This window comes from Fistularia commersonii, chromosome 4 (assembly GCF_037954325.1).
Source record: "Fistularia commersonii isolate RoL2024-O1a breed Wild chromosome 4, RoL_Fcom_v1.0, whole genome shotgun sequence".
Taxonomy (NCBI): domain Eukaryota; kingdom Metazoa; phylum Chordata; class Actinopteri; order Syngnathiformes; family Fistulariidae; genus Fistularia; species Fistularia commersonii.
In genome coordinates, this window is record NC_141287.1 from 18,385,274 (window position 1) to 18,513,718 (window position 128,445).

General features: G+C 41.2%; 9 protein-coding genes across 21 annotated transcripts; 3 read left to right on the forward strand and 6 right to left on the reverse strand.

The window, feature by feature from the left end:
• Nucleotides 1-4,710: 4,710 nt before the first annotated feature.
• On the reverse strand, nucleotides 4,711-16,198 carry hat1 (histone acetyltransferase 1). Of its 2 annotated transcripts, none has more exons than XM_086145749.1 (11): nucleotides 16,128-16,198; nucleotides 15,247-15,321; nucleotides 15,072-15,147; nucleotides 13,539-13,659; nucleotides 10,242-10,418; nucleotides 9,939-10,060; nucleotides 9,264-9,368; nucleotides 8,806-8,912; nucleotides 8,158-8,309; nucleotides 7,435-7,551; nucleotides 4,711-5,324 (listed from the first exon to the last, which is right to left on the reverse strand). In XM_086145749.1, exons 1-11 carry the CDS (start codon nucleotides 16,132-16,134, stop codon nucleotides 5,154-5,156), a joined length of 1,230 nt encoding a protein of 409 aa, XP_086001875.1. In that variant the 5' UTR covers nucleotides 16,135-16,198; the 3' UTR covers nucleotides 4,711-5,153. The 2 variants fall into 2 exon arrangements, with proteins under 2 accessions (XP_086001875.1, XP_086001876.1); XM_086145750.1 differs by having other exon boundaries at nucleotides 15,247-15,318; nucleotides 16,128-16,187.
• A 5,442-nt stretch (nucleotides 16,199-21,640) lies between these two features.
• LOC147234998 (electrogenic aspartate/glutamate antiporter SLC25A12, mitochondrial-like) lies at nucleotides 21,641-42,333 on the forward strand. 4 transcript variants are annotated; one of them, XM_086145752.1, is made up of 18 exons: nucleotides 21,641-21,779; nucleotides 22,348-22,401; nucleotides 24,188-24,330; nucleotides 25,965-26,080; nucleotides 27,806-27,945; nucleotides 30,778-30,924; nucleotides 31,112-31,250; nucleotides 32,549-32,642; nucleotides 33,623-33,707; nucleotides 34,862-34,943; nucleotides 36,345-36,503; nucleotides 37,418-37,470; nucleotides 37,713-37,793; nucleotides 39,545-39,685; nucleotides 40,864-41,002; nucleotides 41,232-41,390; nucleotides 41,570-41,660; nucleotides 41,741-42,333. In XM_086145752.1, the coding sequence occupies exons 1-18, from the start codon at nucleotides 21,768-21,770 to the stop codon at nucleotides 41,946-41,948; spliced, it is 2,043 nt and encodes a 680-aa protein (XP_086001878.1). In that variant the 5' UTR covers nucleotides 21,641-21,767; the 3' UTR covers nucleotides 41,949-42,333. The 4 variants fall into 4 exon arrangements, with proteins under 4 accessions (XP_086001878.1, XP_086001880.1, XP_086001879.1 ...); XM_086145754.1 differs by having other exon boundaries at nucleotides 21,745-21,787; XM_086145753.1 differs by lacking the exon at nucleotides 21,641-21,779 and adding an exon at nucleotides 22,134-22,270.
• LOC147234999 (dynein, cytoplasmic 1, intermediate chain 2a) lies at nucleotides 42,225-62,263 on the reverse strand. 3 transcript variants are annotated; one of them, XM_086145756.1, is made up of 17 exons: nucleotides 62,157-62,263; nucleotides 61,180-61,297; nucleotides 60,142-60,256; nucleotides 58,992-59,079; nucleotides 57,549-57,608; nucleotides 57,059-57,174; nucleotides 52,064-52,150; nucleotides 51,701-51,863; nucleotides 51,518-51,617; nucleotides 50,554-50,679; nucleotides 48,791-48,937; nucleotides 48,601-48,714; nucleotides 47,950-48,083; nucleotides 46,782-46,926; nucleotides 45,873-46,013; nucleotides 44,814-44,939; nucleotides 42,225-43,163 (listed from the first exon to the last, which is right to left on the reverse strand). In XM_086145756.1, the coding sequence occupies exons 2-17, from the start codon at nucleotides 61,285-61,287 to the stop codon at nucleotides 43,050-43,052; spliced, it is 1,884 nt and encodes a 627-aa protein (XP_086001882.1). In that variant the 5' UTR covers nucleotides 61,288-61,297; nucleotides 62,157-62,263; the 3' UTR covers nucleotides 42,225-43,049. The 3 variants fall into 3 exon arrangements, with proteins under 3 accessions (XP_086001882.1, XP_086001881.1, XP_086001883.1); XM_086145755.1 differs by having other exon boundaries at nucleotides 57,519-57,608; XM_086145757.1 differs by lacking the exon at nucleotides 57,549-57,608.
• A 368-nt stretch (nucleotides 62,264-62,631) lies between these two features.
• On the reverse strand, nucleotides 62,632-64,567 carry cybrd1 (cytochrome b reductase 1). The gene is made up of 4 exons (XM_086145758.1): nucleotides 64,301-64,567; nucleotides 63,700-63,908; nucleotides 63,310-63,464; nucleotides 62,632-63,196 (listed from the first exon to the last, which is right to left on the reverse strand). The coding sequence occupies exons 1-4, from the start codon at nucleotides 64,491-64,493 to the stop codon at nucleotides 62,902-62,904; spliced, it is 852 nt and encodes a 283-aa protein (XP_086001884.1). The 5' UTR covers nucleotides 64,494-64,567; the 3' UTR covers nucleotides 62,632-62,901.
• A 1,419-nt stretch (nucleotides 64,568-65,986) lies between these two features.
• On the reverse strand, nucleotides 65,987-71,581 carry dcaf17 (ddb1 and cul4 associated factor 17). The gene is made up of 14 exons (XM_086145759.1): nucleotides 71,017-71,581; nucleotides 70,806-70,909; nucleotides 70,152-70,242; nucleotides 69,919-70,055; nucleotides 69,741-69,819; nucleotides 69,490-69,579; nucleotides 69,295-69,402; nucleotides 69,017-69,119; nucleotides 68,788-68,930; nucleotides 68,103-68,212; nucleotides 67,525-67,609; nucleotides 67,329-67,412; nucleotides 66,388-66,543; nucleotides 65,987-66,291 (listed from the first exon to the last, which is right to left on the reverse strand). The coding sequence occupies exons 1-14, from the start codon at nucleotides 71,143-71,145 to the stop codon at nucleotides 66,184-66,186; spliced, it is 1,527 nt and encodes a 508-aa protein (XP_086001885.1). The 5' UTR covers nucleotides 71,146-71,581; the 3' UTR covers nucleotides 65,987-66,183.
• Nucleotides 71,145-78,875, forward strand: mettl8 (methyltransferase 8, methylcytidine). 2 transcript variants are annotated; one of them, XM_086145762.1, is made up of 11 exons: nucleotides 71,209-71,247; nucleotides 72,987-73,028; nucleotides 73,468-73,624; nucleotides 73,836-73,927; nucleotides 74,025-74,323; nucleotides 74,519-74,568; nucleotides 75,475-75,535; nucleotides 77,131-77,270; nucleotides 78,042-78,148; nucleotides 78,253-78,318; nucleotides 78,493-78,875. In XM_086145762.1, exons 3-11 carry the CDS (start codon nucleotides 73,473-73,475, stop codon nucleotides 78,627-78,629), a joined length of 1,104 nt encoding a protein of 367 aa, XP_086001888.1. In that variant the 5' UTR covers nucleotides 71,209-71,247; nucleotides 72,987-73,028; nucleotides 73,468-73,472; the 3' UTR covers nucleotides 78,630-78,875. The 2 variants fall into 2 exon arrangements, with proteins under 2 accessions (XP_086001887.1, XP_086001888.1); XM_086145761.1 differs by lacking the exon at nucleotides 72,987-73,028 and having other exon boundaries at nucleotides 71,145-71,247.
• A 1,375-nt stretch (nucleotides 78,876-80,250) lies between these two features.
• On the forward strand, nucleotides 80,251-94,966 carry tlk1a (tousled-like kinase 1a). Of its 2 annotated transcripts, none has more exons than XM_086145763.1 (22): nucleotides 80,251-80,305; nucleotides 86,380-86,501; nucleotides 86,592-86,663; nucleotides 87,527-87,565; nucleotides 88,090-88,165; nucleotides 88,273-88,316; nucleotides 88,503-88,598; nucleotides 88,692-88,778; nucleotides 88,901-88,993; nucleotides 89,169-89,279; nucleotides 89,385-89,521; nucleotides 90,391-90,579; nucleotides 90,894-90,960; nucleotides 91,341-91,438; nucleotides 92,501-92,582; nucleotides 92,667-92,758; nucleotides 92,886-92,975; nucleotides 93,069-93,238; nucleotides 93,365-93,500; nucleotides 93,605-93,716; nucleotides 93,793-93,900; nucleotides 93,984-94,966. In XM_086145763.1, exons 2-22 carry the CDS (start codon nucleotides 86,385-86,387, stop codon nucleotides 94,152-94,154), a joined length of 2,187 nt encoding a protein of 728 aa, XP_086001889.1. In that variant the 5' UTR covers nucleotides 80,251-80,305; nucleotides 86,380-86,384; the 3' UTR covers nucleotides 94,155-94,966. The 2 variants fall into 2 exon arrangements, with proteins under 2 accessions (XP_086001889.1, XP_086001890.1); XM_086145764.1 differs by having other exon boundaries at nucleotides 80,287-80,590.
• On the reverse strand, nucleotides 94,947-100,433 carry LOC147235004 (Golgi reassembly-stacking protein 2-like). Of its 2 annotated transcripts, none has more exons than XM_086145766.1 (8): nucleotides 100,289-100,433; nucleotides 97,654-97,734; nucleotides 97,373-97,576; nucleotides 97,138-97,224; nucleotides 96,930-97,060; nucleotides 96,152-96,278; nucleotides 95,890-96,025; nucleotides 94,947-95,583 (listed from the first exon to the last, which is right to left on the reverse strand). In XM_086145766.1, exons 1-8 carry the CDS (start codon nucleotides 100,349-100,351, stop codon nucleotides 95,378-95,380), a joined length of 1,035 nt encoding a protein of 344 aa, XP_086001892.1. In that variant the 5' UTR covers nucleotides 100,352-100,433; the 3' UTR covers nucleotides 94,947-95,377. The 2 variants fall into 2 exon arrangements, with proteins under 2 accessions (XP_086001892.1, XP_086001891.1); XM_086145765.1 differs by having other exon boundaries at nucleotides 96,152-96,296.
• Nucleotides 100,434-104,350: 3,917 nt separating this feature from the next.
• Nucleotides 104,351-118,548, reverse strand: LOC147235005 (glutamate decarboxylase 1). Of its 4 annotated transcripts, none has more exons than XM_086145769.1 (17): nucleotides 118,142-118,548; nucleotides 117,265-117,498; nucleotides 115,464-115,526; nucleotides 114,332-114,487; nucleotides 113,736-113,978; nucleotides 113,507-113,597; nucleotides 110,658-110,770; nucleotides 110,345-110,460; nucleotides 110,136-110,215; nucleotides 109,995-110,049; nucleotides 109,478-109,594; nucleotides 109,308-109,372; nucleotides 108,164-108,242; nucleotides 107,883-108,032; nucleotides 107,679-107,786; nucleotides 106,604-106,693; nucleotides 104,351-105,997 (listed from the first exon to the last, which is right to left on the reverse strand). In XM_086145769.1, exons 2-17 carry the CDS (start codon nucleotides 117,383-117,385, stop codon nucleotides 105,824-105,826), a joined length of 1,821 nt encoding a protein of 606 aa, XP_086001895.1. In that variant the 5' UTR covers nucleotides 117,386-117,498; nucleotides 118,142-118,548; the 3' UTR covers nucleotides 104,351-105,823. The 4 variants fall into 4 exon arrangements, with proteins under 4 accessions (XP_086001895.1, XP_086001896.1, XP_086001893.1 ...); XM_086145770.1 differs by lacking the exon at nucleotides 117,265-117,498 and adding an exon at nucleotides 115,733-115,772 and having other exon boundaries at nucleotides 118,369-118,379; XM_086145767.1 differs by having other exon boundaries at nucleotides 118,022-118,158.
• Between the last annotated feature and the right edge of the window lie 9,897 nt (nucleotides 118,549-128,445).

The following is a 128,445-nucleotide window of genomic DNA, read 5'->3' on the forward strand; positions in this document are numbered from 1 at the left end:
GGAATACTTGGCCCTAATTAGCAAAGAGCATCTGGCAAATGTCATTGAGTGTCTGTGTGCAACATTCCTATTTACTTAGCAAGCTTGGTTTCAGCTAGGATAAACATAAAGAGCTTCGCAGCGCTTTGGACTGCCAGTGTTTTGTTATCATATTGTGACTGGCATATGTGTAATGTAATAGCACACATTTCACTATCCCGTTAATGTTGACTGAGCATTTCTCATTCCACTGCAGGTCACATACATGCACACACACACACACACACACACAAACCCCACTTGCCTATACTTCGCTACTCTGGTGTGGTAAAAACGCCGCTCATATGGATTAGTTTAACTCTCCTGAATTGCCTTAGCTACCGATTTAGACGTTGTCGTCGGTGGATTCGAGAACAAAATCTCTCATCCTAAGGTCTCGATAGCGCCGCTGTCATTATCTATTACTTCAAGGGTTCGCTTTGAAAAGTATAATGTTCCCTGTCTGTTTGCCTTCCAGTCACATGACATTTTTATCACTTATTTTCTGTAGTTCACATAAAACTGCACAAGACAGAAATTGGGGTTTGGAATTAAAACCAACCTGACTGGACTAAGTCCTTTCCTATAAACATGATTCAAAAAGAGACTTGTCCTCACATGTTTAGCCTCCGCTCGTAATTTTCTACAAGGCCCTTCCCTTTCCCCTGAGTTTTTACAGAAACTAACCGCTGATCCTTTGAGATACTCACTGTACGCATGGATCAAAACCATATCTTTGCAGACAGCAGCAAATACAGCTCAGGCCAGTCAGCCTGATCGCGGCCGCAATCTCAAACCTGAGAAGATTACACAGAGGCTTCCTGTCTCCTCAGCCTGATACCATCAGACTGGCTTCTCGCTCCCCTCCCATACCACTCGGCCCCAACCTCAGAGAGCGCCAATTACAGCCCTAATGGGACATTTTTAATTAGAAAACTACATCTTGCAAAGACATCTTCATCCAACTCCACGGCACGGCTCATTTAAGAGATTTATACTTAGCCAAGCCTGCAGCACAAAGAAAGTCAGTTTCCACAGCCGGTCGAGGAGGCCTTAATGTGCCGATCAAACCATGACGCCCACTTTTGCTGCTTTTGGCTTTATCTTTTCACAGAAATAAATTCACAACGTCTTCCATTTTCCCGGCCAACACAAGGATGCGGAGCTGCATGAAATATTGATATGTATGGATTTCGTGTTATGCTTTTCGCGTTTTCACGTCGGGACACTGGTGCTCGGTCCGATTTAACAATAGGGAATACCTGTTTCCAAGACTCCACCGGCAATCACCTGGAAAAAAAAAAAAGGAAAAATAAATTACACAAAAAGACATGAATTAGCCTAAAATCATTGATAAATTAACCAGAAATAACAAAGTAATTACCATTAAATCAGCCATAAATTTGTGAACACTTTGTAGCAAATGTGACTTTCCAAAGCTGAGTGGACATTGTGAGAGATATTGGTATCAGAACTGGACTTCCCAATATCCTTTTAATTGGTTTTGCAAATGAGCTTAATTGAATTGAATTTAAATAATACAAATCAGCCCTCGGTAAATCTTAATTAAATGGGACCTGATGGATACTGAAATAATTTATCATTATTTTAGTACAATACCACAGCAGGCATTGATGACTAAATGGCCCACGAAGAGTCAAAAAAAAGCGCGCGGTCATTTGTATTTGTTAATTTCGTTAAAATAAACAGGAAGGGAGATAGAGCAAATTTAATTTATTTTGGATTTCGGTATCGAATGATGTCATCCCTCATCGGGGCCTGGCGACAGAAAAGTTAATTTCTACAAATGTGCATCACTTGCAGCGGAAAAATAAAAAAGACTCAAAGCGAAGCCCTTCTTTCATTTTCATATAAACGACGCAATGATTATGTTCATACTTTCATAACATCTCAATAGAAATCGGGGTCGACGTGCGCTGGACTCATCTGAGCTGAATTGTAACTTCGGCCTCTGGTTCTGGTCACACGTTGACGAAAATCAATTTCCACGGATATTGTTTGAAGGAGAGGACTCAGAACTTGGCATTTGTTCTGCATCATAACGAACGCAAGTTTACAGATTTACCGATAATGAGGATGATTTACACTCCAGAACGGGTTTAAATATGCCCTGCGAGAGGAATCGCAGTTACGAGGGGAACCGGCACTCTGGACTCTGGGGATTTCTCCTCGTAAACCATCAGCACCGCCACTTTCATCACATCCTTCACTTGAGCAAATTACCATATCATCGGCGTGATCTGAAAGCAGTCCAACAACTGCAATCTCTGCTTTCTGACACACAATTAAAAGATGTCAAACTTGGTTTCTTTTACACTGTTTTGGTTCTGCTTGTCAGCGCATCAAACATTATCTTAAGGAGGAGTCATTTAGGAGAGAAAAGAGATCAGCCAGGTTCAGTGACAGTGAAGAGGGGGCTCGGTAGCCTTGGGGTATGTGGGTATCTACGAGGCACAAAAGAAATGGGAACATGATAAGAAAAGTGTTGTTGGAGGGGGGGCGCGGACTCCAACTTTCCTGCCCGGCTCTCTCCTGGGAACCTGGCAGCTAAGACGCTGCAGCTCCTCCACACAGGTATCATATTCAGCAGGTCCTTCAGTGCAGCTGGGCTCCGGTCCAACATCCCTGACTGAGAGATGCGGAGGCGCCATAATGTAACAGTAGCATAAATGCCAACAGATGAAACACAATATTCAAGTCAAGCTTGATACTGGTGGTGTCATTTCACACAATAATGGAATTAAGCCTTTCTTTCTATTCGATGTAAGTTACATCCAATTATTTGCATGATGAAACATGCTCACACATGAAAGAGAAACATAGGCAACGTGAGCAATAATGCAGGTTCCTATTCTTTCTTTCTTGTGAAATGAAAAACGAGAAAGGGGAGCCTGGAACCCTGGAGAGCTGCAGACATAAATCAGCCTCCCACGTCTCCACTCAGACTCAACATAATGGTGTGTTCCTCATACAAAAGTGCAGTAACTGAGGGTCCACCGCTGGATTCAATGTAATAGCCGTGTCTCCAGAGGGAAAAATAACACGGCCTTCAGTAGATTTCAATGACCTGCACCTGAATGGCTGATCAACTCCAGAAGGAGAAGAAACTGAAATATACATGTCGAATATTGAAACATTTTTAGCCACGTATACCCGATATCTTGAAAGGCTTTTGAAGCCAATGTAGATGCTGTGACATCACAAAAGCATTAACAAAAAAAAAAAAAAAAAAAAAGACACTCCATGATTGAGGCGGCTGTAGTAAAAATGTGGCAATCTTTGCCTTTTTTTAATACTAGATAGAATGGAGATCAAAATCAAGCACGAATCATTATGACAGCGGATTAAGACGATAATTACTTGAGAACAAAAGTTGCAATTTGGCTTTAAAAGCTCTCGCGTTAAGCGGTGTCCAAATACAATTTTATTCTCCATACCACAAGCACATTACTTTTTTGCAGGGAAAACATAATCTCTGTATATTCAAATAAATTTTTTCAAAAATGTATTCCATTAGTCCAAAATTACTGACTTCAAAATTGATTAAGAATGTACAAACAGGTACAGTTGGACATGGGAGCCCATAATTGGCTGCTCATGTGAATAATTAAGCTTCACTAAACCCATCTGTGTGGCCTGAAGGAGGAGACGGGCTTTTACAAACTGGTGACAACCACACGGACGCCTGCACATTGTCTGAGCTGCCTCACGATTTGGCTCTCCAGGTCCAAGGACTGTAGAGACTACAAATACAGATCAACGTGCAAAAAAAAAAAAAAAAAAAAAGCTCAGACACTAAAAAAAAAAAAAGCTCAGACAATTTTTCATTTAAAAAGTCATGTGGTGCCAGAGAAATTAATGAGTGTATAAACTCCTGTGCCCACTAGACAGTAGTGCCACTTTCCACCAGCAGGTCAGTTGGCTGAGCTTGTGCAGTTCAATGCAAAATGTGCACCGACAGCAGAAAAAGCAGAGAAAACTACAGTGAGATGAGGCCCCTTGTGGCCACGAGTGGATTCAAATCAATCTGAATTAGGGATATGAAGAGTTCCAAGGTTTTGTCTTGTTTCAAGTGGAGAAAAATTGAAAATTGACCCAGCAGCCTTCATTTAGTCAAAATGTGCTAAAGTATCATAAAGTATGATGGGTTTTCATCATAGTGGTCTTGCACTACCGGGGACATTATAGTGGCACAAAGGTTTTTCAATTGAAAACCATAATACACATTAGTGTAACACTCTACATCAGCAGCAATTATAAGTTGCATTAGCCGGGAGAGAGTGCCTGAACCAAAATTATATTCCCGGTGGCTAAAATATATAGCACGTGTAATGGAAACGCACAGCTAACGTGAGCAACATCTAGGGGTGTTTTTGTGCACTGAGTAATTCTGAAATCTTTAGGTTTATCTATATATTTTTGTTTATCAGACGTCTGGATTTTAGTGGCATTAGAGATGTAGTGATTTGGTTGTAGAACCTCGGTTGATCAATGATCAGGTATTTGTGATTCAGCATCAAAATATCACAAGAGGAAAAACAAGACTGTCAATTCATGTGAAAATATAGCTGACAATTTTAAAGAGAAGTAAGTAATAGCAATACTTACGAATAAATCAGAAATAGGCTGATCTGCTCTATTTACCTGACAATAAGAGATGAACAAAATGAGCAATGTACAAAACAATTTTTTTTTTTATTTTCGGTATGAAGTGCTTCAAAACAGACATACGTAAATGTTTGACAAAAAAATGTTCAAAATCAGTCTACAATGGAGAAGAAATGGGGTAGCTTGTTGGGTGGTGGACCTGTAAAACATTATTGAATTTCTTACATGATGACAGAACAATGGGACAAACCGGAAGCGTTGTCCTCTGGCTGCACTACCCTCTACTGTTCCACCACGGGCTGGTAAACAAAAGCCATCTCTGCTTCAAACTCTACCTCTGGTCCACCTGATGCAGCTTCTGAAACACTCTTCAGTTAAAACAGATTTTGTTACATCGAGAGTCTCTTCATGGATGCAGCGAAAGTCTTTCATTTGTGTGGCCTTTGTACAGATGGGCCAGACCACCAGTGTGTCGAGGGGGTGGGCTCCGAGTCGCAGCTTCTGAATCAGGCCTGCGCCGCGAGCCTCTCAATGATTCTCCTGTAGTCTTCCACAACTAGCTGATAGCTCTTTTCCAGCTCCTCGTGCTGCACTTGAGTGTCCATCTGACCCATGTGGGACACCAGCTCCCCTGGGCGCAGGCACTTCCTCATCTTTGCCAGCTCCCTCTGGTTCTTCTGCTCAATAAGAAAATGTACAGCTGTGAACCCACTATTGACACGTTTATTTTTGTTTGTATTTTCATTTAGGATTTTCTATGAATAAAACCGATCATTAAGATGACCACATGTATTTGAATTGACACTTCACTTCAAGAGACTTTTGGTGATTACTGGACCACATGATATCTTCTGTTATCTAAACCCAAGGGGACGAGTTCAATTTTTGAAACTCATTTCGTCCATGATCTGGACGACGGACAACCTTCAGACATATTGAGTCTTTTTCTCTTTGTGCACAAAGTGTCTTCATACAGACACCTTATTCCGAAGAAAAGCAACTTGGAGTTCATACCAAAAGCAATGAATCTTTTTTTTGAGAAAGTATTATTCTAATGAATGCCAAGGGAGTCAAGTAGCTCCTGCATTGAAGAACCTCATCAGACGCCAGGTAGTCTGAGGCTGAGGTTACCAGGTGAGGGCACAGACTATACTGACTACTGAGGGATGGGCCAATATCTGCGAGGCCGAGGTCAGGGAAACCAATTGCTTGGGGTGACAAAATTGTTGATCCCCTCAAAACAGACACACGCCTGCAGCCGGCTTAAAGTCATGCGATCGCAAGCTTCATTTGTAATTATTCGAGATTTTCTTACAGATCTTTGAGCATTGCGTATTGTATGAATTAGTTACATTTTCAAAAGAATACCATCATTAAATCCATTCTTTCTTTGAGAGCCTATATGATAATGGACTAGAATGCTTTCCATGTTTATACCTCTGCTATGTTTGGGAAGCAGTAAATACTTTTTTTGCAGATCCATTTTTTTGTCTAACCTGTCAATAGGTTACAAGCTATTTAGCCAGTACAGAAAAATCCACTTGTTTTAACCAGACTGCGGAGAATAGCAATCATCTCCAACTGTGAAACCTAGCATTAAATTCATATAAAACACAAGTTCATTATGATGTATGTCAAATATTAGTGGGTGTGGACACACTTGGGCAAATGCAATAAAGTGAACCATAAACAAATTAGCCAAAATAATTTCAGCTACTCCTCAAAAGTCTATAAACATTTATGAAGTGAACCAGCATCTGTGGCAGAGTGAGAGGTGGACTTGAGCGGACAAAGTGCACATTTACCACATCCAGAGCTGCATGAAATAACCTGCATGCACTTGCATGCAGCCACTGTCTCTTGGGAATTGTAAGAGAACCCGGGTCTAAGCAGAAATGTATAATCTACCCGCAGTCACAAAGCGGCGGCCTCTACTATACGTCTAACTACATGCTAAATCTCCTCAGGGAAGGGGAAGACTGCCTGCATCTGGCCGCCAGATCTCCCCTCGCCGCTCTCCCAACGAATTCTCATTTCACCACATAGGTCTTTTCCATGTCAGATTCGGCCTCTTTCGAGACATGCGGTTACTCTGCTGACAGCAAAGTCTCTAATGGCTGCTACGCAAAGTATTAGTGAGCAGCTCAAATATGAAATGTCACAAGCAAACAGGATGCACCGCTGTGCACAGAAATCTATCCAGTGACGGGTGAAACTGAATCATGCGAATAGATGATATTCTGGTCACCAGGCGCTGCGAAAGAAAACGTCACGGATTCAAAGAAATGCCGCTGGAAAAACACTGAAAACTTGTCCGTTGATGAAGTTGGAAAAATAACACAATAGTAAAAAGAAAAATCCAGCTCTTTGAAATGGTGCTTTTGCCACACTTTCATGAAAATTATTCTTCCTAAAGAAATGCAAATCCTGACTAATGTCACATGTCTGAATAAAGAAAAGGCTTATTCAGTCCTCATGCTAGAGATGCCTGTTGTGTGTTATTGTGGCTGCAACAATAAAAGCTGTAGTAATCTCTCCATTTTCACGAGACCGAAGATATATCTTTGCCGTTCTTAAAAGGTAACAATATATTGACAAAGCTGCTGTATGACACTCAAGTGTATACCATAATGTCCTGGCTTCTAGCACAGAAAAGTTGTTTTGTTATAAAAACAAAAGATGCACATTCCTGTACGCGGCCCTCATTTACTTTAAATGCATGAGAGAAACCGCGGATCGCCATTGAAAAACAATGGCGATGATTTCAGACTTAGAAAGCTACCTCACCCTATACGGTCCGAAAAGCCTCTTCTTCACCTCCAAGCGGTACTCTCTTGCTTTTTCTTCATTGCTCATGTCTGTTGCTCTCAGTCGCAGGATTTCATATACTCGCCTTGCATGTTTCTGTAAAAGCCAGCGAAATTTGGTCAGGGTTCAAATACAGTTGTTTAATATGGAACCAAACAGCATTATATCACGCCCAGAACACACAGTAATTACGAAGGCGATGGGTTAAATTTTAGAAATGGGATAAGAAAGCTGAACTTTCTCAGCTAAAGGCAACAGATATAGGTTTTCCATTAGAAACACAACAGAATAAAACCTGAGGATAATCATGTGGTGCTCAAATCAGAGCCCTGTTATTTTTTACTGAGGCAACAGCTCCTCTTAAAACTGCAATGGATTATCTGCGCTGTGATTTTGGTGGGGATGTTCCATCTTTCTCGCTGCGGAGTTGCAAAAGAATCCTCATTATGTGGAATTAAATGTTGTTTTAAGTCTCTAAGTCTGGCAAAAAAAAAAACAATTCTGACAATGGTTCATTCTGCAAGACTGTCAGATCTTTGGCTTCAACATTCTCTGTGCAAGAACCAGAATTAGAAAACAAAACATTGCACAGAAATTAGTTTGACTTCTCCAGGCTCTTGACACTTCGCAGAGCAAGGGATTGATGTAAACTATAACAGAGACATACGAAAAAGAATCATCATTTGCCGTCTCGTACAGCACCTTGTTAATTTTCAACTTGTCTTGAGCCTCTTTGACCATGTCAGCTGACATGCCGACGTGCAGTTTTTCCTCAGCAAAGGATGGCAGATCTTGGCAGAGCTTGACCAGAACAAAGTCTCGCAGTTTCACGTAATTCTCCGAAGGATCTTCAGCTGGGGGAAAGAAAAATTAAAAAAAAAAAATAACTCAATCGATATTGTTGCCTGTCTAGATTCAAAAGATGGACAGCATTCGGTAAACTTTCACTTGCGAAACAGTCGCGCAGATCTGGTTGGGTAGCAATGAGACATTGTGAAAGGCCAGACAACCCTGTCAGCAGGACCCTCTAGCTTTTTAAACTGCTCAATTTTCTGTTGAATCTGAGACCAAATTCCTTTCTGAAAGGGGAAATGTGGGATGCCTCTTTAGTATTCATCCCGTGTAACTGCGGTGCTTAACGATTTTGATACAACAACTTTCAATAAAGCCTCGGCGCAGTCTGGTAGCTAAGTCAGCTCGCCAAATTAACTCAGCTCCAGGATGCACCAACTGCTGTGACAGATAATTTTAACGGTTTTTGAGTGAGCGAATCTTAAGATTCTTCAACAAAGTAAAAAAAAAAAAAAAAAAAGAAAGAAAGAAAAACAACACACATAACAAGAGACTCACCAGTTATATCTTGCACTTTGGGCAGGCTGCAATAAAATCTGTGCACTGCCTCCAGAAGTTGAGCTCCGTGACCCTCTCCTTGGAATGGAGGCAGGATTAGCATTTGGCTGTTTAGTTAAAGGAAACACGTTGAAAATACAAAGTCAAAAATGGAAATTGGCTTGTTTAAATTAATGGTGAAAACACATCTTTTAAACCACAAAAATGGTAGGAACTGAGAGATTGTTGCTCTGATCAATGGCTAAAAGAAATTAAATCCATTTACATCAAATGCTTATCTATATAGTTGTTTTCAGATACAAATCACCATGGTTTCATAATCAAACAAAATCCAGTTCAATGGTTGGCCATCTAAGCTAGTAATTTGAGTTCTTTGGGGAGAGGATAAAGAAATGTATAATTTTCCACTCCTTTTTCATACAAAAGAGTGGGAAGGCACGTGCTGCCCCGGCAATTACCTTACACGTGGTCGGGTTTTGTCTGGGTACACATAGTAATTATAAACTGTCATGTAGCCAACAGTTGCGTAGAGAGTCTCCCCGTCTTTATTGTACTTTTCAAATCTGTAGATAAAACACAAAAGGCAAACAGGTCAATTACGAACACACTCCCATGCAGTGTCCATTTTAGCTTCCCTGTTCTCACCCACCCCTCACCCCTCAACTTCAGCATGTTAGAGCAGCCAGGCCCGATCAGTACACCTGCTACAACCTGAATACATTATGCACTTAATTGGAGTACTGCAACTTAGAAGAAGACAAGGGGTTGGAGGAGGGACTAAGCTCCTCAAAAATCACTTCAGTCCATTTTCCCCATTGTCAGTATTAATAGGTGCCAAGGTAAAGAAAACACTGGCAGAGGCTCTTTTTACTGTTAAGACATTGTTCAGTGTCTGAAAAGGACAACAGTATTCAATTCAGCTCTTGCCCCTAAAAAAAATTGAAAAGGGCTTTTGGCACAAAGGAACCTCTTGCCTGATCAACAATTCTCCTACAGGGGAAATATAATCAAACTGGCCTGGTAATTGGTCACAAGCGCCTCAAAGGGGGGCTTTGTTTTTCAATGACACAATATAGGCTTTATGGTGACGCTGAGTCGAGGTGGGGGCGATGTCAATTAAAGAGGGCACGCACACAAGAAAGAAGTCCCAACGATCGTCGTCTGTATCGATGAAACTGGCCGTCTCTATGAACCACATGAGGAAGGTCTGCAGGCGCTCGTGGTACCCCTGGAATCCTGGGCAACTTATGTCTGCCTGTGTAAGTTACAACAAAAACCATGGTTTTTTAAAGGGAAATCTCACCACTGGAGAGATTTGCACCATTTACACATGCCATTGATGGCGACATCAGAGGATACACACACACACACAGAAAATAAATAAATAAATAAATCGACAACACTTTATTGAAAGTTCCCTGAATGAGTATGGGCACCTTATGGATCTGGTATGTGAGTTCTCCAGCTTCTTCGCTCTGGACTGTGTATGTATGAAGCAGGGGGCCAAAGGGCTTGAAATTGGCCTCTTTCTCCAGTAGTGAAATGAAGTCATCTGTGTTGCAGGTAAACCCAGCAGGAATTATATCCCGAATCTTTCCTTCAATATCATCAGGCTGGAAAAGAGATGGGGAATTCAGTGCATGTGCTGGTGAGAATGTATGTACATGCATACATACATACATACATGCATGCATGCATGCATGCATGCACGCATATGGGTTGGGCAGCACATTGTTTATAATAATGAAAATCCCAGGATATATTTGTACTCTTTATATTCAGAAAAATGTTACTTTTGTTTGGCACAATGTGTTGCTAATTACATTTATTTGTGCAATTATTGTTCAGCGAATTGAGTTTTTTAATTTGGGGAAGTCAAGTAAATGAGCAATTAATTGATCCAAATATCAGCAAGAAATTCTATTTGAAATTTAGTAACTTCTTAAAAAAAAAAATGTGAAGAGACATAAAAATAAGGTGTAAATTATTTATAAATTATAAATTATAGATAATTAATTATCATTAATTTATATGAAAATGAAAAAAATAAAAATTATCAAGAAGTCATAAGTATATAAAAAATATATTTTTTTTGAAATTATATTAGAGCAGATAAGATTGGGAATACCAATTAAAACTTTTAAATGTTATCATTTGAAACTGATCAGGCAAAATCGCGATTAAAGTATTGCCCACTATGCTGGGGAAACATCTTACATTCTTTTGTGTAAATCTAACAGGGCATTTTCCATAATCAAAGAGGTATTTTTTTCCTGTATCAGCCAGCCTTAACATCAGCATGATAAAGTGAAGTCAAAATATCCTCTGACAAATTCTATTAATTTCATCAGTGAGTTAATATAAAAACATTTGATTTATATTGCAGTTTTGGCCAAAGTCAATGTGAAACTACAAAAAAAAGCTCTATATAATCTGTATAACAACCACGAGCATGTATGTCAATTTGCAGGAGAAAAGAAAACCATTAGGCAATTAAAACTGTCAGCTGAGCAGAGACCCTTGAAGCGACCCCCCCCTGAAATGACCACTTAAATCTATACATTTACTACTTATGCTAAACCATGAATATGTGATGAAGTTGCAACAATAATGAATTTCTGCTTCTCACTGAGAAATTAAATCTTATGAATTGATCTCAACTTAACAAACCTTTGGGGTTCCATAAAAGAGGCCTCTCCTCTAATCCTGCCAAGTGAACCCAGTCAAATGAATTTGCCCCTGCATTTTCAAAGAGCCCCCAAGACAAAGGGGCCCTACCCTTGGACTTTTTACTCAGTGAAACATGTGGTTAGTTCAGCTGTAATGTTTGCATTGTATCCATTTCCACAAGGATTGACATGAGAACACTTTACTAAGCAGCCCTTTCACACCATTTACATGTGTGATGGGCATTATTTCGGCACAGAGACCCTTGCTGCTCAGCATTGAAAACTGGGAAATGAAGAAGGCCTGAGCAAAATGCACTACAAAAGGCTAATACAAAATACTGCTAATTCTCCCCCTTTCAGACATCAGCTAATATCTAACTGAAGGTAATGCACCTGCAGCTGAATGCCTCTTGAGCATTGTAATTGTTCAGACACATTTCTAAGGAATAAGGACCATACTTAAAAGGCCATGGACAAACAACTCCCTTTGTGCCAGGCACTCTCCTGCACACTACACACTGAATTGCACAGCCTTCCAGAATAGATACCTCTGTCTGGCATGAATATAACTTAACAATATACCTTCAGAACATTTTGTTCAAGTCTTTGAATTCAAACAATATGCACAAAGGCAGTACAAACTATCTAATTTGTTGTGTTGGTATTATTCCGTCTCCTTAAATCTACTTCACAGGCCACACTGTACGGCAGATTTGCAGTCACTTTCAGTTTAGGATAACTTTCTAGATTAAGCCAAACATTTTTTATATTCCAAAAGGAATATGAATGTGACATAAATGAAAGTAGAAGTTTATCACTTTCCTACAGGTATGACTTCCCCCAGTATTTAGCAACTTCTGTCAAGCCAATGTACACAAAATGTCCGGTAAGAAGCAAAAATTGGCTGTTAAAAGTCCCGTTACTCACTTTTTTGACTGATTTTGAAAAAGACAGGGTGATCTTGATGAGTTTTGCACCAGCGTGGCAGCTGTGTAAATTCCACCTCCCCTCGTCTCACGCTGTTTTCTCACCAGCTGCACCGCAAACAGACTGTCTGCGTGCACTCGGAGACAAACACTCTTCAGATGCAGCCTGAACTCTGCTATTCCCCTCGTTCTCTACCTCGATGCCAGCTGCACTCAAACCCTCAACAAGGTGAACACTCAGGGGTCAGCGCTGAACACTAAGTACTGGCACAGACACAGACAGTCAGCCAGTCATCACATTTCAGTTTAAACGACAGCTGTGGCTTCACCCTACATCCCCAAAATATGCAATGGCTTGGTTAGATTCAAAAATCACTGAATTGGCTGCTATGATAGTTCTATTTAGAGGCAGGGATCATAGAGTAACTCGCCATTTGATACGTATGATTACAAAATTATCATTTTGCATGAATCCAGGTGAAAAGAACTTAACCTTTTGATAAGATTATAATGGTTTTACTAGAAATTAGCAATGTTTTTGTCCTTTTCCCACCACCACCTGCTTTCCCAAGTGGACCCTGAAGCAGAGCACTTTATCAAGCCGTTCTTGTTGATTTGGTCACTTTTCTTGCCAGCGCTTAGAATGGAATGCAGTGTAACGTTGTTGTCTTTTTTTAATCTTTATTGGTATTATTTCCTACTTTGGGGCACACAAGCCCAATACAAAGTTAACACATTTAAGTCCAGAGTCTAATTAACTGATGTTTTTACACATATGTAATACTAACAAAATAAACAGACTGTTTGATTTATGGCTTGGGGATACTCAGGATGAGAATGTTTATGTAATTTTTGACTGGGAGTCAAACAGTGTATTATTTTGAAAGACAACCAGATGCAAAAATGAATTGGGTCTGACTTCCTGCCTCATTCTCTCTGGTGTCCATTCTGTCAAAACAGATTCTAAAAACCTGTTTGTTTATGCAAGTTGAAATAAATTTCTTCTGATGATAACATATGTAGCATAGTTTCCCATTATAATGAACATGTCCATTTCATGACATTGGCGGAGCGAGCATGAACACCCAAAGACAGGGACAAGACTGTTGGAGGTTACAGAGATAAATATTAATCTTACCTCCACACAGTCGTACGTCTCAGTGACTTTTGAGGAATATTTCACTTTGAATAGGGTGCTCAGGTTTCCAGCAGTGTAAAACAGCTGTATCTGAAGACCTTTGTATCCAAAAGCAACCTCACTGTGAAAAGGAATGCAAAATTAATATATGCCCTCTTGAAGTCATATATTTCACAGTAAAAAGCATGATGGGGAGGAACGTTTCATTCGTTTCATTTAGTGTGTTTTTTTTTTGAGGGGGGGGGGGGCGCTGCTCCATGTAGGCGGTCATGTTGATCCAGCGGTCAAATCTGAGGGTTGATCTAGTTTTTCAGTCAATATTCGACACAGTATCAAGGTTTTCATTGAAATAATTTAAATGTTCTTGTCGCCTAGGTCATAGCCCCACGTTGAGTATTGAAATCTTAGTGATACCACCTAAAAGCCTCTATTTTTTCAAAAAAACGACAGTCTGCCTTCTAAATGGATCAATATTGGTTAATTATGGCTACCGTAGTCAGGGGGCGTCGCTGAAGTGGCAGCGGGAAAAACAGTAAAGGGGAATTCCAGTCCCACACCACTTGGGTGTGTATAAAGACCCCAAAATGGCACCTTTCAAGAGACACGCTTACGAGGCAGAGTTCAAATTCAAGGCAATCAGTCACGTAGTAGAACACGGGAATAGAGCAGCAGCGATAGAATTCAACATTAAATAATCAAGGTTATGGAAGTGGAGGAAGCAACAAGATGACCTGCACCAAATAAAGAAGACAAAACAGAGTTTTCAAGGAAACAAAGCGAGATGGCCACAGTTGGAGGACAAACTCGAATAGTGGGTTGAACAGGGAGCAGCAAGTAGAAGCGTCTCTACAGTCACCATTTGAATGAAGACAACGGCGCTAGCTAGCGACTTGATGAATGAATTTGTAGGTGGTCCTTCTCGACGCTTCCGCTTTATGAAAAGCTTTGAACTGTGACAAAGGAGTTGGAAAAACATTGTTTTCAACGAAGGCCACGCAAATACTGGTAAGAGCTAGGGGAAGGTACGTACGGTGCCGTATTGTGAATGCACTAACTTGTTTTGGGAGTGAATGGAGCTGTTAGAGTGTTGGTTTGTATTCTATTAATGAAGTTTGACTGACTGACTTATCTCACTGTTTTGACATTCCTTTTAGCGCAGCTTCATCTAGTGGATACATAACGCAACCCCAGCCACTACAGTAGTTTCTATTCTATGCGCCTTGTATTGCGGAAAATACGGTACTACTTACTCTTAATATTCTGTGTACTGCACTCCCAGCAAAGAGTTTCAAAGAGTCTGTTCAGTGTTCACAGCAACAGTGTAGGTATTTTAGAAAAGATGTATTGATAGTTACGATTTTTTGTTGACCGTTCTGTTACCACGAGTATAACACTTTCAATTGCTCCTGTGAACTCTTGACTTAAACAAAAGCCAGTGACCAACTCTAACAAAACAAATTCTAATTTCCACAGAGAGAAATATCTCTATACATCTTTATATCATACCCCAAAAAGCTATGATGGAAAACTCACTCATCTCCAAATATTTGATGGCTGTACTCTGGGTGGAATGTGGTGCCATCATCGTCAACATCCTCTGGGAAGCGAACTGAGAATACAGAGAGACAGGGTTAATCAGTCAATTGCTTGACTAGCATAGGCAGCTATTTTAAATTTTTACAAGGAATATATGAATGAAAAAACATACTTAGCTTCAAGCATATAGCTTCATTGGTGTCACACTTGTATTCAGCCAATTTCTTCTCCATTGCATTTACTCCTGCTGATGAAAGTCACACAACAAATATAGTATGTTGATTGGTATTTTCGTGAGCAAGACGTTATATCTATTTATATTTCCACTTCATCTTGATAGTGCGAGTAATTTCAATATGACAAAGCAGAGCCATAGCTAAGATAGGAGCAGTCGCAATTTGTACACAGTGTCCAGCCAACAAAGTAAAATGCCTTTGCTACTGCCAAGTTTCACATCATACACAACCGCGAAGATTCAACTTGTTATAATGACAAAGTTTGAACAGCTTTTCACAGTCAAGGCTAACATAGTTCCAAGTACATGCCTGAGACCGTCTGCATGCACCATGGTGAGGGATTGACCAGTCTCCACTTGCGTGTCACACTCACAAGATGAGCTAGCTATAAATTGCTTTAATATCGGGGATATGCTCGCAAACACCGTTCGAGTTCTTTATTTCCCCAATAGCTAACCGTGCTAGGTTAAGCCTCTCAGACAGTTCGCCAAACGGTTATTTGGATAAAATTACAAACGCAGAGATTCCTGCATTCCCGTGAATCTGTCGCCACACTTTCAGACGTAGTATAGGAGCACAAGACTTTATCTACAGCAAATTGAGACGGAATAACTGATAGCAAGCTGCTACAATTAGCTGACAGGCCCCAGCTGCTGCAGCTGCAATGTATCGTTAGCTTAGCTCACCGTGTTTTGGGTAAAGCACGAGTCTGTTCACACTCAGGCGGGATTATAGTAGACCGTTCTTCCGCGAGTCATTATATTTGCACCAAAACAAGCGCAACGCAAGCAAGGAATGTAGCCACACGGCAACTTACCCGCCATTTCTACACACTGTTGTGCGGAGATATGCTGTCCCAAAAGACCCGCGGACTCATGAGGACTTCCGGGTTTGCGTATTTCCGGTGAAACAGGAAGTAGATGTTTCGCTCCACGCTCTCAGGGTGTTTTAATAAAATAACAATCTCGAATATAACATTGTAAAATTAAAACTCCGAAGGATTTTGTTATTTTAAAATTAATTTATACACCCAATGGCAAAAAAATATTCTGGAGCAAACTGAACTTGAATTCAGAAATTAATAGCAGTATTGCGGTATCTCCATGGATGTTGATTGTCTATGTACCGGTAAAACCTCAAAGAGCTATATTTGAAAATACAAATTACATTTGCAGAGAATCAATGTAAACCTGCAAAAATTTTACTGTTAAATCAGTTGACTCATTTATATCGCAGATCCTTCACTGATAAGGACATAATGTAAATAAAGATATTCTGATGACTTATCATTTGGTATCTTAACGTCAGTATAACAATATAGGTTGTAATGCACATTCAATACCTTGTTGTTAGTTTTTGAGCAGAAACAAAATCAGGAAAACGTGTTAAACATAAGTTGTTTTTTTTTTGTTTTTTTTTTAGCTTTACAAGGGACCATGGAAAATTTTAAAAATGGTTTAAGCTTGTGGCTTAGCACATCTAAATTGCTGTGGGACAATATACCAGAGAATTAAAAATATGCATTTATTTATGACATAGTTTTTATAAAATATTAACAAAAACAAATATGTTTCACATGGCTGACAAGATTGGATGGTACATAATACATCATAAGATTTACTTTCTTTGGTTTAAACGAAACACAGTCACTATTCCATGCTTCACCATATTCCATCTCATCTGGATAAGTTAGTGAAATCAAATAATAGCATTCAAAAAATGGTCAACAATGATATCTCAGTAAATTTAAATCAAAATCACCCTGTGAGTAGTCTGAAGACCCCCTGAGAGACATAGTGATGCTGCATTCCTCCTTCCCAACTTCAGCTATTCTTTTCTCTAGTTGCACCAATGAATGACCTGTTTAAGCTTCTCTAATTTTGCCTGTACTGCATTGTGATCACTAGATTACGCTTCCTGAACAATACAATTCTTTTCATGCTCTTTTGGCCACAATTTGTCACCATGTGGGAATACCTGCTGCTTTATCTATGAATTTCAAACCATAGCCATTTGGAGATATTTGTGTGGAATGTGTTAAATACAAATCCTCACATGGTTGACACAGTGGCATATCAGTGGGCGGAAATACAATGTGATATTTTTTTCATTCAGGAGAAAAGTGCTAATTTATACAGAAAGCGTGTCTTCTCTTACAATATTCAAAAATATCTGAACAGTACCATGCTGATAGCCTCACATAGTCTCCAAGTTTGGCTAGTAACTTCAATGTGAATAGAAAAAGCTCTCACTTTCAGTAAATTCATAAATGGCATGTGAAACATTTTGTGGGTCACAAAATAATTTTAGAATATCTTCGGAGATGATAACTGCGTCTGAGCATCCTGACTGACAGACTATTATTTCCCCTTAAATTCATGTATTAGAGGCGATTTAATCCCATTTTTCTTTTTTTTTCACATTTTATGTGAAAATTACCTGATTTTATCTGTAACAATAAAACCTGTAACCTCTTTTCAGCAGTGTGCTCACCCCTCTTCAAAAGCCCACGCCTATGTATGCATTACAGAAAATGTATATATATATATATATATATGTATATTCACTTGTTTAACTTGTCGTTGTTTCTTTCAGCATTTTATTATTAAATCATTTATATTTTTCACTTGAATTATGGCCTGTGTATAGGGAAATCCACTATTAAATATGATAAATGAAAAAAAAATGCATTGCCTCTTTTACATAATCATATCATTTTGATATGTGTGTCAGAAAAGGAGTTTTTTTTTCACATTATTAAGCTGCCCTGCCTGACTAATACGTTCCCCAGTCCACTGGGAGACATTCCTTCCTTTGTGACATCACGGCTTCCACCCTCACAGGTGTCTTGTGAAAGTTATTCCGAACACGCCTACTGATTTTTCATTTTAACATAAGATGCAAATTACATCCAGTATTTTTAATCCAATCAATCAATGTCATGATTGGCATTCAGTTAAAATTGTTTACTTTACGCCTCACCTGCAGTTTGAGGTTGCCATGGTGATGCTCAGAGCTCAGCTGACACAATTCTCAAACTCCGCCTTATTGCAAGGAGCCAATAAAGCTACAACAGAATATTTGAATGAACAGTAACTTTGTATTTCAGCTATTTTGACAGTGGTCACACAAAAAGAGAGAGTAATAGAAACAATTAAGCAGCAGATATCTCTATTTATAATTTACGTCTCATTGTGAGTCCTTACAAATTTTCATTTTCTTTGCATAATGTCAATAAAAGAATTATTAAGAATCAAAATCTTTAAACTACCTCCAGTCACCAGGAGTCAGTTATGTTATTAAACCATGTTGACGTTTTGCAACAATTGCAAATCTATTCCTGCAGAGCTGAATCTCTTGAGTGTTACTAATGTCTAGGAAAAAATTTAAACATCATAACTTAGGGTTAAACAGTAGTATTGAAACTACAGTATGATTTTCTGAAATACTGTTAGAGTAATACTTGTAACTCCAGACCATGAGGGGACTGCATTCTGAAAAATTAAAAAAAATGCAGAATTCCACTCTAGGAGTTCCATGAATACACCTATCACGAACAAATTAGTTGCAAGCAAGAAACACAGCAGGAGACTGGAAAAGAGCTGGCTGAAGAGCAAACAGGTGTGTCTTTAGGTTTCAGGTGAGCTCCTGGTTATAAACAGTTCAGGGAGGGATCAGCAGTCAAGTTACACTTAGAATATAGGATAAATCTAACCGATAAAAAAAAATGTATGACTGTTGAAAAGAAAGAATGCAAAGAAGTTAGGTCAGTAACATCCTCTTCAATTTATTCTTCAAATTGTAATTAAAAAGTGACAGAACTGAAGGTTTAATAGTTATGTTGTTATTGACCTTTTTATTTTGAATGTTATTTCATATTACTTGAATAATGAAAAATGTGTAAAATTCTATAGACATGACATCCACAGATAACATGACATCTGATTACTTAAAGTCACGTGTCAGTAACACAAACCATTTTCTTTAAATATCAAATGATTCTTAAAGCCATCCGCATGCACTGTAGGAATCAATGTGCAAAATAATAATAATAATAATAATAATAATAATAATAATAATAAATACAGCATTATTGATCCAAAACTTAGATAAACACATCCATAAATTAGCTGTTCCTTATGTTATAATAGTGTTATGGTAATTTTCAGGTATCTTGTTACAAAGTTCATGCTAATGTAAGATATATATATATACACACACACACACACACACACACACACACACACATATACACATATATATATATATATATACATACATGTATATATCATATGCCTTCTTCCTCTCTTTTCGGCTTTTCCCGTCAGGGGTCGCCACAGCGAATCAACCTTCTCCATCTAACCCTATTCTCTGTATCCTCCTCTTTCACTCCAACTACCTTCATATCCCTCTCTCACTATGTCCATAAATCTTCTCTTTGGTCTTCCTCTAGACCTCCTGTCCGGCAGCTCCAATTCCAGCATCCATCTACCAATATATTCACTATCCCTCTTCTGCACATGACCCATCCATCTTAGTCTGGCTTCTCAGACCTTCTCTCCAAAACATCTAACATGTGTTGTTCCTCCTGTTGGACTCATTCCTGATCCTACCCATCCTGGTCACTCTCAAAGAGAACCTCAGCATCTTCATCTCTGCGACTTCCAGCTCTGCCTCCTGTCCTCCCATCATTGTTACTGTTTCTAGGCCATACAGCATCGCTGGTCTCCCCACTGTCTTATACATCTTTCCTTCCATTCTGGCTGATAGTCTTCCATCGCATAATTTCCCTGACATTTTTCTCCATCTCTTCACCTCTTTTACACACTCCCCGCTGCTCTGGGCTGTTGAGCCCAAGTACCTGAAATCCCCCAGCTTCTCGATCTCCTGTAGCCTCATCGTTCCACCTGAGTTCCTCTCATTCACACACATATATTCTGTCTTGCGGTGACTAACTTTCATTCCTCTCCTTTCCAGAGCATACCTCCACCGCTCTTGATTTTCCTCTACCTGTTCTCTGCTCTCACTACAGATAACAAGGTCATCTGCAAACATCAAGGTCTTTGGATATTCCTGTCTAACCTCATCTGTCAGCCTGTCCATCACCACTGTGAACAAGAAGGGGCTCAGAGCTGATCCCTGATGGAGTCCAACCTCAGCCTTGAACTTCTCTGTTACCCCTACAGCACACCTCACCACTGTCTCACAGCTAGCATACATGTCCTGCACCAGTCTAACATACTTCTCGGCCACTCCAGATTTCCTCATACAATACCAGAGTTCCTCACTTGGCACCCTGTCATTATATGATATGCCGTATGCTTTATGAAAGTTATGTTAAACATTTCATGGGTAATTGAACCTGTTTAGATAAATCCCTTGTCATAAAATGTATCTATTTGTGTGAAATAAATGCAAGAATTTAAAAATGACAATTTATGGATGACTGATAATTCAATTTATTGTTATGTTATTGTTACTGATATACAGGGAGTTGAGAGGGGATGGGAGTTAATGAGCTCTATTTCTCAGGGATGGAATGCAGCTTGTGTTAGTTAAGGGATTTCACTGTCAGATTACATTTTTTAATTTCTTTTTTTGATTCATGTGAGTTGTGTGATGTTTTGGTCTTTTCAGGTGCAATCTCAATTAATCGATCTGATGCTCACCCAATGAGCTACACTATGTGATTTTTGTCTTTTGTGAGCGTTAAGATGTAGATCAGACAGCTTCAGTTTAAGTTAAAGCTATTTACACCCAACCTCGCTCAGCATTAATGGGACCTGTCAGCTGGGGATGACGTCATGGGATGCTGAATTTTAGGGGCGTTCTTATTTCAATGTTTATTCATTTTTTTTATTATCATTAATTTGACTTTCGCCATGATAATGTAGCATATTGGCTTGCATTGTGCTTTATTTATTTTTAAATAAGAAATAGTTTCCAGCCAATAGCTTATAACGAGAACTGTTCCTCTAAAGATGGCGTCCGAACCCCAAAATACATTTCCTCCCAAGCCACCAAATTAGCGAATATTGGGTTGTTTTTTGTAATCTATATTTATTCATTTGTTATAATCATGTAACATAAAAAATATAATTAATAACTTTAAACCGATCGATGAATAAAAGTGCTTATACACATCATGGAAAGTTTCTTGGCGTGGTGTCCTCATATGACCCGGACACTAACACACACACACACACACACACATACATACATACACACACACACACACACACACACACACACACACACACACACACACACAGCAGCTGCAGGAACGTCCTCTCCATCCGCACACACACACATACACACACACTTCTCCACCGTCACGCCACCCTGTAGACAGAAAAGGACAATGTTTGTCCGGCCCTAGCTTAGCGTCCCGGCAGCCGGCCCGTCCTGTCATGCCCAGCGCGTGCGCCTCTTCACTGCGGCTGACGTCACACCCAGCATGGCGGTCAAGGTGACTCCGTCAGTACTTCTTATGAGATAATTCACTTTAACGGCGTTTTTTTTTTGTTGTTACGGGAGGACAGCACGGCTTCGGCAATCCGCAACCCCTCTCCCCTCCCATTCTTCTTCTTCTCCTTCTTCTTCTCCTTCTCCGCATCTCTCCACAGGCGCATCTCTGCCGGCCTGGCACAGGCAAACCGGTGCAACGCCGCTGTCATTGCTGTCCTCGGTTGCAGTGTGTGTGTGTGTGTGTGTGAGAGAGAGTGTGTGTGTGTGTGTTAAATCCTTTCAGCTGGAGTGTGTTGTGTTAGTCCGTATGGATCGCAGCACTCTTTCTTCCCCCACTGAGGATGCCGCCGTTTCAGCCGCCCCGGATCGATCCCGCTGAGCGACTGCGTAAAAAAAAAAAAAAAACAACAAAAAAACAAAAACCAAATCAAAGCAGAGAGGCGTCAGCCTGAACTTCACTTTTATTGATCAGCGGATAAAACACTTGCAAAGGTTGCTCGTTGATGATATGCAGACTCTCTATCCATGTAGTGTGTGTTATAGCTAGATCCAACTTGTGTGTGTTGCAGGTGCAAGCAACAAAAAGAGCCGACCCTAATGACTTGAAGGCAATTTTTTTGAAGGTAAGATTTTTTTTTAACCCCCTTCCCAAAAAAAAAAGCTGATTTGCATGAACACCTGTAAACACACAGAAATGGTTTTAACAAATATACTCAAATGATGCAGCCACCGGGGCGTCCTGTCTGTTAACTATTGGTCGACATAGTTCGGTAAAGGTCACAGAAATGCTTCGACTAATTTTGGACCCGCTTCAACATAGAACGTCCCGTGGCCTTGACTTTATGTCCCAGACGCCCAGCATGTCATTGGATTTCTCATTTCCCACTCTGTCCCTTACACTTCGAGGAAAACAAATCACGGCTTTTACTATACGTCTGTTTATCCCCCCTAAACATCATGTTTGGAGTAAAAACTTGCTGAAAGTGCTTGTCTGTTCCCTGCATGCCTCCCCTCCTCTGGAGGAGCGCTGTGTGACTTGCACAAGTTCAGGCGGAAGACTTGATGACTGGATACTGATTCTGACCGGTGAACTATTTCAGGCTGAATGAATACATAATCTCACGATTCTGTAAAGGCAGCGCCAACCGCTTGAAAATAATATTTTCGCTTGTAACATCAGTTCAGCGGGTTGCATGCGAGTGTAACGGCGAAAACACCGGGTGTCAAAGTCTCCTCTCAGGTTTTTTTTTTTTCTGTTTACCTCGAGCCCATTCTGTCACAGCTACGCACAGCCCCACCAGCCTGGCCTTCCTGCTGCCAGTTCATGCAGCGCTTGTTTTTCAAGAGCTATCTTTGTTCCATCTTGAAACCCAACCCAGGCTCTAAAAATGACCTTAACTTGTTGAAGTGTGACTGAGCGCTAAGGGTTAGCACAGCGCTGCCTTTGCTGCCTGCTGCGGTTTACTTCGATCGACTTTGCAACTCACTGCTTTATTATTATTATCAATTTTTTTTTTACTGAAAAATTGCATATTTACCTTTCACCTGCAAATGGCAAATCATTTATTTTCGGTTTAATATCCTTTAAATTATGCATCGAATATCTAGGTCATTCCAATCCATAAGCGGCACCCCTTCACTGTCACTGGATTAACAGGTGGAAAAGATGTGGCCCGAACGCAAACAATGCACTTGAATGCACCGAAACAGCCGGCGGTTTCAATCAGCTGCCCGCTGACCTGCGTGTCATTGGGCAGCAGACAAAGTGTGTAAATATAAGGGTCTGAGCGATGCTCTCAGCAACGCTTTAATGGATGCATAATGGTTAATAGCGATTGAAAGACTCATTTGTTTAAATTTCAGGGCAGGATGCAGGATTCTTCTGGCAGATAGCATTGTTGTGTTGAGAGAGGTCATTTAAACAACTGTGGCCAACTTTGAAATGTTCGTAATTTGAAATAAACAAACCGCTTCTCCGGAATACGTCAATACTGTGCCAATATATCACTGATTGATATCTATTAGTGAAGTTTATAGCAATATTTTCGTCCGGCTTTCACGTATATCTTATATTTTTTGCACTTCGGTGTGATTCTTGTAAATTGTTCTTTTAGCTAATTTCATGTGTTTTCCCTACATGACGCAAAAGACGCTGATGATTTTCAGTGGACACGGTAAATCATTTGTTCTGAGTGAGAACAACAAAAATGTAATTATCTCAATTATCACAAATGTCAATGCAAGGTAAACACACTTGTTATTTATGGCCCAATGCTTATTTTAATTGATTTCAGTCATTGTCTTTCTGTGCATACGGCGTAATTGCTGCTTAACACATTCTTAATCTCGTATGTAGCGAAACCTTTTACGACCTCATTGATTTCAACCGCACCTTTGTCTCCCCCGCAGTATGCCAGCGTGGTGGAGGATGGAGAGCGTTACATGACGCCCAGGGACTTTGTGCAGAGTTACCTGGGTCTGCACACACAACCTCAACACAATCCCAAAACTCTGGAGCTGATCGCCGGTGTGGCCGACACCACTAAAGACGGGTTAGTACCGGCATGTATGTCGGGGCAGCTCTTGTTTTATGAAACTGTCTTAATACGTGAAGGTTTGAGGTTTTCTGGGATTTAAAAAAAGTCATTTTATAAGTATGTCATATTTTGGTATACAGCCTTTCTGATAGCCCTGTTAGAACGCGCACATAAATACGAATTACTTGAAGATGACAGACTTCTACGGCTTTGCACTTTGAACGTTAGGCTGAATAATTTCACAACAACCACTGAAGCGTGGAGTATCGCGTAAAATGAAAGCAGGAATTAATTTATTAATCTTAATCTTATCTCACCTGCAAAAAGCTTTGAGGCCACTTTTCCGACGCCGGACTTCCATCGATGTCACCAGTTTGACTTGTCTCTGTGATATTTATTGGGATAATGACAACGCTCAAATAAAGAGAGTGAGATAAGTGCATAATGCGCTCATGTAATCGTAACCGATTTACATTATATCGTCATTGTTTACCGAGGAAGTGGCTTTATCGCTCGGTTTTACAATTATGGCTGATTTGAAATAGTTCTATAAGGGCAGCCAAATGTCTGTTACAAGCACCTGATCCCAGTCAGATTGCCAAATCGTTCCAGCTCGAGATTCGTTTCAAACATAAAACATCCTGAAATCTTCCAGTAAACCTTTTTTTTTTCCGAACACATGTTCTCATCCGCGTTGGCTCGAAGGTCCGAGCCTCAAATTTTTAATATAATCTGTTTACCAATAATACATACACTTAATTTGTAAAATAAAGAACTCAATATCGTGGAACATAACAGAATTAACATTTAATCCCCGCATTAAAGTGGATGAGAGAACATTTTCGAGATTTGCAATTTCCATGTCAGCGCGAGACAGTTTCAGCTGATCTAATGATAATGATTTGTTTTGACTGGGAGCTCCAGTCCAGCTAGTAAACAGACGTTTCGACGGAACGGTTTTGTCAGTGTCTCTCTCTCTGAGGTCAAAAGCGAACTTTGAAGCTCGGCTGAAAAATCGGATGTGGTGTTATATTACAGCTCCGGTCGGTCTTCTGATCGGTCCCGCCGGCTTCGCTCCGGACAATCCAGCTGGCAGAACACAATGTCGTCAAAGATGCTTGCAACCGGCGAGATTATTCATTATAAGCTCTGCCAGGGAATAGTGTACACTTCCTGCGTGTCCTCAAAAATGACCACGCCTTATTTGAAAATGTTGTGCGCACCAAGCGGATAAGGGAAAGTAAGCTTTCCCTCCAGCTGGAACAATTATCTCACGTTTTTTCGTGCAGAAACCCTTCGCGTTTCGGTGAACCTCGGATCGAAACAGGGGAGAAGTGCATCCGGGTCGGACTCGACAAAATGTCACGTCTGTGTGAGAAAATGCGGCTCGTGAAAACAGGCCCCGATATTTACCGAATACGGGACGAAAGAATCTGTCATTATCTGTGTTATCATGTTTACTTCTTTCATTTAAGCGAATAGACTTGGAACCTGCTGTTGATCTGCAAAGGAGGCGGGGCAGTGACGAAAACCCACAAATGACTCTTCGGCTTCGCTAATCACCACGTTTTCTGTCATGTTAAATGCCTCAGCGTTCTTGTCAATAATCCTTTTCCTCAGTTAGAATTCTTTTCTTCTTGTCCAAACAGATTGATCTCTTTCCAGGAGTTTCTGGCCTTTGAATCAGTTCTATGTGCCCCAGACGCCCTTTTCATAGTTGCCTTTCAGTTGTTTGACAAGACTGGCACCGGGAACATTTCATTTGGTATGTACATGGTGGCTGATATCAGCATGGTGGCGAGTTTGTTGGTGAACGTTTCGCTTAACTACAGGAGAGCAGATGTGATGTTTAACGGGTAGATTTAACAACGCGGTGCAAGAAACGCGAGTGAACTCAGGGAACTCGGACAGAGGAGAGACAGGAATTATACACACCCATTATAAACATCGAAACGGTCCAAAAACATCATAAAATTCAAACTGTCATTAATCAAAAGCTCTCCAAGATATTTAAAAAAGAAACAATTCAGAGGATTAATAGGCAGACCTGTTTGCAGATTAAACCATGATGTCCGTTTTGAAGTATGCAGAGAGTCCAGGGTGCGTTTCTCCACTTCAAAATATGAACATTTTAATATTTGATAAAAAAAAAAGAATCGAATGTCGGAAAATGGAAGGTAATGGGATAATAATCCATTAAAAAAGTGTCCAAATGTGCCGAATTTGATTTTTTCAGAATCCTATTAATGCCCGCAACAGAAAAAAAAGAAAAAGATCATGGGAATGTTGATGTGTGAGACAAAATTAGGATTTTTCACATTTGAATCACTAAGAGTATGCAGGAGAGGAAAAGGCTCAATTTAGGATCCCCAACAATGTGAATGCCTGCAGAATCAACATTAATTAGAGGTTGCCATGGTAATGCCAACTGCTTTGTTTCCAGTGAGCGAAACAACACGTGTGTCCCGACGCCCCTCCCTTTGCACCCCGCCAGCAAGCACAAGATTAAAAGATATAAAAATGAAAGTGTAGAGACGGTAGTCTTGTGATATTCAAGCGTTCTAAAATCCTTTTGTTTCAACAAAAGCAGAAAGTCGTATACGTCCCTGTCGACGTTTAGTAGAAAAAAAAAACCCTCCCAGATTATTTGGTAGGCTGCGCGTGGATAAAGCGTGCCCGCGTTTCGTTCACTACGCAGCCTCGTGTCCTGAAAAATCTGGAAAAACTCAAAAACGCCTGAGTAATTCTTTGTTTGTCACATCGGTTATATCGTCACTGGAAATAATCCGGCGAAAGCCCCGCGGAAAGGTCCTTAGAAAATAAAGAGGGGAAACCCAAACGGATCCGAACTGAGCTGTTTGATTAATGATGTTGACTTGATTCGTGGAAAAGTAACGGTAAAACGTCGGTGATAAATCACCTTGAAAAACAACGACTTTGCATGTAAATTCAGGGCCCGAGGTGCTATCTAGACTTACATGTAACCATGCTTCTCATTTCTGGGCTTCTGGCGTCCACGGAGTATTACAGTATTTCAGATGCCAGCAGCTTTGACTGTTAAGGTTTCATTTGAGGGCAGCGAGCGAGCTGTGTGGAACCTCACATCATAACTAGCTCCATCTGACAGGAGGCGAAATGAATCCAGCATGTCAGAATCCATGAGTTTCAAAAAAAAAAAAAAAAAAAAAAAAAAAGGAGCTGCTGCTCTGCTCTTTCTTTGCAAAGGATCTCCATAAAGGCGCCTGAAATTGAGAGCTGTGCTTATACAGAAAATTTCCTGGATGGACTCAAAACCAGCAAAATGTAAAAGTAGTAGGACTGTCATACAGCCTATTCAGCCGCACTGTCCAAATGGACTCTCGCTTCTACTTTAACAAGGTCTTCTGCAAGCAGACATGAAGATGAGATGTGGACGTTATAATTATGTCTTGCATATTTCCCTCCCCCCACCTGTCTCTTGTTGATGATGATTCACTTCTCGCTCTCGCAGAGAATGTGCGCGACATCTTCAGCCAGACCACAGTTCATCACCACATCCCCTTTAACTGGGACTGTGAGTTCATCAGGTTGCACTTTGGCCACGAGAGGAACAAGCACCTCACCTACACCGAGTTCACCCAGTTCCTGCAGGTAAATGTTTAGGTTTCATTTCAGAACTGATGAGCCGCACAGCAATCTTGAGCTAAAAAAAAAACATTCAAGCAGTCCATCTGCAAGGTCCCTAAAGTCTAAACCAGGGGTGTCAAACTCATTTTGGCCTAATTTGATGTCAAGGGGGGCCGGACCGGTAAAATCATTACTTCGAAATAACACCGAGTTAAAATTTTTCCTTTGTTTTAATGTAAAGGAGGAAATCAGGTAAATTATAAAACTCTTTATATGTAATGAACTGTTCCTCTAAAAAAATACATGACAAATTGATATTAAAAATGAATATGAAAAAATGAAAAATGAAATTACACCCTAAAAATATTGTTGAGTTAAAAGAGAAAATCTTGTCAATCTGGAAAAATTTGCCACTAGAATTTATTAGAAAATTGATTGGTAGCATGTATAAGAGGGTTATAATATTTACAAGGATAATGGTGGCTATTCTGGTTATTAAATCCATTTTTTTAATTTTTGCCGTTTTTTTTGCTATCGTTTTTGTGTTTTTTATAGAAATAAGAAAAGAAAAGATGGTTTTACAAGATGTTTTTTCATCAAAAAATCATTTTGTTTTCAAATTTTGAAGCCAAAAAAAAAATACATTGCAAAGTTACTTTTTCATTTTTTCCTCGCCCTTTTTTTTAACCCACTGTATAAAACTCCCAAGTGCATGTGAGAAAAAACGCGCGGGTCGCACTAACTTGATTTCAGGCACGGCCCCACAAAATGTCATCGCGAGGGCCGCAATTGTCCCAAACCAATGTAAACAGAGGTCACAAATCCATTTATTGGTCTCTATGAAAATTTGCTTCAATACCCAGGACTTTTCTGTCAAACCATCCATTTCCAGAGTAGTTCAGTGGGCCGCATTGAAATGGGAATAAATTTCCAGGCAGATTTAATGTTTCTAACTGAATTTAGTTGATGTGGAAGTAAAAAAATCGCTATAGAAGCGCACGCGCATTGCAATGCATCTGTTTGCTTTCCTTTCTGTATCTGCAAACTATAAGGTGGGCGCATTGTATCGGCCATTAATCCATAATGATATATATATTTTCTATGAATAAGTTTGGTCCACTTAAATTAAACTTTCTGACAGGAGTGAGAATGACCTTTTTGGAAGGCGACATCTCATTTTGACTGAATGTACAAAATACATAGGTTCGATAATCTTTCAAGCGGGGGGATGGAATAGACGAAATAAAAAACATTATACCGTAAATGTTACTTTATCCTTATTGCAACCGTCATAAGTGTATATATAACATATAACAGGTTTTTCTGACAAGAATGCAGTGGGTTGCTCGACACGTCACAGTTGCTTAAATGATGATGTTAAGCGTCTTCTGTCAAAAACATACAGGCAGCTGAAAAATAGCGATGATTTGGAAACTGGAAAATGAAAACCGAATGTTCCGAACCCGGGTGCGTTTCAGTAAGGATTATTTTTCTTCTGGTCCTGATTGCTCATAAGAGGAGCCATTCCCGCTAACTCAATTAACACGGTTTTATAAATGGAGGCTTCGCTAATCCCGACGGCTCGCGCAATTTCCTTTTTTTTTTTTTTCAGTCGTTACACCTCGGGGTTGATGCGCGTGCCCCGGCAAGGGCCGAACCCTCCGTAATGATCACCTGCGATGAGGTAGTCGGTCTGTGACGATGATAAAAGCTGAAGCTCGCTGAGCCTTTTCAGCTGTTGCGCGGCAGCCGTACAATCACGGAGGAACCTGGTTTTGGAATTGAAACCCGTGGTGTGAGACGGCGGCTGGGTGGTCCGGGAGTTAGACAAGCTGGGCTCCGGCTCCACTGCAGTGTGGGATCCCTCAGAGCACTTTGCGGTTTATCATACTTGACTGGGGCTTCCCGCCGCTGCACCAAAGACCCTCGTGCGCGCAGCTTTTCATCTACTCCCAATCGTCGTTATTGTCCGCGCCTCCGTCATGTCCTAGCGCAGCGTTACCGACAACAAGCCAAATGTTTTGTCGTTCGCAGTCCCGGCTTTGCCACCTTGCGGCGGTTATAGTGCAACTGGCAGAGCAGACGTTTTAAAACACCCGCGGCGAGGATCGATGATGTTTGGGGCGCCGTATCGTCACCCCAAAGTTTGCCACTTGAAAGACCCGATAGCCGTCCATGACACCGAGTGTGTGTCATCTCTCAACACCAATCCGCTGTAAATCAATCGCGTTGCTTCTTTCAAGAAATAAACAATCGCAATATTTTAAGAACCAGATCAGACTTGCGATAAAATATAAAAATTAAAAAAAAAAAAGGAGACTTGTCTTGCCGCCCCTGCGACTGGTCAGCGAACTCTTTACGGATGAAACTCCGCCGGTGGTTGTTGATGATGTTATCACAACTGGAGGATAAAGATAAAGTAACAGCCGAACGCCGCAACATCTTTGTTCTGATATCCTCCGATTCCGCAAGATGAGCCTTGACAGCTGACATTGACCCGGGGTCAGACTTCCCCCGCGCCCCCTTCTGATTGCACGCTTGTCATATTGAATCATTTTCCTGCCGACACACCTGCCGGCCGTCTTTTACTAACCGCCCCGCGCTGCTTCGGGATCAGGCTTTCCGGGACATGGTTTCCATTAGTCTCTGGAGAGACAGTTGTGATTACAAAAACCGGCGTCTAATACTGTCACATCTGATGAATTTCCCATCTGCCCAGCACTGATATCATTATTCTTTGTTTTTCCCCAAAGTTCCATTTCACAGTTTGCTTATAATGTGACATTCCTCATTACTGGATCCCACTCTTGGCTTCTTTTATCAGCTCTCATTCTTTTTTTTTCTCTCTTGCTGCAGGAGCTGCAGCTGGAGCACGCCCGACAGGCTTTCGCGCAGAAAGACAAAAACAAAAGTGGCACCATCACCGCCTTGGACTTCAGCGACATCATGGCCACCATCAGACACCACATGCTGACTCCATTTGTAGAGGAGAATCTGGTTTCAGTGAGTTTTTTTTTTTTAAAAGAAAAACAAAAAAGTCGAACGACATCTGTTCGGTGGTTTGAACGACAAAGGGAAGAAACGTCCGAGATAGAAATGAATCCTTTGAGTTAGTTCAAGTGTTATAAAGCAGGTAAAGTCATATGAAGGTGCATACAAGTGCAATAATAGACTTTGGGTCTGTATTCAGGCTGCAGGAGGAAGTACATCCCACATGGTGAGCTTCTCCTACTTCAATGCCTTCAACGCGCTCCTCAACAACATGGAGCTGGTCCGCAAGATTTACAGCACCCTCGCCGGATTGCACAAAGATACACTTGTTACCAAAGGTACCTCTCGGCCGGTCGCGGCGACGTCACCGAAAAATGACTGCGCTTCATCAGATCTGAAATGTAGCTGTGTGATCATGTTTCAACTTTTTTGACAGAATGGTGTGAGTGACCACACAGGGAACATTTTCTGTAGCACTAAATTCCTAAGGTAAATGACAATGTTTAACCCGGTACTCGGATCACTCTTTCCCTACATGTAGATCCATGAAATTGAAACTCACATCTGCTCCCACTTGTCTTCTCTTTTACAACGCAAACAGTCGACGATTCCTCTACTATCGCTACGTTTTCGTGTTTTTTTCCTTCTCGTTGGAGATATTTTAGGTTAAAGGTGTTTGCAAATGCTTCCACGTCGGATTTCTAAACTTGCAACCCGGGGGGGGGGAATTGGAATTCTACAGGTACGCGGCGAACGCCGTCAGTCACAGAGACGGTTGTCTGAGGTCTTTGTCGGGGAAGAAAAAAGTCTTTTCCCCTCTTTCAATTTCAACCATTTTGTTTTCTTTGCCAAAAACCACCCGATGGAGATTGAGTTTCCCAGCGTGCACCGGTGAAGAGCTGAATGCAAACTATACTTCCATAGATGAGCGACGCTGAGTGACCGCGCGAATGCAAATCAAAACATATTTTAATAACTTTTTTCTTTAGCCTCCTAAAAACATCCTGCAGGGCGCACAAAAATGAATTTTCGACACGCGGGTGAGCGATAAGGCTGTTTTCAAACGACTCGAAAAGATTTTCGTTATTGACTTGTTTTCCAAATCCCAACAAAATGCCGGAAAGAGCAAAGAAATTTTCTTTAAAGAAATGAAACACTAAGAAGTTAGTAAAAAAGTAGCGAAAAACGACCCTAAGGATTACAAATAAAAAATAAAGATTTAGTCAAAATGAAGAAGAAATTCACTTAGCGAACATTAACGAGGACTTTGAAAAAATAAATCGTGAAATAATCATTCCATAAAATCGATAAAATGAGTAAAATCTGCACTGATCTTTTTATATTTGGATGCGACGGCCGTGCATCCGGGCGTCACAAAGACCCGAAAATAGGTAGAACTCTCCATCTATTGTGACACCGAATCCAACGTGGGATGGCGTTTGCAAATACTCTCTAATACCATTCCTGTGTAGGTCTTTTTTTTTCCCTTGACGTGCCTAACTCCTCTATATATTTGGTGCAGTGCTTCCTGTCCAACTCCAGTGCTCTGAGGTTTTGCACTGAAAAAAAGTTGACTGATTGTGCCTCCCCTGACTCCGACCCACCCCCCCAACCCCCCTTCTGTCTCTCATTGTAGAGGAATTTGTCCATGTTGCAAATAAGTTTGGTCAAATCACCCCGATGGAGATTGATATCTTGTACCAACTTGCTGGTCTCCACTCTCACTCCGGGTGAGTCCTGTTTTAGATCACAATGTCTTACTTTGTCCTCCTTTCCAGACGCGGTTTCCCCAAATCACCTTTTATAGACACATGAATGTTGAATATTATCCAACTGTTATTTCCTTGTTTATGACAAAAGCGGATACGTGACTTTACAACCAACTACGGATCAAAAATATGGAGGCAGGGAATTGGGAGACCATGAAAAGCATTAAAATCTGGGAAAAGAAAAAAACAAAACACGACCGGAAGCCTTTTACACGAAAATTGCCTGAGAAAATATGAGTGAAAAATCCCCTTCTAAAATTGAGTGAAAAAAAAAAATCAAAAATAACAGATAGGAGATCAGCAAAAAATGCTCCAAGCTAGCATTAAGAAAACGTTACTTTTCTTTATTTTCTTATAATATCTCAATAAATATTTAGTCAGGTTATGGGTTGTATTTAAAAGGTTCGCCTGTCGATTCTGTGTGCGTTATCATTTAAGTGATATTAAACTTGTCCACGCTAGCTGATATGTGAGTTTCCCCAGCCCGGATGATATCCCGACAATGCAACGATAACCTCGAAATAATGTGACTTTAATTTATTTCCTAAATTGCCCGGCCTTATGCTCCCGTGAGTGAAATAAATGTGATTGCTCGGTTTATTGGTTGTACAGACGCCGTTACTGCCTGTTCGCTTTAACAGCGTGTGGCTCCACGCTCTGATTTACTAGACAAACATAAAACCTGGAAATGCACTTTATGATGAGTTAGACCACTGGGGAGTGTTTTCGTAACAAAGCACCCATTTACTCGTTCGCACCGCGGGCGCTCGTCCAGCTTTGTTTGTCTGTTGTTTCTATAAGCCCAAGTTGAAGTTCGCAGGAACTCGCCGTTATATGCCAGTAAAAAAAGGTCGGGTGGAAAATGTTACATCACTGGAACCCCCCCCCCCCGCGCTTTTTCCTGGCCTAACTCCTTCCCTCCCCTGCTGTTGTGTACGAAGGCGGCTCAACCACGCTGACATTGAGAGGATAGCCCCGCTGGAAGAAGGAGCCATGCCATACCACCTCGCTGAGGCCCAGAGAGAGGTAGCCTGATTGACTCCTCTAATACACCTCACATCCTTCTGGCTTTTATCAAAGCCTTTCCTCTTTTCCCCTCTGCTTCCTTCTCAGAAAGGAGCAAAAGAGGGAGCCTGTTCAGGGAGTGAATTAGCAGAGTGCCCATGTTTTTCTCCCCCTGTGAAGTGCATTACTTAAACTCCCAGATAAAAGTACGCCAATTATAGTTACAGAAGAGGAATGGATTGTTGCGTTGCTCCTCTCCATGAAAGGCTCTCCCCCTGTTTTATTCGCCATCCCCACACACACACGCACACACACATCCATTGCAATCACGCATCTGCAAAGCTAATAAGACGCTTTTATCAACGCGGGGCTCGGGAGCCTTTTGCGAAGCGTGCTAATGGCGGGAGGGGAGTGGGAGTCAAGGTGGATGTGAGGGAACAAAATACTTCCTACTTCCGCTGGATAACGTGTTTCTATCAGGCTGTGGTCGAAAGCCCGGGCGCTCCGGGGACGGCTCAAGGGGTCCGGAATCCGATAGCTTCGGGGGGGGGGGGACGGGGGGACGGACGCCGCAATTCCCAGGCATGACCACGGTGGAAGTGGGCTAATTGTTTTCAAGCTTTGATCACGACCTGGATCGTGATAGCATGCAACGCCGCGGACGCATCTGGGAAGAGGAAGAAAGAAATCTGCCCCTTCTCGTCTGGTCTGGAAGAAGTTACTCACCGCCTCGACGTGCGCGCGCTCACTCCTTACCCCGGGTCTCTCGCACAAACCGAGATATTCCATGTAGATGCTTATCTGGACATGGAAAAGGCTTATGGGGGTTAATCTGTTTGCCCCACCAACAGCGACCGCAACCCCCGCTTTCAACTTTAAACAACAAGATTGTAGAAATAAAGCCAACACTCCAGCTTTTAGTTTCCCACACGTAGCATCTTACGATGCCGTGGGATCTTTTAGTCTCTGTACCAGCCTGTGACATTTAGTATCGGCCGCTGATGAAGCCGACATTCTGTCCTGACAGATCCACATACCACCAACCCCCCCCCCCTCCCCACAATGTATCTGATTCTCTATAGTTTAATACCCGGGGGCCGATTCATGGCTACCGCCGCGATCCCCCGTCTTTCTGCAGATTAATTTGACCGCCGGTATCTTTTTCTCTCGCGCAGCACGCTCACGAAGCACACCGGCCCGTCTGGCTCCAGGTCGCGGAGTCTGCCTACAGGTTTACCCTGGGCTCAATTGCTGGAGGTGAGTGACATGTCTGCCGCGGAGCCCCCGGGCCGGCCGAGGGGTAACTTTAGCCGACCAGACCGGCAGGCCTGGAGCCCGGGGGCTGACCATTGTGCGGCGGTTGACGGGAGGGGGGTTGGTTGTGTGTGTGTGGGGGGGGGTGCGGAGGGGCCGTCATGTGAGGCTCCCGCATTGTGCCTCGGTGCCACCGGTGGCTCCAGGCTGTCGTTGGAGCCGCGGCTCGGGAATGACACAAATCTTCCGGAACCGCTCTCCGGAATCCCCGTCTAATTACACCGGGAGGAACTGATACGAGGAACCTCTGACATAACCGCCCCCAAGATAGGGAACAGGCGCTCACTCTGTGTGTGTGTTAGCGTGGACAAATGTGTGTGTGTGTGTGTGTGCGTGTCCATCAATCCATCCATCAATCACCACTCTTCGCCGGACAATTCACACAGGCTAGCAGAGGTGTGTGTGTGTGTGTGTGTCTCTGTAGGCATAAGGAAGCCGCCATGTGTTCCTGGTGTTAATGAGCTGTTTATCACCCTCTGCGCCGATCGAGCCGCTTCGCACGTTGCAGGAAAGAATCATCTCAGCGGCCTTTGATGGCTGAGAAGATGCGGCGAGCGGCGCGCAAATTGCTCCCCGCCACGTTTCTCCTCTATTACTGAAACTTCTTCCTCAGATCTGCAGAACTTATGCACGGAAAAAGAAAAACAGCTCTATCGGCTTTGGTCGTTGCGGCCCTCACAACACACAGCGATGTAGTAACAATCTGATTTTACTTGTTTTTTGGAATCACGTTAAAAGGAATAGGAACGGTAATAACGGTGTGATGTTATTTTGATTATTTCAGGATTTTTTTTCTGTGAATCCATGAATTGATTATTGTATAAAAAGTACAAAATGGAATCAACGGTTAGATCAGCACACCTCAAATGTATAGAACCTTAAGGTAAATATAGGTAAAGATAATGTCAACAGATGATGCTGAGTTTGGAGTGTAAACACTGGTTTCTCAGACTGAAACACAAACTGATTCCTGTTTTCAATTCATCAATCATGAAACACTGCAGCCGTACAAAAAATAAAAAAATTAAAAAAAAAAAAGGCTGAATTTGACATTTTTCAGCTCACTGAATTTCAGCCCATTATTTTTCCACGTGAATTCATCACTTGCAGTCTGCCGCCCGATGATACGCAGAGCTATAACACAGTTTCGTGCGTCTGCAAATTCAATTTTTTTTAACTGAAGCGTCAATAGAAATACCCATTGTTTTTGTACTAAAAGAATTGGCTGTGAAATCTGCACATGTAAATATTTTGGTATTTATACAACGTGTATTGTGCCAGGGTGATTAGAAGCACAGAGAGCAGGGGTTCATTGTGTGTGTGTGTGTGTGTGTGTTTTTATAGCCACCGGTGCCACAGCTGTTTACCCCATTGACCTGGTGAAGACACGCATGCAGAACCAGCGCTCCACAGGCTCCTTCGTGGGGGAACTCATGTACAAGAACAGCTTCGACTGCGCAAAGAAAGTGCTCCGTTACGAGGGTTTCTTTGGCTTCTACAGAGGTAATCCACCGCCGCACTTATTAGCGATGGCCGACATGTGCGAACACAAATTGCCCGACGTGAAAGCATCAGGACGTGTTAGGGTGCTAATGTCAGCAGCATGTAGAGCTAAGTGATACCAGGAACCGTAGCCCTTCTGCTGAGGCGAACACGGCGGCGGCGGCGGCGGCGGCGGTCTGCCGTTGAATTTGGGTTATCTCGGTACCCGGGCAGAGCTCCCGCCAAAATGAAAACACCCAAGAGAGTTCGCGTTCCGGCTTTGTCCGAGCCACGCCGCCTCCGACCGAACGGTGATATCGGTGCCGAGGGCTCTTAGTACACAACGCTTCTCCCCTCAGGCGGTTTACGTGAAAGAAGTCAAGACTGCCATCTACTGCTACCTCCACTGCTGCAGCTCTTTGTTGTTGTCATCCGCTTCCCTTCCTCCCCTCTTGCCCAGAATAAGAAAGGCGATTGCCTCAGAGACAGACACGCTCTACCGTATTCTGGCCGCATACCTGCAACAGTCACTCAGCAGCTCCTTCAGAAGTCTATCTGGTTTGATGAAGGACAGACGGAGAAACAGTACAACGGTTATTGCCACTCTAGTGGCCGGCCTCCCTTCCCCGATCTCGCCTGTGACCACACAGCCCCGTCTGTTCTCACCAACAGCGCGATCGGGCTTCAATCGAGCTGATCCCTTATGCAGCGTCGTCCCTTAGACTCCTGTTCGTTTTGAATGAGGCCATTGTGTTCGGCCGTATCAGACGTATCGCCCACATCTGTAAATATTTATGGGTTTGTTTTACGCGTAGCGGAACCCCGCTCGAGCTGTCAGCGTGCAGTCTTTCGACAGTGACGCGCGTTAATGTCAAGTTGGACTTTGTCTCTGTGAGTCAGGTATTCTAATGGCATCTATGAATAATATTTTGCAGGTCTCATCCCGCAGCTCATCGGTGTTGCTCCGGAGAAAGCTATCAAACTCACGGCAAGTCATTCCGCTGTGTCGCGCAGAGTGTTGGAAAAGTTGCTGTGAATGAAAAAACATGCATAGTGCATAGAAGGAGTGCAATCTTCGCAATCAAGACGCAACTCCAACCACAAGTTAACATTAATGCCCTGCTATCACGATCGGGATTGTGTCTCTACTCGTTTTTTTTTTTTTTTTTTCCTTGATGTCTTCACCCCCAAACCCCTTTTTTTTTTTTTTTTTTTTTTTTTTTTTTTTAGGTGAATGATTTTGTCAGAGACAAGTTCACCGGGGAAGACGATACCATCCCTCTGCCTGCAGAAATTCTGGCTGGTGGATGTGTAAGTGTTGCTTCAGGCTGGGCTGCACATTCAAAATCATGCAAAGGAGCAAATGAGTTATGTACATTAAAAAAAAGAAAACAATAATTTTGACATGATAATTTCTACTTAATATTTTTATAGATCAATTCTGGTTTGTCATTAAGTAAAAATCCCTACATTCATTCGGAGCTTTCAAATGAACCCCACACTATTCCATGTGTATTTGTAATACATGGAGGAATAAATTATATTATATAATATATATTGCTTTTGTAACTTACTTGCTTCTTAACACATTTATTTAAAGTCCAACTATTAAATCCCACGTGCACATACGCAGCTCTTTTAATTGGTTTTCTAGAGAAATAGAAAGGTATGTTAAAAAAAATAGTCATCTTTACCAAACCCAAAGAAGTCGTTCTATATCATCATACGATTCGGGTAAGATATATCTTAATGTTATCTTAGTACATTTTCACATTGTTATGAGTTTATATTTCTATTCTGTGTGACTGATGACCTTTTCTAAAATAATTTCCCTGAAAATGAATTCTTATACGAGGGGCTTTATTTCTCAAATCCCTCTTTCGGCTCTATTTTCCACGTTTATGTTTCGCTTCCTTTTTTTTTTTTGTTTGTTGTTTTTTTTTTTTAGATCTTCATTGATATAAACAGTTTGTGATTCACCGGCTGCAATTCCGTCTCCGCGCGTAGCTGCGGCGAAGTCAAACAAGCGGGCCACAGAGCAGAGCCTGCAGGTTGCTCACAGAGGAGCGGGGGTCTGCGGGGTCGTGACCTCTGTCAGAGTGTAATTGGAGGAGAGGCCCTGGAGGGGTCCTGGATGAAGCTGGGTCTCGCTCAGTGTGATTGAGTTTGACAGCGCGGTGCATACCTGAGGCCCTGGTTCGGTGCCGGCCCGCAGAGACTTACGTACGGGTCTCTAAAACAGAGCTGATTTCTAAGGACGCGTCCCATAATGTTAATTTGGCTTCTTTAATGCGGAAGGGGCCGCGCCTCGCGTTGCTCCGGGAGAGCCTGCCAAATTATCACTCCCTTCAAAAGGAGTGAACTGAAGAAGATAAAGGAAGGGGCCGGAGGGGGGGGGGGGGTGAGAGAATCGATCTCCGGGCAGCGGATATTCCCCCTCCGCTTTAAAAATGACAAAAAAAAAAAAAACGCCAGAGCTTTTTTTAGCCCCTTTCCTCGGATGTTTACAGATAATGCCCCCTCCCCGACTGTCACCGGCAGCCTTTCTGGGGCCTGATTAGATTCGAGGAGGGTGATAAATGCGCCCGAGTCAGAGGGTGCTCCGCCTCGGGGCATCGCTCGCCCCGGACCCCGAGCCGTCCGGGTGATTCAGCGCTCTCCCCCTGGGAACGAGGGTTGGGTTTGGGAAGTGTGCGGGGCGAGGCCAGGCTGGGCCGCTCACCCTGCCACGGGGGTCGCCTCGGGGGAAGCGAGAGGGCAGAGGGCCAGTGCCAGGGTCACAGCCTCCCAACCATGAAGCCGGGGCTTCTCCTCACCCTACGCCTGTCCTGACCCGACCCCGGTCATTTTCCATCAATGCCTGCCTTTTTCCTCCTCCCGCCAAGGCCGTTCCCTGACGATAAGAAATCCCGTCGGGGACAAAAAGTGTCTTTGTGTTAAAGTTTACTGAGATAATTTGAAAAGTCCTACTAGAGAGAAATGCTTACACATCATTAGCGGAAGGGAAGGGGCGAACGACAGAACTCGGACGCTCATGGTTTTTGTCTCGCTGTGTCCTGCAGGCCGGGGCGTCCCAGGTGATTTTCACCAATCCTCTGGAGATTGTTAAGATCCGTTTACAGGTGGCCGGAGAGATCACCACAGGTCCCCGGGTCAGTGCCCTGAGTGTTGTGAGAGACCTGGGTTTCTTTGGCCTCTACAAGGTAGGTCATCACCTCTGCAGCGCCGTGACCCCTGCAGCGTCAAAACCAATGTTAATTGTCTATTAATAGCGTTGCAATGCAAGAATTCTACGAACACATTTGTATTTGTTGTTCACGGCCCATGGAGTAACACTATGTTTGATGCATCAATTACAGAAAACTTATTTTCTGGTTTTGCCCGGAAAAGCAGTATATACACGGTCTGCATTTGCCAGCGCCACGACGATGAAAAGTTATTACAAAATAGAATTGACTTCAACCATTTTGACGTTTGTCATTATGGGTTTCAATGAAATCATTATATTGCGGTTTACAAAAAAAAAAAAAAAAAAAAAAAAAAGGAGATGTATCCGTATGAGTTATCAGCCTGATGAGTCGTAATATATCAGGATATTGGATTATGTGCGACATATCCACTGTCGTGCATTCCAAGATGAATTGCTTTACGTAAAACAATTTTGGTTTCGGCTAATGAAAAGCTATAATTTTACAAAAATGGTTTATTTCTTTTTTTCTCGGGTGCTCGAGCGAACGCTCATTGCGTTAACGTTTACTTTGCGCTAATGTTGCACATTCGAAGTTAACTTCATGTGTGCACAAAGGCATAATGGAGATCAGGATGTGAAATTTGGAGATCAAATCTAAGATCATTTAAGATGACTGTTAGCAATTTTCCAAAACAGTGTTGAACATGCATAAAGAGCGGTGGGCATGAACCCACAGAAAATTAGCGAGGGATTATACTTTGCTACCGGTCCTTTCCAGATCCCTGTGGGTTTACTTATAGCTCAAATCATGTGTTCATCGTCCATATTTTAATGAGTAGCAGGCACCATGTGGCTCATAAAATAAATAAATAAATAAATAAATAAACCTTCACAGACTTCTTCTTGGCAGAAGCAGAAGAAACAGCGGGTCTATGTCAGCGCGGTGTGCGTGCGTGCGTGTGCGAGCGTGTTTGCTTGATGGATTTCTCTCTGGAGGCCCACTTCTGCAGCCCCGCTTGGAGATCTTTGCCTCTTGTCATCAACACTAAAGCCCCCTGAAGGTTAAATAAGACAGCTCCCAGACCGCTTAATCCTTGAGACAAATGCCGCCCGCGCAGGAGCTCCGCCGCGACGTCCGCGTATTTAAAACGATCTTTTTTTTTTTTTGTTTTTTGTGTTTCTCTCTGGTAGGGGGCAAAAGCCTGCTTCCTGCGTGACATCCCCTTCTCCGCCATATACTTCCCTGTTTATGCCCACACGAAGACTAAACTCGCAGATGAGGACGGAAGGCTGGGGGCGCTGCAGCTGCTCACTGCTGGAGCCATCGCAGGTAACAAAACATCTGGAGGTTTTGCCGCTCTCCGAAATGCATCCCCCCCCCCCCCCTTTCCCGCCGCAGCCCACAATACCCCGCCTTTATATACGTTGCTGTCACACTGTACTATATAGCTATACCTATTCCAGGCCCTGCGTGATGCTGAGGCTGGGATGTCGGAGCATGACGCCATCTGCACATAGTGAAAGCGCTTCATTATGTATGTCGCCAATTGTCTCCCAAGGCGTACCGGCAGCATCGCTGGTGACCCCTGCCGATGTCATCAAGACCAGGCTCCAGGTGGCAGCCAGAGCGGGCCAGACGACCTACAGCGGAGTCATCGACTGTTTCAGGAAGATCTTGAAGGAGGAAGGGTTCAGGGCGTTTTGGAAGGGCGCGGGAGGTAGATGCAAACACACACACACACACACACACACACACACACACACACACGTGCATTCTTGTTTCCCAGAAGTGGTTTCATGACTTGGAACAAGGCTCTCTGTGGTGGCTGTAATTGTGTAGAAGCCACTGAAGTAATATTAAATCCCACATTGTAATTTTCAAACTACCCTCCATTAGCTCGGGTCTTCAGATCGTCACCGCAGTTCGGCGTAACCCTGGTGACCTATGAACTGTTGCAAAGGTGGTTTTACATTGACTTCGGAGGCCAGTAAGTACCACTTGCAGGAGCGTGTGCCACTTACTCGTCTCATGCAATTCACCGTGCCCCCGATCTAACTCTCTCCTCAGTCGCCCCGCGGGTTCCGAGCCCGCTGCCAAACCCACAATCGCGGACCTTCCTTCTGTGACCGCAGACCACGTGGGCGGCTACCGTTTGGCTGCCGCAACCTTTGCAGGCGTGGAGAGAAAGTTTGGTCTGCATCTCCCCAAGTTTAAACCTTCCGGAGGAGAAGGAGAGAAGCCGGACGAGTCCAAAACGGAGCCGCGGGCCCCGTGAAGTCACTCGCCGCGACCGTGAAGCTGCACGCTCGAGTCGTGATGTTGCCTCCAAAATGCTTATTGAACCGCGTTTCAAAGACGCGCATAAAAGAGCGATTGTCTTACTTTGAATGCTGCATGAGAACTGCTTTCCGTGTTCTGCTTGCAAAGCTCACACAACTACATTGTACATATTGTACTCCTCTAAAGTGGTACATTATGGAATAATGTTTTGAGCGTTGAGCAATAGCCGTGGCCTGCATGTGTCAAGTTATATTTCAGAGACACAAGGATGTACAGATGTTTTCAAAGTGTTTATTTTGAAATCACAGCCAGGGGTCTAAGGAAATAATAATTTAAATGTATTTATTGTATTTTACTGAAATAAATCATTTCAAAGTGTGTGTTCCCATAGTGTGAAAAATACATTCTCGAATTTGACATCGGGCTTTATTATTGATCACAGAGCAGTTACAGCAAACATGATAATCCGATACACCGAGGATAATCCGCAAATCTCCGATCTAACCGTTTGCGTAGATTGAGAGGAAAATGGTACGCTATATAGAATATACAAGTGGAAAGGATTTGGGAAATGTCATCATATAACAAATGATGGGCGATTTAGGACACAGTCTTAAGGAGGAGATGACAACATGGCTTCAGTTATGAGATGTTTACATTCCAGGATGTGTGAAGTCATGATAGTTTTGTGACAAGAGTACGCTGAGGACACAGGGAGACATTCTATTTGGCTTTCAGAACTCAAAAAAATTTAAGGCCCATGTTAAAATGCCCCAAAAAAGAAGACTGGATATTGCAACCGAGTTAACAAAAATGAAACATTTTAAGGCATCTGGTAGAAAAAAGTACATCTGTTTGGTGAATATAGCTCTGTAATGGTGTCCGAAGTTGATAGCCGTGACGTCCGTGTTATTCCAAGGAATACTGGAAGATCACTTGTTTGCAAAGGATGATGTCCATACTTCTTTTCTTTCCGATCGAAACGTCTCCCCTCCGGTGTCATGTTGCCATCACATCTCTTGCCTCCCGACAGAACAGGGCCGATATCCAGAAGCACGCCGATGGTCCCTTGAGCGCCGCGTCCGCGGTGTTGAGATCAAGCGGCCAGGCGTTGGGCTGCCAGCTCCTCAGCGTCATCTCTGTTCTCATTGATCTCCGCCAGCGTGCGGACAAAACGGGTCCACTCGTCATTTCGCGGCACAGCGATTTGCTGAAACGGGGTTGGATGGAGGGTGGGGGGGTAGGGTGGACGACACAACAGGGGCATGACTCACATTTCAAGGAGCCTTTGCCTTGAGAAGCTCTATATGAAAGCAGCTGTACTTAAAAAAAAAAGTTAGGCCTCATTGCAAAAGGCTTCTGTTGTTCTGACAGCCTGCCAAGGAATCACTGAAATGAAAGCATTAACACCTTCATTGCCGTTGATCCACGTGCGCCTGGTGTGAACGGTTCAGGTCGCAAAGTGTGTGAGAGCTAAACCGGGCCCTCGGGTCCGCTGGGAGCAACAACCCGACCTTCCCATCCCTCACTGTGACATGCTGGTGTCTGGGGCGGTGGGGATCGTGTGCTGCGGGATTATTTTCAAAATGAAAATGAAATAATCACATACTGATTGGGCCTATTAGTGGATGTGTGCTGATGGCATTTGTAATCATTTATCCCCATCTCACTTTTCTATTTTAATTGAAAATTTTATTTTAATCATTGTCTAACGTCACATGCTACTTTAAATTACAATTTCTATTATGTTCTTAACCTCTAACTGGTTTTATTTTGCTGAACAAATACTTTTTTTTTCCCCACTGTTGAGCAGTGTGTGACTGCTTGGATGGTCAGATAGGATTTAACACATTTAAATCTCAACTTTTTCTTTTAAGAGCTGCACAGTGTCTTGCTTTTTTTTTTTTCCTCTTTTTTTCCCGTAACAGGGTACAAAGACCAGTCGCGAATATGTTGGTTATGTGTCAGCCGACCACAAAGTTGCCTAGAACTTAAGCGAAATCATCTATTACTAATCCTTTCCGGATACAAAATGGCAACTAAGTGTGTGATTTGGTCATGGAAGAATTTCAACCACAGGAACAATAACTCAAACAGCAACCCTGTGTATGTTTGTTTGTGTGTGTGTGTGTGTGTGTGTGTGTGTGTCTGTGTGTTGAAAAATTAATGACAACAGAGTTACAGAACATTTTGTGGCTAGACTGACTGTTTTGTGCTGCTTGAATAAGACAAACACTGGAACACTGCAGAAGAAACACTCGCTGTTGTTAATGTTGACTAACGTTAGCAGATGTGTTTACTTTAAAACTTCAACTGGGGCCGGTCGTATGAGAAATGGGATTGGGTCTCACGATGCGGCGCGCTCGTATTTTTTGGAGCACGGGGCCGCGGCGGCTCGATTTGACCGATCTCGGGACTACGTTGTAAGGAGACACCGAAGATGAAGTCAACCTTTCGGATTAAAAAAAAAAAAAAATGCTTCGAGCGACTCGAACACTCAAAATACCTTTGTATGAGTCACACATACATGGAGCTGGATGTCTGGAAATCTGCAAAAGAAACTTCAGGCAAAACCTCATCTCACTGACTTATCTCTATTAAGCTCTTTAATGGAACTGGACTATAATGGACGGATACAACTATTTCTGATTTACTGAATTCCCCTATAATGGGAATGAAACCAGTTCTGGTTCTAGATTAGACCTGGTTTTACTGTATTGCACATTTGAGGTTTCTAGTCCAAATGACCTTTTGAGCTTAATCAAATCTTTAAGCTAGATCATCATCTCTGGGTGCACATTTAAACTTAAACCCTGAATAACAAGAAATAGCAAGTGTCTTTTTTTTTTTTTCCCCTCACCTCTCCGACATCGTAGACCAGAACGCGTCCATCTGAGTCTCCGACGGCGATTTCTTTGCCAGAATGAGCCCATCGGATCCTGTTGAGAGCAGTGTTGCCCTCCACGGTGATGCTGGCCGTGGGGACCTGAAACAATAACAGCACACTTAAAGTCAGCAGCGAGATCACACCGCGCCACCCGTCTCCTGCTTACACTTGTATAACTTATACCTGAATGCTGTATTGTAAAAGTTACATAATAAAAGTAACAAGAGAGTCCTTGAGAAAGACACTGGTGACCCTGTTGCCTCTGAGCTCTTTGGCACCATCAACAGCAGCCTCCTGCCTTCATCTGTGCACAGATTACCAATTCTGAATGACCTTGCCACCGAAATATCAAATAACACCTATCAAATCTTTCCTTAATTTTTTGGTATACAGAAATTAGTATAAGATAGGAAAATTTATACCAGGAGAGTATAAAATGTGAATTCATTAAATATAATATAGTATGACAGATTTTAAATTTCAAATGGCTACAGGAAAGTGATGTTTTTCCGTTTTTTTGACAGACTAATCGTAATTCAAGTAGTTGTTGGATTTTTTTTAAAGTAAATCGTTTTATCTCACCATTTGCTGATTACTCAATAGGTCATCCCATTTCCCATAACTTAAAACTGAGGTACGTTAACTCGGAAAAAATGTGACAGGCAAATTTGCGAAATATTAAATGACAAAATAGATGTATTCTAAAATAAAAAAAGGACAACAAAAAGATCTGGTTGTCATCTTGGAAAATAAAATAAATACTATTTTTGGTATTATAAAAATCCACAATACCACAGTGCACTTAGGTGATAGTCAAGCTAAACACACATTGCCGAACAAAAGACGAACAAAAAGGTTGACGGTTGATTAAGTGACTCGAAAGTCAATTTGCGATAAGTTGATTGATCAGATCAGGTTATTTTTAAAGAGGCGCTGCTCAAATTCTCAAAATTACTGAAAGATAATCTGAGTTGTGGCTCGATTATCTCCACAGAAATGACTCTCGGAACAGTACGGACAGGAACCATGTACCTCGGTGTCATTATTGAGGTTCCACAGGTCGAGATGGCCCACGCCGTCCACACAGGCGAACAAAGAAGGATGGGTCGGTGACCACATGACGTCGTACACGTAATCGGAGTTATCCTCGAATGAGTAGAGCGGCTTGTTGTTCTGCAAAAGTACAAAGCGGGTTTTGTCACACGATCACATTTCGACAAAACAGATATTGATCTCTGTCTATGAATAGACATTTAAAAAGGAAAAGAATACAAAGGCACACCAGAAAATCAAACGTGTCTATTGAGTTCAAACGTGTTTCGGGTTTTTTTTAAAGTTTCATCTGACTCCTTAATCTATTGACACCAATCGCTCACATTTCAGCTCTCAGATTAAGATTTGGATTCCTTTGTGTGGAAAAAGTTCATGTTTGGATCGCTTCTGATATAAAGCCGGTACCTGACCCTTCGCTTCTCATCACTCCTCTGTCCAGTCCTGACAATAATCGAGCGGACTCGGGGTCTTTTGGTGTGAAATAGAGCACACGCGTTATTTCCAAAAATGAATTTTCAATGAGATCCCAAGTTGAGAAATATAAGGTTGCTCAATAAAATAGGAGACTGGGGTTGTGTCATAAATCTGTCATGTGGATTGAGAATTCTTCCAATTCAAATACTGAGCATCGATTATATCTGTTATTATGTCTGTGGATAGTAAAATCTCCCCATGTGTGGCAGACAGTAGAAAGGAGCATTACAAGGTCACAGAGCCACAAGTACCTCTGGAGTACATCTTCTGCTGTCGAGCTCCGAAAGACAAGCTCCTGCGCTCTGTCATTTTGCGCTCCGGATTAATTGGAAAATATTTTTTTCTGACTGGGGAAGGCCAAATTAAATACAGGGGGCTTCTGGTGTTCTTCTGAGAAACGGGAATGTGTCGTACCTTGGTGCTCCACAGCTTGACGGTCCAGTCAAAAGAGGAAGTGACAAATAGGTGGGAAAAGTCCAGCGGTCCGGCAGCTGTGTGACAGTGAATCCCCGTGATGGGCCCGTGGTGGCCCTCGAACATCTCGCTGATGCCCGCTTTGCTGTGGAGCGACACACGTCGAAGTAGCGGTTAAGTACGGCCGCTCTAACATGTTAAAGTCAGAGCAGAGAAGGAGAAATGTCATTTTCACAAGCCGGACGCTGAGTAATGACCTTCAGCTGCAATGGTCCTTTTTATAAATTTCAGACTGACGGCAAAGAAGCTTATGGGTGTTATGGAATTCCTGCTCATATGTAATCTAGACCTTGTGCGGGAGAGAAGGCTGCAGATGGACCGCGGCAGGATACGTTCACATTAATCATTTACTTATATCATTTCATTAACAGCAGGGTGGCAAAGCCGCCTGTAACTCCTTATCCAAGTGTTGGGGAGCTGTTACCCAACTGAGGCTCAGATAATTAATGTAGAGAGGTAAATACTCAGCGTGAGTGATGCTTATGCATTATTAACTGCAATGTGAGTATCATACCATTGTAAATGAGGTGGAAAATTATTCCCCCAATTACAGAGGTGATTCTGCCGTGCCTAACCTAGCAACTATCCCCTCTCTGCGGTCTGCGGGCATACTGCAGGACATGTGGTCTCGGGATGAGCCGCCGCTCGGCGACGGCTCTGATTTGAGCCACATTTTGTCGCTGCCTTCGCAGTGGATCGTCAGCCGGGACTAGAACTTGAGCCTATTAAATGGGTACATTGTAGGCCGGACTGCAGTTTTAATTCTCGGTGGGACAACTGGCTGTAAACAAACCGTCTCGCCCAGAGAAACAGCTTCATGAGGAAAAAAAAATAGGGCAGGAGGGGGGAAAAAAAAGATTTGTTTCCCCTGCATGTGTGCCCTGTTTATGTTGAATGACCTTTACAAACACAACTGACAAGCGGAAAAGAAAAACAGGATGACTGGGGAGGAGTGAAACCTCAAAACAGCAGGAGATCAAGTGTTGGATTTGTGTTGCGCCGGGAAGTGAGCGGGCTATATTTATTTGACACCGGGCTCGAGGTGGGCCTCGGATACCAGGGTGCCGCGGTGGGACGCCGGGGACCGCGGTAGGTTTCCGAAACGCACCTTCCATGACGGCACGACATGTAGACAGAGCCGTCTTCGCTGCCCACCACAAAATTGTTGACATCGCCAAGAGGGAAAGACATAGAGGTGACAGCTACAGCTTTGGACTGTTTGAACACCAGCTCCATGCTGTCCTGCGGAGGGTGGGGAACATGGAAAAACATCCGTTACAAGCCCCTTGCGCTGGCTTTATGCTAACGCATACTGCCAAAGAAATGCTGTAAAAATCACTTGACAGTTTATTAATGGCGAATTTAAATTCTACTAGCACTTTATAAAAAAAAAAATAAAATTTGAGTTTGACATTGAGCTCCTGCCAGCACAAATGAAATGAAGGGGGGCTAGGTTCATTTCCTTGGAAGTGAAAAATCAGCCAGAGAGGAAAAAAAAAATATATATATATATGAGAAATATTACATTGGAACACTGAAATGAGGGACTCCCGCCAAACATGTTTCAGATGAATGGAAGGGACAGGAAGTGTGCAGAATATAAAATTGAATTGACGGAGTGTGAAAACGTATGAGCTCATTTTTTTTTTTATTCACAGATGAGGTCCACTAATTCCTTGTGTTAGACAGTTAAATCTGAAATCATAATCCTGACCCCCCCCAGTGAAGGAAATCCTAAACACACACATGTCTTTATTACCTGCGGCTGGGAGAGCATGTCCAGGCTCCAGGAGCACATTTTGCCATCAGTGGAGATGCTAATCAGGTTGTTGGCGTTCTGGGTGCCAACTACGTTCACACAGTAGACAGGGTGCTGCAGACAGCGAGAGATTTTTTTAACCCTCAACTCTCTTGAGAGTCCAATCTTACCGTGGGAATGATTTCTATACCGTGTGCGCCGCTGCTGACAGAGGAGTCCTCTGAACTGGGGTCCTCTTGTTGCTCCTGTTGTCCCAAAGTACAATCTGGCCCGAGTACGTGCCCCCAACTACAACATTGGGGTGAAACTTGGCAAACGCAGCGGACATGACGGCAGACTGTCAAAAAAGAGGCAAAAAGGTAGAGAGTGGGAGAGTTAATGCTGAGCATTGGAGGTGATGAAAGAGGGCAGACTTGTGCCAAAACAGCTTGATAGGCGGTCTGGAGTCATTGTGCAGCCTGCCATATTCACAACAGCAAGCGGAAAAAAAAAAACAAAAAACAACACATCAAGGCCTAAATGTGACGACTCAGTAGCTCCTTCTCACTCGGCATTTCAAAATAATCTAGTCAGATAGTCTTCAAATTATAATTCAGGGGCCAGTGAGATGGGGATTAAAAAATATATATATTTAAGAGGTCTAATTTTGTTACGTTATGCTAATAAATGATGGAAAATCATGTATCTGACACAGCTTCTTATAAAATGACCTCCAACACGTAGGTCAACAGTACTTCAATGCATGTTGATCTATTGCCCAGCCTTAGAGTAATACTTCACATCGTCAAAATAAAAACATCAAAATATTTGTGTGTTTTGACTTTGCTTTTCCTCTCAGAACATTCTAGACAACTACCAGACTCAGAAAAATATGGACCTTCTGACATTTTTTTAACTTTTTTTTTTTTTTCTTTTAAATTATCAAACTGCTCAAAAATCTGAAGTTTGCAGCTACTGATTTAACCGAGCACAGCGGAAAAACCTGTATCACATTAGGGTCTGGCTAAATAGCTGCTAAGTGTTGGATCAGCAACACTTGAAATCCACGTTTCCAGCATTTCACACATGGAAAACCTCAAAACTTCAAAACTCCTTCATCTCGGGCCTCAATGAAAGAGTTCTGTGCTTGTTTTCTCATCCCAAACCACAAACACAACACTTATGTTCATTCATCACTGACAATACAGGAGAACTAGATTTGCCCCACTGAATAATTATTTATATTCGATAACGATTTGCTCTCAGGGTTGTTTTGTCAGCAAAAGGGTTTAGTTAAAGAAAGTCTAAATAAACCCAATGATTAATCCATCACAATATTTATCATATGCATGAATCATTCGTGTACCATTAAATGGAACTGTGTTGCCGCACAGAGAATCTGGGGGGGGGAATGGAACTGACTTTGAAGCGAGGAAAAAACAGCATTCACACTTCTGTTCTGTTCAGTTTTATTCAGCTGAGCAATGCGCTTGCATCTACATCCGCTCTTGAGGCAACAACATGTGGTTCTACTTAACTTGTCTTGCTGTGGGAGCCTTGGGGCAGGCAGTATAATAAGGCTGGACAGAGTGCTGGAGCTCTGCTGCTCTCCCTGCTAGCTCTGCCGAACATAGGGCCCTTGTTTAGATGCATATGATAACCACCGCCGCCCCACACACTTAATCCTGCTGCAATTCTCAGATTCCATTCAACTCCTGCACCACAGGTCTTTTCCGGCGCCTCGAGAACATGTGTTTGTGGATGGATGTGGTGGCGGCGGATGCCAGTGCACTGAACTCACAATGCGGATAAAGGCGGGGAGTCGAGGAGGGGAAGGGGGAGGGTGGGCAAACAGGGGTTGGTTGGCAGACTTCCACGTTTGTCGTGTACTAAGCAATCCGTGAGGATGAGGAAAAGGCTGACAGAGTGCGGGAGAAGGAGCGTTACAGAGAACAGAGGCTTTGGTTTTGGTACCTGGCAATGGAAGACGTATTCCGGTGTACTTTTCTTGTATTTCATGTTCCACACTAAGGCCACCCCGTCTGGCTCGTGGGGAGCATCCTCATTGTTGTTGTATGAGGCAACCAGGAGTTCAGGATACTGGAGAGAAAAAAAAAAAAAAAAGGAAAAAAATCAAACGAAATTAATGTTGAGGGAGGCAGACGTGCCCCCCAGGCACGGCTCCATGTGGAAAAGCCTTGCATGCCCTGTGTCGTGCTGCTGAATGCCTTAAAGAATGAGTAACCATTTCCTTAAGATTCATGGCTTGTTTAAGTCTACCTTCCCCCTAACAAGGTTGGTAAAGAGGCTTTTATTTCCTTTCACGATTTAAACTCTTAAGCTGCGGCTCTGAAATTGATGAGAGGAGCACAAACCGGAGGAGAGCAAAACTGAAGACCCCATTGAGCGTCGAGAATGAGACTCAGTGTTTCACCGGAGCTTCGAGAAGGAAACATTATCCAGACGTAAACAAACCGTTAACCTCCCCCGTTTCTTCGAAAGCGCGTTGTCAAATTTACAGTTTGCGAGGACGAAATTTCCCGTTGGAAGAACGAGGCTTTCACTTATGGCGAGTGAGCAAAGTTCTAGTGTTCAATCACTGTCAAAAGTCATTGCACAATCAGGCATGAAATGACCTCTGACACAGAAGGAAACAAATCATTATGGTCTCCAACTAAGTGACAATTTGTGCGGGACATAACTTACTTTCCCGAGAGGCTTGTGGCTTAAAGTAAATGCTGTCAAAGTCAAACTATGTAATCATAAAGCATTACCGCCGCACAACTTTAGAGTTGTTTCAACAGCCAATTAGTTATAGTCTTGTACATATTACTGTTTGTTAAGCAAAAAATTAAATTCGATTCCAGTGCAGAAACCGATGTTTTGTTAATTGCCAGCGAAATGTTTGTTTGACAATGCAAAGGAAAAAAAAAAGAACCTGGGGTGACCAGTCGAGGCAGGTGACAACACGGTGCTTGGACCAGCGCTCATCTATGAACTGCCTGTTGAGAGAAAGCTTTGCTCCCGCCTGGATTTCTCTGGGGGGGGGGACAAACACCACAAATCAATAAAATGCTAATTAATTTGAGAGTTTACAAATCCTTAATTGTCCAACTCTAACCCCTCTTTATCCTCCAGGTCACGGCCGCTGTAGTCGAAAAAGACGTCCACGTGCTCTGACAGGGCCCGCTCAATAATGCGGGTGCTGTGGTCAAAGAATGTTGCAAACTCCTCCGAGTGCAGAATCTGTAGTTTTTCCTCCTCTGTGAGCTCGTGGAGGGTTACTGTGCAGATGAACACAGAGAACATGCAATGTGGTGGGCATCCCCGCTGAGCACCGCCATTACAATACTGAAACAATTCACCGGTTTGGACAAAAAGACAACATCTTTGCAAAATGGACCTTCTATTATACATGCAAATTTTAACCATAGAGGAACTGAAGCAACTACTGAAAAATGCATCATTGCCGTATGAAAAGCACCTTCCTCTTCCTCCTGCTGGTCCTGTCTCTCAATCTGGGTCTCGACGACCGGCTGAGGGGGAGCGATTTCCTCCTCTTCCTCTTCATCTGTTGATCAAAAAGTGAACACTCTTAAAACACTGCAAGATGGCACATATAACTGTATTTAAAGCTCATTTGTTTTGAATAGATTACATAAGTAAAATGTCATTTAATGTGCAAATGATCCTGCATCTTTATGTGAATTTTACACCTATTGGCCACAGTCCACACCTGTTATTTCCCCCTGTCAATTAAAGGTCCAGGCAGTGATTATGGCTACTACAAAACTGTCTCGCATTTGTTTGGTTTATGAGCACAATGTTGCCTTTTAAATAGGACCTGCGCCTTAAAGGAGCGAGGTTTGTCCTTTGTGTTAAAGAGACACAGCGCAGCGGGTGTCTTGTTGTCATAGGGACCCCTGTTTTTCCCAGTTGTTAATGAGACTTTAGCCATTCAATAGCATCTATCTGTCAGTGTAGCGGTTTCCCCTGTGTCCCTTCAGCAGGTTGGCCCTTTCTAGGCCACGGGGGCCACAGGGCAGAGGGAGCGGAGCAGCTGCCTGAGTCCATCTCATTGGTCCAGCCAGATGACGGCATGGTGCAAAAGCAGATGGGGATGCTGGGATTGTCTTGTGCTCTTCAGCGGTGGCATGGGGATGGCACAGAGGTTTTCCGCCTGGCTGCTCCGAGACAAGCTTCTCCCTGAACGGCAAGCCTGTGTAATTACCATCCTAGCAGGAGGTCCTGAAACTTCTTTTCAACCTCAGAGAATGTACAAGAAACTACAGGCCAGACCAGCTGGCAAACTGCACATTGGTCTTACCTCAAAGAGGGATGAACACTCTTTTTCAAAACACATTTGTAAGAGACGGCACAAAGTCTCTGCTTTCAATGTAAAAAAAAAAAAAAATGATAATAGCAAAAGGGGGACAGAATCAATTCATGAGGAGACGAGAAATGCTTGCCTGGTTCATACGGGTGTTTATCTTGGTATGAGCCTCTAGTTGTAAGCCGGAATTTCCTTCCTACTGAGATAATCTAAATGATAATGTCATCTGTCACTTTGTCCATAAAGTGATTTATCCCCTTTCCCAAATGGAGGTTTGAGGAAGAACGTTATTGGGTGCACTGATGAGTTTACTGGTTTGATGCCACAAGCCATTTCAATGTACGGCCATACTCTGCAACCAACAGAAGGTTAAAATCTTTCCTTTCAAGGGCCTCAATCAGGCTTAAAGGAAAACAGTAATCACTGTCTTTCAGCTAGTCCCGGCCGTCCTCGTCAGCCCTTTCCCTGGTGAGGCAGCCAGAGCAATCAACCTGCCAGGCATTAGGAGCGGATAGACAATCTGAAAATAAAGGGTATAATGCACCTGCCAACCAAAATGGCCATTTGGAGAAAAGCTAGTGATCCTGGTGACCCCGCTGGGGATGTGTAGGGGGGATGTAGCGTGGAGGGTGGCTGGGTGGCAAAGGAAAAGGGGGAGTTGCATTTAACAGAATTCACCCGGATCATCGATGTCCTATACGCTGACATCTCCTCTCAAAGAAGGCCCAATTATGGCTTTTGTACCACTTAAGAAATAAAAGCTTTTTTGGGGAGAGCCAGACCGTAGGTGGGGTAAGGGGTGGGGGAGGTGGGGGGGGCGTCGGCAGTAATCACACGTCTTACACATTGTACAATATATTAAGGCAGGCGCGGCATGCGGCGAGGGATGTACAAGAATAAAACTGGATGACCTTTGCACTCTACTGGGGGTGTGTCTTCCCCCTTTTCTCTGCGTCCGTGTATCGCAGGAGTGTGACGACAGCACAAGAAACAACCAGAGTTCTCGGTACACAACAATGACTACGAGCCCAGAGTCTAGGCTCATAGGCATTTTATTCTATTTTTACAAACATCTATGCCCTAGACGCTTGTAAAAATAGAGTAAAATGCCTTTTTAGAAACAGTTATAAAATGCTGCTCAAAATTAATTGTGTATGTTTTCCTAAGCAGTGCCCTCTTCACATATATACTTGTTTCAAATGACTAAATAAGTACAAGTGTGGCACATTTAATATGAAAATGTCTCTCTTTAAACAGATACATCATTAAGTTCTCTTACAACGGTAGCACTTGTTCCAAATGACACCGAGGTCCAAAGACCATAACCGTGATGACAAAAGGAAACTGCACTTTTTCCGCTTTCACACAGGTAAAAGTATCAAGGAACTGAACAAAACTTGAAAAAGGTGCACGTACTAAAACCGCAGAACTGCAGACTGGTGGTAAAAAAAAAAAATTTTAAAAAAGGAAAAAAAAAAAGAAAGAATAATCCATAATTAGCGTTCAAAATAATTAGCTACTGACTGGGAGATACAATGTCTATCTAATACTGCTAATCATTAAGTGCATAAAAGCTGACCACAATATGAAGTGGCACTTAAAACAAGAAGGCCATTAAGGGCTTTTGTGATTTGAAGTTGTGACCCACTGAATTCAGTGATTAAAACAATCCCATTCAATTAAATATTAGATTTACTAAACTGCTCCGCATACTCGTATTCCTGACAAGCCTTTTTATTGCTGCACCAGACCAACCACTCCACCACCACCCCCATCCCAGCCTCTAACAATATCTTACTCAATAATTATGGCCTCTCATTGAGGAGTGCATACTGATGCTGCACATCATCTTCTACTAGTGTAGTCTGGTAATACCGTACCAGCCTCATAGAAAACTCATCAATCCGCAGTTTTGTATCGCTGAATTTCTCTAACCTGCAAGTGTGTGAGGTGAAACTCATTGAAAAGCAATGCCATTTTTTTCTCTGATTTGCTAATTTGCAATTATTCAAGTAAAACTGCAATAGTCTCAACCTTTCATAAACATCTAAATGACAGAAATCTAACGACTGGATCGACTCGATTTTTAATTTTTTTATTTTTTAAACTGTTCACAAACTTCAAGGAGACTGTTTCATATCTTAAGTCTGAAATACGCCATTTGACCCAGTGTTGATTCATATTTTTTGCATGTGATGACAGAACTCAGGAAACGTGACAGACATTTCTCACGGTACACCTGGTTGACGTGGGCCACAAAATGGCTGGTCAAAGAAACACCTCTGACTCTTAAATGAAGATCCATTGTCATGGATTGATGAAGGTTTTTGATTCACGAAGACAGGTGATGAAAGAGGCTTAAATCTTTTGCTCCTTTTACCCCCAACAAGTCTTGCTCTGTGACAGTGGGAATCCTTAGTTTGCAGTAGCCGGGGCACGGCAGCTGCTCCCTCTAATGCCACCGCCCGCTGACCTTGAGAGTGCTGCGCCATTGCCTCCTTTTGACAACATGATAAATCGCTCAATCAGAGAACAGGCCTGACACCACCCCACACATCAAAAATGCACAGAGGGGAGCAAGCAGGGAAGGGGATGCCGTCTCATCGAGTGTCAGAAATGATGGTGTGAAAATGCACAATGTCACAGAGTGTGTTTTGTTATGTGCCTGTGCAGTGAAGGGAGAAGACAGGAAAGCGAGGGAGTTGATGAAATGATTACATAGTGGCAAAGAGGGGAAGGAGGCCTCGTGTTGAACAACTAGCAGAAACCATCGTTGTTTAACACAGTTTTACAATGCCCACTAGAGTCCAGAGTAAAGAGCTATGAGGAGCAGAGGGATGCTCTTCATCCTTCACTGGTTCTGCACATACTTTTCCACAAAATCACACAATTTTATCTTTCTCTCTCTCTCTGGTGTACCACCTCACCTGACCAAACAACAACCTAGCATCTGTATACTGTTTAAAATCCTAACCAGGCTTTCAGGGCCACTTAAAACGGCGTGTTAGCTGATGCAAATAAATTGAGCAAAAAGCACACATGACATACATTTGTTCTAGTAGTTGAAGCAAGAGGGAATGTAAGATCAGCGGCTGGCAGGATCCTAATCAAGATTTTACTTGACACATTTCACACCATTATTAAATAAATTATGCAACGATAAGGAAAAAGTCTCGCAGATGCTAAATATTTTGTTTTACACATGGATCATAATAATAACAAATATTCCCTCTGCCCACACAAAGGCTTTAATTCAACAACTAAATACAACTGACATGTAACAGCGTCGTTTGATAGATACAGGCACGGAGCTTCTCGTCTCCTATGCCAGTCGTATTTCTCCTCCCTGTCATTCTGCCCATTAATTACTCTACAGCAGAATTGCTTGTAGAGCTGCATGTGGGGTTCAGAATAGCAGGGCTCGTTCAAATTTATTCTGCGTTCCCTCTGAGGTCTTGTGTTTTCCATGCCTCAATTTCCTCCTTACTTTCATCTGAGTATATGTTGAAATCACTTCTGGAACACACTTGTACACGGACACAAGATGATACGACTCGCGCCCTTTCGTGCGATGAGGTTTTACCAATTGCCGATGGGAACTGCTGTTTTTCCGTTCTAATCCCATTTTGCACGTGCTATTAATGTATGGCTGCCATCCAGAGTCGCTCTGTGCACAATGTGCATATCATGTCTGTACATAATAGGAGAGACCAGGCTCCTAAGATGATCTTTTTGCATTTTTTCTTTTTTCCCAAAGGTTGTAGGGAGATTTTTCCAGATTTTCTACAGTTTGTCATAAAACAAAACAAAAAAAAACAATGAAATTCTCAAATGCAATCAAAGGAGTTTAAGAACAACATAGAGCGTGTGAACTGTGTGCATTCTCTGCCTTTATCGCTGTTTTATTTCAACACCTACTCATCTAATCAGCACCACCAAGTTATACAAAACAATAAGATACCGATAACTATGAACGACTCTTAGATGGTACTTTGATGACACCTCAAGGAAATAACAGTGACGGTCTCTGAAAAGTGTGTGAAAAGTCAAATATTTTCTTGTTGAAGAAGTTAGATATTTAATATAATCGAGATTCGCACACCGTGCTCTTCAAGGATAACACTGACTAGATTATACGAGCATCACCTTCTTTCTGCTGGGTCATGACAGGTGTCTGGGTCTCTTTGGTGTAGGACACAGTTTCACGTGGAGGGAAGTCCACGTGAGTGACTTTGGCCATTCCCAATTTTGGAGCTCCCCGCCTGGAAGCACAGAAGAAAATTAAACAAATTGCAAGCCAATATCTCTTTCTAAGCAATATGATTACTACAGGACAAATTTCTAAAACGACCAGCTAATTTTGTAGAAAACAAACAGCAAAAAAATCTCACCTCCTTATGAGAGGAATCTTGATAAAACTGAGTAAATTATGGTTTAATGGGATGGCGATATCTTTCGATTAGTTGAATGACCAAAGTGGCATTAAACATTCTCTTACATTGGAGTGTACATGCAGGCCTTGACTGGCTTACTGGACTATGTCCATTGAGTTACGACTTTGAAAAGACAAATAATCATGCTGTAGATTGAGAGAAGGAAAAATGACCAGGAAAGGAGAGAAGAGAGTGTCCAGTACCGCAGCTCAGAATCAGAGTGAAGTTGAAGAGTGGACGGATCAGAGTCCCAGTGCAGGGTCCTGGTTAGTGTCACACCAACAAGGCAGCATTAGTGAGAGAGACGGGCAAGCACAAATGAGTAGAGGAATATAGTTAGCATCATGGCTCACAACATGCAGACTGGATCTGTTGAATCCGCTATCAAAACACACTCCAAATCAGCAACATTTGCCGTAATTTTGCAGGTCAAATCAGGCTCGAGTCGACCAAACCCAGTGGTGGAGAAATTAATCTGCTTAAAATGCATGGACACACATACACACACAAAGACCCTCTGAGTGTGATGATACAGGGTGTAATGTGCAGCCTGCAGGGCTGATACAGCGTGAACTGTTTCACACCAAAGGCTCCAAGTGTTGTGTAGACAGAGAGGGAGGGGGAGACAGAGACAGAGAGAGAGAGAGAGAGAAAGAGAGAGAGAAAGAGAGAGAGAGAGAGAGAGAGAAAAGAGAGAACCCTCAGGGAGAAAACATGACCTCCATGTGTGTAGGAAATGGCCATGCTGGTGAGGGAAATGAGTCAACATGTAGTGGGAACAGCTCCCTCGGCCTGATGGGACACTGGGGGAGCTTGGATTTCAGCTCAGGGAAGGGGCTCTAATTAGAGGTTAAGAAGTCCCCCAGGCATCACAGCAGCCTGCTGTTTTATTGTTAATTTAGGATCTTACTAATTCAACGACACACACATTAAATAAACATGCACGGTGTTGGCGTAAACTTGTCATCCCTCACTGTAATGGCATGACTTTTTTTTTTTTCATTTTTACTTGCTCTTAATTAATGATACCTCCATTCATTGTCATCGGGGAGGTATGGAAACAGATGCGGGTGAGAACGATAATGTAAATAAATAAATAGACATTTCGGAAACAAAATCACTTTTTGAATGCTCAAAACACAATCACTCACTAATTTTAGTGTGTCACACTTTTAGTAACAACTGGGCTGACAAAACATTCGAAACACCTCTCAGTAGAGCCCGGTGCAGCCCAACAGCGCCTCAAATTATATCGTCCAAAATGACCATTAAAATAAATCAACACCTCCATAATTGAAACTGAACACTAGACTCCTTGTGAGAGCTATTATTACAACTCATGGGTTTTATCATGATGTACCTAAATAATTGACGAGTGACTGAAATGTATAAGAACAGATTGGCTTTTCAACACCTCCATAAGTAAAGCTACTTCAGTAGCAGTAAAAGGAAAACACTTTTTTTTTTCAGGAGCAGGAGTGTTATTTTTTTGGTGAGGGGCACAAAAGTGTGGGGAGGGAAATTGTCCTTCTCCATTAGGAATGAGGATCTTGGCATTGATGCCACAGCTGTAATGTTCCATAATGGAAGCAGGGAAAATATATTTAGATTCACACATTTACTGAGAGGTACATTCGTGCGAGTACCTGGGTCCCGCAGCTCCATCGGAGTCCTGGCTCCCTGCCTCACTTGGTGTGCCAGCTGATTTGGCAGTTGGAGACATGGGCGGAGGGACTACACGGCGAGACAGAATAAATCAGACGATACTAAGCAAAGGTGATAAATTGGTAAGAACTAAACAAATGCATTACGTAAGAATGTGTCACCCAGAAAAAGCAAACAAAAATTACCTCACAGTCAAGAGTGCGGGGAGTTCAGCCCATTTTGGCACAGGCAACGGTAATATCATATTCTAATGCATGTTCATCTACACGTTATTAAAGCAAAACAAAAAAGCCACGACATAAACCATGAAAAATAGAAATCTGTCTCTTCCGTTTAAACTTTATTTGTATCCTGACTTGAAGGAGTGGGTTATGGATCTCTTCTGCCACCTACTGTTAACAAGGTGACAGTGCTTCAACTAATCCAGCCGGTCATTCTCGAAAAACATTAAGAATAGCAACGGTTTTATTTCTTCGATTTACTATTAAAAAGAGTGCTAATAGAGGTTTTTCAAGCAGTACCCTGTGTATATAGACCTGTGTATGAATTTAATTATCCATGCTGTACCAACCAATACACTTCACAAATGCACTTTCTTTGCCTTAAAGACAATTTACTTGGAAGTTTCTTACACATAAAGGGGGATTATTAAATGCTGGCTCGAGGCACAAAATATCTCTGTAACATTTGTACATTTTCCAGGTTTTAACTGATTTTAGCTATGAATTCACAATTACCTACTCTTTTGATTCATATTATAATTAGGAAAGGACTCCATAGTGCCTTACTTATAAAAAAAAGTTATTATGATTGACAAATCTATTACCATGCCAACATTTTTACCATATTATGCTCAGAAAATAATGGTTTATATGCATACATTGACTTTCGAACTTTGACTCATGAGGCTAAAATAAAATCAGGATACTTGGTGTTTAATGGGGAAAAAAAAAACTTCAGCTAGCTATGACTAACTTTGGTCTTTACAAAACCAAAAAAAAAAAAATTCTTATGTGTTCAATGTATGGCCAGAGGAGATTCTTGCGGAAGGATATACGGAAGACACGAGAGACTGTGATATGACACTTATACAAGAGAAGAGTGTGTTTAATGCCAAATGAAGCAACTTACCAACAGGAGTATCAGATGTTATACCCATACTCTGCAGCAGAGCATCCGCTTCACGTCTTTTCTTCTCCAGGTCAGAGTCATCCTGATGAACCGCAGCATCTTTCAATTGCTCCGCCTAGTGCATCATTAAAACAAAACCAGCAATAGGTACTTGTGCATCCTTTGCGCTTCAAGTGTCATTTGTCTGTGACCGTGGCTGTCACCATGTGATTGTCTACCAATTTCAGAAATAAACACCAAAAAGGAGTGCAAGAATTCCCTCTGTAACTGACAGTAAATGATCTCTACTGTAGTGAGCACACAGCTTGTACCGTTTGAAATCTCAAGAAAAGGCTTCCATTGATTCTATTTTCTCGCAGTATGGTATGTTACATCTTGCTGTGTTACACTGTGCAGCATTGAAGTGTCCAGGCCAATCAAAAAAAAAAACAAACAAAAAAAAAAAAAAACAACAGCAACCAGACCAGTTTTTTTATTTGATAGTGCCTCAAGGATTATCCATTCAGTCGGTAACTCTTCTTTTCCTTTCAGCTGTTCCCTTCCTCGCAAATCCATCCTCCTGCCTGGCAGTTCCAACCTCAGCATCCCTCTACCCTGATATCCACTTAAGATTGTAATGATTAAAAATGAAACATTACTCTTCATTCTTTGTTTACACTTTTTGTGTGGTTCCTGTCACCCTATCAAGTGCCTCCTTCTTTTACCTTTACCTAAGAAATATTTAATGACATTTGGTTCAATAAACTTCACGAAAAAATAAATAACAGAATGACATGACATATGAACCTTATGGCGTTTTACTATTTTACACATCGCAAAACTAATGCGAATAAGTTATTTCAATAATATGTCATGGTGACTTGATTGGAAATTTTTAAACAAAGAATCCATTAAAACACGTATATAAAAACAACCAACATCTCTAGAGCCATAATTCTTTGCTTTGCGTATTGATGTCATACTAATTCTGAGACTCGGTAAATGAATGAGGTCGAATGTGTTTCTTTTCCATCTTTATTTAAAAACTGTTATATATACCTCCTTTTTCTTGCGCTCCTCCTCCTTTCTCTTCTTCTCCTCTCGGATTTGTGCCAAGCGTTGTTTCTTCCTCTCAAGCTCTGCCTTGAGCTCACTTTTTTCAGACATGATGTCACAGCTGCAGACAAATAAGATATTTTTGCTTCTCCTCGTGTTTCACTCATGTGAGAAAAATACTGCATGCTGAGTTTAAGTTTCTAAGGATGACGCTTGAAGATTGCTGATGCTCACCTCAGCAGAATCGTGATCAGTTAGCTGTCAACACCCGATGCAGATAAAGACACAATGTACATTTTTTCTGCTATTATTATGCATACTGCCTCAGGTAGTTAATCAAATATATTTATCTTTTCCTACATCGATCAAACTTGTCATTGCACTTCTGCTAGTCAATGACGATGTTGTGCAGCTAGTTGAAAAGCCCCACCCTACAATTGGTAGCTGGAAACGTTCCCACGGAGTGATTTTAGCACAAGCCTTACGTCTATGATCTATAATTCTGTGATGTTTATGTATTCGAGAATTTATTCTTGTATCATTTGAAAGTGTTAGTTTTTAGTTCAACGATCAGACCGCCGTTTCATTTGAGACTCACCGGTATAAATCAGTTCGATCGCTGCTAGTGTTAGCCTACATCACCGGCATTTTCAAGCTTAAGTGTGAAATACATAGCCTCATAAATACATGTTTTGTTGATTTGGACCGGCCAAATTTAATCAAATATTTTTCGGGCCCCAAAAAATTAAGACTTTGACATCCAATCAATTTGTTGTTATTGAAGGTGTAGCACAAATGGCTAGCAAATGCAGCGGCGGCTAGCTACAACAGCTAGCATCACCCCGCGGCACTGTCATGCGCTTTCACCACTACCTGACCGCACGCCTAAAAGTCACTTAAGCTGGCGGCAGTGTGAAAAATGAACAAAAGTACCCACAGTGAGATACTACGAGGAAACCAGTGACGTGTGGTAAACCAACCTTAAAACGGGGTTTTCAACCTGACAGCAAGGGCCTTTATCCAACAGTCAAAACAAAAAAAAAAACAGCTTCCCAACAATTACGGCTACCGTGAAGGGTCAAAAGAGGCATTGAGTGTGACGTGGCTGTGACGCAATCTTCTAAGGTCAAGAACGTGACGTATTGGTAGCATTGTGTTTGGAGGTCACATGTCACTTATTGCATTCATTGTTTAAGTTCTGAATAGTATTATGATCAATGCAGTGGCAAGAAGAATCATCATAAACCAGACAGCAATAAAATCAATATCATGTTTTCCAGTGAATGTATGTTATGTTGGAGCATTCCGGTAAAAGAATTTCCTTCGCGATTAATAAAATTCCATTCTATTCTATTGTGTATAACAGAGTCAGTATTCTCTAAATGTGCAGGTGGTGCTGTAAATTCACCATGTTAAAATATGCTTTCTTTTAAAATAGATGAAAGATGCAAGTTAGAAGTGCCAATGTATTTTTATTGTAAAAGCTGTTTTGTTTGTGGACATATTCCAAAGACACAATATCCATATAAAGATTAATCAGTAGAATATTGCATTGTGTCAGGGCTACTCATACAGCAGATATGAAGATTAAATCTATCGCAAGAACAACAACTATTTGCAATACAGAGGAAAAAAACAATCAAAAACTGTAAACATGAAGTAAATCTACAAAGTGTAAAAGTTACACAAGCAAACATGAACCCTTCTCCGGAAAAGACACTTGAGTCAATTGTTTTGAAATGATTCAGCTTGGCTATCAGATTTATTACTCCTCTTTCGGACATCCGCACAGGCCTCTGTGTCACTTCCTTCAGACAGCTGAGACAGGGATGGACCAATTTTGGTGTGGTCCTCACCGCCCCCATCGGTATGCAAAGAATGCAAGATTTGGTCACTCGGCCGTTTCCAAGACTTTCGAGTGGCAATCCAAAGGATCAGCGCTCCAAAAACCACTAGAAGGACTCCCAGAATGTTCACAAATGTTGCCTCTGGGGGAGAGTCCTTATATTTTGGGTTACTCCTAATGACAAAGAACAAACAGTTACACTTACTATGTTGCAGGTCAGCACTGTATACCTGGCTTTTTATTTGAATAACCTACTTGTGTCTTTCATTTTGTGCTGAAATACTTACAGCCCGAAGATGAGTTTTTCGGTGATACCCATGAGCGCCACAGCTATCACACACGTAAAGAGTGAAAGACCACTGTAGACGTGATACGGCATGAATGCTGCTCTCCAAGACACGGGCGCAACTGGTATCAAGTATAGACCAACTCCTGTGACAAACTGATAAAAAAAAGGAAAAACACATCCACGTATTCAAAATGGTGCTTAACAGGGATGTTGTTCATAATGACAAAACTTGACGTAGGTAAAGAGGTTGCTACTTTTTCAGTTCGTACAAGCTAGACCTTACCTTAGTGAGACCTTCATAACCGGTAAGGTTAACTGAAAACCATCCATGTCTCGGTTCACTACGTGTCTGATATTGAATTTAAAAAAAAAACTAAACACTACTTACCTGTAAGCAATAGAGTATGACAGCTGCCAGGCCCAACCAGCTGTGCAGACTGTACATGTTTGGAATTTTGGCAGCATTGTGGAAATCAAACACAGCCACCATAGACACCACAGCAAACATAAGAGCCAGTAAATTCAAGCCTGCGTGGATTAACTTCATCAATAGTTTGCTGCACTGCCATGTCCAGGGGAGTCTGTAAACAATGATGGCTGATAAAGAGAAATAACACAGTGTTATTCAAATGACAATGCATCAGCAATGGTGAACTTTTATTCTTAATAATCCACCCTGTTGATTCATAGAGGAGTCCATATTAGCAGGAATATTCTCATTGTTTGACTGAAGCCATGCCATTATAACAAATCACTCAAAGCAAGCAGCTTGTATTTCTTTTATCCATTATTCTTAATATTATCACGTTGTACTATTATGTATCCCTTCTCATAGTTGTTATGGAAACTCCTCAGTTAAAGGGGGAGGTTCCACTCAAAACCCCAGCAACTGCGTACTTTCAAGCAAAACAGCATTTTTTTCCCCCAAAATGTTTACACTTCTTACTCCGTTCCAACACCACATTCCACCCAAACACACAACCTCTTACCGATCCCTTGCAGGAAAATAAACCCGCCGACAATCAACACCGGATGCCAGTTGAACTCGGCCAGTCCTCCGTCCCAGGCGAGTCCTTCCTTAAAGTGGAGAACCCATCTGAGCACGAATATAATGGAGACCACGCCGACGGCAGCGGCCGCAGACAGACAAGCCAGGAGCTGCCTGGCGTTTTCCACCGCCATCACTTCCAGCGGAGTCCAGAGGGAATTTGACTGCAGGTTGGAGGGAAAAAAAACACAACCTGAAGAGGTGGCTGCGGGAGACGGACTGAGATCACGTGACCCGCCGCCACGCTCTCTTTGGAGGAGAGGAGTTTTGTAACTTCTGTAATTTTCACCCACACCAACAACTAGTTATGAAACGGATGCGATTATTAAATCGTGATTATCAAGGCTCAAGTTGTTTCAGACTAGATTTAAACGTATTAATTTTAGTTTGTTTTTATTTTTTAACAAAATGTGTATTTTTTTTATTTGCCCTCTTGTGTAATGTCACTCTTCACTTTTCAATTTTCGAGACATCAGCCCCAACAATTTCTTTCAGTTTTATCTTTTCGTATCTTTTTGGGGAATTAAAATGCGGGACATGAGCTACAAGACAACCAGAAACTCTTTCAGGGGACTATGTTTTCTTAAAAGGTGAATTATTCATGACATAAAATTGAAGTTTTTGCTGACAGTAGTCCATGCTGTTAATTCCACCATAGCCTTTTCAAAACTATGGCCAAGCTATAGTTTGTTTACAACAGTTTACATATTAAGTGGGAGTCTTTCTTTTAACCTGCACGTCCGGTTGATACTGTTTAGACATCTCAGCAATGTTTACGTCTCTTTGCACTATCATGCTGATTATTGTTTTGATACCAATCTGGCTTCACTGTGGACAGCAAAATAAGAATTTCATATACAGGGAAACACGTTTCCAGACTGTCCATACAACAAAAACTACTAGCTACCGATGGTGACTACAGGTACTGTCTTCAACATCTTATTATTATTGAGTCACTTCCCATCTACTGTATACTCGTGAAGAGGGACAGCTCATCGTCAACTCATGAAAAGGACGGGGGATATAAATAAGAACTTTGCTGTGTGGACAAAGTGTGGGCTTCACAAAAAGAGAAAAAAACATAGCTTCTTCAAGGAAATACTGACTAGTTATAATCAGACAAAATAAATACTTTTCAGTTTTCATCCAATGTCGTTGTCATGTTCCCAGGGTACTTTGTAGTTTTAGATTCTGCAGTTCATGCAATAACACTGTCAAAAAATAAAACAAGGATCTCTTCTATTTTAGAGGCACTTGCACTTCTTCAACAATAATGTCAATTCTAGTTATTGACATTTAAACGACTGCCTGTTGGAAACATACCTGTGCCTAAGATCAATCCAAACAGATCTGGCTATGCTTAATCCATTATGATCTGGAAACAGACATCATCATAGTAATTCTCACTGATGATAAACTCATGAAAAAACTTTGATGACAGAGATCTGTCACAGCCAGGATTTAAATGATGTCTCCTGGACTTTATGGAGGATCATAGTGAAAGTTTTTCGGACCAAAATGTGAGGATAATTAATGAGTTGTGACGGTGTGAAAGCTTTGAAAGCATCTTCTAGCTTAACATTTGAAGGACCAGGAAAGACAGAGAGAATAATGTAAGTACACGAAATCTGAAACAATCAAAAACATTTTTAATTTCTATATAAAACTATGCATTTCCACAAGTAGGACAGGGGGCAGGGCAAAGCAAAATTTAAACAAAAGAGCAATTTAAACAAAACTGTTAAGGATCCAGATTTGAGTTATTTAAATAGTATTGTCACTTTACAAATACTTTGAAAGGCAAGGATTCCCAGTTTATGGTTGCTACTCATCGGAGGCCTTGAGTTTGTAAACGTGGCAGCAGAAGCTGGTGTTCTTTTGTTCAATATGAACAATCGTGTCTTTGTCAAAGAACAACTCATGTCGATAAGTCTGAAACACAAGATGAGAGCGGGCATGAGTCAATGGTCACAGGCACTACATCCCCACATTACAATATGCGCACATTTTACGCTGTGTGTGACTCACCTCATCCCAGGGCTCCTCCAGTGCAAAGCTCCGCAGTAACCGTCCGCTCTGGTTGTCGTACAGTCGGATGTGTGCTCTTCCCTCTCCTTCCTCACCGTTGGTTACTACCACAGCAAGAAGGTCCAGCTCATCTTCATATTCCACCATTCGAAATGTCTGTGGAATGGAAGAGTTTTGGTGAAGTCCATTCAACACTAACCTCTCATAGTTCTGTATACTTATTCAGGCCTGACAGATGAAACCATGTGTAATGGCATCCACATAAATTATGATCAGGTAAAAATTGGTTGCTAATGTTATCATTTATGCCAATTTATCTTCAGATTTTCTTCCAGTAAATTAACCTGACTGTTTTTGCGATCAAGGAAAACGCAGTAAGGAAACTGCTAATTAGTTACCAAAAAAGGTTGATCATTAATAAAATGCAAAAAATGTCTTTTTGAACATAAAAGAAAACTGAAAGTTAAAAGAAAGCTGGTTCGTGAAAGTGACTGGGAAATTATTTGAATTTTACATACAACTGCATAACTTTATTGAATCTGATGTTTGGGTTTTTGTCTGTGTAATTTTCTCAATGAAATCTCAGGCTGCTAGCTCTACTTGCATAACTATCAAATGAAATATTTTCAATGCCCAGTAATATTCCAAGTCAAATTTCTTTTCTTTATTCAAATTAAAATTGTGAAATATTCCCTGTCTGCCCTAGTTGATTCACTGCATGAAAAAGCAATGAAACTCTAAACTTCTGAACTAATTAGACCTGTGCAACATTGTTACACTCCTTTTCTCCCAATAGCTCTGTGCCCATATTGTATCATGCTTTCCAGAATTTAGGCGTCCAAGCTTCGGTTTTACAGTAACGCATTCAGAGATTTTTAAAAAATATTTAGCACATCATGTGGAATGTCATGACGTTTATGAAAGAATAATCGTTTGAGTACCTCTTGATTTGGGTCATCATCCATCTGCTGAATTCGCCTCTTCACTGTGCGTCCGGATGAGGTGACAGTAACGTGTGCGGTAAGCTGCAGCAGATGGGAGGGTAGACAGACATTTTGTGCATTTAGGCATGTCCATCGCATCAGTAAAGCTGTGAGACAAGTTCCTTGGTTTAATCATTCTCTGCAGTATGCTTACATTGTTGTTCCGTTGAGACGTGATGGAGAAATCCTCCACCACCTTCGATGACAAACCGCTGTTGTGCTCGCAAATCTTAAGGACTCTTGGGGGCAAAAAAAAACATGGTAACAAAACTGTGAAGAAAAATATATTCACGTTTTGCACCACGGACTATTTTAATTTTAGAGAAATATCAAGTTAATCAAGACTTTACACAAGGGAGGTTTTTAGTTCAAACATTAGGAGCAAACACTGTTTCCATGCAACTCAACAGCTTTGAAATTATTCAAAAATACTTGAAGAACTGGCTTTGCCAAATACAGACAAAACACACAAAGCCTTAAATACCTTGTTTTTTCAAAAGCACATTGTTGACCTAAGCTCACGTGAATGCCACCTTATTAAAGAGCCATCATCATTATATGGTATGTTATAAATATGACTAACACTGGCCTCTGTAGCAGCATCCACCTCATAGAGCCCCAGTTTAGAGTTTTGTGACAGCAAAGATTGAATAAAACTAGTGTGTAGACTTAAAAGAGGCATCTTACTACAGATGGCTAAACATTATGTTCAAAGACGAATGTAGATATTACTTTATGGCAGCTGGTCCAATATGAACGATTCTTCCTGAATCATCGGGATGGAAGAAAATCCCATCAGTCTCGAGAGAGAAGCAGTCCATATTCTGGATTCCATCTGTTGCCTGAGTTAAAGAGATGATTAATAACACATTAAAACCTACCAGCTGTGGTAGACATTGTTATACAAGTGTCTGAGTGCACAGCTATTCTATATCAGTGATGTTATTGTGAAATGAAATAGTGTAATGCAGTTGCGACTTGGCAAAATGAGAAAAGGTGGGGTTAAACCTAAAAGTTTGAGTAAATTTAATAATCGGTTCCTCTTTCTTCCAAGTTATCTTATGTGTTACTGAGGGAAGACATGGAGACGATCAAAAAGAATAGAAAGAAGTGTTACAAAAGCACCAAAGAGCTGCAGAAAATTAAGTGTGCCACATTGTGTTTTTTTAAACCAGTGACAGGGGGTTTGAATCTATTCTCCTCAGTCCAGCAGATGAACACAAGGACTGCCAAAAACATCTGTGCCACTTCTTGCCTGACAGTTTTCAATAGGCTCTGGCCAATTTGTAGGCAGTTAAGCTGTCCAAACTACATGAGGGAATACCGTCTTAAGAGGCAATCATTCAAGGTTTCAGACTTTTGCAGATCTTTCAATGTAATGTTACATGTAGGTTTAAAAAGAATTTGTAAAACAGACCAAAGTGCTGTCCTTGAGTGAACAGACATGGTGAGTCCCCTTGTGACATTTTTGTGTTGGAGTGTAGATGTAGTGCCAGGGAAAACCTCCGATTTGGACACCGTTACTGGAGCAGGAAACCTCAAAAAGCACCGGAGGGCAATCTGTAGTATTTGCATAGAAAAACATGTCTACTCAAGCTGGTCAAAAGTGTCTGACAGAATCCTTCACATAAATATGTCTGATTCACCTGTGATCTGGATATTCACAGGGATACCAAATGGAACTTCCCCCACTGTTTTGCCTCCGAGTAGTGAGCTCTTCTTCCCAAGTGTTACCTTCTCAACCATGTACTAAAAAGAAAGAAGAAATTGATTGTGTAACAAGAAGAGCTAAAAATATAGTGAATGTGAAAATATTGAGAGCCAACAAAAAAAGAAAAAATCCCACCACTGAAACCATTTGCTTTTTACAGCAGCGATTAGACAAAATATAAAACTGCATACTGACGGATCGAAAAATACTCACCCTCTCCAAAATGTGCTCTAAGCTGTACAACTTCACTGACTTGTTGCTGTAGGATGCAGCTAGGACCCCTTGAGACAGAACAACATCAGTAACACTGTTCCCAAACACCTGCAAGATTTAGATTAATGTCACATTTGTATATGCCCCTTCCATGGGAACACTGGAAGAACACTATCAGGGTACACACAATTATACCTTTTTGTTGATCTCCATGATCCCCACGATCTCAAGGGGGAAAACCCGAAAAATGGCCAGGTACATCACTGTGTCATGTGTAATGCCTGCCTGTGAAAAGAAAAATCCCAAAGATTATTCCGTCTTCTCTACTGCTTCCCGATGGCTTATGTTTACTGCAATTGGCTAGAGTGAAATCTCAAAAAACAACTTTTATATAAATAAATTCAGTCACACCTCACTGTAAATTTCGCTATTCAAAGCATTCTCACCTGCCGTACCGTCGGTGTTTCTTTGTTTTGAACAGACTTTATATAGAATGAATCTTGAGAAACATCCCAGTCAAGATATCTATAAGGATTAGCAAGATATGGACACTTGAAACTTGCATGCATTTGACAATGAATATATCAACGGCCACTAAATGATAACTGGGAATTAATCAGTTACCTGAACTTATGTTTTGAAAAGAGGAAAACTTTCTCAAGCTCTTCCCCCGTTTCAGCGGACAGACGGTACAGCCAGTTATTGGCTGTCAAAGCCAAGAGGCTGGGCTTCTGGTTGGCAGGAGAAGCCAACGTCCTGTTCTGTCAAGACAGAATACACCTGGGTATAAATTAGTTCAGTGAAAATTTTCTGAAAATTCTTACTTGACTATATACTGAGATAAATGTGTCCCTTACAAGTGGACTCTGGCATAGCAAAGCATCTTCGAATTTCTCCAATTTGGACCTCTTCGGCAGTTTATATCGGACACTGGGCTTGGAATAAAGACTGGAACGGAGATCAGAAGAATACTTTTGAGTGTCAATGATATCAAATCTAGAAAAACAACAATAATAAAAACAATTTTCTTCTTCGCTTGATTATGGATTTACAATGCTGATGTTTTACTGTTTTTACAGGAATATCATTTGTATTTGTATATGCATGCATATACATGTAAACACTACTGTTTGCCTCTAGACAAGCATGTTTTTGGTTACAACAGGAAAATCACCATGGCTCAAAAACTTCTTTATCAACACTATGCATATGATATTTTCATTTGCAGTTTCACTTGCTTGTTTAACACAGTGAATGGTATAAAAACATGAAGAAATTAACTAAAGAAACTAAACAAAAATAAAAAACAAACCAACAAAACATTTACTGAAAATCTGCAGGACTTTAGCCTGAGGTGACCATAAAAAGAAAGTTTTGACAAAATCAAATACAGATATTATTACTATGCAGCTTGGGTGTAGTTTTACATCCCAATGTGAAATTGAAAATTCATTAGTACACTGAAATAAGACGTAGATTTCTGAAGACTAAAAGAGATGGATAATACTCACTAGCTGTAGCAATGCTGGTAGTTTTCAAAGTAGATTTTGGAGTTTTCATACATGATCGTGGACTTCGAAGTCTTGTTCCACACTTTGGCGAAATGTCTCCCATCCTGCGGGTGTATGTGGTGGTGGTGGTGGGGGGTAAAGGGAATGGACAGTAATTATAACAGGACTGCAAAAAAGTCAGCTCCTGTAATACATTTTTGTTTTGCTTCACCTGTAGAATGAGAGCTTTGAGGACCTTCAGATTGTGTCGACTGAGGGTCCCCGTATCCCCGACGCCTCTGCTCCTCCTGCTCAACACCTGGACGGCGTTGGCGCTCCATCTTTTCCGGAGTGGCGCCATCAGTCGGTGGCATGTCTTTCCGCTGGGGCGTCCGGTTGCATGTCGGGAAGCGACACGGAGGAGGAGGAGTAAGAGGGTGGCGACAGCACGATAATAACAAAGGCAGGTGACTCTATGAACGATTTTTGCGCCGCTAATTCCGCAACGACAGAGGTGTTCAGCTAAAGCAACATGTTAGCTAACCGCTACCCCCAGCCGACCGTTAGCACTGCAATTCTCGTTACGGCAGAAGTTTACGCTTTGCTAAACCACGCGAGATCTCGCATTGTTGATTGACAGCGGTGTTTGGCTTTGAAAGCCGGAGGTGAGCAGTTGTGTCCGGGTTGTAGTTTGTTTTAGGGGCAAAAAAAGTGAAATTTCGTTGAAATTGTATCGTTGTGGCATCAATAGGCGTTAGCTGGGACCTCCTCATCCATTTTTTCACTCTAGGTTCTTGTTCTACTTTCTGCTTTTCTGACGCACTACCACCACCTACCGGAATGGAGTGTAGCTCTGCAAATATCCATCATTAGAAGACTTGTGATTGTGAAATTAAATAAATTAATTATTAATTATGTTAAACTATAACCATCCCTCTACTTGGGTAATTACACAAAAATTACACGTTCGTACCTTTGTTGAAAAAAAAAAGTTTTAATAATCACACTGTGTATATTTATTCCTATGCTGAGGCTTACTTTGGGTCTTGGTTATGCCACCTTATAATATGTGAATATGCCTGGGTGCTATGCTAAGTTCATTTCCCTACGGAATTGATAAAGTCTGTCTTTCTCCCTCTCTTTATCATTTGGCTGAATCCATCCTTGGGCTTCTTCATAATAATGCTGAAAGCTTCTTATAGTTCCATTTGGTATTGGACATAATGTGCTGTTGAACTGTTAAACCAATGGGGATCAATTTGCCTCGCAGCAAAGCCACTTTCATTTTTTTTCCACCCCCACCTTCCTGGTTTCATCTCTTACCGCCGCTCTTGCCACAGTTCGTTCAACGTATGCTTAGTTGTGGTCATTGTTTCACTTTCGACAAAGTTGTTTCCATTTGATTTGTTTGGCGTCTTCCTTTATCTCCTGTATTGCATTGTACTTTTTATTGAGATCTATGCTTTTATCATCCCCAGTCCCAGAGTCCCTATCTTAACGTTTGTTCTACGCTTGCTCCACCTTGAGTTTTGTGTGATGCGCTAAATTATTAGTTTTCTGTAATAGGGGTTTGTTGAAACATCTTTATACAGTGTAACACAGGTTGGTACTATAAAGTGCATATATTTATTTTCTCCATTATGGATGCTTGCTCTCATAATTAAGGCACAGTGTGAGTAAATAAGCTGAAAGGAGTAAAAAAAATGACCTGGTATTTATTCAGTAATTGCCAAATTTTGAAATTTTACCTGAAAATTTGGAATAATATTTACCCAAACGTCTAATTATATCATGTATAATCACACCAGGGCAACACTGGTGTAACTTATATGTGATTTCTGTATTCAAGCAGATTTCAGGTGACTAGCTGCAACTTAAAAAAACAGATTCATGATTGATATCCCATGTCATGTCTTGTGCATCATTTCATACCCACCTCTTCAGGATGATAGATGTTTTATTAGTGAATGACTTTGGACTCAAGCAAACACATGCCTGAATGCATGAGTGTGTTATGAGTATGATTGACCGATCAGCAGGTCAGTAGGGTTAAGATGTTAATCTCCTTAAAACACTCATGAACTGGACCAGATTTTTTTTCCCCAGTAATACCATCTGCTCTGGTAGCCAACTTGTCTTATGAGACAAGCATACAGTTCAGAATCAATCAATCAATCATCAATCAATTTATTTTCATTTCAGATGATTTCTTCTCTTCATTGAATTGGAAAGCTACTAACCAAGGTGACTGTGGAATAATCAGAAAGGGCCACTTGCATAAATACACATAACAGATACTGTGAGCTTTGGCTCCCTAAGCTAACCACCCTGCTGAACCATGCTTGAAAAATACATTTTTACTTGTTAAAAACCAATATACTCTTGTAATAATAGCTTTTTATCTCACAATGTTTAATTTACATCAAGACCACAGGAACATTAATTCGGCTCAGCAGGACAACCTATATCTGCATTTGCCGAGCAACTCCAAGGGGCGAGATATTAATTGATGTAAACAAGAAGTCAGAGGGAGAGCATGTACAGATGATAATGTCCTGCTGACTGGGACTGTTGTTGCATTTTTAACTCATATTTGTCTTTGTAAATATTTATAAGTACGCTGTCAATGCACGCTATGGGAGATGCATGTCTGTTACTGACTACCTGCAGTGTGTTTTTGTAGTGTGAATGCATAAACTGCGGAGTCTTCTCTCAGCCGCCCGGGCTAAAGCACTTATCAGATTGTCCACGAGACTAAAGAGCGATGAAAGAAGACCTTCAGCACCACTGGGGTCAAGGATTCTCACCAGTCCGGATGATATCTTTCAGCACAACATGTGGTTAGTGATGTATTGCAGAACCAACACCTCTGTCCTATCTGCAAATTATTTATATGTAGATATTTTGATACATTTTAGATGCCTTCCTTTTAACTATTGTAATCTAAATGTTTTTTTTAATTTTATATTTGAAACAAAAATTTGTGTCAAAGGATGGGATGAAAAGGAATGTATTGTTACCCTGATGCTGTTGCAATATCTCATGTTCCAGGGATCATGTACAGTGGACAGATGAGGATAAAAAAAATGCACAGAAAAAGGCAGAAGAAAACTCCCATGTGAAAATTCCTCTGAATGAACAAGGTAGGTTGACATGTTGCAATTTCTTTTTCCAGTTTCACTTCAAATTAGTTTGCATATCTTTGTGAAAATAATCACCAGTGTTAAAAATGTTGCACAGGTAAATTTGACACAGATGCCAGCCAATACTGGGACAGGTTCTACAAGCTACACCTGGATAAGTTCTTCAGAGATCGCAAGTGGCTGTTTTTAGAATTCCCAGAGCTGCTACCTCCAGATCTAAAACCTCGAGTCAAAAACGGGTGTCAGGATGATGAGCGGGCAGAACGCAGCCACCACGCACACCCCCACAGGGATATGTCTAAACTGAGCCCTCAGGATGGGGCCCAGGAAGCACCACTGGAAACAAATGAAGCTCTTTCTTTTCTTGGGCAGCATGCAGCTTACAGAATCTTGGAGGTTTTAAAGATTAATTTCACCTCGTTACTATTTTTAAGCAATTATCTATGACCGTCAAACGTTATATTGATGGTATAAGATAATAACTGGCGTAGGTTCTTTTTATTGCAATTGAACTACATTATTAAAGACGCTCATTATCTGCTTTGCAACGTTGCGTTTAATATTTATATCAAATGTATCTTCTCTTGTTAGGTTGGATGTGGGGTTGGTAACAGTGTCTTTCCTATTGTTAACAAAATCAAGTGAGTCAATTTTGATCTTTCAATTCAATTTGAATTTTAGTTAAATAAAGAATTTGTGATATAATTCCATGTGAAAGGCAATTATGTTTTACGTTTTCTTGCCATTTTAAGGAAAATATTACTTACTAATTTGGAGTGTTTATTCTAATTTCTTTATTATTTTCCTGTACAATTTTTGCCCTTTTCTGGTCGTTTGTCTTTGTATAACTTCGAATAGTTACATTTAATTTTTTCATCAAGATTTTTCAAGTGTTTACAGTTTTTAAGATAACACCTAAAGAACAACACAAACTTCCAGCCATAAATGGGTTCAGTGAGGCCCCAGCCAGTAGTGCTTGTAGTGATATTCTTTTCCTTACCGACACTGCATGTTGAAGTATTCCTATGGAGTAGAGGAATCCCTGACTGAGCGGAGGATTTTATGGTCTGCGCACTCATGATTATTCTATTATAAACATATAATTTGACGGGCTGCTGCTTCTTAAAGCTGTCTGGAAGTTGCAGTTGCTACACTCTTTGGCTAAATGGTCCTACCACTTTCTGGGTAACCAAAAAAAAAAAGAGGAAAAGTAGCATTTTATTCCAGTGCGGGAATGAACTTCATGCGATGGTAAGGGATGATTTACTGCAGGAGTGGAATGTAGACTTTAAATCACTGGGGGTTTCTCTTGAATTCTATGATTTATTTTTCATTTTTTTTACTTTGAACACAGAGCAGAGATTTGTTGAATGTACTTTTTTACACAAAGGAGATGTTGTTAAAACCTCATCTTAATCAAATGACTCTGAAAATAGTGTTCATTCTGTTGCTTTGAATGTATTGTACAGTTTCAGAGTCATCATATGATTTGTTACTTATCAAAGTAGTGATTTAATGTAGTAACTTTTGCTGCTCTTTTTCAACAGAGGAATGGGCACATTTTTATACTGTTGTGACTTCTCCCCGTTTGCTATCAAGCTTCTCAAGGTAAACACTCATTAGTCTTGTTTGTATATGAATGTTACAGGGTTAATTACATACTTCTCTGACATGGATTCATTATATATGCAATGTTTCTAATACCTTTAGATAAAATGAATGCAACCTGACAACTAATCATCCCTTCATTAAAAAGATGACAGGGTTTTGCATTGCATGCATTGAATAAAGCAGTTGATTCATTATAATGGTCCTATTTATGTCTACATTTCAATTTTAAAAAATGATGACATATGATCAATTTAATCATTGTAAATGCTTCACTAATTGCTTGAAAAATTGAAGGACATTACACCGATATCAGCAGGGAAATAAGAGAAAACAATATTGCATGTTGGAATGGCTAAATAATGTTTGCATGAATTCATCACTTGTATGACTCAAACACTTCATTGGGTACACGATGTACAGAACTTTAAGACATTCTCAAGTGTGCAGTCAATATAACTGAGTGGCTACAGCTTTAAAGGTTTGACACAACTTTTGTTTTTCTTAAAGAACAACAAAATGGGTTGATGTTGTGCGGCAATTGATATATACGCCATGAGAGATTACATTTTTAAAATAATCAAAAAACATGAGTGTTATAAAGCTGTAGTCATGTGCAACTTAAAAAAAAAAAACACTTCTTTCATTTTCTGCATGTGAAAGCCTGAAGCTTACTGAACTCAACCAAGTGACTCTCATTAGAATAGAATCATGGAGACGAAATGTCAAAGTGATAACCGCAGATGAGTCTTATAATAGCTAATGCCAGTCAAAACATTGTCACCCTTTATTTCACTGCAATAACAAAGATAAAGTCACACATGTAAAAACTCATTTGCACAAGGGATTAATTTATCAAAATTATAACATATAATCGTAGTCTTCCTAGTTTAGTCAAATGTTGTTTTGCTGGTTTAAATTAAACCTTAAACAGGTTTCGATTTTAAGACATTTGGTATTTCTAATATATGTGAAAAGGAGAAGAGAAAGCAGAAGCCCACATTTAAGTGATTTGCTTAGAAAGATTCATAAAGTGACAAAAATGTGTATAATTTATTTCCATCATCATCATGGTACCCTGTCATACCAACACTTCATTAAAAAGGTCAGACAAGTATACTGCTCCAAAAAATAAAGGCAACACTTAAACAACACGATGTAATTCCAAGTCATCGCATTTCTGTGAAATCAAAACTGTCCACTTAGGAAGCAACACTGATTCATTTTGACTTGTTTTAAGGACATTACATAACAGTTGGATCAGCCTGTAATATTTTTTCCATTTTAATTTCGAGTGACTCCAAATGCAGACCTCTGTGGGTTAATTCATTTGATTTCAATTGATAATTTTTGATTTTGTTTTTAGCACATTGAACAATGTAAAGAACACCCAAGAAAGTATTTTATAAGAATATTTCATTCATTCAGATCTAGCATGCTATTTTAGTGTTCCTTTTATTTTTTTGAGCAGCGTATGTGAGTAGGCTACGTACTTGTTCTTGCTAATCTTGGAAATGACGTCCAGTTGCACTACAATGACTCCGATTTTATTCTCAAATATAGGTAATAAAAGGTTCTTTTTTCTTCTCAATTAGAACCATCCCAACTTTAATGACACTGTGTGCCATGCCTTTGTCCATGACCTTTGTGAGGAGCAGGCTTCCTTTCCTTTCCCTCCTCGAAGTCTGGATGTTATTCTTGCAGTCTTTGTTCTCTCCTCCATTCATCCCGAGAGGTGGGTCAATGTGACGGTTCCAGCAAAAAGACAGGAGGTTCTGCTGCCACGGCTCACCTTTTAGAGAACAGCAGGTTGAATTGAGGGCTAAAGAAGAAAATGAACGATAATAAGCAGCCATTTTGTCTTATGTACTATATATCTGTGTGTATGTAACTATATATATACACATCAATACGGCTAGTATTGTGTCTTCTTATGAATGGTAACTCGTATATCAAATAAACCCAGAGTCAAATACTAAAAAAGATAATAAGCATTTGTTAAATAATAAAAGAATGTTTTTTTTTAGTTTATTTTCTCGCTATTTCCTAGGGGATCTACCAAGTTCTCTGTACATCTGTGGGTATTTCTTGCTGCTTTGTTGTGGGAATTTAATTTAGTTTTTCTAGCTGATTTTTACTTGATGACGTTTTAGTTTGTTTGATATTTTCTTTCTTGCAAAAATAAGTTGGACTCTGTATTACAGTGTTTTGTTTTGTTTTTTTTTGCCCTAAATTCTTTGGATATTCTTTTTAGATGTAGGTTTTTTGTTTGTTTTTAAGGTGACTAAATGTACCTCATAAGAAATCTAAGAATAAAGCAACTTGCATACATATACCTAGCCCTAGTTCAACTACACTGTAAGATGTTTGGGCACTTGATAATTTTGTGCACTTATTAAAAATGTTATCGGATACCCAGTCCCAGTCATCGCCAGACTTGGATTTTTCAACATTTACAGTCCATTTATGCAATGTAATTATTCCATTAACTGAGATTTTACCACAGAATGCAAGGAGTGGTGGACAAACTGTCTACATACTTGAAACAAGGAGGAATCTTCCTGTTTCGTGATTATGGGCGCTATGACTTCTCACAACTTAGATTTAAGAGCGGTGAGTCCACAGCTTAATAATATTTACTGTCTATTTCTTCATTGCCTATTGTGATTTTTTTTCTTGGACAAACACGTTTACATTACGTTATCTTTTACAAACAGGCCGATGCTTATCAGAGAATTTCTATGCACGTGGGGATGGAACTCGTGTGTATTTTTTCACAAAAGGTATCCCTTAAGTACTATACCTTTATTTCTGCATGCAGCAAATTGCTACATTGAAATGCATTTAAATTGGCCATGTTGCCAACTCTTCTACGTCAAAATATACAAATAACATGGGTAGGTTGAGGGGGAAAAGCTTCAGCTGCAGTCGCTGACTCCGCTATCTTATTTTTACAGATGAAGTTCGAAGTTTATTTTCCAGAGCCGGACTTGAAGAAGTTCAAAATTTGGAGGACAGACGACTTCAGGTTAACAGAGGAAAGAAAGTTGTAATGCACCGGGTGTGGATGCAGAGCAAGTACAGGAAATCGTAATTGCTTAACAAAACCCCTCAGGTTACATGCCTTTTTTATATTGTAATGTGTACATGTAATCCTTTGAAGGAGAACTGTTTGCAGGAAACACTGAATAAGTAATAAAGTGTAAGCCTTGCATGTACTGTATGTTGTCACCTGTTTTTTTCATGCAAATGATATATTGTTTAGATGGATGTATGGATTTCTTCATGATATTATTAAATGCTCTGAGCACACAGCGGACAATAAAACAAAGCGGGATGATTATTACCTGTACATATTTAATATTATTACTTTTAAATCCTGTTTACACTCTATTGACGTGTCATGTTTTGTCTGAAGCAACTTAATGATGCATACATTACCCCACAATCAGTAAATACATTTAAAAACAACAAAATGGTCACAGAGAAACAGAATTCTTAGGTAGCTCGCCTGACTCATACAGTAAAACGGATTGTTTCTCCACTTCCTAAATAATATGTTGATTTTTGACTTTGTCACTTCACAAATTTCAGTCACATGAATAGAAGCAGAGGGCTAAAGAAGAAAATGAATGATAATTAGTACCCATTTGTCTTATTTTACAAATATTAATATATATATATATAAAGATATAAAGATAGATAGATAGATAGATAGATAGATAGATAGATCTAATATTGTATCTTCTTAAGGATGGCAACTCATATGTCAATATGATATCATTGATATGTCACATACTAAAACAATACTAAAAACCCCGATTTTCTCATACACCGAGGATCATTTGTCTGCAACGATTAAATTCACATAGTTGTTACCTCATTATTTTTTAGCTAATTCCTGGGTAGTCTAATAAGTTCTTTGTATGTTGTCTTCCTTGCTGATTTGCTGTGTAACTTTACTTTATGGATTCCCAAGGGGAAATAGCTTTTGAGAAAAAATGCCTTGATCGTCACATACAGTTATACATGGAGCACAACATAGATGAAATGTAACCACTGCATTTAACTCATCATGGATGCACCATGAGCAGCATGCAGCTAAGGAACAGCACCATGGGAGCAGCAAGGGGCATCAAACTAAAAATAATTTAGAAATTAACATAAAAGTATGTACAAGTATATATACAGGTGCATATATAGTTCTGGGTTACTGCACTATATTAGCATTGGATATAGATATGGGTCCTTGCATATAGGGCGTCCAGAGTAGCCAACCGACTGTGCAGTTGATTTCTTTTAATTCTTTTCATTTCTCTAACAATTTTTCATTTGATATTTTCTTTCAAGAATATTTTAAGTTGTTTTTTTTTTTTTGCATGTAATCCCTTGCCCATTTCCGTTGGTTTGTAAGGTGACTAATGTCAATTGCCTCCGAGTATCTTATCGTGTGTGTGTGTGTGTGAGTGAAAGTGTGAAAACAAAATTGCATGGAAAATCAAAAGAGAGCAAAAAACAACAACAAACAAACATGCGATTTCTGTGATGGGATTAAGAAGCCTCTCGGTGTGTTATTTGGTTTGCTCTTCCAGCGCCCAGCTGTGTGAGTGAGTCACCTTTGCAAAGGAAAGGTTAAATACATAATGTATCATCCTCGCGATAGGATTTTTTTTCTTTTTTTTGCACACGATGCGTGACGTTTCATTGGCAACCACTTGAAGACGGAGAGGTGGCTCCGGAGCCAGGACAGTACTGCCGAGGTGTGAGGAGGTTTGTGCCCTATAAACAAGTCCCGAGTAGACGGTTTCCCCGTCCGCGCCCGGGCCAAGTTAACATTATCTCTCGTTCACCGGTCGGTTAATTTCGTAGTTACCGTGAAAGTATCTAAAGCGTCCGGTGGGGGGCTGCGGTGAATTCACCAGAAAAGTAGCTTGATGAGTGTCCAAAGTAGTGGAAGTTTGGAGGGGACGCCATCTTTGGTCCCAGCTCTCCACGTCCTCAACAAGGACTGTGTTTTCAGCAACATATCACGGCAGCGGTGAAGGCCCCGGGAAGGTATCGTTAAAACATTCCTCAATTGAATATGTGTGTTTTTTTTGCCTCCCCCACTCTCCCCGTCCGGTTTGTTTTTTAGCTCGTTTTTTGGGGATAGAGCGACTTGTAAAGGGGTATCGGAAAACGACGGTGCGAACGCTTTGTGGCGAATCTCGCTTGCTAGTTAACGTTACAGTAACGCGTCCGCTCCAAAGTCCATTGAGCCTATTTGGCTAGCTAACAGCGCAGAAGACACAGGACGTATTTCTCTGCTTTAACCTAAAAGACATGTACGTGCATAATGGCGATACACCGTTTATCAGAGCCGAGGGGCTTCCGTTGCGGTGGCTATGTCTACCTTTTTAAGAATGCACCCCGTTACAAGAGGTAACATAAGTCAAGTTAACGATGGATGTAAAATAGAGACAGACACGAAGCAATCCCCGGCGATGGTTAACATTCCTGCTTTGGTAGCATGCAGTGTAAAGGTGTGCATCGAGCTGTTAGCTATCCGACCTTTGTGTGGAGATTCACATTGTTCACTATATTTGTGCATGTGTAACTGACGCTCAGTAACGTCATTGCCTTAATATCGCTATTTGCAAAAGACGCTAACGTTACCGCAGTGGACGATCGGTACGTTAGCCTTACGTGACCTTTTAACAAACCAACCCGGAGCAAAGAGCTAACGTTAACTGCTAGTTTGGTGTGGCAAAAATGAAGTGACACCCTGAAGCTGAAAATGGCAAGAGTTACCGTGCCTGCTTCAGGCTGTGCTGCAAACTAACACAGTAACTGATGCTTAACTTGGCTGGCGATCCTGTTGAAATCGAAAAGTCTCGGCTTAAAAAGACAAACGTCTGCTTTTATCCTCATCAGTTTGCCATATCTTTTAAACGATGGAGAACTTAACTTGGGATCGGGGTGTTTATGCAACTGTTAGCTCCTCCATATGTTACGATTGTCTAGTGCGGATTGTTATTAACCCCAGTGACAGTTGCCCACATCAGTATGTCAAATGCAAATATTGACCATTTTGAGCTTACAGTGATTCCTTGTTTTGGGGGCTTATGACAATGGCCGAACGTCATTGCAAGTGATCCAGTATTTGACGCTGGGGGTTTTTAAGACTTTCTCAAGTGTCTGCCATAAACAGGTGGTCACTGTGCTGAGCACCATGGAGTTAAAATGACATCCACTGCAAGAGTTGTAAGGGTTCAACTGCTTGTTCCTGCAGGGGCTTGGATACAGATAATTCTTATTCACAGAGGCCTTCACCTCTGAAGCAAAGTGAAATTCTTAGGAGCCACACAGCTCGTATTCACCATGCAAAAATATTGAAACATTCTTTCTTAAGTGAAACCTGGTCTCGACCCAATCCCAATATGATTAAAGTTGCATTAATAGCACTGGGGCGTAATCTTTTTCTAACTGAATCAACTATGGAAAAGGGTTGTGAGTGAACAGGTGTGGCAAGGCAAATTGAATGCCTCAAACTTTAGCTTAAAATTGTCCGATGATTGCAGCATTGTTTAACATGGGCCAAAACGGTGAATTATAAATGTTTCAACATGGAGTACAGAAAAAGGTGATGATTGCATTCCTCCGTACTCCGTTCCTGTCAGGAAATTAAATGACAAAATATTTTACTTCATGTTTTAACAATGACTTGCTTCTGAATCACGCAGGCTTCTCTTTTTCCCCTCACATTTGTCAGAGCTGGGATCCACATGGTGTTATAGGATTGAATGTAGTAGAAGCAGTGTGATATGACGAGTCGCAAATTTGAAGACTTCGGACGCGAGCATTATGAAAGGCTTTACAACAGCTTTTTGTAGAGCACCAGTGGTTTTTGAATTAATTTAGACTTGAACCTCAAGACTTGAAGGGCTTGATTCTCTCAACAGGCACAGAGTGGCTGGAATAACACCTTAAGGAGTGTTTAGCAAGCTCCCTGATTACAGTTCTACTTTGGATCAATTTGTGAGCCACTGATCAAGTCTTGAGAGCATAAGGAAGACTTGTATATCAGTGCAGACAGATTGTCGCTGTCGTGTTTTGAGAAGGTAACTGAAAATGTAATTAGCATGATGTTACCTTACGTGCAATTATGAAACATAAAATCAAAAGAACAAAATGTTCAAATCGTGGCACAAAAATAAGATTAGGATGCGTCAGGGTTTAATGCAGGAGGGAGAGTTTGTTGCATTCATAGAGAAAATATGTTTTGGAGGAATAATCATAACTTTCCTCGTGCCACATATTTACATTTTATTTCAACAGCCTTTTGTCAAGACTAAACATTTACAACTTAGCTCAGAGCTTCTTTGCTCAACTCGTTTATTTATTCACCTACAGTTTTACATTTTTTTTGCTAATAAAGCTTTAAGGGTTGTGGCATAAACACTACTCCTTTTTGGCAAAGAGGAAATTTATCTTGAAAAATGCTATACAAAATACCTTTTTTAAAACAAAGTCTTTGTTATTCTGTAATATACTGAATTGTTATTAAAGTTAAGTTGATTTTAGTAGGTGCTGTAAAGGGTTCAAAACTCAAAGTTTCAGACTTATGACTGTCCTGTCTTGGTTCAGTAGCCTACTTTACTAGTAATTGCTCAATTACTTGAATGAATTACTTGACTTGAATGAAAAGTTATCAGACTTCTTTGTGTTTCCAAAATGAGAATTCTGTTTCCCTTATGTGTCCCTGTGCACTACAGGCTGTCTGATCTCACTTAGACCTGTTTAAGCCAGAGTAATGTGAGATAAATTGTGAACTGTAAAAAAAGAGCCAACCTTTTTTTGTACAATATATGTGAGCTTGAAGTGTTACTGTAAAAGAAGTATTCAGTTTTACCTTGAATTTAAGACTTAGTTCTTAAAGTTATTGGTGTTATGTTAGAAATATAAAAAGGCACACTTTGGAAGGCCAGTACAGCGATATTTGTGTTCTTTTTTATAAAGCATGATGTTTTGTGGTAACTGGGGTTTTTACAGGTGATAACACTTCATGATAATTTTCAACAAAAGTTCTCCTCCGTTTCCCTAAAAAAATGCTGTTTTTGTCATCTCTTCATCAGAGCCTGACTTATTCAAACAAATGCAGTAGGAAGATGCTTGCATTCCATTATATTTCCCTGTAACAGTCATGTTCTTGTACAGGAGATGAATGAATGAATGAATGAACTATTTAATTAAATCAATTCTACAACCAATCATAATTGAATCATGTATGGTTTAAGGCAGGTAGCTGAAATTAAGTTATTTTTCGTCAGTGACAGGGGATACTATTCACCTCTACCAGTCAGACCATAAAGACGCAGCTTACAAAATAAGATATTATTATGCTGCAGGGGAGTTGGTTGTTCCTTTCATTGCTGTCGACAGTGAGTACCAAACAAACTGTGTATCCCAAGTATATCATAAATGCATAATTCAACAATAAAAAACATTTTAAAAGGCGACGTGAAAATGTAGAAATATCAGCAATACAGAAATGTAAACTTTGCAGATAGACCAGATAAGATCAATTTTATCGTGTGCAACCCATAATGTTTGTTCTGTGAGTTTTAGTGGATAATATATTGTTTTACTTATAGCAGAAGAACTTTGTGTAGTCCAGCTCCGTGTATGCAGGAGACTGGGTTTCAGGGGCATTTTAGTCTGCCTGCAAAGCAGCTGGCACCTTCAAAGACTCCATATAAAATGTCTGAGGAGTTTGCGGATATGCCTGGCATTTTAGGTGTTTAATCAACATTTCATCAACATAAGAGTTGAAAGCAGGCTTGATGAGAAAGCAATAAGTTGACAACCACTGAATAAAGCCTCCTAGCCGCAGAGCATTTCCTCTCTTGCAGCAACCAATCATATCTGTTAGTGTTGATTCTTAGGAAGAATAACTTTTGGCTCTTATTTTTGGTATTTTGAAACGCCTGTTATCCAAAAGCTCTGAAATGTTGAATGTCCCCACTTTGGCTTATTTAGATTTTTGGGGGGAGGGGCGGTTTACCCAATGTTTTTCTTATCTTAAAATGCCTTTTGTAAAAGTGTTTGGTTCATACCCAGGCTTTTTTGGCAAATGGCCTTTGTTTAATAATCCTGGTCTTTTGGGGGGAAAAAGGCCGAATGTTTTCATATGTAAGGCTCATCAAGCTCCTGTGTAAGTCTAGTTGCTGATATTTGCTGCCCATATCAAACTATTCTTTGCAATGGAAAAAAATTACTAGGCATTTTCAGCTCTAATGGCACCAACCCTCTGCATATGGAGTTACACAATATAGTACCTCTTTTGTTCTAGGCCTATACTAAACATTTTCTTCTTAGAAATGCAATTGTATTTTTAAAATAATTGTAAGCTGACAAAAGTCGAACTGTGGAGGAAAGACTGCACACACGTGAGATTCTCTGCTCAAGTGAATTTTTTCAAGATGACTTAGATTGGTAAATGCAGTATAACCATCAATCTTGACACTAAGGTATACTTAAATGGTGTTATACTGTAACCACCCCTCTTTAACTTGGGAATATTTAATTATATATTCACTCAACTTTATTGTCCTTTCAATTTTACATTTTTTTTTTGATTTGCAGTCAAGAATTGAAAAGTATATGGTCTAAAACTGTTAAGCACTTGTGTGTTAGGATGAGAAATTGTGAGTGAATTTATGAAGCTGGTAAATTAGCTCAACCAACTGGGCACTAGCCACTGTGGCTGTTGGAGGGAAAAGTAAATTTGTCACACTGATTAATACATAATGAATTTTACTCTTTGGACAAGTTAATGAATCATCACATGTAAAAAAAAAAAAAAAAAAAATCCAAACGGGTGGATAGAAAATGCTATGCTTTCATGGGACTTTAATTTCTATCTTTTGAAGGAACTGAGTAAGACTACAGATGAGGGAAAGTATGCGCAATGTATATTCATACACATTGTCTAAAGTCGCTTTGTGCTTGTGAGCAATAGTAGATCTGAAATTGGATAGATTCATTGTGTACAGTAAATAAACACGCAATATCAGTTCCCGGCACAGACCTTCCTTTGTCGGTCAGCCTTGTGAGCAAAAGCATTATCCAATACTTCAGCAATCAGCTGAACAACATCATGGTAACCAGTTCTAAAGCTGTAGTTTTTAACTGAAAAGTATCGCCCGAATTTGTCATTTAAAATGTTTTTCTCATCGAAGTAATTCGTACAACCTTTTTGAGCCGGCCGCTCAAATATGGTGCCAAAGATGCCCATCCATGTGTAGATTCAAAATGGTTGTCTCATTAAAGCACAGGTTTAGCGAGCAGACCCTCTTGAGTCTGCAGCGGCACTGATGCCCAGGGAGCTCACATAACAGTCCTATGGGAATCCATTATTCATCCTTGCCTGGCAGTTGAAACATTGTTCTCGGACTCACAATGATTGTGTTTGTGGCAGAGAAATCCCTTTTCGTTCCTGAATTGTGTTCAGCCACATATTTCATTGTTATTTGAAATAGAATTCATCAATTGCGCACACCTGACAGTGACAGTCGAATGAAACATCACAAGGAATCGTGTTGTGCTGTTAAAAGCCACCCAAGTCTGACTGAAAAATAATTCGGGATAGGGAGACAGTTATTGCTCTTCGTGTATATTTAGATCTCTTTTGATTTGATGGCGATAGGGTTGATGTAGTTTTTCAGTACGTAATGTTGAATTTATGGGAAACATCTGCCACCCTGTTTGCAAATGTGTGTTCTCCTCTTGAGCTGACATTCAGATGTTTTACCTTAATCACTTCCTTGAATAGCACAGACATTGTCCATTGTTTATGTTCCCAGGCACCATGGAGGAGCTGCACAGTCTGGACCCCCGGAGACAAGAGCTGCTCGAAGCTCGCTTCATGGGCGGGGTTAGTGGCAGCACAGGGGGCAGCACTGGCAGTGCGAGTGGGGGAACCAAAGTAAGTAGATATATGTTTCTAAATCGCCGTTAGTACGGTCTGATCCGTTCAGGTTGTGCATTTCATCCTAAATACTCCTCCTTCCCCCAGGGACTGACCAACAATGAATGTTCAAATCACAGTTTTGGAAGCTTGGGATCCTCAAGTGACAAAGAATCCGAGGTAAAAATTCTATTCGTTGCGTGCATTATAAAATGGCGCGGTACTGAGGAACAAATAGTACATACCTCCAGGAACAGAAATAAAACTAAGTAGCACGGCTCTGCCGGCTTGTGGAAGTTGGCAAGTCAGAAGAATGTAGGTTTTTATTGAGAAGTAACCTTGCTTGCGAATGCAAGTAATTTTGTTAAAAAATGTAAAATGTTTGAGAGGGTTGGGAAGGATTGGAGATTTGGGGGGCGGGGGCACAACCACTACAAAGACAGCAACAGCTGCATGTGGTATGGCCCATAAAATCACATTTCCTCCTACACATTTCCAGACCCTTAATTTCCAAACAAACTCTTTACATTGGTCGGACTGCCTTTTAGTATTTCAGTAAATTAAATTGTCTGCGATATCTACTTTTTTTATGGGAGGGTTAATAACAAGTGGATGGTGGGTGATTAAAAAACATACCACTTTTTTTACGTTTGCATCAGCATCCCGCTCAAATTCATAGATGCATCATGTTTTTAGCCCCCCTTTTTTTTTATCTGTTTTCGTACATGGATTCAATTAAAATATCAGAAGGAAATGTAGGAAGAATTAATGCTTAAAGTAGGCGCCATTGCTCAGCGCACCATTTAGCAAAAGTATTTGGTCAAATTTTACAGTATACTGAATTAGGTGCTCTTGACAACTAAAACATAAGTTCTCATGAGAACATACGGTTATAATCTACAAACGTTGCCAGTTCTTTTTGTATCTTATTTGAAGAATTAAGAACTTCTGTCTGATCAAGAGTCTTAGGGTAATGACATAATGATGTTTTAAGAACATTCAGCTTTTTTCCAGTGCCTCATCCTCTTTCTCTTTGCTTAAAGGGGTCAGATGTGAAAAGAGGCAGCTCTCCTGCTTATTCGGTAGGTGTAGAGTTAAATCTTATAACACTTTTAAAAATGGCTGTCTTGAATATGATATCAGTCACACTCATTCCTGGAATATACTGTAATCTTTAAATCTCCCATGTTTTCTCTAGTAATAAATCCAGTCTAAGAAATGGTGAAATTATTCACTGTGATTTATGAACAATGAGCTACTTAAATTTGTAGCTGTTTCAAAAATAATAAAGAAAATATGCCATTGTTATGTCTAAAAACTTCTTTTTTTTACCTTCTGACACTGAGATAAGGAACATTTATCAAAGTTTAGGTAACATTCCTTACATTCTGTATTTATTTTTCATTGGAGTGAAGGATAATTTGCAAGATTTAGGACTTTAACAGCCAGTTGGTTATCTTTATTTGGTTACGAGTCATGGCAATGCAATTACATCAGCAGTCAATAGTTGGAATTTGTCAAAACAACATTTTTTTTTTTTGTTTCTTTTTTAATGTATTCATTTTTGGCAACTGTTGAATTGCAATTTTTTTTTCACTACTGTTAGACTCCAGAGAAGAAACAGTCCGAAACAACCAGAGGCAGAAAAAGAAAGCCTGACATTCAGTCAGAAAGCAGCCAAGGTAAGTGGTTAGGTAAACCTGGCTATGATTTGTGCCTTTTCTCATTTTAAGTATTTGTGGGAATATTAAAATGAATCTCATCTTTTTGTCCCCTTTCCCCTTCACAGGGAAATCAATTGTGCGAGGACCCAAAATAAGTGATTATTTTGATGTAAGTGTTCTGAAACATTTCATACAGTGAAAGGAAGTGATGACTGAATAAAATGACTTAGTCTTTGGTCCACATCTGAGGCATATCTATTTCTTGTCCCTGTAACAAAAAAAAAAAGAGAAAAAGGAGGCCCAGGAAGGTCTACTTCTACCAAGTGTTGGGCAATGATGTCACTTGTTCTTTTAGTTCCAGGGAGGAAATGGGTCTAGTCCTGTGAGAGGTCTCCCACCAATGATTCGTTCGCCCCAGAACTCTCATTCCCACTCCGCTCAGGGCACTGCTGTAAGTGGTGCCAAAACTTGTACTCAAACTCTCCTTGGCTGCTCCATTTGGTGTTGGCCCGTCTAAACAGAAGGCCCATCTCTTCTATTGCAGGGCAGACAGAATAGCTCATCCCCGACTTGTCTGTCTTTTGGTGACCACATGACTCATCCAAAGCAACTAGCGGTCAAATTTGTACAGGTAAGTTGAAGGACTTGTTAATCTGGCTTCTGTCATATTGTGGCAATTATAAACATATTAATAGGAAACTGATGGGATGTGGATCTTTTTGTCTTGTTTCTCTCTCTCTCCCCCCCTGCTAGACTGACTTGACAGTGTTGAAATTGGCTGCCCTTGAAAGTACAAAAAATCTAGACCTTGAAAAGAAGGAGGGGAGAATAGATGATTTGTTAAGGGTAAGCAGAAAATCGCTGTTCATTAAGTAATGGAAAGACCCAACAGAGCCCAACTGCTCAGATACTCCTGTACTTGAACAATTCAACGGCCTTTGTTGTCTCCTTTTAAAATGGCATTTTCCACTAATGTAAAACTCTAGGTGAAACAGGGGTGACAATGTTCTTTGCTTTATAGGCAAACTGTGATCTCAGGAGACAGATCGATGAGCAACAAAAATTACTTGAAAAGTATAAGGAACGCTTGAATAAATGCATCACTATGAGTAAGAAATTGCTCATAGAAAAGGTAAATATCACTTTAAATGTCACTTCAGCTCTCAGATAAACACTCAACAGCTGTTCATGTATCCTGAATACCACATTACCCATATTTCATGTTGCTCTTCTTCAGAGCAACCAGGAGAAGCAGGCCTGTCGGGAAAAAAGCATGCAGGATAGACTACGTTTAGGCCATTTCACTACAGTGAGACATGGAGCTTCCTTCACTGAACAGTGGACAGATGGCTATGCCTTCCAAAATCTCGTCAAGTGAGTTACTCTTAACGTACTGTTTGTCTTGTTGAAGAGCTCTTTGGTTTGTATATAGCAACTCTCCATTCTGACAAAGTCTTCTTGCTCGGTCTATGAACACCTGAAATCTGTCAAGCACAAAGAGTACAGTAGCAGAACTCACGTGTTCTGGTAGTTTCAGTTCTATTACAATTTGTGCTGAATTGCTCCTGGACTAAATACTGCTTTCTCCTCGATCCAGTCGACCAAATTCATTGTCACGAGTGGTGTTCTGTGCTGTGTGCGGGCTCTATTCATGAACTATGATCAGGAATCCCTTGTTCCATGGAAACCAGTTGCCTCCACAGTCAAATTAGTTGCATCTAAAGTCACTTACACAAGTCTTAGCGGTAAAACCCAGAATGGGACAATAGGCGTATTCTAGGATTTTAGTTTTGAACATACTGGACACATTAGCCTGGTCACTGTGAAATGGCTTGGACTAGGTCTGCCAAGTGTGGGCTCAAACCAACATTCATGATTATGCTTCATGTCATTATCTGATAGCAGCCTGTTTTTTTACATATGCTGGTTCTTAGACCTCCAGAATTTGAAGTGTTCCTTCCATTGAAACACCAGAAAAGAGAAGCAAAATACCCAATATCTTTTTTTCCTTTAAAGTTCTTTTTCCAAAATTCATGTATTTGCCATGAAACTGAAAGGTTATAAGGCATGTTTTTTCCCCAGTCTGTAGTGTACTTAATCACAAAAATAAAATACTTCATTCAAAACCAAGCTTTTGTCAAAAGAAGACTAGAAACCTATGAAAGGCATGTCTACAACTGTGAACATGTAGTTATACTGCCTGTAAATAACAAAAAAAGGACCCTTTTCTCCCCAAATGACAGACAGCAGGAGTGGATAAACCAACAAAGAGAGGACATAGAGAGGCAGAGAAAACTGCTAGCAAAGAGGAAACCCCCCTCCTCCAGTAACTCTCAAGCACCAACGACAAACTCAGAGCCAAAGCAACGCAAAACCAAGGCAGTCAATGGAGCAGAAAGTGATCCTTTTCTAAAACCCAGCCTACCTCAGCTGTAAGTAAATCATTCATATATATATATATATATATATATATATATATATATATATATATATATATATATATATATATATATATATATATATATATATATATGAAGGCAAGCCAAGCTGTCTCTAAGCTAATATGTTGTAAAACATTAAGTTGATAGTAACTGTAACATTCCTATTTGCAAAGACACTTGACAATCTGCGCCAGTGTGATTGAGTTCATAAGTGGAAAAGAAAACATTGTAATTTTAAATAAACAAAATGTGTGTCAGAGCAAACACTTTCTCGTCTTCCCACACATGTGTCGCCTCTATGAAAGACTGACGTTAGCAGAATACCATGAACAGGAAGAGATCTTCAAACTGCGACTTGGACATCTCAAGAAGGTTTGTCAGATTTTTAATGTTGTGTCCTGGGAGACCCTGAATTTGACTTTGATTTAATTTCACATATTAGGACCGACAATATATGCAGTTGAAAAGAAGCGGTAACAAAATGTAATCGGAGTCCGGAAACTACGAACTGTAGTAGGGCTTTGTCTAGTTTATGGGGGTCATTAAACATGGATTTGTGGGTATATTCATTGTTTTCCAGACGAACAAGCATTCCAGGCAGCCTTTGACAGACTGTACCAAGTCAGCCATTAATATTTAATAGGGAGCTAGTCAGCTGTATACAAGTGGGGTTTGATGAGCTCTTCTTCTTGTAGTCAGTACTCTGAAGTTCTTTCTGTGCATTTGTGTTTGTGCCCTTGAATCATTTATAGGAAGAAGCTGAGATCCAGGCGGAGCTGGAGCGTCTAGAGAGAGTGCGCAATCTTCACATTCGGGAGCTGAAGAGAATAAATAATGAAGACAGCTCACAGTGAGTCTGAATCTATTTCTTTGACAGTTATTGCACAGATATTGGATTCTGATGTGCGCTCAGGGCCAGTACCCTCAGCCACAGGGGTGGCATTAAATGATGCTCAGGCTGTTTTTGAAACCATCCACTGTGCGAAAAACACAGTACTTATTGGGCTAAATTTTACCATGTAGAGTTACATAATGAAAGCACAATCTGCAGTATGCCAGAAATACCTGAAAGTTTGACTGAGTTGAGGGAAAACAAAATCCATGTGCACAGAGCGCATTTGCTTTCTGTCTACTGTCATGCCAGTCGGTTAAGTTCCAACATGTTTCGTGTTCAGAAAGTAACCAGTCAGATGTTTTACATGTGTAAATATTGGTGGTGGAAATCACCAGAGGCCCTTTATTTCCCCTTTCTCCTATTACAAGTTTATGTGCAGAAGGGGAAAAAAAAATGGCAGCATCTATTTAATGTATAAAATCTGTTTTTCAAAAACTTTATTTCCCCCTCATTCCTTTTCAAAAGGGTAAGGCCACACATCCAACCCACACCATCACAAAAACTAGTAAATGTCAGCGTATCAAGAAAACTTTGCCACTGAAAGATCATAGTACTTTATGGACATATTTCTTCCATCCCTCAAAGATCCCCAAAGCTCTGCAATATTCAGGTTGTTTTACTTGCAGGCTCAAGAAAACAACTGCCTTACTTTAACGGGGCCTTTGGTTGTACATCACTACTCGTCCTGTCACTTTGTAACATATCCACTGAAGTCCTATTTAAAAGATAAATCTTTCAGAGATAAATATTTAGTGCTGCCTGTGTGTGACAGTGAAAGTAGGGGTCATACATATTAAAGGTAGAGCGGCATGTGTAAACTCCTCTCAGCACACTTTTTTTTTTTAAACTTAATAAAGCAATGGTGTTAGTATGGTAAAACATGATGCAATTGCAGGTAGCATGTATGAGATCATTGTGAAGGACAGCTGCCTTGTTATACATGAGGGTGAAAGTGAAAAAGCATTTAATGACAAATAACCTAACCATAACATTGTGTTTTATGCCCCTCCCCCAAAGATTTAAAGATCACCCTACGTTGAATGAACGTTACCTGCTCCTGCACCTTCTAGGCAGAGGGGGCTTTAGTGAAGTTTACAAGGCAAGTCAAGACAATTCACTGTACTGTGTTTTGAAAAGGCAAATATATTTGATGTGTTTTTAAACAGTCCATTCTGTGTGACAGGCTTTTGACTTAATCGAGCAAAGATACGCTGCTGTGAAAATTCACCAACTTAACAAAAACTGGAGAGAAGAGAAGAAGGAGAACTATCACAAGTATGTCGGCTCGCATGGAAATGCAGAATCTCACCTTGAGTATATCGCTGCATGTTGACATCCAGAGATAGGCTTACAGCTGTTGGTTCCTGCTTTAAGACAAACATAACAGGCCTCCTTCCCACAGGCATGCATGTCGAGAGTACAGAATACACAAGGAGCTCGACCATCCCAGAATTGTGAAACTTTATGACTACTTCTCACTGGACACAGACACGTAAATCCCTTTGTTTATTTTCATTCAGCACTTTGGAGCACAAAAGGGGGAGGGCGTTTAGTCGAAACTGACCAGCTCTTTCTCGATTGACAGGTTTTGCACTGTTATGGAGTACTGCGAAGGCAATGACTTGGATTTCTACTTGAAACAGCATAAGCTAATGTCTGAAAAGGAGGCACGGTCTATAGTCATGCAGATTGTGAACGCCCTGAAATACCTAAATGAGATAAAACCCCCCATCATCCATTACGACCTGAAGCCAGGTAGCCATCTTTTGGCACATTCATATCTTTGTGGTTTTTCATCGAGTGTCAGTTGCACGAGAGCCAAGATGTTGTCTTCAGTGCTCCCCCTGTCAAGTTGCTAACTTTTCGCACTCTGCTGTCAAGGCAATATCTTGTTGGTGGATGGCACAGCCTGTGGGGAAATCAAAATCACTGATTTTGGTCTGTCCAAAATCATGGATGATGACAACTATGGTGTGGATGGGATGGATCTGACATCACAGGGTGCAGGAACGTATTGGTGAGAGAAGAGTCCGGCACGCACACACTCACAAGTTGAAGGCATGTCGTGATTGAGGGCTTAGATTTATATAACATTTAACTTTGTTTTGTGAATCTGTCCAGGTACTTGCCCCCTGAGTGTTTTGTGGTTGGAAAAGAGCCTCCAAAGATCTCGAATAAGGTGGATGTTTGGTCAGTGGGTGTCATCTTTTTCCAGTGTCTGTATGGAAGGAAGGTAAACAGAGGAACTCCGGCTCCTTTGTCTAATTTATTGTGTTTCACACATACTTGAGCTCTACCCCTCTCTGCAGCCCTTTGGCCACAATCAGTCACAACAAGACATCCTTCAGGAGAACACCATACTAAAAGCTACCGACGTTCAGTTTCCAGTGAAGCCAGTTTCCAGCAATGAAGCTAAGGTTGTTGTTTTTAACAACTCTTAACCTGTTCACGAAATGTCTTTTCGTGATTGACCTACAACTTGTGGACTGCCTCCCCTCAGGCCTTCATACGGCGGTGTCTGGCATATAGGAAGGAGGATCGGATTGACGTCCACCAGCTGGGTAGTGACCCCTACCTCCTCCCGCATATGCGGAGGTCAAGCTCCTCTGGAAATCTTCAAATAAATGCCGCTGGCTCAGGACCAGCCTCCTCCAGCATCATCTCATACTAACAGCCTTGAACTGTGACAGAAAGGCAACTGACCAAGTGGCTCCCACATCCACAGAGCTTCTCAGGCTCGGGCTCGTGAGAGAGGGAACAGCCAGCTACAGGAGGAACAGGACACTACATGGCCGCCTCTGACTTGTGCCAGGCTTCTACTTGTTTACCAGGGCTTGATCAACGGAGGGACAATGAAGGGATGTATCGTAAAGGATCTGGCTTAATCAACCTTTTTGAGGGCCCGACAAAAAGCACTGAAACTGACAGACTTGGCACCCGCTGTTTAATTGAATAGCATGGTCCTGCCAGGGTGCAAACGATTAAGCTGCTAGAAGTTAATTTACTGTAAGAACAGTCATTGAGTAGAATTACAAAGATCTCACTATTGATTTGGCTAATTTTCGTTACCACAAATGTTAGGCTTTAATTTGAGTTGTTAGCCATGAGAATGTAACGTGTAGCATACAAGTGGCATCTAGCGACCTATAGGTTGGGACAGCATACTTAACATCTAATGCACAAAGTAACCAAATGTAGAAAAAAAAGATAATGTACAAAATCCTATGCAGGAATATTAATAAACAGATGAATTGGAAAGTATATTCTGTACAGGTTAATTTTCAAATTTTGAATTGCAGCAGTAACATGTATAAACCGATATGTCCACTTGTTTAAAAAAAAAAAAAGTTTTCTTGAGTGGTTGCATTTTTGCTGCATTGTTGCTCTTACTTTTTCAAGGGCTGTATGTTTCACTTCGGGTACAAATTGTACAGTTCCATAAAAAGAGTGAATAATAAATGCAATTAAATTTTCCCCATTCAATTGTGTTTTCAAAGCTGATTCATTCCACTGTTAAAACCGCACATCATGCTATCTTTGTCTTTCCTGAGCTTATACTGACACGTGGTGGCCACAATAGGTACCACATTTAATGCTCAATGTAATGAATACCTGAATAAAGCAAAATCAGACTTCAATCTGACAAATACAGATTTAATACAGTTGACAATACCTAACTAAACTACTTTTGCACAATTCCAAAGCTTTTGACACACTATAGTGGTTCTTACATCAAACTTGTTTGAATTGAAAATCCCAAGTTGTAAAAATGACTGACCCACATTACATGAATACTTTGAAACAAAACAAAAAAAAAAAAATTTTTTTGCTGCAGTACAAAAAAATTGTTGACAGAATCGAGAAGCATATATACAGACAAGGCATTAGAAACCTTTAAGATAAGTCAGGAAATACGGTGATGTTAACGGATTCAGGTGATTTAGTTTTGGTTAGTGAACTGTTAGTTTGAAAGGTTGAGGGGGGGATTTCCTCTGTACCAGCTAAAGCAGTGTTGCACAGGGGTGGGGAAGAGTCCATTGGGGGCGCAGTAACAACACAGATCAAATCCGTTACACTGGCAGCCGAATCAGATTGTGGACCTGTCATACAACAAAAAAAAAAAAAAAGTTCAGATTATTTGATAAGATTATTATCCACCATAATTCGAAAATAAATTGATGTACATCTGGTACTGCTATGACTTCAAATGTTCACATCCTCAAGAAAAGATGTTATTCTAAATTGCTAATTTGGATTTAGTTACATTCAAGTCAAATCAACCAACAGAAACTTACCTGTGTGAAAGCCTACCACTCCTGGTGGCAGCACGTGACCTGTATCTGTCAAAGGAATATACAATGCTAGGTATATATAGGTATATAAGTTTATCCAAACCAACAGCTTACCTGTCAAGACACTGGCATGGTTAGTCGGTGAGTCTGAGTTGATTGAAACGCCAGTGAGAGATTGTTCAATTGCACTAGAAACAGAATTCGATGCAGCAGCAACTGGAACGGTTGGAATGACAGCGAGGAGACCAACCTGGGGGCCAAAATACCACACAGTTACTTACTGTATCTCAGTACACTCACACAATATCTGGGACTCCCATGGCGAGCAAGTGGATTTATATGGCGCGAATAATTCTGTATTGAAGACATTAGTTGCCTCTGTGAAATCCTCTCTAGGTGGTAGATCTGGTTCCGGGGCCGCCGGAGAACCGATCCTCTGGCCCCCCGTGCAGGATTTAGTGGGTATCCTGTGCAGGTAGCCGTGGCCGATGCTACAACCGAGGCTGTAGAGACAAGCAAGACTGTGAGGGGACCCACAGCGTCTGAAGATGACTAACAGGAACAATGTATCATCCTGAATAATGTACTGTCTGCTTCAGAAGTGAGATACAAACTACTGTTCAGTTCACATTTTACTTGAAGCGGTTTTAAAATTCCATTCCACTATCTGTGGGGAATTTAAGTAAGGATGGCCACCATATGAAGTCAATTATTCAACTGTGCTTTATATCAGGGCTTCTCATGAGAATTTGATCGAGAGGTCTGTGTTTTAAACTGGAAATCTTACACAGTATTAAACAGCATGTTTGTTAATATTTTACATTTGGAAAAAAAAAATGTCCATAATAAAATTATGCAGAGATGTTGCAGGTTATATGAATATTTAACCCAGCACAAAGTAACGTTACAATAACTTAAGTTTTTTTTAGTCGTTCTTTAAAAGAATTAAGTATAAAAGACAGAGTAAAGTATGACATACAAACTCAATAAATTAAAAACTACTAATGACCATACAAGGTTCTATTAATTGGCAATAGCAACAATTTATATTTGGTGATATTCAGAGCAAAGATAAGCTTTTAGGGCCTGATCTGAGGTCCTGTGTGAAGTTAAGACAATGCAGCTGTGTGAACAGGTCATGAAGGTTGTCATACCTGCCGTCGCCACCCCAGTCACATTTCGGCGTGATGCACACTTCACGGCAGTTGTCGGTGTCTGTGCCATAAACATACAGCCTCAGCTCCTTCCCTTTGTAGTTGTCGATGACAGAAAACAGGTCCTCATTCTGCTCAGTGAGCAGAGTCATAGATCAGCCATGCTCTCCGGGAATTTACTGCTCCTACAAACCTGCAGAGGAGGTACCTCACACATGACGGTGTCGGCTCCTACGATGTAGTCGACATGGGCTCGAAGACCAGCCAGGGCTGCAGGGGAGTTAGACTCCACTTCCTGGATGCAACAATCAAAATAAAGATCCTTGAGATTTTTTTTTTGTTTAATAAGAAAAAAAAAATTGAATGTTTCTTCTGCATAATGTGAATTTCTGGATTTGTATACTAGGGGATCCAGTGGGCCTCCAGAACCAAAAGGTACTTACCAAGACATGCCAAACATTTTTATTGATGCCCTCCGAGCTACAAAAGCGAATGGTGACTCCCAGCAGCCCTTGACCGCCCCACATGTTGCTGGGCGTGACTGTCGTCTCCCTCACGGCCAGCGTCCTGCTGCTGTACAGCTTCATCGTCACGGGCCTCTCCACGTTCATCTTCAGCAGGTCTTTAAGGGTGTCGTTGTCTTCGGTCTGTCACAAATCAACGCTGTCACACGGATTCTACACAGACAAGGGGAATCCGCTCCAACGCCGGGTGGGGAACTTACTAGTCTGGTGTCAGAAATGGAGATGATGAAATCAAAGAAGGGCTCGAGTCCTGCACAGTAACCAGGAGAATTATCCTGGACCTGCAAAAAAAAACAGGGTGAACAAATTTGTTTATTATCTTTTCTTTAATAAAGATAGACATATGATTGGCCCCAAATCACCAGTACTACTGTTTGTTGAAACAGTCAGATCATGACTGATTTACAAAATACAACTATTTGACTTCAGAATATACAGGCAAATGAAAATGTGGAAAGTATGTGGAGCGAGTAAAAAACCCAAAGGAGAAGAGCCGCAAAAGGTAAAGATCATTTACTCTCACTCACTCAACCTCTTGAGGTATTTTAATGAAACGCGTAAAAACAGTACACCCTCTTTCCCTTAGTGCTATCGATCCATTGCGTTTATTTTGTTGTTTTGGCAGGTGGAGGCATGACAAGGTTGCATACGTAACAAGGATTTGCAAATATGAGTGAAACGCAAGCACAAGTCAATGCGGCACAATGTGACACAAATGCCATCACTCCCTGCTGCTCCTTCCGTACTCCTGCATGCCACGCCTGATGATTTTTCCCCTGCTTGATATGTGGGTGGATATGCAAACTTGTGCAAAAAGAAAGAAGGGCTGCAGATATAGAGGAGCTGGTTGGTATGTTAACCAGCTAACATATAATTGTGGGGGGAATGAATTAAAACTGGTGGTGGGTGATATATTCAAAATCCCATATCCTGGTAGATAAAAAAAAAACTCATTGCACAGCAGTAGTGCGGGAAAAGTCAAGATAAGAAATGGCTTACAAAAACCACTCTACTTCATTACAGTTGATTTTCTGTATTATTCAGCATTTCAGCGCAAACAAAACACCTGCAGACAAGATGATTTTTCTCCCTTATACTTGGGCTGGAAGCGATTATTTAGTCCTTCTTCACGAGTGCCCAAATAAGGCTAATTTTGCCTTAAAGACAAACAAATACTGAATTTTTTGGAGCAATATGCCATTATGTCAGGTAAAAGATACCTAAAGATCTCTAAAGATCAGCTAAAATACCTCATGAATATCAAAAAGAACATAATGTGTAAAAATACTGTCAATCAAATTGTTCTCTTCATATTATGCTAAATAATCCCAAGAATTGTATTTCATGCAAATCCATTACTCCTTTGATATGTACATTATATTGTCTCCTTTATGCGATAGTATTAAAAAGTCAAATCACTGTATCCGTGTGTAAAGTCAGTATAATACTAAATCCCAACAGATATATAAAAATGTTCAGAGGTTCCACTGATTGTGTGCAATTAATGGTAGGGTAACAACAAAAACAAAACAGTGTCTCAACAAAACATTTGGCTTTGAATTCACTTCCGACAAGTTTTGACTTGAATTCTTTTCACTTGTGATGATGGAGTAAACCTGCTGGTATGGATAATAGTTTGACTAAGTGAAAACATGCTTAATAATGAGCCATTGTACCTTAACAATGACGGTGGTGAATAATACGTTCCATTTTTAAACCAGAATAAACCTTGTGGAGATGAAGCAGCTGGGGTTTCAACACTACCTCAAGAAAGACCTGATGGTGGAGTTGCTTTCTGATCCCTACTGTTTTTTTTTTCAAACCCAAGCTTCATTGCTCACAGTCTTACACGCAAGACACCGGTAGAGATGCCGTTGACTTATTATATAGGGAGAGTTTTCCAGAAAATCAAGTACCGTCACATTTTTTCAGAGTACTTGCATAGGCTTGGACCAACACATTTACCAATCAATCAGGTCTGAAACAACCCTTTCAGTAAATAAACACATCCAAATTTCAAACCCAACGTACAAGTAAAGGTACAAAAGCAGTATTTGCATTTGTACTTACTTTTAACACAAGGAATACATTACTTTTGTCATTTGTATCAGTACTTAGGATTAGTCCTGAATAAGTATGCATGAGGATTAGGTGAGTGGAAGAAAGACTAAGTGAATGTCATTTAATGTATATGGGTCTGTAATAGGGGGGGATGATTAATTCTCTAACCGGGTCTCTTGGGAAATTATTAAGGCCGTGCAGCAGGCTGAAACGAGGATAAATGGGGAGGGAAAGTCCACACAGTCGGTGTTAAGACTTCAATAATATTAACATTATACTAATGAAAATAATAGACTTGTATAACTGATGCAAAAATGGAAAGCATCTGCATGAAGCGTTGAACGCTTTTATTTTGAACACATCCTAAATTTTTAAACAGTCAATATTGCATTTTTTAAGATTGATAAAGACTACCATGACTGTTTAAATGCCGAGAAATAATTTATAAAAATTCAGATTTAGGCTACACGAAGAAGATTGTTGTTGTTTGCTGGTAAAGTGGGGATACATGGGAGCACCCCGGGGGGGGACCCCGACATCCGCTCGTCGTCTCAGGAGTATTCTTCTGGAGTCCAACTCGCTCTGACGGTCGTTTTAAACACCTAAACTGGTATTTCACTCCGGCAAAATAAACTTAAATTATTATACCAAGTAAACAACTGTATTTCCGGGGCTATTTTCAACGTGACCACCGAGTAGCATCTGAGTTTCTAGCAGACCGGAAGTCGACCGTCAGTCAAAAAAACAAGGCGTGAGGGATAAAAGTGGTCTTACTCTTAAGACGTGATAACCTTCCGTTCCACCTCTCGGTATCTCGGCACTCGTGGAACCTCCCATGTTTCCAGGCGACGCTTCGATGGAAAAGGACGAGGAGTCGCTGCCGCCAGCCGGCAGGTGTGTGTCCCGCCGCTCCCGCAGGTCCCGCAGGTCCCGCTTCACGGCACTTCCGGTCTACCTTGAACACTTTAAAACCGGGGCGGGAGAGTATGTTTGCGCATGCGCGATAGCAGGGTTCATACACCTGAGTGGGCAGTGTATGCAGAGTGCAGCTATGTCAAAAAAGATCTTTACTTACTTATAACACAACTTTGTTTTGTACTCATCAAGTTATTTCAATCACAAGTTTTTTTTCTGCTTTCCTTTTATCACTATTTCAAATGCAATATTTACCAGGCAGGAGGTATTTTCAATCAATATTGAATTTAGAAACTTATTTTTTTCCTTTCTTTTATTGTTGTGTGGATGATTACATACAAAATAATGTCGGTCGGTACGTTTATATGATCATTGATGATTTTAAAATTGAAATAAAATGCCAAAAAATTGAAATATTTAAATTGCAATTTTCATTTTGTTCATCCAGTTGGCCCGCGCATAAAAATCAAAGAAGAAATGTGGCATGCCAGCCAAAATAATTGCCCAACCCTGGTCTAGAGGAAGACCAAAAAGAAGATTTATGGTGTGAGAGGATGATACAGAGACTAGGGGTAGATGGAGAAGGTTGATTCCCTATGGTGAACCCCTGAAAGGAAAAGCCAAAAGGCAAAGAAGAAGATTTGACAACAAATCAGTTATACTATATACTACATGTACAGTTATACTACAGAAATACTATAACAGTGATGCAAAGAAGATCAGATACCATTTTCCCTCCTTTTGTGTGTATATGTAAAGTGGGTGGACACATCAGGAAGGTGGCTACTCAAGTTGAACTGAGTGAAAACCTCAGGCAGGAGAAATCCAGTGTTGACGAGAAAGATGGATAATTTTGGAGACGATCCACTGCACGGCATGAACCAAAAACATTTATAAGAAGTAACTGATTTTGTTGGCAGGAAAATGAAGCAGAATGAAGGAAAGCACAGCTACAGAGTATGAGACACGGATAGGGACCCATCAGAAATACATATTTATCACACAGACCTGATATTAGTGAAAGATAAATCAAATATTTTGGGGATTTATTTCTCCAAAAAAGTACAGATTGTCCTATTATTTACTCATGCAGAGGCATTTCATTACATTTTTAGTGGAGATTGCACTAACTGTTTTTGCAAATTTTCAAAATATTTCCCAGCAAATCCTTATATGGGGAAATGTTACCATTATATAAAAAAGACATCATGAAAGCCAACAAAAAAATAAAGTAAAAAAGTAGCCTAGAAATTGAAATGAAGATAAGATAATATTATTACAGTTAGATAGAAGATAATTTACCTCATTTGTTCTTAAAAATACTCAGGGAAAGTCACCAGCAGATTGTTAATATTTATCATCAAGTATGTATTTGGAGGATTTTGAATGATTTCAGAGCACCTGCTTTCACACGTGCACGTTTGTCATTCAAATAAATGATTGGTTGGAGGAGGGGATGAAATGTGTTGTGAATTAGAAACAGAAACAGCACTAAACACAGGTACGAGTGATTATCACATCATTGTTCCTTATCATTTTAATTTCAACAACATTTAAGACATGTTTCCTGTCTTGTTGGGGACGGCGAGAGAGATTTGTCATTCACGTGCGCCGTGAGAGTACTTTGTCCATTTAGCATGCATGATAGCAATCACTAGTCAGAGGCTCAGGAAAGCTGCAGCGTAATTGCTCCTGGCCCCTTGCTTATTCCTTTGAAAAACACCCAACAGAGGCTTTTTACTTGCAGCCTTTCCACCTTTGCATGCACCACGCTGGGTTCACTCTCTTCAGCTTTGCACAAAGGCAAGTTACAGTCTCTGGACCATTAATCTCCTCCTTAAATTTTAGTTTCTGCACAGATTGATCACACTGCTGGCATGCAGTCAATAAACGGAGGCTATTTAGATAAGTGTAGCCCATTATAATTACTTTTAAAGTCAGAGGTCTTAAGGTGTGACAATTGATTTGGTTATCACTGTTCTGTAATGTGAACCAGTTTGTTTGCTTTGGAATTGAGGACGACTGTGTTATAGAAATAAATAATAGGCGCCCTCGCAAGGCTGCGAACACGTAGGGCATTAATGCTGAAATGTGGACTGTTAAGCAATTGATAGAAGGTTAAAAAAAAGCAATTGGTTTTAGGCTAAATAGAGGGTGTAGCTATGCGTGTGTGATGGATGTATGGAGAGGGGGGAAGGGCTGGCGCGCAGCCCACAGTCAATATCATCATCATCATTTCATTAGACTTGCCTCACACAATGAGAGCATCAGTATCTATCAGCAAGCTAATGTGGCAGTGATTCCCAGGAGCGGGAGATATATTCGACACATCGGGGAATCACGGACAACATTTGCCCAAATATAAAAGCGAGGAGTAGCGCAGCTGTGAACGGTCGGGTTGGTTTGGTGGCCCATTGTGTTGGTGCAGTGGCTGAGATGCTTCCTCACAATGTTCAACCCCCCCCAACCCTTCTCCTCCAAAAAAAAAAAAAAAAAAAAGCCCAAAGTGGAAAAGGCAATGTAATGAAGCCAATAAAAATGATGGCCTTTCATTTGCCGTATTCTAATGAGCGCTGAATCCTTTTCTGGTGTGAAATGGAGAGTGACCGACTCAAGCAAGGGTAGATATTAAGAGTTTCACAGTCTGGTGTCCAGAGCCTCCGGAGACACACGCCTCTGCAAAAACTCCCCAGCTTCTATCCCATTTCACTGGCTCTACCTCTCCTTGATCAAAGTTTAATAATGCTTGTAATTACATTTGACAGAGATTCAGATTATTGATGAAGGTGATAAAACCTTGGAAATGATAATAAATATTGATTTTTTTTTTTTAAAGGTTAATTCTGACCTCAAACTTGCACACTAAACCTTTCCATCTCTTTTAGAAAGGCACCTGGAACACAAAGGACGTCACAGCTAGCAAAATTAAGGATTCCGTGTTTTATGCAAAAATATCTTCTGCAGTAAATATGCAGCATTCGGTTGGACTTTCATTCATCTGTGTGGCAGTTATAGGTTCATCTTCATTGAGATGATTCACATCATTTCTGCCATGTCATCAAATGTTTGGTCAAATCTCAACAGCTGCACACCTTTATGTGTGACAAGAAGACAAGCACTAAAATTTTTATTCAGCTGTTGAGCGCAGTTCTTTCCTTCCTCCTCTGTTCCCTGTAAGTTTACAAAGCCGCTGGTGACCAGGCCTGTAATGATCGCAGCACTGAAGCATGAAACAAAGCAATGTAGGGTGGAGGATGGGAGGGGAGCGACAGACAGCCTGTTCATCTGATGCTGTGTCGATATAAAATGTAGCCAGGCAAAGCCTTGAAATAGACGAAACAAATAATAAAAAGAAATACGTTATAATGCCACGGTGTTGTGTATATCAAGACCGGGATCTTAAAGGCGTGAGTAATCACTGAGGGATGTGTGTTCGGGAGCGGTGAAATCTCGACGATGAAAGAAAAGAAAGAGTCCCTGGTGGCTGATTCAGTTTGTTCGAAAAATGCGAAAAAAGAAATAAAACTAACACCTGTTTTGTTTTGTTTTTCATTTTACCACACTGAATTTTCACCAGCAATTGAATCTGATTAGATTTACAATTTCATTCCATAAAAAGCCAAGAAAGAAACAGCTCCTGAAATGTTCTTAGTAAATATTAAATATAACTCACATATAAAATAGGTATATATATTTTTCCTTACATTTTAAATTGGGTTTCAATGTGCAAAGATGTGACACAAAAACAGATTAACACTCATGTATATTTCTTTTTTTTTTTTTTTTTTTTAAGGGATGGGCTTGGGGGAGGCCTTGTAAAAGAACGGATGAATAAACGAGAGCTGACGGAGAATTCCGGCTCTTTTCATCCGGCCAGACGTGTTGGGCAGAACGCACAGACACAGACCACTCCTCCTCTCAGACATTCTCCAGCTCACGTCTTTATTGGTGCTGTGGATACAACAATAATACTCTGCAACTGATGGGTTAAAGTGCCTACATTAAAACTGATGATGCCATCCCATATAATTTTCGGGGACTTGTTCTGTAAATACTCTTACAGCTAACTCTTTTGGGCAGCAAACACGGTGCATTTCATTGCTCAAGCACAATTCTCAATAAATATTCCTAATATTTCTTTTTCGCAGAAAAGTGCGCCTTCGATTAGCGTGACGAACAAAACTTTGCATATAATAGTTTTTTTTTTTACTGCAAAGAACACATAAGAATAGAGACAAACGAAGGTTCCCCGAAAACAAAAGCAGCCCCACGATCATGGCTGAGCATTGTGCTTTTTATCTTGATAAAGGAATCTGCAGGAGCTGCACCGCCTGCCCAACTCACCTAGTATTGAGTGTCTTGACAATAATTCGGTCAATGAATACAATGGCATTGCACAGTTACATTACATAGATTGCACAAGTACACCTTGGTAAATTATGGGTTCTTATATAAATAACTCAGTTCATCCATAAGCGAGGGTCGGGGCTCGTGTCGGTATTTATGAAAGTAACGCAACCCTTCTTTGGTTCACAAATACACAAAGGCCGAGATATAATACAGCAGTGCTCCCAAGTAGAATATATTACAAATGAAACAAAAATCGGGTCCTATTCACAATTATAATCTCTGAATATAAATAAAGTGATTAATCTATCACGTACTGTACGATTGTATGGCCGATTTACACGTCAGATTTTCTCACTGTACAATGAGGACACGTTTGGCACGAAGGTAATGTAACAGTACTATACACAATCTACACAAAAATATCTAAAAACACGGCAATCGAGTCCAGTACTCGTTACGACGACTGTTATATAATCCACCTATGTAATATCAAAGGGAATTACGGCAAGGGTACAATGATGTTCGGCTCGATAATTACATAGACGACAGTCAGTACGTGTTATAAATCTTACATTAATACTGTTTATGTCAACGCTCTAAGGTTCCCTATGTTGTGCTTTTTTTTTTACTTGTGAAAAAATATTTTGATCTCATTCTTGTTTTCAGTACCAGTCTGCGTATAGTACAATCATTTCATTTATAGTTGCAGTGGAAAGAACCATCAAGTGCATGAATATTCTTGCAATTTCATTTCACATGAAAAACAACCAGCGTTGAGCTTGCGCAGGCAAGTGTTTGTTTAGCATGACAGATTTGATTCCACAGTTTTATAGTTTAGCAAGAATACCGTTGTGCTTATATGATTCTCTCAAGATATAACTCAGGTCCTTTTCACCGGTGTGCAAACATTTACAATTTGTGGCGTAACTGCTAAAAACAGGAGAGACGGACGAACACTTATCGTAGCATTACCAGATGCTTTACATAGAATGGGAAAAAACAAAAAGGGGTCGGAGAGGGGGCTCCAATATGCGGACACGTCCCTCACAAGTCATGCCCCAGTCGCTCGATTTCTTCAATCAGAAAGTCGATATCTGACCTGGTAGCGGCGGGGTTGGAGATGACCATGCGGAAGAAATTGACCTTATCTCCTTGCGGCTGGTAGCCCACCATTGTGGAGCCGGACTCCATCATCATTGCTTTTATCTTTGGAGCGACCTGTTGATGTAAACCAACGTGATCACCAGCGTCCTATCTCTCTCTCTATCTGTCAATCGATAAATGTACAGATTACCCACATCGGCTGAATTCCCGGAGAATCAACATTCATTCAGCATTTTTGGTTGATTTGAACTCCCGTTTTGACAAGAGACTTCCTGCATGCCGCGACACAATTTGCATTTTATTTGAATTTAAGCAACGCAAGCGCATCGCTTGTAATTTGGACTAAATTTTTATCCACGTTCTGCAAGGGGAATCGACAGATCAACCATTTTTAAGGCTTCACTATAACGTATCTCATTCAGTTGCGTGACAAGAGGTCGCCTACTGATGGGATCACGCCGGCTGATCGCATCAACCATCAACCCTTGACTTTGTAACCATATTCCGAAAGTAATTACAAAGTGCTCGATTCCGCCTCTGTGATAGTTAGACTAGGTCACTCCAGAGCTTCACTCAGCTTTGATAACACACACACACACGCACACACTCACACACACAGGTGACAAGAGCACCAGCCACCTGCTGTAGAGGGTGGTAATAAATTACCGAGGGCAGAGGAGGTAGAAATGAAGCTTAAAAAACAGATTGATGAGTCATTACCTTGTGCAGCCGCTCTCGCCGCTCCTCTCCGTCAGGCGTGCCGCGAAGGCTCGGTGGAAGGTACCAGAAGCACACATTAGTGTGCTGCGGCTGATAAGAGAAGATGGGAACATTTGCAATGGAAATATTTGTCTCGGCAATTTCAGAATCGCCTTTGAATGCATCATGTACACAAAAGGTTTCGATGAATCATAATGCCAAGATGTATATTGGTCATTAAAGGTGCTATCGAGGGGGTTCTCGTTCGGTACACCTTTCAATTTATATTCCTCCTCAGTCTGCTCGCCGTCTGCAGTGTGTGTGAGTGCTGAAAAACTTTCCGGTTCTCATTAACACCCCCACCTCCTTATAAGAAACACCCCAAAAAAGCGTCGGAGGGATGCAGTGATATGATTTCCAGCCAATCCACGACAGGTCCCGATTTAATTCCCATTATTCCGTCACATTATTCTTATAATAATAAAGGTAACTAACTCTGGTAATGGGATCCCGTGTACTTGTTGTATAAATATTTCTCCGTTCGAGACCTGAAGTTAGCTTTATTTCACAAATGTTATACTATCTTATAACTTATAGCATTCCACTTGGCATAGTTGGATATACATATTTTTGCATTACTACTGAGAATCTTCGCTTCATTTCATGTCAAGCTCTAACTTGAGAACTGTGCTTCTGGACTTCTCCAGGAACCAGTAGGCGATGGCGATATTATCCGTATTGTTCATTTCGAATCGGCAAACATTCTGTACGTTGAAGATACGCTATAATTTCCTCCTCTTCTGCAAACGTTTGTGGGACAGGATCTCTGAATGAACAATACCGGGAGGAGGGGAAAGGTGTCTTGGACTATTGTGTTGGATATTGTTAGTCCTGAAGGAGTTGATGCATGAGGCCTCTTTATATGCAAATAATAGGTGTTGTGGTGCAGAAAAGCTTAGATGTGTGCAACAGAGATAGTTTTACTTCAGGGTTGCGCCTGAGTCGAAACATATCAGATAACTATAATGTTGATTCAAGTCATAAGTCCTTTCGTTGGTTGTCAAGGTCGGTTCCTCTATAGGAGCAGCGATCTCACCTCTCCGTTAAACACCATCTTGAATCCCTCTCTTCCTTTTATTTTATTGTACAGGTACGCGGAAAGGTCCAGGCACCTGTCGATATGTTGTTCGAATCCCACTGTTCCCTTTAAATTGGAATAAAAAAAAAAAAAAAAAAAGGATTAAATACCTAAAAATATAAAATGACACCGGATTTGATGGATTGCCGAATGGCACCACACCTTTGCCTTCCACATGAGCCAGAATTTGAATATATCAACATGTCGCCCACACTGAATGGCCTTGTCGCCGGTGTCGTAGGTGACATCGTACTGCTTGTCCGGCTGGAAGAGGTAGCCGGCGCACATGGAGTTGCAGCCCTGTAATAGTCCCTGCAGAGAAACGCCACGAGAGCAACGTGTCGGTTAAGTCGCACGAATGCAAACGCGTTCGAGAGTCTGTGTGTTCGTGCACGTGCGGGAGAGGCATCGCGTTCAGAGAGAAGACAGAAACTTCTTCTCACCCTCTCCCTGACCAGAATGGCAGAGCACTGCAGTGGCACTCCCATCATCTTGTGCGGGTTCCAGGTGACTGAGTTGGCCCTGCACAGAAATTGAAACTGTAAACAATGCTATCTCTCTCATTGTCACTCTCCTCACCGCAGGGTTGAGGGTGCTTTTGTAGTTTGTTTATTCTCACGCCATTCAAAAGGTACTTTTATCGAAGAATATTTTCATAATGATATCTAAATAGTGCAAATATTCACCCATCACTTCCGATCAGAAGTGATCAGTCCACTCAATGGAAGTTTTTACATTCATTTTTTACAGTAAGCTTATTATGACAAGTGGATTCTTATTGATTTTGGTTTGAGAGACGGTGAATAACATATGTTTAATCTAAATTAATTTAGATTCATGGTCATTTTCAAAACATTCAAAAAACAGACAAAAAAACTAAACCAAAAGTGTTCATCGTAATCAATTTTTCAAAATTTTCTTTTATATTTTAACACAGCTGCATGATTATTACATCCAGAGGTTATCTGATTTATTTATTTCTGGTTATGGTTGTGATGGCCACTAGGGTGCGCCAGTTCTCTGTCTACTATGCAAGAAATCTATTGTCCTAATGAGCAAGACAATTTTACTTTCCTGCGTTGAGGCGGATTTTTACAATTCTTTAAAAAAGATTTTAAAAGACAATGATGTCATTTGGTGTTTGACGTACTTGCTTGGATGAGAATTGTCTGAACATCCTATTTTTTGCAAGCTGAAAATTTGAGAATCAGGAAATAAAATTGCAAATAAGCCCTGTAAATTAAATTGAATGTTCTTTCTCTTAACTGGTATGTTCCTGAAAAAAAAGATAATTCTTTGAGATGTTTCTTTTCAACATTGTACTCAGAAACCCCTGCTCTGCTGTTTGCTTTTGAATCTGACATTTTGAATGATGGTTTTCCATTGTTTTCCAACATGTTTCCGACCTCCTTATTTATTACCTCCGGCAATGACCAAACAGTAATAAAGATGTCTTTGAAACTTGATACACATTAACGGCAGGAACCTCTTAAACAGTGTTTTGATGACCTCCTACGCAACTGATTTTGCTGGGATTTTTTGTAGTATTCTTATTTTTCATCCAGCTTTGTTTTTGTTTTTATTTACCTCTCCACTCCATTGAGCTTGTGCCTGTGCTTCCTTGACATCAGCAGGCCTCCTCCCCAAGCTCCCTGCACAGAACACCGCAAACTAGCTTCAGCAGGGACGGTCGGGATGATAATGACTCGCCGGCCGGCTACCAAAAGATGCAATTTTATCATTTTATAATCTCTTACATCCACATGCAGCCACATGTTGTACTTTTCACAGATGTCTGCAATTTCATTGATGGGATCAAAGGCTCCGTAGACGGTGGTGCCGGCCGTGGCGTTCACAAACATCGGAATATAACCCTGCAAGCACAAAGCAGAGAAATGAAGAATGACTTCAATATCCCTGAGATTGTTGACTTCAAAGAGTGAGGGGCTAAAATATATTCCTCAGATAATGCACCCTTCTTGTCTACAGCTATTAGAGGGAAAATATCTCTCCCATTTCCTCCAGCCTGCACATCTTTTTTTTTGCTTTTGAAGGATTACCTCCAGGTGAGGCATTTTACACCAGGAGCACGTCATATGTGAGCAGAAGGAAGCATTAACTTTACAGGAACAACCTTGCCGCCCCGGCTCATTTGAGCATTTCCTCTGCCGCGAGAAAACTCGACAGCGCTCACAAGGGTTTCTCGATGTGCGGGTTGGAGCAAATAAATAAGCCGGCGAGGCTGATGTCAGATTGATTGTTGTTGGCAGTCACCTTTTGCTTGGCCTCTAGTACTTTGGCTTCCAAATCAGCAGGAATGACTCTTCCCCTGAAAAACAAGATTGAATATAACGGACAGAGACTTTCCAAAACTCCCCTTATAATGCCTGCATATGTTAAAGATGAAAAACCAACCTTTCGTCTGTGTTCAGAAGTATGAGATTTTCCGTCCCGAAGCCGAGAGCCGCGCTCGCTTTCTTGATAGAGTAGTGGCTCTGTGATACGATGGGTTTTAATCAGCACGGGTTAAGCTAACAGTAACACGTGAGGCACATTCGCACGTTGCACACGCTTGGTATGTTTTCCGGGGGGGGGGGGTCACGCTAATCGGCGTTAAGACTTACATGCTCCGAGGTGAAGAGGACCAGTCTGGGTGCAGCTGCCATGCCTTTGGTTTTGACCTCGGGGAAGAACTTGTATCTGGCAATCATCACACTGTACATGTTGGAGATGGCGCCTCCTGAAGAAACCAGATGTGTGCTCTTTCACAGCGGGAACTACATTTTCAGAACGGCGGCAATGAAACGGCGCTTCCGGCGGCGTCCGACGGAGTATGACGCCGTGTAATAAGAAGCAACTGAGACCTTTAAAAGGCTCGCCATGCTCTGCGGCCAAGCGTGCTTTTTTTTTTTCTGGATTAGATGAAAAAGCTCAAACCTGGAGAAAATATCCCGTCGCCCTCTCTGTCGGGCCATCCGATGATCTCTCTCATCTTTTTCAGTGTCAGTTGCTCCATGAGTACAAAGACAGGGGCGATCTCATAAGTGAACCTGTAACAATTCAAACGCACAGGTTACCATAAGAGGCCTGCATGTTTTTTTTTTTTCCTTTTTCTTTCTTTTAATGCTGCAAAACTACCTCGTACATAAAACCCCCTTCAGGCCTGCTGTAACCCCAGTAACCCCTGCACATTTTAGGTGATTTTGTTCTATCTTTATTTATTTTTTTTGCTGCTTTTCACAGAAATTCCAGCAAATTTATAGGCTATTTCTTGTCGATTTGGATTTTAAATACGATTTGCCATAAGCAATAAATTCCTTTCGCCTAAAGATGGCAGAGGGGACTGCCTGGATCAATGCGAATCACAGTGATATGTAACAACGTGCATATTGAATTGGTACCGCATGAGTCGCTCTCACAGTAGAATAGAGCAGATACAATTTTCTGCACGGCCACATATCAACCAGAACAACATCTTATTGAAATAGACTGCAGCAGTAAAACGACATAGACATAACCGCACTGCATTCGGCTTATCAATACATTTGAGTCACTGAGAGGAAATCTCAGTGTTAAAAGAAATCTTTGCACCATCACAAGATCATGTCTGCTGCACACAAAGTCTGCTGATTATGACCTCCAAAGATTCAAACAAGAGGACGTTAATTTGGGATTCATTTCTCTTTTAATATTAATCTAAAAGTATATTTCTAGTATTGAACAGGCGGAAGATAATACAGAGTAGCTCTGTGTCTTTCAACACCTTTGGCATATATGCGCGCATAAATTATGAGGAACAATTAAACAAGTGAGAAGCCTAATTGCAGATGTTGTGCATTCGTCTCACTGTATTCAGTCATGCAATTAAAAAACACACTCATTTTGATTATATAAGACCAGGCTGAAGTGCTCTGTCCATTAGTGTCAGTGAATATATGCCAGAGATAATTAAAGTTGATGGAGTAATTAATAAATGGAAATAAAAAAAAAACTAAATATCCTCCACCCTCTTGTTTCTGCCTCTCAGTGCGACGTCCACAGCATTGGCACTATATGACTTCCTATTACCGGATGAGCAATTAGCAGTGTTGGTTTTCCATCAAGCTGCCTTTTTTATCCAATAATGCTATAAATATTATTCTGGAATATATTTATATACATAAATATTTTTTTGTAATAATGCAAATATAAATGAATATATATATAATATACAATATATATATGACATAAATACAATATACATAATGTACATCCATATAATATAATTAATATATAAATTGAAATTAATATGCTAAGCAACCAGGAACTAAATGCTCATCCCTATAAGATTATTATTTATATTTGTTATTATTATTATTGTTATTATTAGTAGTAGTAGTAGTAGCAGTAGTAGCAGTAGTAGCAGTAGGAGGAGGAGGAGGAGGAGGAGTGGAAGTACCATTTATTATTATCATTATTATTATTATCATTATTATTATTATTATTATTATTATTATTATTATTGTTGTTGTTATTAGTAGTAGTAGTGGTAGTAGTAGTAGTAGTAGTAGTATTGTTGTTGTTGTTGTTGTTGTTGTTATTGCAGTGTTTTGTTAACTCCACTTCTAAAATGTTAATCTGTAAGAGGCCTTAACAATACAAAAACTTTGCCTGTCTACAAGATCTTATCCTCTGGAAGACAGAACATGCAGAGCCTTGAGTGTTCCCTGGGGACTAAATTACTTCAAACTGCTCATATTTGCACAATCCATGTCTGAGGACGTATTTTGAAAATATTGACGGTTGATTGACGGTTGCTCATTGTCACATAAATGACGGACTCACCGGGACTAAGTCAAGTCTCTTTAATTTGAGCAGCAATGGGCAGCAGAATGAGCACGCTCATCCTCTCCTGGACACTCAAAGTGATTTGATTTAAACAAAGGTTATACATAAAATCCCACGAGAGGAATATTCTCGGCAATCGCGAGTCACGGTGTTAATGAAGTGACTCCCGAGAGGATCATCCTTGGGTTTCTTAAACATTCGGGTCCCCAATCAGCTGACCTTCACGCTTTTGTTCTCTCATCTTAAACTGGCTCCTCATCCCGTCACACCGTGAATCCCAGAGACAACGTGCAATCAGAAATCGCGGACTTTGATATTTTTATTCCCGACATCCATCACCCGGTCTCCCCAATGCATCAGGTGAGCTCCTGGTCAAGTTCCGCCTCACTACTCTATCATCATCCCCAATGCTGCAGCAGCCATAAAGAAAAAGCTATACTTTGTCATTTAATAACATGCCTCTACATGTAACCCCGCACAATGACCTACAGTCCGGAACGTGACGTGGATGATTTGTCGGGTCGTTGTCGCCGGGCTGTATCGTATTGTGCGCCCCGGAGACGGTACCGCGTGCGGAGGGTCCGAGGGCAGGCGGTCTTGGTCCCCTCCCAACGTGAGGATTGTTATGTCACAGGAACTCGCATTACATGAAACTGAGACACCGTGTAAACTGTGAATGTGAATCAATATGTAATTTAGTTTGCCTGCAGGGCTGAATTATGTGACCGTGGCCGGAGCACAGGCCAACATTGACAATCCTGCGGGGGAGTCGCAGTATAAATGTCTTGTTTTGCGCTTTTTATTATGCCGCTCGATTGACAACCATGTCGGGAAGACTCTTCGCCGACGTGAAATAAACGCGAAGTCGCTCTCGGGAAGGAACGTATCGCTCATCATCTGCATGATTGGGGCCGGAGACGGTCCGGTTGATGAAACGCGACCCGCGTTACGACACTCACATGTTGGTGTTGGCCGTGGAGGTCAGCCACTCGCCTGCCAACCCAACAATGTCTAATCCGGTGGACAGCTGGTTAAAGAACCTGGGGTGACCTGATGGATGAAAAGACGACAAAAGCACCGCCACTTCAGAGGTGGACAGAGAAGGGGTTTATCTTTAATCATTAAACTGGCGTGTAAGCTAATGGCGGTTATTGACAGCGCCGCCCTCGCGCCTCTTCGCTCCCCCACCTGTTCTCACACCGTACTTCAGGGTGTCCCTGCAGTCCACCAGGATCTGCTCCAGGGACTCGGGCTGCTCGGACAGCTCCAGGTTGAAACCCTCCATGCCCTCCAGCAGCTGGTGGGGGTGGTGGAAGTCCAGGACCTTGGTGGATCGGTCGAACGTCTTGCGGATGTAGCTGGTGAGGATCTCCACCACCTCCAGGAGGAACTGCAGAGTTGGCTCCTCTCCATTTTTGGCAGGCAACAGATCTAAGAAAAAAAAAAAAAAAAAAAAGAATAGCAACAAAAATGAAAACCATAAGAAGAAAATAAGATGAGGAAAAAAAGATATAATTAAAGACACAAATAAATATAATAAATTGTGGTTGAATTTGCAGTTGCATGCATTTCCTGCAGGCCCTCCATTAGTCTGACTATTCATTTATAATCAGAAATACATCAGTCTGACAGGAACATCACCTTTTTCTGCTCTTTTTACGCACAAAAAAAACCAAAATTAATATGACGCGTTATGGCCAGACACAAAGGAAGATCCACACACACACACACACACACATTCATTTTCTTTCCCGACACAAATAAATTGACCATGGTCTGCCTACCTCTGGCGAACAGATTGGAGAAGTCGGTCTCCGTGCGTCTGAAGCGCGTCTCCCCGCCGCTGTTATCGCAGGACAACAGGCTCCTGGCGGTGCGCTCCTTGAAGGAGCTCACCATCCTGCTCCTCTCCTCCAGACTGTTGTTCTTTTGCAGAAATCCTAAACGTTTACAGGAGGAAGAGGAGTCCGGTGGGTGACTGCACTCCCTGAACATGTTGAGACTTACAGATTAATTTTTTTAAATGTTATATTTTTTTTAAATCCAGCCAAGAATCACTCTCCCATTTCTGGTTGCTCTCAGAGCCGACTGATCTCCCTCCCTCTCTCTCTCTCCTCTCTCTCTCTCTCTCTCTCTGTCTGTCTTTTTTTTTCTTTATGAGGAAGAGGTTCCCATCCTGCAGGGGGGATCCAAGTATTTATGGGCGGAGGGCTCGGTGGGAGGTGGACGCGATGACATCAGCACCAAAACTCCAGCCAAGCAAAAACAAATCGCTGTCATGTAGCGGCTGTAAATTCTTATTAAAAGCTCCTCCAGTGAGCATGAAAACAGCGCGGGAGCGGATAACAGCACGGCCCCGGAGGGCGGGATAAGGGTGGGGTGAAAAAAAATTGCAAATAAACAAATAAATAAATAAATTCATAAAAACAGTCTACGTTAAGGGGGTTGGTAAATCTTTAAAAAAATAAAATATGCATTTTATAGAAAAAAAAAAATGTTTTTATTTTTCCGTGCCGTGCAGATCAACAGTTTTCTCGGGCAATTAAATGATCTTAATGGGCGCAGCGGAACGTGTCGGTCAAAAAAAAAAAAAAAAAATACCGGAAAATTGTTCCGCGCACTGGCCCATGACATCTGCTATTACGGTAGATGTCAGTCCGTCCTTGGTTAGTGTGGCGTGGGACTGAAATAGACTCGACGTGGACGTGGGTGGGGAGGAAAGGGGGGATCCATTTATCGGCATAAATTAGCCCTTAAATTGAATCAGCTCCAACTCAAAGATGTTGTTTTTTTTTGTGTGTGTGTGTTTTTTTCTCTTCCCCAATGAGATCCATACTTAACATTTAAAAAAATATATATTTTTTTTATTTTTTTATATTTTTCTAATAAAGAGGGGGGTAAAAAATGCAAACTTACCACATATCTTCATCCCCAATTTTCTCGTACATCCGTGAGCAACTCCGCACCAGGCGTCATAGCCTGCAGTGATTTATTTTTTTTTGGGGGGGGGGAGGGAGGGATAAATAAACGGGCCTCAGACGGTGACAAAATAATAAAACATTAAAGAATAACATTTCTAGTGTGAATAGAAGCGACGATAAATGAAGATGTGATTTTGAAGTGTGTCTGGGGATGATTTGAACGTTTAGCCGCGCACCCTGCGGGGCCCCGGATCCGGATCAGACCGTTTCAATCACGGCGTGTCGCCGCTCAAGAGCCGTCAAACAAGGACCGGGAATTAATTATCCTTTCTGGATCCACGCCAGTCTAAAGATGTAATTGAGTGAGAAGATGCTGGTTGGAATTCCAGGCTGTGCAGACAAGAGCCGGCTGGCCGCTGACAGATAGAGCATCAACGCCTTATCGAGGGCTGGCAGGGAAGAGGCGAAGGAGGAGGAGGAGGAGGAAGAGGAGGAGGGGGAGGTTGTTCAAGCAAATCCTCAAAAGCAGCAATTTAGGGGAGGGGGTGAATAATAATAATAATAAAAAAAAGCAGGGGAGGAGGTGGAGTGCTGGGATGGATGGGTGGCGATGGGAGGGCAGTCCCAAATTCGCATTTAACCCCCTTTTGCTTTGGCTCATTAAATCAATCATCGGCCTGCTCGTCTCATTGGACCCCCTGCCCAACACACACACACACACACACACACACACACCGCACACACACCGCACGCACATTTTCGAACCCGCACGGAGGAAACCAAGTGGTCAATAGTTGGGAAAAAAACAAACAAACAAACGAAAGAAAAGAGCTCAGACTAAGGCTATACAGGATTTTGAGCAGATATTAATTCAAATGAAATTAAAACAAAAGTCATGTATTATCAATATATATGAAAAATTATATATGTATATATATATATATATATATATACATATATAATTTTTATATATATGTATATATATATATGTATATATATATATTCTTATTAATAGAAACCAAATTATTTCAGTGGATGTATTAAATCTGCAAATACATCTGGTGATGTACACACCTTATAGAGGTGTTTTCTTTCTTTCTTTCTTTCTTTCTTTCTTTCTTTCTTTCTTTCTTTCTTTCTTTCTTTCTTTCTTTCTTTCTTTCCCCACACTTGAAAATGAAAGTGGCTATTTCATATTAAAATATGTATGTGTTTTGTTTGGATTTATTTATTAATATATTCTTTTCTTTTTTTTTTTCTTCCAAGGAGACATCAGTCTCTGGGCTCTGCGATGGTTCAATAGTGCCATTAGGACCAATTTAACATGGATGAATTAAGAGCCACTTCAGGGCCAATTTTCATTTGTCTAGCGGGGCGCGTCATGCACATGCATGCACACACGCACACACAAATACACACATAATAATGCATGCATATATCATGAAAAACACCCTACACTGTGATATAATAATAACAATAATAATAATAATAAAACAATAATAATGATAATAATAATAATAATAATGATGATTCTTATGGTAGGAGATGGTAGGAGAGACCCACAGTTTGTGTGTGTGTGTGTGTGTGTGTGACAGTAGCATCAGTCTGTCACGGAAGATCCGGGGGGTCCGTGGGTTGACTGAAACGCAGCGATGATGTGTTGCAAAAGAAAAAAAAAAAAAGCCCCCCCCACCGCACCGCCCACCCCACGCTCCCTCGATGGGGGGATGATTAATGGCCGTAAAGTGGGCCTAAATAACACGCGTGAAATAGCATTTTATCTGCGATGCACCTACTTGAGCCCGGGAGTCGTAAATTTGTCGAGTTGGGATCCTGCTCGCCACCGGAGGAGGTGGAGGAGGAAGAGGTGGAGGTGGAGGAGGAGGAGGAGGAAGAGGAAGGTGCAGACGCCGCCATCGATCCCCCCACGGACCCCGAGACAAAGTCCACACCTCAAAAATCCCGGTCACCTCTCCCGCTTTGCGTGGTCCCCCACCCTTCCCACGAGCCGAGGCGAAGGGAAGGTCTCACTGGCGTGGGTGGGGGTTGGAGAGAAGGGGAGAGAAGCCATGAGGTTTGCGTGGACGCGTGGATGCGTGGACCGCCGGGACCCCGCAGGTTCCCGGATGCCACCGGAGGAGTGTGAGGAGAAGACACGCCGGTGGGAGGAGGGGGGGGACGAACCCCCCCCCCTCCCCAAAATGCGACCCGATTTTAACCGTTTCGGCACCGGCGTGGATTTGTGAATCTCAAATGACGGGAAAAAAACACATCAAAGTGGACCAAAATCAATCTTTAAATTAAAGTGAATGAAAAAAAAAGGAAAATGTATTATAACCTTTCAACGGTATCTTAAAATATTAAACCCTCCACATAAACATGATGGCCTAAAGGTTTCTGACGACTTAAATAAATATTCAACTCAAGAAAAACACTATTTTAAAAAATGAATATTTGTCAAAATAGCATTTTTAACACATGCAATTAAAGGCACCTCCATCCAAAAAAAAACAAAACCCAAACAAACCCAGGGGTCAAAAAAAATCCACGCACCTTTTCTATAAAATTCCACGTCAAACACCTGTTACTGCCAACGACGGCGAGGAAGGGGAGTGGGTTTGCCTCCCCCCCCACCCACGGCTGCAGCGGACCCCACTCCTCGAAGACACTCACCGTGGGTGCAGGCGGACAGGAGTGTGTGTTCGGGGGGGCGGGGGGGGAGTGAATTTATCCCCGAAATGTGTCCCGCAGGCTGCGTCCTGTCATCCGCGAAACGAGGAGGGGGAAAAAGCGAGCAGGGCTGGAGATCTTCACTCCATCCCACGCAAGGTCACCTTGCTCCGGCCGGATCCAGAAGGGTTTTAATTCCCTGTCATTGGATGGATCTGCTGTGGAATCAGCTTCCTCCCAGAAGTGGGACTTTTCTTCTTTTTTTTTTTTTTTTTTCTTCTTTGTCTCCGGGATCTAGATAGATCTGCTTTGAAATCTGGTCACGAATATGGACTTGAAGTTTTGATGCTGTGAGCAACACATTGCGTGAGGAGGGAAGGAAGAGGGGTTGGGAAAAAAAAGGGTGGGGGGAGGAGAAGGGGGAGAAGTCACCGGTTTTGTTCTTGTGGAAGGGTGGGGGGGGGAGGACAAACGGAGGTGTGTGTGTGTGTGTGTGTGTTTGTGTGTGTGTGTGTGTGTGTGTGGGGGGAGGGGGGAGAAAAGCAACAATCAGCCCTTCAGATCATTTTCATTTTCATCTCATGGTCAAACCGTATCCTCTTCACGGTATCAAGGCTGCTCCACCTGCTGTGTCCTCCTGTCACACACACACACACACCCTTTAGGAATGACATCCTTAAAAAACTGTTAATGAAATGCACCCCCCCCCCCCCAAAAAAAAAGGAGTCCCCCCCCACCAAAAAAAAAAAAAATGAAATCCACAAGGTGGCAGTGAGAAACCAAGAATGATTCCTGGAGGCTCAGAGCAACAAAGAGGCCGCTCCAGAAATACTTCATGGGCCTAATTATAAACACTCCCATTAATCTGGCAAAGACGTCACTTTCAGGGGTGGGGGGGGGTGGAGAAGGGAGGCGAGGGCGTGCACACACACACACACACACATACACACACACACCCACACAGACACACAGACACATATGCACAGACGCACTGTAGCCAATCACATGGAAGTCCCGGTAAAACACGTGCACACACGCGCACGGCGAATCAGTCGGAAATCAGACACACACACACATATAGTCTGTATGGATAGATATAGAGACGTACGCGTGCAGGTGTATTTTTAAATTTGAAGGTTGTTCATTTCAGCACCGGACAGCTCCTCCGCTCCCAGTCACCCCTCAGAATGCATCAGGGGCTACTTGGACCCGCCAGTGAGTGTGTGTGTGTGTGTGTGTGTGTGTGTGTGTGTGTGTGTGTGTGTGTGTGTGAGTGTGTGTGAGGTATGGTCCACAGTAAAGATCACACATGAATCTATACGCGTAGATGTCTGTGACCCACGGGCGTCGCCGAACCAATGTGGGTCAAAGGTCACATGACTAAAAATACATGTTTTACCTCATTTTAAAACTCTTACGCTAATTTGTTTATGGATGCTATCGAGTATCAGCGAGGGGAGATGCAGTATTCTGGTTGGAGACCAAAGACCCTTGCCACTTTTGCATCTCACACACACTCACACACACATGCATTCTTATAATGGTGTGTGAGGCCTTGTCTTCACTTTGGGTTCTTCCTGTTTTTGTTTTCTAAAACAATGAAAACAAAATCCACATGCTGCATCGGATTGTCCACAAGATGGGGCATGATCCAAATGAAGAACACGGGCAGTCACACACGGTTTCTGCCTTTCTGTGATTCTTCATAATGCAATCTGCGGATCAATATCTATCCGGTAAATAAATATCAGGTTTTTGGGAAATGTCCGAGACTGAAAATAAGCCCCGTGAACAAGTCCGATTCTCCCCGAGAGAACAAACACGATCCAGTTGTTTTCTTTCCGAGAGCTCGAGGCTGTCAGTTCATTTCCCCCCGGCTGTCACGAGGCGTCTTGCCGGTGTCGCTGGCGTCTGCCTCGTCTTATTTCATCTCTCCGCCCCGTCTCAGACTCGAGAGGCGAACAAGCGTAGAATGTGACGTCGCATCAAACGGGTCTTTCTCAGCGGACAGAGAAATGCAAGTAATGGCATCAAAATTTTAAAAAGAGACAAGTCGGTTTTTAAAATCGCAGTTATTCTGATAAGCTGAGGTGTCGCTGTGGATCGACTGTGTGTGTGTGTGTGTGTGTGTGTGTGTGTGTGTTCGCTGAAAGTTGGGGGCGGGACATGCTGGTTTCAAAGTGGGAATCAAAGTGGGGAAAACAGAGACAGAAGCCCTATTTGATTGTATCAAAGCAACGAGGAACAATATAATGTGTACAACCGTCATCTGTGACACCAGGGACACAGACAGGCCCTCCCACTGCAGCCCAACACCATTTCTTATTTAATCGTGCCACTATTTTGTCTTGTATTTATCCAATTGACTAACGGATATGTCACAATTTGTTAGGCGCAGAGGAGAAGCAAAAGAGACGTCCAGCAATCGCACGAGTCAAAATATGCACAAGTCGATGTATGGAAACAATATGGAGACGCTCTAAGCTATTATTTAAATTAGACCTGGGCATTTTACGGCCCCCAAATATCTTTGGATATTTTTTATAAGTTTTTCCAATCAACATTGGATTTAGAAACTTTTTTTTTTCCTTTGTTTGATTTTGTATGGATGATTACATATAAAATAATTTCGATCAGTACATTTATATCATCATGAATTATTTTAAAATTGAAATAAAATGCCAAAATATTGAAATTGCAATTTTCATTTTGTCCACCTAGTTGGCCAGCGCAAAAAAAAAAATTAAATAAGAAATGTGGCTCGCCAGCAAAAATAATTGCCCACCCCTGATTTGAATAAAGAAAATTCTCCTTATTATGATTATTTGGTGTCCCGTTACAATCAGTATGTTTGTGACCGTACACGTCATAGTTTAATCGTAACACTTCAATCCAGTGCCGGTTTACTTGCATGTGATTTTAAGCATAAATGACAAGAGTTAACAACCATGGACTATCTCAGGACAACCGGATGCAGTCTTGTGTTTGGTTCTTTTGCACATTTCATTTTGCACACCCAGTGCTGTACTCAACTGTGTACTGTTAACCTGCACTTTGTAAATTTGCATATACAAAGCAGTACTGGACTGTTGACGTGACGATATGGACTTTATCAATTTGCACATCCAATACTGTCCTTATTATGCTTCATCTTTGTGGTTTTATCCATACTTATTTACCTATTTCTCATCTGCTAACATCTCTCTGGCCTAACTTCAGACAGTAAAGTCAGAATTTCGATGTAAATGTTTCCAAATGACAATAAACACTTTGAATCCTCTTGAATCTTTGAATCCTTGAATCCTAAATCATATTTTTCTCCAGGTGGGTTTTTTTTGCGTCCTCTGTCAATTCCAATCATGTTTTGACTTCATTATAACCCTAATGTCACATCACAGATATTCTGCTTTGTCGACCTCAATAAACATTTGACCATAACCTCTTCCTTACATTAAGAGATGATTCAATTTTTGTTTGTTACTTGCAGTGCTGTTCTACCCACTATACCATTAATATTCTGCTAATAACATGTAGCATGTACTGTGCATATGAATGCGTATATATATATATATATATATATATATATATATATATGTACGCATTCATATACATATATACACAAACATGCGTTTGTGTGAATGTCTGTCATTTATGGTGACGGAGGAATGAGTGCTAAATACACACATGCGCAAGCACATCGACACACACTTGTACACAGTTCGTTTGCGTGTGTTTATGTACAAATGCACACATGAATGTGTGTTTACATCTATGCACGAATATGTAAGTGTGAAGAATGGGGCATGGTGAAACTTATGTACTACCGCTAAAGTACTGCAATAAAGATAGAGATACCCACGTGAGTGCAAAAAAAGACCCCAGGATATAAAACATATCATGTGGTTTTACTATTACAGCCTGCTAAGTTGCTAAAATCCCCTTTTCTCTCCAAGTGTTTGCTGAGGACACGACTTCAACAGCACAAACAAGAGACAATGAGTTTATGAAAGTGAAGACGAGGAACTCAAACAACTCAAACAAAGATGAACAGATTTCCTTGGTTTTGAAAAGACAGGAATATCCACTCCTTCATTTAGGGTTTTCCAGAAGTGGAAATTAAAAAAAAACGAGAAAAAAAAAACACATTGGAGCCGAAAGCAGGTCAAGGGCGGAATAAAAACAAAGCCTGATCCCGACTCCTCCGGGATTTGAAAAATCAAGGATGGAAGCTGATGCAAGCATTTGCGCTGGATTTTTTTTTTTTTTTAAACTAAATATTTTCTTATCTGCATCTAAACATATTTGTGTTTTCAATAAGGAGATGGAAATCAGTTGTGAAGAAAATCCTTTAATTACGGCTTAATCATTGCGTGCAGATGTATAAAACACGGCGCCCAGCATGAGGCTGACTCTGCTGACCCTCTCACAGAAATCTCCATTCAAGGGCCGACATTTTAATCACGACTGGCATGAAATTCCTCCTTTATCACATCACTTTTATAAGTCCAGATATAACAAGTCAAACTTAGAATCCAATTTTACAATTTTTCATGGTTTAAATACCCAATACCCCTTTTTCTTTAAAAGCCAATTAAAATATGCAGAAGTACAATCCTTTAATTTTCCAATAAAAATGTAAATGACTGAAATTGGTTAGTCACAATCAGAGGAGGGTTTTAGTGATGGTACAATTAATGTTCACGTCTGAGGTAAAACACAACGCACGGCTCAGAGGGAGCAACAGGGATTGTCACTGCTGAGCTTTGGCTGTTAGACACAATTTAAAGTGAGGCCATCTTGATTACATTAAAAAACACGTGGTTTATTGTCTCCGAATGAATGAGTCTGTTGTGTTGTCCTAATAAGAGGGCGGAATTTAAAAAGGACCGCGGCGAAACATGAAAAAACCCTGATCAGACACTCGAGCTCCTCTCTGAACCCATTCAGACCCGAAGCCGTCTTTGCTGCATTTTAAGAGCGTCTGCTTTGTGAGCAAAATATTCTTAATGTTCCTTTATCATATTCCCCTTAACAGGAAATACTGGTTTATATCACTGTTTTCCCTTCCTTGTAGCTCCAAGCTAATTTTATCATTTGGTGACAGATTGAGTTAACTGCCAGATTAGAAACTATATTTTCTATAAATTCACATTATAATCTTACATCAGGCAACGTGGAGTTTTTAGAGACAGGTAAGGTGCATCACTGTTTGTTTATAGACCAGAAAGAAAAGTATACCTTCTACATCCGGGCGTCCAGAACAAAGTAGGTAAATAAATTCATTCAAAATAAAACCATCAACTGCATTTTACCTCCAGTCCAGCAGGTGGCAGCAAGTAAAGGCCAAAAGCTTCAAGGTGTCATAAGAACCAAGACCTCAATCCGGTGTGACGTTTCCAGTTCTCACTGTGTCTTATGTTTTTACTTCAATATTCAGAAAGGCCTGTATCTTTTTAGGATTCGGAATTATTCCTGTAACTTCATCGCATGAACAGAAAATTCGACCCCACTTAGCTGTCTGAATCTACTTCCACCACGCTTGGAACTTCTTCCGAGGCAAATAAACACCAGGGGACTACGTTTAATCCCTGATTTCTGAAAGGCACAGATACTCTGAAAGGATTTGTAGTTCCCAGGGGGAAAGTTCCTGGGCAGAAATGCAGCCGCAGTCACACTGTTGGGTTTTAAACTGAATTTAAGAAGGAAAATAGTCAGGTGGAAATTCATTGACTATGTCTTACACTTATCCCGGGCGTTGTTATGCTCCCGGACCGGTCGTCATTTGGGCACTTGAGGCTCTTCAGTTGACCTATTGCATGATTTTGGACTGTTTTTCGAATTTTGGGACCTTTCGTAAGTCTTTGCACAAGATCTCCGAATCGTCAATTTGAGAAATCGGGGTGAAAGGTTGAAGTCATTAAACGTGTTTCTGAATCCGAGGACTTGATAAATTGAGCCGCAGTTTTTTACCGCGTCAAACGAAACTTTACAACAGAACGTGAAACCGTCGTCGCACAACAAGACGTGTTATTTCTAAGCGTTTCTGACAGTCATCAGTTTCTACGGTAGTTTTACGATCAGCTCGGTACAAAACCGGATCATCGTCAGACCTGCGCGATCATTTACGGGCCCGTTGTGATTCAGAGTGACCGGGCCGTTTGCCAGGAAGTAACTCAGGGTGAATCACAGCTGCCCGAAGTCACCAGTGAGGGGAGCTCCACCGCTGGGAGACGCTGATTTACGCCGCGTCGGCGGTGATTCAGTGTCCTCAGCTCATTTGGAAAAGGTCTTAAAGATTGGTTTGTTCATGTTCTGTACATGTGGTGATTGTTTTTTTTTTTTTTTTTCTTTTAAAAAGTGACTTTCTGGTGGTTATCAGCGAAACCACAAATAGCTTAATCAGCAGGTTTAATGTGATATATTAAAGAACTCCCCCATTGTAATAACTATATTCTGCCAGGGCTGACATTATGTATCTGATATTACATTATTGGATCATTATCATTAAAGGGAGGCAAATGATCTCATTAAAATTCTCACAATTTCACGTCTTCCAAGGACCAAAACCTATTATGTTATCAAAATACTGTAATGTTACAAGTTAAAAGGATTTTTTCTGTTTCTATTTGAGAGTTTTGAGCATTTGTTTAAACTATCCTATCTACCACTTTACCACAGTGGCAAGGCGCAGTATCACAGGCTTACAGGAATGAAAAAGATCTGCGGAAAATGTTGGGTATCTTTTAACTTGATGCAATGTTGACCAAAAAAGTGAAAAACATGGGTCTTGTTATTGTACAGTTCCAGTAATCAGCGCAAAAGTTGTAATGTGTTAAATCTAATAAGCTGATTACGAGAAGAGTGTTTGTTTGATGGCTCTGTGAGCTCTTTGGAAAAAAAAAAAAGAGTAATATCAGGATTGACCCCAGGCGCCTCTCCGGATCTGGCGTGCTGCTCTGGCTCGCTCGCGTGTCATGGACAGGACAAGTCCATGGCCTTTGGTCTCCTTTTTGAAATGATATGTGCAAACAGTTAAAAAAAAAAGGAAAAAAAAGCCGGTTGTTACTTTTGGCAGCTGGGATTTTCATTGTTTGTCTGATCATGATTTTTATTTTTCTCGTGTGCACCAAAGAGCCCGACAAAAGGATTTTCCATTCGTCGCTAAGTCATGACTTCCTGTCCGTTTTGTGGCGGGTATGCAGCCTTTGTCTCAGCACCGCCCGTCTAATGGGGCTCCCATTAACTCCTGATATACTACCTCCAGCCCTGGCAGCTGAGGAGAAACACATTAGCAGTCACAAAAAGTAACTCTCCTCCATTTGTCAAGATCTCAAGGAGCTTGAGGGCCTTCTTGAGGTTCTCCGTTCACCACTGTATGTTTCGGCTGGATGGTAATCTCGGGAGCTCTCGGTGCGGAAGCCATTTCCTGTCTCCTTCTCCTCTATACCTATCAAAACATAAACCTCAGGGGCTTAATTCCATCCCTACAGGATGAGATCTAGAAAAGGTTTCATGATCCGTTACCAAATTGGGAAAACGCCAAATTGTGGATGATTAAACACTGCTCTGGTCTTAGCATGTCGGACCGGGTCTTATTGAGGCAGAGAGATCGACAAAAAACAGAGGCGCATTCAAGTGGGGTTTCTTCGGTTTACTGACGCCATTTGGTTTCACATTCCCAGATATCTGACTTGGACTTCCTAATTTTCATGGTAATAGAAAAACAGCGTGATACACAACACAACTCTTTAGGAGGTGCCCCAACCCAACCCTTCGTCCATCCAAGCCCTCGATCGCACCCAAATTCGTCGTCTCACGACACGACTCTTTGCTAACTGCCAGCCCCAAACAGCTGAGCACAGTGCAAAAGAAAACTCCCTCAGCCTGGTTATTACCTCGCTTTCAGTGTATCGGGGGAAGAAAAGGAAAAGCTTGAATCTGTAATGCTGAATAACCCCTTAGACAAACAATCCTCTTCACCCACCCGCTCTGATTAGCTATACGTCTGCATTACGACCCAACTCATTGTGGAACAGGTTGCGCTTCAATCCACTTTCTCTTCTTAAACCCCTCCTTTACCGTTTTCCCATCAACCAAGAAAAACATACTTTTGCTGGGCCCCATAAATTCCGCAGGGCATCAGACTGGAGGGCTAAAGTGTTGTGTTTTTTTTGCTTGTCCTGGCTGCATGGCAGATCTCTCATCGGTTCAACAGTTTCCCGTCTGTTTACCATCTTCACCTCAAGAGGCAGGTTCAAACTACAGATTAGTTCACGCTGCTCGACCACCCGGGATCTGTCGTGAGGGTAGAATGTGAGCAAACACCTCACCTTTCTTCATCCATGACCTGAAACATTTGAAATGTAAAAACTTTTTCTTTTTTTTGATGAGGCCTTTATCCAGTGTTGCTACAACACTTGTAGATAAATGTCAGAAAGTCCCCCAAAGACCTGCCTGATGAAATTCTGGAGTATCTATAAAAGAGGCAGGTTAAATTCATATATGAGGGAGAAAAGATTAGATCGTTTTGGTTCAGGAACAACTCAGGGCAGCTAATCGTAGGTGGAGTTGATGGTCACTGTTAAGCTTTCTTGAGGCGGCCTAATATAACCAAACATCGGAGAAGGAAGGGGCCCGATGACATGCATCAGATTGCTGTTGGCTCGGGCAGGTAATTGGTGATTGTACATTGTTTGTTTGCTGGTGGCAATGGTTGTCAGCTTCTTTATAATCTGAATTGGACTTTACCTTGGATTTTGCACAGTAACATCCTGTCCTATGTATTCAATAATAGATTAGGCTAGTGATGGCTGTGAATAGTGCAGCTGGCAACTGGGGAAAGACCTAGCAGCTGTATGGGAAGACCTGGACTACAACGGGTTAATTTATCCTTTATTTATTCTTTAGAAGGGGAAACTCGTTTTCTGCAATTAACCCATCACGGGTGGGCCGTGGATGAGCAGTAGGCTGCCGTCCACCGGCGCCAGAGGAGCAGTCAGGGGTTCAGTGTCTTGCTCAACAACACTCGGACACACAACGAGAGGCCCAGAATCGAACCAGGAATGTTCGGTTCCAAAGACGATTGCTCTATCCTGCGCCACGCCGCTCCTACTTCATTGCGGCAGTAGCCAATTTGCCATTGGTTACACCCTACTCAGCTACAAAGCTGAATAAGCAAAAACACTCCGAGTCTGCAAGAGTGGGGGTGGAAGATTACTTAGTTATAATTGACACGGTCAATGACCCTAGAATAGATGTGACCATGAGTAGGGTAAACATGTCAGTGGAAGCCACGAGTTCAGGCGTAGATGGAAAGAAGCAGCAGGTTTGTTTGTGTGGCTGGCAGAAAGTAACAACCTAAAAGGGCCTTGGAATCCATCAAGGGAGGAAGAGGTGCTTGGTAGAGGGAACACAAATTGATAAATATTTCCTAAGCAGTATATCAAGTTGGCGGAGTCCAACGTCAGGAAGTAACCCACAGCTCACAGGACATCAGCATCCCCGATGTTGAGGTAGGTCCCAGCGCCGAAGCAGACGGAGAGGCCAGAGGCCAGCCAGCAAAAGAGGGAGAAGATTAATACTCAGAAATCTGGAGTTAACTGGCCAGGTGCCTCAATGAAAAGGAAGTGGGAAGATATTAATAATGATTTGGCTAGGAGGTTAGACATGCTTAAAGGAGCTGCTGAGAGTAAGTTGGAGGGGATGGAAGATCTTATTTTTGACTACGGTAAGGAAAGGTTTGGTGTAGTTGAGAAAAGGACGACACGAGAGAAGTAGACAAGTACAGGCATCCACAAAAGATTGTCCAGGAGAGAAGGCAGTGTAAGTGGCGGTGAATGAAAGCAACAGAGGATGAGAAGAAAGGCATTGATTGTTTACAGGCAGATGTGAAGGAGAGGAGAGACCATTAGGAAAAATAGGAAAAGGAAAGGGTGAGCTAGAATAGCTTTTATAAGTATCAATTTAGGTTTGTGAAGTTGTTGTTTAATAAGAAAAATGGTAGTCTTATGGTGCAGAAGCAGAAGCTTGAGGAGTATTTGGAGGAGGTGCACAAAGATTAGAAGGATTAGAGAGATTGCACTTCCGTCTATAGATGGTCGGTGTGATGAGAGCCCACCGAGGTGGAGGGAGATTCATGAAATAGTGTTTCAGTTTATTAACAATAAACTTGGCTGGTCACACAACACTGATGCTCTCTACAGGAAGGGTCAGAGCAGGATGTTCTTCCTGAGGAGATTGAGGTCATTTGGCATCAGTAGCGGCTCCTCAAGACCTTCTACCAGTCTATGCTAGTCTATGGCGAGGAC

Coding starts and splice junctions, on each gene's coding strand:
- hat1 (XM_086145749.1), bottom strand. Junction 8,913..9,263: donor AAAACCCGACCACGTGTAAG/GTAATTGCCGGG, acceptor TTAACTAAACAG/CCAAATGCTAATCCTGCCTC. Junction 7,552..8,157: donor ACAAGTTGAAAATTAACAAG/GTGCTGTACGAG, acceptor TGGCTTTTACAG/AAACATGCAAGGCGAGTATA.
- LOC147234998 (XM_086145751.1), top strand. CDS start 22,282: ATGATATGCAGACTCTCTATCCATGTAGTGTGTGTTATAGCTAGATCC. Junction 34,944..36,344: donor CCTGGGCTCAATTGCTGGAG/GTGAGTGACATG, acceptor GTGTTTTTATAG/CCACCGGTGCCACAGCTGTT. Junction 41,661..41,740: donor TACATTGACTTCGGAGGCCA/GTAAGTACCACT, acceptor CTCTCTCCTCAG/TCGCCCCGCGGGTTCCGAGC.
- LOC147234999 (XM_086145755.1), bottom strand. CDS start 61,287: ATGTCTGAAAAAAGTGAGCTCAAGGCAGAGCTTGAGAGGAAGAAACAA. Junction 57,175..57,518: donor CTCTCTTCTCTCCTTTCCTG/GTCATTTTTCCT, acceptor CTGTGCTTCCAG/GCGGGGAGCTCCAAAATTGG. Junction 48,715..48,790: donor TGTCAGCAGCGGCGCACACG/GTATAGAAATCA, acceptor CGCTGTCTGCAG/CACCCTGTCTACTGTGTGAA.
- cybrd1 (XM_086145758.1), bottom strand. CDS start 64,493: ATGGCGGTGGAAAACGCCAGGCAGCTCCTGGCTTGTCTGTCTGCGGCC. Junction 63,909..64,300: donor TATTTTCCTGCAAGGGATCG/GTAAGAGGTTGT, acceptor TCTCTTTATCAG/CCATCATTGTTTACAGACTC. Junction 63,197..63,309: donor GAAAAACTCATCTTCGGGCT/GTAAGTATTTCA, acceptor CTTTGTCATTAG/GAGTAACCCAAAATATAAGG.
- dcaf17 (XM_086145759.1), bottom strand. CDS start 71,145: ATGGCGCCACTCCGGAAAAGATGGAGCGCCAACGCCGTCCAGGTGTTG. Junction 69,403..69,489: donor TCATGGAGATCAACAAAAAG/GTATAATTGTGT, acceptor TAAATCTTGCAG/GTGTTTGGGAACAGTGTTAC. Junction 66,292..66,387: donor TGGAGGAGCCCTGGGATGAG/GTGAGTCACACA, acceptor CTTGTGTTTCAG/ACTTATCGACATGAGTTGTT.
- mettl8 (XM_086145761.1), top strand. CDS start 73,473: ATGCATAAACTGCGGAGTCTTCTCTCAGCCGCCCGGGCTAAAGCACTT. Junction 73,928..74,024: donor AATTCCTCTGAATGAACAAG/GTAGGTTGACAT, acceptor AATGTTGCACAG/GTAAATTTGACACAGATGCC. Junction 78,149..78,252: donor ACAACTTAGATTTAAGAGCG/GTGAGTCCACAG, acceptor TTTTACAAACAG/GCCGATGCTTATCAGAGAAT.
- tlk1a (XM_086145763.1), top strand. CDS start 86,385: ATGGAGGAGCTGCACAGTCTGGACCCCCGGAGACAAGAGCTGCTCGAA. Junction 90,580..90,893: donor AAACCCAGCCTACCTCAGCT/GTAAGTAAATCA, acceptor CCTCTATGAAAG/ACTGACGTTAGCAGAATACC. Junction 90,961..91,340: donor GACTTGGACATCTCAAGAAG/GTTTGTCAGATT, acceptor AATCATTTATAG/GAAGAAGCTGAGATCCAGGC.
- LOC147235004 (XM_086145765.1), bottom strand. CDS start 100,351: ATGGGAGGTTCCACGAGTGCCGAGATACCGAGAGGTGGAACGGAAGGT. Junction 97,577..97,653: donor CCATTTCTGACACCAGACTA/GTAAGTTCCCCA, acceptor GATTTGTGACAG/ACCGAAGACAACGACACCCT. Junction 95,584..95,889: donor CCATGCCAGTGTCTTGACAG/GTAAGCTGTTGG, acceptor GTTGTATGACAG/GTCCACAATCTGATTCGGCT.
- LOC147235005 (XM_086145769.1), bottom strand. CDS start 117,385: ATGGCGGCGTCTGCACCTTCCTCTTCCTCCTCCTCCTCCTCCACCTCC. Junction 110,461..110,657: donor CGACGGGATATTTTCTCCAG/GTTTGAGCTTTT, acceptor TGGTTTCTTCAG/GAGGCGCCATCTCCAACATG. Junction 105,998..106,603: donor GGCGAGAGCGGCTGCACAAG/GTAATGACTCAT, acceptor TTACATCAACAG/GTCGCTCCAAAGATAAAAGC.